Genomic DNA, 144,179 nt, shown 5'->3' on the forward strand with positions numbered 1-144,179 from the left:
AGACTGCACTCAAGATGGTTACATGGTGTTAGAACTGCCCGTCTCAATATTACGTTAGATTATTTCCTCACATCCTTGCCAGCCTTTGATGTTATCTTTCTAATTTTTAACAACCTGATGGTGTAACAGCAGTGCAGTCATACCGGTTTTAGAGGTTATGTGTGTGACATCAGAGAAGGCAATGGCACCCCACTCCAGTACTCTTGCCTGGAAAACCCCATGGACGGAGGAGCCTGGTGGGCTACAATCCACGGGGGTCGCGAAGAGTCGGACACGAGTAAGCGACTTCACTTTCGTATTCACTTTCATGCATTGGAGAAGGAAATGGCAACCCACTCCAGTGGTCTTGCCTGGAGAACCCCAGGGACAGGGGAGCCTGGCGGGCTGCCGTCCATGGGGTCTCACCGAGTCGGACACGACTGAAGCGACTCAGCAGCAGCAGCAGTGTGACATCAGGGCTTCCTTGGTGGCTCAGCGGTAAAGAATCCGCCTACAATGCAGGAGCCATAGGAGATGTGGGTTCAATCCCTGGGTTTGGAAGATGCCCTGGAGGAGGGCATGGCAACCCACTCCATAGGATTCCATAGGATTCCTGGAGAATCCTATGGACAGAGAAGCCCTGTGGGCTACAGTCTATGGGGTCACAGAGAGTTGGTTAAGACTGAAGCAACTGAGCATGCAAGCACGTGTGGCCTCAAATTCTCATTCCACCCCTAAGTACTTGTGTAACTTTCTGTTCCTGGTTTCCTAATTTGGAAAAGGAGACAATAATGATGCCTAGTTCATGGAGTTGCTCTAAGGTCAGAACAGAACAGTTACACTTTAAAAGCACTTAGAGTAGTGGCCCTCAAATATTGGATGTTTATGTAGTTCTGTCAATTAATAACGAGTGCCCAAATAAGCATTCTTTGCATATGCTCCATATCTTTACATTACTTTTCCATAAAGTTCCTTGACTTTATTCTTGCTGCATTAATTTTATTTGCATGTATTCTTGATAGCCTTAGTTATTTACAGAAATTAAAAGGTTTTCACTTAATCTACCCACATCTTCAATTTTATCTTTGTTGTCCTATTTTAAGCCCATACCTTTAGTCCCATGTAGTCAAAGCTATCAGTTTTTCCCTTTATATTTTATGCTACTTTTGGTATTAAGAAATCTTTTTCTACTCAGAAATCATAACACCTGTGGCGGATTCATGTTGATGTATGGCAAAACCAATACAATATCGTAAAGTAATTAGCCTCCAATTAAAATAAATAAATTTAAATTAAAAAAAGAAATCATAGACACAACCAATTTTATATATATTTAATTCTTTTGACTTTGTATTTTGTATCTCATTATTCTAATCATTTCATAATCTTATTGAACTTTCTTATTAGTTGTATCAGTTTGTCAATAGGATTTTTAAACTTTTAATTTTCAAATTAGCATCTGCAGATAATGAGTTTTGATTCTTATAGCAATTCTTAATCTCTTCTATTTCTTTGTCTGGTCTTGTATTGTCCATGACTTCCTGTACCCACTTGAGCATTAACTGAGATACTAGGGCTCCTATTGCCTTTTCTTATTATTTTTTTCCAGTCTCAAATGAAATCCTTCTAAAATGTTCTCACTTGATATATTACTGCTATAATTTATTATTATGTCATTAGGTTAAGAAAGTTCCCTTTCCCCAAAGCTACCTAGTTTTCTAACAATGCTGACATAAAGAGATTTTATTTTTTTTAATATATTGAGATTATCTTATTTTTTCTTTTAAACAAAACTCATTTTTTACTTGGTTGAATAAAAATTTAGATCTGATATGGTGTTAATGTTCATAAGTGAAAATGAACTGTTATTTTATTTTCTTGAAACGCCCTGATTGAGGTTTATATGCTGTAATTGCTTCATGGAAATAATTTTAGCAGTTTTTCTTTTTTCCTCCTTTCTAGATATATTAGTATACAAAAGAGGATATACATGGTAAAACTCACATATAAAACTTTTGGGACCTGCTACTTTATGGAAGAAAAGTTTTTGCTTTTTAAGGGGCCTTGTTTACTTAACATGTGTTGGTTAATTAAGAATTTCTATTTCTTCTTTTGTTAACTTAAACATTTTACATTTTTCTAGAAATATAATTTTACTTTGAATTTCAAATTTATTGACATTTATTTAAAATACTTTTTATTTTAAAAATATTTATGTTATTCTGTACTTAGATTACTTTTACAAATTATGTCTTATTTCCTAGAACTGAGAACTGCATACTCCTCCAAGGTCCTATCAACTGTCACTATCTTTGATTCTGAGATTTAAAAACCATAGTCTTGCTGAGGTACATCCAAATACATGTCAAATCAATTTACTGTTCTCTATGAATTATTCTATCCCCCTGATTAGGACCTGGATATGTTAGTACTAGGGCTTCCCTGGTAGCTCACCTGGTAAAGAATCCCCCTGTAATGCAGGCGACCCCAGTTCGATGCCTGGGTGGGGAAGATCCCCTGGAGAAGGGACAGGCTACCCACTCCAGTATTCATAGGCTTCCCTGGTGGCTCAGCTGGTAAAGAATCTGCCTGCAACGCCGGAGACCTGGGTTCGATCCCTGGGTTGGGAAGATCTCCTAGAGGAGGGCATGGCAACCTACTCCAGTATTCTTGCCTGGAGACTCCCCATGGAACAGAGGAGCCTAGTGGGCTATAGTCCGTGGGATCGCAAGGAGTCGGACATGACTGAGCGACTAAGCACAACACAGCACATGTTAGCACTGATGCTGGCAGAGGTTGGGATGAGCACAGTGGTTTAGATGGTGAGTTCAGCACTTCGATAGCCTGGGTTCAGATGCCAATTCAGCACTGATTATAAAAGTGACTTTGGACAAATTTCTTATCCCACCTCTATCTCAGTTTCTCTATCATGAAAAGGGAGATGAAGACTTCCCTGGTGGTCCAGTGGTTAAGACTCCACACTTTCACTGCAGGGGGCATGGGTTTAATCCCTGGTTAGGGAAGTTCCACATGCTGCACTGGTGAGGCCAAAAAAAAAAGGGGGGTGGAGCTGATAATAGTGGCACCTGTCTGATATGATTGTTGCATGACTAGGCTGGCAATGCATGTAAAAACACTTAAACAGTACATGGCACACACGAAATACTATAAGTAAAATGTGTTCATTTATGATTTAAAGTCAAATCTGAAGATACTAATTTGTGAAAGTGAAAGTTAGTTGCACAGTCATGTCCGACTCTTTTCGATTCCATGGGCTACAGCTTGTCCCGCTCCTCTGTCCATGGAATTCTCCAGGCAAGAGTACTGCAGTGGGTTGCCATTTCCTTCTTCAATACTAATTTGTATCTTGTTTAATTTTTCTTTCATTTACATTTTAAGAAAAACTTTCCAATCATTCTATATTATTCTAAACAGTAATTTTTAAATGTTATCAAATCCTCTCATATCATCTATTGATATAATTATATCATTTTTATTCTTTTAATCTTGAAGATAAGCCTATTATTGCACACATATAGTAATGCAGATGTATCATATATTTAATTATAAAAGATTTATGAATAAGAATTTTTTTTAATCCTGAAATAATACTGATTTTTATAAACCAAGACATGACCAAATGCAAAGATGATACCATGTTCCCAACATAGTAGATTGAATTAATGTTAATAGACAGGTTTCCAAAGAAGACATAGATGGCCAATGGTTACATGAAAAGATGCTCAACATCACTAATCATCAAGAAAATACAAATCAAAACCACAATGAGCTATCATCTCATACCTGTCAGAATGCATATTATCGGGAAGACAACAAATAACTGCTAGCATTTGGCTTCCCTGCTGGCTCAGTGGTATAGAATCTGCCTGCCAATGCAGGAGACATCAGTGCTGGATCCCTTATTGGGGAAGATCCCATGGAGCAACTAAGCCCATTTGCCACAGCTTCCGAGTCTGTGCTCTGCAGCCCCGGAGCTGAAACTGCTGAGCCCATGTGCTGCAGCCACTGAAGCTTGTGTACCCTAGAGCCTGTGATGGGCAACAGAAGAAGCTGCTACAGTGAGGAGCCTACGCCCTGCAACTAGAGAGAGGTCTCTGCTCATCACAACTAGAGAAAGGCCTGCACAACATCAAGGACCCAGCACAGCCAAAAATCAATGAATAAATCAGTAAAATCAATTTTTAAAAAATAACGAGCGTTGGTAAGGATGTGAAGAAAAGGGAACCCTTGTGCCCAGTTAGTGGGAATGTAAATTGGTACAGCTACTGTGGAAAACGGTATGGAGGTTCCTCAAAAATTTTAAAGTAGAACTACCATAGAATCCAGCTATTCCACTTCTGGGTATTTTTCCAAAGAAGGGAAAAAAACACTAACTTAAAAAGATACATGCACACCTATGTTCATTGTGACATTATTTGCTGTAGCCAAGCTATCAAACCAGTCTAAGTGTCTGTCAAAAGATGAATGGATATATATATGTATACAATGAAATACTGCTCAGCCATAAAAATGCATGAAATCTGGTCATTTGCAACAGCACGTATGGGCCTAGATGGTATTATGCTAAGTGAAATAATAAGACAGAAATACTGTATAATTTCACTTATATGTAGAACCTTCTGAAAAATGAATAAATAGAACAAAAGAACAAATTCATAAATACAGAGAACAAACAGGTGGTTGCCAGGGGGGATCGGGTTTGGGGGGATGAGTGAAATAGGTGAGGTAGATTAAAAGTTACCAAAAAAATGAGTCATGGGGATGAAATGTACAGCAAAAGGAATATAGTCAGTTCTATTGCTATATCTTTGATTGTGACAGATGAGAACTAGACATATCATGGTGATCATGTGTAATGTATAGAAATATTGAGTCAGTGTTGTGTACCGGCAACTAACAGTAATGTAGATCAATTATACTTCAGTTAAAAAAATACATAGACACTGGCAAGAAATGCATCAAAACGCTAGTGATGGTTATCTCTCTGGGGCGGGCATTATGGGTTATTGTTAATCTTTATGTATTTATGTATGTCTTGTAACATTAGAAAAAAAACAATAAATGTCATTTTAAAAGTTTAATGTTCAAATGATTCTTAATATTACATGTCAAATATGTAAGAATTGATAAGGAAGTTTTGAAGAAAATAGGACCTACCATAGCAGAAATTAAAGGAAAATATAATTATTATGATAAAAGAAGCATGCCACAATGAATACATAAATCAGTAGATGGAATGGAAAGCTTAGAAATAAGAATTTCATGTATGATATATATTACTCAATACATAAACATGAGGAGACATTATTTGATCTAGAAATCCCAGTTTTGAAATCTATTCTATAGAAATAGTGACACATGCATAAAGAATAATACATATGGAAGATTGTTTATTGACATGTTATTTAAATGGATGCTTTTGAAAGTAACTAGAAGTACATATTTGGGGAATGGTATATTAATATAATGGAATACAAAGCAGTTACTATTTTTAATAAGGTTCAATATATCCTTCCCTGAAATGATGTTTATAATTTATTAATAATTTTTAAAGCAAGCTACATATGAATATAGACTCTATTTTGGTTGAAATATGTATGTGAATATATGTGTATGCATGTGAATAATAATATACATTTATTGAGAGTTCACTATCTGCCAAGAATTTTTTCAAGTTTATCTATATCAACTTATTTACTCCACACAGCAATCCTACCATGTGGTACCCCCGTTTTAAAGATGAGAAAACTGAGATGCCACAGGTTACACAGCTCAAATTGACTGAGCAGGGAACTGAACCTAGGACAGTTGAGTCCAAACTGTGCTTTTAACCACTGACGTACATAGAGATGGGTGAATGCGAGGATGAGCAGAGATGGATAGACAGAAAGTCACAAAGATTATTCATGGATATGTCTGTAACAATGAAAAACTTGAACAAATTGTGCATCAGATTGTTAAAATGTGTCCTCTACAAAGTGGACTTCAATGGGCCAGATGGGCATTCACTTCTTAAATAATACAATGTTTGTCAAAATAGAGAGTAAGAAAGATGTGATTATGGGTGAGTGTGAATCTCTTATAATTTTTTTAAATAAAAATAAAAGGTAAAATGGTATTCTTAAAGACTCTAAAATGACACATGATTTATTCATGCCTTACAAATCAGGGTTTCCAAAGGTGAAGACAAGGCTTCTGAAAATTCTACATTGATTTCAGCTCCACCTGCCCAGTGAAAAGATCTATGTATTAATATTAGAGATGATAAACTACATATCAAAATGTAGAGTTTCATTTCATGATCTTATTTTTGGTTAAAATGTTATCAGAACCTATCCTTAGGTTGTGTGATTAGGGATCATTTTAATCTCATTCATAATTGGTGCTTTCAAAATCGTCTTCAATGAACATATATAACTATTATAATCAGAAAAAGCACAATAAAAATAGTAGAAAAAAAAAACAAAAGAACCCTGCCATCTTTTTATAAGACCCCCAAGTATCCCAGTGCCCCACAATTTCTTTGGTGAGGGAAATTGTCTTCCATTTTTCCTCTGTGGGCCTCAGCAAGAAGCATGAGTTCCAAGCATCCAGTGAACAGTTATTGAATGACTTATTTTGAATCTTGGTCATTTCAGGAGAGAGACTGGGTAGACATGGAAGAGGTGAAATCTAAGAGTAAAAGGACTACCAGTCAGATTGCTCAACTTACACTTACAGAAACAGATACTGAGTCAAGAAGAGAGCTAGCTAGAAGAAGTGACTTCTGGTCAGTGAGAAAGGTATAGTCAAGCCTTAACTTTTCAGGAATCTGCTCTTTGGTTTAGGTGAGTTAATTAATCCTAATTTGCAAGTACCTGTGCAAGAAAACAATGATCTGATCATGTCTGATTTCTATTATTCTCTATGATCACAGTTCTAACATTCAAATGCCTTAAATAATTGATGACGTAGTTCTCAAAAATCTTAGGTTATCTCTCACAAGATGGTCAACTCAGGGTTACAAACAAACAAAACTAAATAAAATGCTCATCATGATTTTCAGTAAATAGTTATATTTAGAAAAATCAGGGGGAAAAAAAAAACCTTTTCTAGCAGCTTTTGCCTCAATTCTGTCATAGTTTTAAAGCTAGAATCCTCCTCAGACCCCTATTTGCATAAAAATAAGCTTAAAACAAAAATTACCATTTTAAGATCATACATTTTTGTAAGAGCTTGGACCTTCAATCTTCTTTTGGTCATATGCATTCTCTAATATGTAAATTCCTAAAATAATGATGATGTCTCAATAATCTCATAGGGGTTAGCTATTTCCTGTACAATAACAATAATAAATGATTTTATATATAACAAAAAATTACAGAAAAGTACTGAATCAACCCACTGTAGTAAATAAGTTTACAAGAAATAAATTATCCCAGATGCAGATATTCAAGACCAATAAAACCTTTACTGTAGCATTGAGCCATGAACATGGCTATAGTTATAGTCTATAGTTATAGTATTATGTGCAATTTTAAACTGACTGGTAAAAGATAAAGTCCTAGATACTGACTGATCTAAAAAAAAGAAAGAAAGGTGAATTTTTTAAAAGTTCTGCTTTGTCTGATATGGACAGGAGAGATGGAAATATACTTCCTTAGAGTGATTTTCACTTTTAATAATCACCTGCTTTAGAAAAGCACTGGGGTTTAGGGTCCAAGCTGAATATTAACTATGTTCATTGACTGTGTTCACAGGGTTTTGACATACCTTACTTCTTTCAATCTTCACAACACTCACATCTTCTGACTCCAGGTTCCATGCTTAAACCCTGAACTTATTTGGTAAATCAGACATGTTAGAACAGTTTAGCAGGATTGCCTGTAAAGGAAATATATTTTTAATTATGTTCTTTTATTATTTAGTCAAAGGAAAACAAAAAATAAGATGAAGCATTTTCTTCTACTGGAAAAAAAAAAGTGTATACATCCTGTTATTCACATATGTTTAATTTCAACAATTCTGTAGTCATGAATCAGTAATGGAAATAAAATTAGCTGCCTCTCAACTCTAAGATTTTATGATTTGGAGAATGAAGGCCACTTGAAGCCAACTTTTTGTTTTGTTTTTTTTTTTTTTACTAGCTCATCCCAGTGAATTGCACAATGAATTAATTGTATTATTTAACATTGCTATTTATTTTACAGATTAAACTATGTATCATTTTCCCTTGGGTATTAACATTCTAGAAGAATAAGGACCTTGAATTCAACAAAGGCTCCATACCTCAAATCTTCAGACTCTTAGTAAAAAACAAAAAACAAACAAAAAACTTATCCACCTTGGTAGTTTTTATCTGGACTGAGAGAGGATTGATACATTGACAAAAAAAAAAAAAGTAATTTAATCCAAAATCAGTTATTTATCCACACATTTTCAGCATGTGTTACCATAAGGTCAGAGAATAAAATAATGAGATATTCATTATTTTAAGACTGAGTGAGCCTACAGTCTTGTGAGAGAAAACTTGCTTCAGAGCGTGGTAGTTGCTATAATGTACGAGCATACCAAGAGCATTAGGAAAAGAGTTTCCTAAAATTTAGAGATGCCAGGGGTATAATGACAATGAAGATGTGTATCTTCAATTAAACCTGAAAGAAATGGTAAAACTTCAATAGATGGATAGTGGGAGAAGGGCAATAGCATGAAGAGGAGAAAATAATCAGTTTTAAGAATCTAGGTTATGAGAGAAAGAAAGACAAAGAGAATATAAAGGCATGGAAAAGAAATCGACATCTGGTTTTAGAGACCTATTTTTGTATAGGAAATGGGCAGTTCTTATCTGAACTAGACTTAGAAACATATTTCTTCAAGGATTGGATTTGGAGAAGTGAATTAACCATTCATCAATCTCAGCTGAGTTTATGCCAGGCACTATTGCAGGCTTATATTTACTTATCCATTTAATGGGCTTCCCTGGTGGCTCAATGGTAATCTGCCTGCCAATGCTGGAGATGTGGGTTTGATCCCTGGGTTGGAAGGATCCCCTGGAGGAGGGCTTGGCAAACCACTCCAGTATTCTTATCTGGGAAATCCCATAGACAGAAGATCCTGGCAGTCTAGTCCATGGGGTTGCAAACAACAACCCATTTAATAATTACAATATTACAAGGATTCCTGTCTGTATTCCCATTTCACAGACAAGAAAAATGAGACACAAGGGAGTAAAGATTCAGACATGACTTAGTGACTGAACAACAACAATGCAAAAAAAACCCCACAATAAACAAAGATATCAAAATTTTAAGTAAAGGAAGATCAGTATTTTTTCCTTTGTTTCAGCATCCAATATGGTCCCATCTAGCACTGTTAACAAGTCTGTCCTTATTTTAAACTTTGCTATTTTTATTATAATTTTTTGCATTAATCTTGATTTTAAAAAAACACTGCCTTAAAATATTATTGATCTTGATTATTGAACATTTTTGCTGCCCTTGTAAATTCTGCATCCCAGGCAGGGACCTCACTTGCTGTGTGCTAAGTCACTTCAGTTGTGTCCGACTCTTTGTGACCCTACGGACTGTAGCCCCCAGGCTCCTCTGTCCATGGGATTCTCCAGGCAAGAATACTGGAGTGGCTTGCCAGGCCCTCCTCCAGGAGATCTTCCAGATCCAGGGATTGAACCCACTTTTCTTATGGCTCCTGCATTGGCAGGTGGGTTTTCTACCACTAGCACCACCTGGGAAGCCCACCCTAGTGCCTGTGTAAGCAAGAGGGAATTTCACTCATCCATCAAAGTTCCTTTTTATTTCTTCAGTAAAAAGAAATTATCTCCTTTCATTTTTATTTAATCATTAAGAGGAATTCCTTCACGAGAAGGAAAGGAATTATCACTAAAACTGAAACTAAACTTAAGTGATAATTCTGATTTTTAAATTGTCTTAATTCTAGATCACCAGTTTTCATATATTTTTTTTCCCTAGAGGAAGGAAGAGAACAAATGATTTTAACTTTACAGATAAGAAAACCAAAACATGTAACAGCTCAGTGACAAAGCTAAACTTCCTAGTGCTAAATGGGACACATGAGATCAGAAGTTCTCTAGGACAAGCCTGAAGAAAATAAAAATACAACGCATACTACATGAACAAATCTTGGCCAAATAATTTGTCTTGAAAGAATAAGGTTTGGTAAGACACAGTGAATAAGGTTTTGAATTAGACACAGTGAGCTTGAATTCTCCTTTGGCCATTCACTAGCTCCATGATCTCTGACAAGTTACAAAGCTTCAGTTGCCTCATTTATAAAATAAGCCTTCTCATATCTACCTAACATTGTGTTGGGGGAAAAAAAAGAACGTAGCTAATAGTTTTTAGCAATTAGGATCTCAATCTGTGACAGAGGGCACGTACAAAACAGAAAAATTCATATTATTAATTTTTTAGAGGTTACATGCATTAGTAGAAGGACAGAGGAACCAAAAGGGATAGTGCACCTAAGGGTACAGTTGCTTGGATCCAAAGGAGAGGAAAAGTCAGTTATTTGTCTTTAAAAGTATAGGGACTTTTGGTAGAGGAAGTCGAGGAAATAAATACTCTGACCTTACTCTCCTCCCCCTCTCATTTTCAAGCAGCCCCTAAGCCAGAGGACACTGAAGCCCAATTGCTCTATGTCATGCAGTCGGGTCTTAAGGGAGGGCTACAAGGTGCAGGATGGAGAAGGAGTTTAGAGCAGCAAAAGGAAGCTTGCTGCTAAGTCACTTCAGTCGTGTTCGACTCTGTGCGACCCCATGGATGGCAGCCCATCAGGCTTCCCCATCCCTGGGATTCTCCAGGCAAGAACACTGGAGTGGGTTGCCATTTCCTTCTCCAATGCATGAGTGAAAAGTGAAAGTGAAGTCACTCAGTCATGTCTGACTATTAGCGACCCCATGGACAGCAGCCTACCAGGCTCCTCCATCCGTGGGATTTTCCAGGCAAGCGTACTGGAGTGCGGTGCCATTGCCTTACCACCGCATAATGTGCATATGTGGTCAGTCATTCAGCATTGTCCAGCTCTTTGCAACCCCATGGACTGCAGCACGCCAGGCCTCCCTGTCCATCACCAACTCCCAGAGCCTACTCAAACTCATGTCCATCACATCAGGGATGCATCCAACCATCCCAATCCTCCGTCGTCCCCTTCTCCTCCCACGTTCAAGCTTTCCCAGCATCAGGGTCTTTTCCAATGAGTCCGTTCTTCGCATCATGTGGCCAAAGTATTGAAGTTTCAGCTTCAGCACAGGTCCTTCCAGTGAATATTCAGGACTGATTTCCTTTAGGATTGACTGGTTGGATCTCCTTGTGAGAGAGTCAATTCCTAGGCAGGTTGATAAGAAGGCCGGAGGGTCCCCAAGGAGAGAGGGGTCTGGAATTCTCAAGGAGGAGGAAAGGACAAATTTTTTTCCTCTACATTCCTTCTGTTCTGTTCAGTTCAGTTCAGTCACTCGGTCGTGTCCGGCTCTTTGAGACCCCATGAATCGCAGCACGCCAGGCCTCCCTGTCCATCACCAATTCCTGGAGCTCCTTAGGATTATATAACAATAATGTATCCTGCTTGAGGACAGTTTCTGGAAAAAACCTTCTAGCTAGTCCTGTTATCTTTAAATGTAAATTATAAGACTGGGTCTAGTAAGGTCTTCACAACTGTAATAACTAATTAAAAAGTATATAACTCCATTGCTAACACTGGCGAGGGGGTACTCTTTCTGCCCCCTTCTGAGGTCTATGTCAGAAGTTTTCTCTATCTCTTTTATTCTTTAATAAAACTTTATTACACAAAAGTTCTGAGTGATCAAGCTTCATCTCTGGCCCCATATTGAATTCTCCTCTGGAGGCCAAGAATCCCAGCGTCTTTTGCGGTTCAGCAACAACCTTTAATCTTGAGGGCTCATCCAGGATTCTTCAGGACAAGGTAAGGATGCTTGGAGCTCTAGTTCTTTGTTCTAGTGAACATGTTTTCTGCTGTACTATACTAACTCTACAGTGTGCTTGTGTGAATGAGTGACAGTGAGGAGCCCTGCTCTGCGGTTCCGCGGTGACCTCATATGGCTTATAGCAGAAACCTGTTGGGGGTTTACACTGACCTGGCAATGCCAAGAGGCACCCAATGTCTCCTTCGGGGACCAACCAGAAATGGACAAAGCATGTGGACTGAACTTTCCTTTCCTGGTCAAACCTTCCGGTCTCTTTGACCATTTCATAACTTCTTGGGAATTAGAACTACTCACCTATCTGTCTGATCATAGACTTTCAAGGGACTTGTGATCTCTGCTGTTACTGTGTACTGTTACTTAGGCCCCAAACTTGAATTGGTAGTCAGGAAGTGCCTAGCTAGGAGTCAAAAGTTCGGAAGCTGTAGCTCCAGGAGCATCTCTGAGGTTAAAGGTTACTCAGATTGGAAGTGCAGTGGGCTTCTTCCTCTGGTAACACTAGCTCTTAGTGGACCAGAGGAGGCTTTCCAGTGGCTTCTGTCCCAACTCTTTAGATATTCTTTCTGTGAAATCTGTGGGAATGAACTGGACGAACTGGCCCTAATAACTCGAGGACAAAAATCACTTTTTCCTCACTGGCCAGCCCTTCACCATCTCTTTTTTTTATTTTATTTTATTTTATTATTTTTTTTTTTTAATTTTAAAATCTTTTTTGCTATCACTTATACTGGTGTGGTGACGCTTGGAAGGAACATCTCAGTTTATGTTCGTACCGGTCCTACTGTGGTCAGGAATATACTCAGGGTCATGCACAGGCACTCAGGTGACGAATGTTTCCCCCAGCAGTCTTAGACTGGGAGGCATTCCGGAAGGTTACTCGGACAGCACCCTGGGTGGAATCAGAGGCGAGCAAGGTTTTAATGGTGAGGAGCTGGACATCAGTCTGGGATGCCATCAGGTCTAGCCCTGGTGCATCTCCACCCCGCCTCAGTGGGAGAACCAGGAGGGATGAGTACAGCGCCTGCATCAGTAAGGGACAGACTAAGCCCAACCAGGCAAGGAAAGCTTCAGTGTAAAGTCTGTCAACATCCCCATCTTGACCAGGGAGGGACGCTCCGGTAGAAAGATCCAGCCTCACTCCTTTGACACGCCTGATCTTCCTGTGTGATACTGCATGGCTATGGCATCCGTTGGAAGATGGTGAACGGTGGCCGGTTGGAGGGTGTCTTAATTATAATGCTGTTTTGCAATTAGACCGGTTCTGTAGAAAACAAGGGAAATGGGTAGAAGTAGCATATGTGTTGCTCTTTTTCTCTCTGCGAGGTATGCCAGACTTATGTCCTAAGGCTATAGATTTGGGTGTGAAACCTTTAGCTCCCTTTTGTCCTCCTGCTTTGCCCCCTTACCTGGAGCTCCAAACTGAGCAAACTGATAGTCAGAGAACCATCCCCCGGAAGGGTTACTTTGGTTTCAGTAAAAACCCAAACTGAGAGTCAAACAGCCCAAGTAGCGGTCCAAACAACCCCTGTCTCAGTACAACCTCAGACTACTCTGGTTTCAATAGAAACTCAGACAATCGAAGTAAGAGAAGCTCAGACAGCAAAAGCTAACGGTGAAATACAGGATGAGACGGAGGACAGCAGACAAAGAGATAAAGAAAAGCAGGTTTCTCCAATCTATCCCTGGGATATGTGCAGAGCAGCCAGAGAGGCTGAGAAACAGCCACTCAAGCTGTTGCCTCTTCATGAAGCACCCACCAGGGGAAATAATCAGTCTATGAGAGTTAATAAGCCCTTTTCTTGTCATGAAATAGAAAGAATCAAGGAGGATCTGGGAGACTATTTAGAGGACCCAGAAAAATATATTAGAGCTTTTAAAAGTGTTACTCTGCTTTATGACCTTACATGGAAGGATGTGATATATATCTTGGGACAAATGCTGACTCCCAGCTCAAAAAGTCGAGTTTGGGGGAACGCTGTTGCTTATGGAGATGAATGGCTTTGTAATGAATCAGTAGGGAAGAGGGAGAACCCACAGGGAATCAGGCGGTCCCAACTATAGTGAAGGAGGAAACAGAAACGGCTCCATCTTGAAAGCAGGACTCCATCTTGGGCCGGACTGTGGACTTTGAGCTATATGCCCAGTATCTATGGAAACGACATATCAACTGGAAAACCAGCCCCCCCCACCCCCCCCACCCACCCCCCGCCCACACACACACACAAAGGAAGAGCCCCAGGGCTCCTACCTAGACTCTCAGTCGCCTAAAAGAATACCCTACTTATCTGTGTAACCGAATAGAATCATACATTCTATTAGGCTTATTGGGGCATGACCACAGGCCTATTGATAATTGTCCACTGTTAACGATCTAGGCTTAAGGCATATGATTGCTGCTTAACATTGATTGTATCTTTTTCCTTTGTTCAGACTAGTTTCAGGGAACCTTATACACTTAGGGTATATAAGGTTTTCACAAAAACCGGTCGGGGTCCTTGGCTAAGAGGAGACTCTGCCTTGGGCCCGCCGGTGTCCTCTATCTGCACTGTCCTCCTGAGTGAGATTGTTTCCCAGAACGTGTGGCTACAACTGTAGAACCAGACTGGGACTATAACAAGGCTAAAGGAAGATGGCATCAGAGTCAGTTTGTCAGGTGTATTCTTGAAGGACTCAGGCAAGTGTGTGCTAAGACTTTATGCCAAAGCGGCAAACAGAACAGGAGAAGGAAGCTCCTGGTAAATTCCTGGATAGAATGAGAGAAGCCCTTTGCAGATTCACTGAGACTGATCCCAAAAATGAAGAGGGAAGAGTGATCTTAAAAGATAGATTTCTCACTCACTCACGGCTCCATATATCCGCCGTAAGCTATTAAAACAGGCCTATGGATTGGAGAAGGAAATGGCAACCCACTCCAGTGTTCTTGCCTGGAGAATCCCAGGGACGGAGGAGCTTGGTGGGCTGCCGTCTATGGGGTCGCACAGAGTCGGACACGACTGAAGCGACTTAGCAGCAGCAGCAGCATGGACCAAATCAGTCTTTAGATAATTTGTTGCAACCGGCTCAAACTGTCTATTATGGTAGGGAATATGAGGAAAAGAAAGAAAGGCAGAAAAAGACAAAGGAACAGGTGGAAGCCCTTGTAATGGCTGTCAGGACCGTTCTTAAACAGCCTGAGAAAAGTGCCAAGAGAGACCCAGGTGAAAAGGAATGGGTTTGCTATTACCCAGGTGAAAAGGAGGGGCCCCTCAAGCGGGATTGCCCTCAGGCATCTGAGCCGCCCCCGGCTCCATGTCCAGTCTACAAGGGACCACACTGGAGGAGAGACTGCCCCGAGAGCTTTAGGTTTCAAGGGTTAGACTCTCAAGACAATCAGGACTGAAGGTGCCTGAGGGTGCCCACACAAGCTCCCATCCTAATTACACCTGAGGAACCCCAGGTAGTAATTGTGGGGAGCCGATCCATTGATTTCTTTTTAGATATTGGGGCAACTTACTCTGTGCTTACTGAAGCCCCTGGCCCACTTTCTTCCCGATCTGCTTCCGTAGCGGACTGTCTGGGGTCCACTGCCCAGTCTACTTTGCTTATTTGGGCAAAGTTTGTCACGGGATCTACAAAACTTTACTAGCTCCGAAGCAATTGCGCTATAATATGTAGATGATATTTCACTCTGTGCTGAGACAGAGGAATCTTGCTCACAAGCCTCAGAGGAATTCTTAAACTTTCTGGGAGGCTGCAGTTACAAGGCATCAAGAGAAAAGGCTCAGTTTAGTCAACAATCTGTTAGCTATCTGGGCCTAATCATATCAGAAGGGACTAGGGCCATAGGCCCCGTAAGAATTAAACCTATACTAAATCATCCCCTGCCTATGACTTTGAGACAATTGAAAGGATTTTTAGGAACCACAGGCTACTGCTCCATTTGGATTCGGGGTTATGGGGAACTTGCCCGGCCTTTATATAAACTTATAACTGAGACCCAGCAGGCCCAAACTAACAAACTGGTTTGGTCTCCAGATACTCAAAAGGCTTTTAAAGCTCTTCAGACTGCTCTCCTGAAAGCTCCCTCTCTGAGCTTGCCCACAAGGTCGGAATTTAATTTGTTTGTCACTGAAAGAAAAGGTATGGCCCTGGGTGTTTTGACACAACCCTGAGGGCCTCACCAGCAACCTATTGCTTATCTAAGTAGAGAATTAAACCTAATTTCACAGATTGCATTGTCTAAGAATAATTGGGGCAATGGCTTTATTAACACCTGAGGCCTAAAAAATAATTATGGATGAAATCTTACTGTACTGACTTCTCATGATGTGAGTGGAATCTTAAATTCTAAGGTTAATTCTTGGATGGCAGACAGTAGGCTTCTTAAATATCAGTCATTGTTGTTAGAAGGACCAATAACTAAGCTTTGAAGTTTGTGGAAATTTAAATCCTGCCACTTTCCTTGCTGAGAAGGAAAATCAAACACCTGATCATGATTGCTTCCAATTTCTAACTTTAAACTATGCAGCTTAGGAAGATCTACCCTATTAAACAATCCTGACACAGAAATATTTACAGATGGCAGTTCTTTCGTTAGGGATGGGAAGCATAAAGTAGGTAAGCTACTGCCGCTGTGCTGAGGGCTGAACAGGTTTTAGAAGCAAAATCTCTCCCCCAGGGAACCAGTGCTCAGTTAACGGAGCTTGTGGCTCTGGCATGAGCTCTAGAGTTAAGCAAAGGGCAGAGAGTAAATATCTACACTGATTCTAAGTATGCTTATTTGACTTTACATGCTCGTACTGCAGTATGGAAAGAAAGACAGTTTAATATGGCAACAGGAGAACCTATTAAGCATTTCAGAGAGATCGAGAGACTTTTAACTGCTGTATATTGTCCTAAAGAAGTAGCTATTATGCATTGCAAAGGGCACAGCAGGGATGGGAGTAAAGTAGCAGAAGGTAATCAGTTGGCTGACTTGTCAAGCCAGAAAAGCGCATTTTTACAAAACCCCTTCACTGCAGACACCCTTGATCTGGACAGGTCCTGTGGAACAGGAAAAACCACAACATACTGAGGAAGATTTAGAAAGATATGAGAAAAGAGGAGCAAAGATTACTGATAAAGGATGGTTACAGTCAGAGGATGGATGATTAATAATTCCTGAAAATGCTCAATGGAAAAGTTTTCCTAAAGCCTTAGAATTAACTAATTATGTAACTCAGTTCTCAGCTTTTCAACAGGCATTAATGGAACTCCAGGAGGTGTCTCCTGACCCAGCCTCTGAGTCAAGCAAGCCTCTAATTGAGCCAGGAGCCAAGGTCCTGAAAAAAACACTGGGATCTGGGGGCCACTCTCTCAAGCCCCTCTGGGAAGGCCCTAATTGCCAGGTTATTCTTTCTTTTCCCACAGCTGTCAAAGTGGCAGGAATTGATTCGCGCATGCGTCACACTTGAGTTAAGAGGTGGCACCCTGACCAGAACTAAGTGGCATCATTTCTGTCTTTACTTTCTATACTCTGACTTTGTCCTTTTTAGATGGGCCTGATAATCTATGTGAGCCTCCTTCTGCTGACTCCAGAAGTCCTGAGTCTGCCATTTGACCCTCAAGACAATGCCTTCCCGTCCCAGACTCATTCCTATGTCGCATTCCACAATTGGTCTAATTGCTGGGTCTGCGGAGTGATCCCCTTATCATCAGAAGGCTTCCCATGAGGGACATCTCCACTTCAAGGAAAGGACTCTCTTCAACTCTGTAATGACATCTAACGATCTTAAGATGGACTGATATAACTATGGACATAATGTGACTTTTAATTTTGAGTTTAACTTGGTTTCATGACTATTTTGCCTTACATCTATAACTGTAAAACAGGGTTTGTCTCTAACTGTCTGAAAGCTTTTAAGTTACAAATGGTTGTCCAAGCTCCTACGAGTGCCACCGGCTCCTCCAACTAATAGTCGGGGCCCCTGGAACAGAGATTCTCAATATGAGGGTTAGGAGAATATGTTGTCTCAGCAATTTAGGGACAATGCCCCTAAATAGCAGGAAGTAGTTATGGGATGAAAACAATGCCTCTTTCCCTTGGCAAAATAATTCTCTTAAAAGAAAAGGGGGGAATGAGAGAGTCAATTCCTAGGAGGGTTGATAAGAAGTCTGGGGGTCCCCAAGGAGAGAGGGATCTGGAATTCTCAAGGAGGAGGAAAGGACAAACTTGTTTTCCTCTACATTCCTTAGGATTATATAACAATAATGTATCCTGCTTGAGGACAGTTTCTGGAAAAAACCTTCTGGCTAGTCCTGTTTTCTTAAAATGTAAATTATGGGAGTGGGTCTAGCAAGGTCTTTACAACCTTCAGACATGTTTTTGAGTCACTGTAATAATTAATTAAAAAGTATATAACTCCATTGCTAACACTAGTGAGGGCATACTCTTTCTGCCCCCTTCTGATGTCTGTGTCAAAAGCTTTCTCTATCTATTTTATACTTTAATAAACTTTATTACACAAAAGTTCTGAGTGATCAATCCTCGTTTCTGGCCCCCTATTGAATTCTTCTTCTCTGGAGGCCAAGAATCCCAGCGTCTTTTGTGGTTCAGCAACAACCTTAAAGTTGCAGTCCAAGGGACTCTCAAGAGTCTTCTCCAACACTACAATTCAAAAGCGTCAGTTCTTCGGTGCTCAGCCTTCTTTATAGTGTAACTCTCACATCCATACATGACTACTGGAAAAACCATAGCTTTGGCTAGATGGGTCTTTGGTGGCAAAGTAATGTCTTTGCTTTTTAATACACTGTCTAGGTTGGTCATAGCTTTTCTTCCAAGGAGCAGGCCTTTTAATTTCATGGCTGCAGTCACCATCTGCAGTGGTTTTGGAGCCCAAGAAAAGCCTCTCACTGTTTCCATTGTTTCCCCATCTATTTGCCATGAAGTGATGGGATTAGTTTTCTGAATGTTGAGTTTTAAGCCAGCTTTTTCACTCTCCTCTTTCACTTTCATCAAGAAGCTCTTTAGTTCTTCTTTGCTTTCTGCCATAAGGATGGTGTCATCTGTGTATCTGAGGTTATTGATAATTCTCCCAGCAATCTTGATTCCAGCTTGTGTTTCTTCCAGGCCAGCGTTTCTCATGATGTACTGTGCATATAAGTTAAATAAGCAGGGTGACAATATACAGCTTTGATGTACTCCTTTCCTGATTTGGAACCAATCTGTTGTTCCAAGTCCAGTTCTAACTGTTGCTTCTTGATCTGCATACAAAATTCTCAGGAGGCAGGTCAGGTAGTCTGGTATTCTCATTTCCTGAATTATTTTCCACAGTTCGTTGTGATCCACATAGTCAAAGGCTTTGGCATAGTCAATAAAGCAAAAGTAGATGTTTTGCTGAAACTCTCTTGCTTTTTTGGTGATCCAGCAGATGTTGGCAATTTGATCTCTGGTTCCTCTACCTTTTCTAAATTCAGCTTGAACACCTGGAAGCAACAACACAAGAGAAGACTGTACACATGGACATCACCAGATGAGCAATACTGAAATCAGATTGATTATATTCTTTGCAGCCAAAGATGGAGAAGCTCTATACAGTCAGCAAAATCAAGACAAGGAGCTGACTGTGGAACAGACCATGAACTCCTTATTGCCAAATTCAGATTGAAATTAAAGAAAGTAGGGAAAACCCCTAGACCATTCAGGTATGACCTAAAGCAAATCCCTTACGATTATATAGTGGAAGTGACAAATAGATCAAGGGATTAGATCTGACAGACAGAGTACCTGAAGAATTATGGACAGAGGTTCGTGACATTGTACAGGAGGCAGTGGTCAAGACCATCCCCAAGAAAAAGAAATGCAAAAAGGCAAAATGGCTGCCTGAGGAGGCCTTAGAAATAGCTGAGAAAAGAAAAGCAAAAGGCAAAGGAGAAGAGGAACTATATACTCATTTGAATGCAGAGATCCAAAGAATAGCAAGGAGAGATAAGAAAGCCTTCTTCAGTGATCAGTGCAAAGAAATAGAGGAAAACAATAGAATGGTAAAGATTAGAGATCTCTTCAAGAAAATTAGAGATATCAAGGGAATGTCTCATGCAAAGATGGACACAATAAAGAACAGAAATTGTATGGACCTAACATAAGATACTAAGAAGAGGTGGCAAGAATACACAGAAGAACTGTACAAAAAAGATCTTCGTGACCCAGATAACCAAGATATCTTGATCACTCACCTTGAGCCAGACATCCTAGAGTCAGAAGTCTTGTGGGCCTTAGGAAGCATCACTATGAACAAAGCTAGTGGGGGTGATGGAATTCCAGTTGAGCTATTTTAATTCCTAAAAGATGATGCTGTGAAAGTGCTGCACTTAATATGCCAGCAAATTTGGAAAACTCATCAGTGGCCACAGGACTGGAAAAGGTCAGTTTTCGTTCCAATCCCAAAGAAAGGCAATGCCAAAGAACGTTCAAACAAACACAGGTACCTGTGCATTTAATTCAAATAACAGTCCAATGGCACCCCACTCCAGTACTCTTGCCTGGAAAATCCCATGGACGGAGAAGCCTGGTGGGTTGCAGTCCATGGGGTCGCTAAGAGTCGGACACGACTGAGTGACTTCTCTTTCACTTTTCACTTTCATGCATTGGAGAAGGAAATGGCAACCCACTCTATTGTTCTTGCCTGGAGAACCCCAGGGACGAGGGAGCCTGGTAGGCTGCCATCTATGGGGTCGCACAGAGTCGGACACAACTGAAGCGACTTAGCAGCAGCAGCAGCAAGGTGAAAACTATTATTTTCCCATTTTATACATGAGGAACCTGAGGCTTGCTGTAGTTACGAAGTTGCTAAAGCCTCAGAACCAAGAATGTTGCTTGCAAGAAATGTTTGCAACACTGTGTTAGCAAAATATAGACAAAATTTAAATACCTATGAACCTCAACAGATTAAATAAATTACAGTACATTTATAAGATTTAATACCATGTGTCAGTAAAAAGAAGAGGCTCTATGAGTATTGAGTATTGATATTTTGATATGTTGTTACAGAACAGTGTGTATATTACCATTTCTGTTAGAAAATAAAATTACTATGCTATTTATATTCTTGAAGATGCTGTTGCTGCTGCTAAGTCGCTTCAGTCGTGTCCGACTCTGTGCGACCCCATAGACAGCAGCCCACCAGGCTCCCCCGTCCCTGGGATTCTCCAGGCAAGAGCACTGGAGTGGGTTACCATTTCCTTCTCCAATGCATGAAAGTGAAAAGTGAAAGTGAAGTCGCTCAGTCGTGTCAGACTCTTAGCCACCCCATGGACTGCAGCCTACCAGGCTCCTCCGCCCATGGGATTTTCCAGGCAAGACTACTGGAGGGGTGCCATTGCCTTCTCCATTCTTGTAGATGAAAGAATATCAAATATGTCTGGAAAAATACACAAGAAACTGTTAGCTGCCTCTGGTGAAAGCTGAAATAGAGATACATTTTTATTGCTCACATATACTTCTGAATTTTTTTACCATGGTCATGTAATGCTTATTTCAAAACAATTAATTAGAGAAAAATCAAATTGTATGTAACTAGTGACCTCCAGAGAAGGCAATGGCACCCCTCTCCAGTACTCTTGCCTGGAAAATCCCATGGATGGAGGAGCCTGGTAGGCTGCAATCCATAGAGTTGCTAAGAGTTGGACACGACTGAGCGACTTCACTTTCATTTTTCTCTTTTCGTGCATTGGGGAAGGAAATGGCAGCCCACTCCAGTGTTCTTGCCTGGAGAATCCCAGGGATAGGGGAGCCTGGTGGGCTGCCGTCTGTGGGGTCGCACAGAGTCGGACACGACTGAAGCGACGCAGCAGCAGCAGCAGTGACCTCCAGAGAAGCCTGTAATTTGGAATACAGTGACAGAAAATGTACATGCATAAAAACTAGCTTTCTTCCTCTGCATCCTGAGCAATTTGCTTTCTCAATAACAATAAAGTCAATTGCCACATCAGCTTCAGTTAAATGACTGCAAAATAAGGAGTAAACTTTCATCTGTATTTTACAGTGCTCTGTCCACGCTACAAAAGCAAACTCTGTAGGGAAAACAATAAGATCAGCACCCTGAAGCATTTGTAAGAGGTAACTCACAAGGTAAGCTAAATATATAATACCACAGTCACAAACAGCCCAGCCTGAGAACATCCCAAAAGGATTGCTGCTTTTTTTTTTTTTTTCAAAAATTTTTTCTTGGTAAAGGAAGCAGGTGGCAAAGAGATTAACCACAGCTCCCTGAACCCCGGAAGACATAGAGCTCTGTCCCCCGGGTAAGACCGCTATCCTTCCAGGTTTTCATTCTTTCCAAGAAAACTGACAAGCTGTTTCTCGTGGCACTTTCAAACAGGGAAGATCAAGACAGAGAGAAACTGTGGCCAGCAGGGATGGAGAGACTGGCAGATGAAATGATGGGGTTGATTGTTACCTGGACAGCTAATATTTTTTTTTCCCTAAACGATGCACTAAACAGTTTTAATTGTTGATCTCCTCCATCTGTTGCCAAGGAAAATGTCCTTCCTGGGAGGACGCATTTCCTGGATTTTCAGAAAGTTCTCTCAGGATCTCTACGATTTCTGAGATTCCGATTCCCCTCGGGCTGCAGGAAAGGGCGCAGGAGGTTGGTACAGGATGCTGAGCTTAGGCTGAGAAAGGATTGCCTCTTCGCTAGTAACTCCTGCCTGGTCACTTGGCCCCTCCCGTTTGGGGGCCCCGCCCCCTCCTCCGCCTCGCCGCAGAGCAAACCCTATAAAACCGCTGCGACCTGGGTCCATCCAACCGGTCTGGGTTCAGTCCGACTCCCAGGTCAGCGAGAGCCCGCGCCCACTCCCCGGAACATCGCGTGCCCGAGTCATGGCCCAGGGGCTGTACCACCAGGAGTTCGCCCGCGCGGGCAAGCGGGCGGGGCTGCAGGTCTGGAGAATTGAGAAGCTGGAGCTGGTGCCGGTGCCCGAGAGCGCGTACGGCGACTTCTACGTCGGGGATGCCTACCTGGTGCTCCACACGACGCAGGCCAGCCGGGGCTTCACCTACCGCCTGCACTTCTGGCTGGGTAAGGGGCCAGCCGGCCGCGGGGCCGGCTCGGGGAGGGGCGAGGCCGCCCGGGGATTGCGAGTGGCGGGCTGGGGGAGGCAGCGCTAGCGGGACCCCCCTGGAGACCCGTCGCGCCGGTTGCGCCCCGGTGGGCGCCCCCTCCAGCTCTGGGGTTGGACACCTTCCACTCGCGAGAGTCCGCGCCGGCAAACGCGGCAGCGAACGCAGGGCGCGGCGAAGTGGGGGAGCAGTCTTACCTCCATCGCTTTGACCTTTGTCGAGTCCACCTCCCAGGTTTTGCAGCTGGTTCCTCTAGCTTTCACCTTCCAGTCTCCAAACTCCCGCTTCCTCCCAGGGCGGCTGCCAGCCGCGCCCTGGGGCCGGCCAAGTGAGGCTCACCTTCCGACAAGTTCAGTCCTGGTTTCCCTGTCAGCGAGGAGATGAAGTCAAACAAGTTTGTGGGCATTCGCCCGCAGCCGCAGGAAGTCCTTTAAAATATATATATATATATGTTTTGGTTTGGTTTGTTTTTTTTTGCCTTGGACTCAGCTTAGCGTTCTCTAGTAATTGCAACGGTTAAGTAAGTTCTTGGCTGCTTTAAAAATCATATTCCAAGCCAGCACCGCTCTGCTTGCAGCTTTGGTGAACAGAAATTCCTCTTGCTTAGGATGCTGGCGGCCGTATCAATACAAAGTAAATAACTTTCTATGGCAGATTTTGTATTTAGATGAGTCGCTTTATAATGGCTGTTTTCATATTTATTACTTACGTATTTGAACAAGGACACAGTTTGAAACAAAACAGCTCCTTCATCGGTAGTAATTATTTTGGGCTTCACCCGCACCGGGCTTTTCGGACACTGGGCCTTGTGTGTTCTACTTTTTCCACCTTCTACTTTTACTCGTAAACATCCTGAATGTCTAACCTCTCCCTGTGAGATCCTGTGCCACTGGGCACACCCCGTCTAACAACACACCGATTATCTGAGCCTTATTGCCTTCGTTGAGAATCAGCTTGCCTCCCCTAGACTGTGTTTATTTTTAGTTTTATTCATTATCGGGAAAACACACAAAACCACATACATACACATTTTGAAGTCCCTGAAAGTCGTTTTTCCTTCCTAACATTTGAAGATTTTGAGGCAAGATGGTAGAGAACACTGAGAAGTGATGTTCTCAATATTAGCCACCACCTGGAGCAAACACTTCCAAATGAGAAATCCATACAGGGAGACAGGACTGTTTCATTATAACATTTATTTGATACTAAAATTTTGTGCCTGCTTGAGGAGGCTGAGGCTGAGATCCAAACTCATTGTGGTTTTCTAGTGTAACGTCACTATTCCTTTTATCACAGACAGTCATCTATTTATGTTTTACACCAAGAATCACCCCACTGAAATCTTAATGTATAACTTATGTTCATGAATGAGTGATACCACATAGAATAGTAATGGCTTCACGTTGGTCCTTTTGTTTAGAACTTAGTTCTGCAATGAGTAAAAGTGTCATGAATGAATGAATGAATCAGACTTCAGAAAGGGAAGAGAAACTAAACTGATGTAGTTCATCAGTTCCAAAAAATGTAATAGAAATGCTTTGGGCAGAAACATTTCATGATCTTAAAGATCTGTAAAAACTGAACTTAATAGTGCGTTAATTAATAGGTTAATTCAGTAACTTTCAATGTGTCCAGCACTGTGTAAGGCATTTTTGCATACAAATAACTTAAGGAACTTCCCTGAAAGTTTACAGTCTCAATAATGCAATAAAACAAAAGTGATAGAACACTGGTAAAATGTGATGAGCTCCAGTAAAGAGACACAAAGTGTCTGTGGTCACTGGGAAGCAGAAAAGCCTTGATGGAAAAAAAGGAAAATGGGGGGAGTTGGGAGGGATTGTGCGATAGAAACTCATGGGAAATGTGGAAAGTTGAGAGCACAGTAGCCAGCAGGACCTGTAGATACAACTAGACCTAAATGTGGGCTTCCAAGTGGCACAGTGGTTAAAGAACCCTTGTCAATGCAGTAGACACAGGAGATGGGAGTTCGATCTCTGGGTTGGGAAGATCCCCTGGAGGAAGAAATGACAACCCACTCCAGTATTCTTGCCTGGGAAATCCCCTGGACAGAGGAGCCTGACAGGCTACTGTCCACGGAGTAGCAAAGATTCAGATACGACTGAGCACAGGCACACCATTAGACCTAAATTTGGGTGAATTCATGAGGTTTGTTCAGAAAAACAGATTGAGAGGACCTTCCAAGAGGGAGAGCTGAAAGTTCAAGGGAAGAGAAAGCCTGACTAAAGGAAGTCAGTGGAGAGGAAGATAAAAGAGAGTAGAGTTAAAATCAGCCTGGAATGAGAAGGAACATAGCGTAGAAATGAAGAAACAGGCCAGCTGAGAGGAAGAAAAGGGAAACAGGAAGAAGTGGGACCCCAAAGAGGAAAACAAAAGAAGAGTTTTCTTCCCTGGCCTCTCCCTCAGTGTCTTTCCATAATACCCTTGCATATCTCAGATCTTTTTATTTGATTTTTTTTTTCCTTTACAAAGTAAGCATTTATTGCATGTAATTTAGAAGTTGTTGCATTGGTTCTTCCTGAACAAAAATGTCAGCTTGGTACCTAGCAGTTTAAATGCATCTACCAACTAGTCTGTGCTGGGTGCTATATCAAGGCACTGTGAATCCAAAAAACGGGGTGAGAGTATACAACACACAATGCGAAGAACTTACACACTGGCTGGGGAGGATGCTGAGAAACTGGAGCTTTATATGTTGCTTGTGGTGGGGGTGGAATATGAAATGTACAACCATTATGGAAAAGACTTTGGCAGTTTCTTATGAAACTGAACGTGCAACTTCCATGTGACCCAGTAGTTGCATTCACTGGTATTTAATCCAGAGAAATTTCAGATTCATGCAAGAGCGAAGACATTGATGTCGTAGCAGCTTTATTTGAATAGACATAAATTTCAGTCAGCGCGCATAACTTTCAACAGGTTACTGATTAAACAAGTGGCACGTCTATACCAAGGACTAATACGCAACAACAAAAAGGAACAAACTTTTTTTAAAATTAATTTTTATTGGAGTATCGTTGCTTTACAATGTTATGTTAGTTTCTATTGTACAGCAAAGTGAATCAACTATACATATGTATATATATACACATACTCTTTTTTTTTTTAATTTCCTTCCCATTTAGGTCACCACCAAGCACTGAGTTCCCTGAGCTATCCAGTACGTTCTTATTAGTAATCTATTATATACATAGTGTCAATAGTATATACCTGTCAATCGCAATCTCCCCATTCATCCCACTCTCCTTCCCCACGTGGTGTCCATACATTTGTTCTCTGTGGCTCTGTCTCTATTTCTGTTTTGCAAATAAGATTATCGATACCATTTTTCTAGCTTCCACATATATGCGCTAATATATATTTGTTTTTCTCTTTCTGACATCACTCTGGATGAGAGCCCCAAACTCCAGATAAACACAAGTCAGATGAATCCCTTAGGGAATTATGCCTAATGGGAAGAAGAAAAACAACACCAGAAGGTCTGATGCTCTATGATTCTACTCCTATAACAGTTAAAAAGTCTAGATTCATTGCTACCAGAGGTTAAGGATGAGGTGAGGAAGGAGTGGTTCAGGTGGGAGGTGGGTGGAGTTTTAAAAAGGCACCATGAGGGATTTTTTGGTGATGGAACTATACAGTGTCTTGACTATGATGGTGGGTATGTAAATTTACACGTGATAAAATTATATTTAATTAATGTACAAATGCAGATGACTACAAGTAAAATTGGGGAAATATGAAAAATGTAAGTGGATTGTATCAGTGTCAATATCCTGGTTGTGGCAGTCTGTGCTGTCCTGTACTTATATACTTATACTTTAATGTATGTATACTGAATTAGTGGGGAAGGCAATGGCACCCCACTCCAGTACTCTTGCCTGGAAAATCCCATGGACGGAGGAGCCTGGTAGGCTGCAGTCCATAGGGTCGCGAAGAGTCAGACACGACTGAACAAATTCACTTTCACTTTTCACTTTCATGCGTTGGAGAAGGAAATGGCAACCCACTCCAGTGTTCTTGCCTGGAGAATCCCAGGGATCGGGGAAACCTGGTGGGCTGCTGTCTATGGGGTCGCACAGAGTCAGACACGACTGAAGCGACTTAGCAGCAGTGGCATACTGAATTAGTATACATACAGTATACTAATTTAGTATACTAAACTATGCATACTAAAGTTTTACAAAATGTTCCATTTGAGGAAACTTGGTCTATTGATCCATCTGTCTATTCTTCAACCAGTACCATACTATCTTAATTAATTATTGTGCCTGTGTAAGAAAACTTAATATCAGAGTTAGTTTTTTTACCTTCTTTTTCTTTGTCAGGATTGCTTTAGCTACTCCAGGGACTATCCCTTTTCACATTAATTTTATAACAAATTCATGTGATCTGTAATAAACCTTGATATGATTTTGATAGGAACAGCATTAAGTCTATAGTTTAATTTGGGGAAAATTGACATATTTATTATATTACAAGACTTAGAATTCATGAACACTGTCTTTACTAAGGTCTTTGATTTTTGTCATCATTTTGTAGTTGTTAGCATGTAGATCATGTACTTGTTTTCTTAAACATATTCCTGAGTATTTCAGTTTCTTTGAAGTGACTGAAAATGGTATTGTGCTTTCAATTTCAATTTCTGCATGTTCATTGTTTCTATATAAAAATGCGACTGCTTTTTGTTATTGATTAATATTTATCATGCTATCTTGCTGAATGCATTTATTCTTAAGGGTTTGTTTTATTCTTAGGATTTTCTATGCAGATCATCCTGTCATTTCTAAATAGACACATTGTTTTATTCCTTTACAATCTCTATGTTTTTAATTTCTTTTTCCTACCTTTCTGCAATAGTTAGAACTTCCCGTGTTATGTTCAGTAAGAGTACTTGCCGTGTTCCCCATCTTTGGGGGAAAGGATTCAGTCCTTGATCATTAAAAATTATGTTAGCTTTAGGTTTTTTGAAGATGCTGTTTATTTAAGTTGATAATTTTCCCCTGTATTCCAGACTTGCCGAGAGCTTTTATCATGAATGGATATTCCATTAACCTAGTCATTAAACCTCTCTTTTTATTATGTTTTATATATAAAATCATCACATCCTCAAAACAGTTTCAGGAAGTTTACAGCATATGGCTTCCCAGGGTGCTCAGTGATAAAGAATCTGCCTGCAATGGAAGAAACACAAATTAGATCCCTAGGTTGGGAAGATTCCCTTGAGAAGGAATTGACAACTCCCTCCAGTAATCTTGCCTGGAAAATCCCATGGACAGAGGAGCTTGTCGGACTACAGTCCATGGGTGTTACAAAAGAGTCATACGTGACTTGGAGGCTAAACATACAGCATATATACAAATAAAATGTAACATAATATAATGTAAATAACATAACATAAAACAATATAACATGAAAGGCATTGGGAAAATCAGCATGGGAAAAATACATGAAGTCATAAGAACTCATTCCAAACACTCAATAGTTTTTGTACACTTATGAGAATTTCATCATGCTATAACTGATTTTGATTCTAGTTTTTATATTCAAAAGCTAGTATTGGTTTCATGAAGACCTTTCAGCCTTTTTAGAAGACTCTGGTTTTCTCATACTGACATTCCCTGGCCTAGCACAGTTCATAAGCATCAACAAATTATAGGATAATTTAATTAACTTACTTCCAGTTCATTCATTAACCACATACCTATCCATTTGTATCTACCTCAAGAAACTCGGATTTCAACTTGTTCTCAAGAAAGAATATGTGTATCAGATGCATCATCCTTAACACCTTTCCTATTAAGGCTGATTTAAGTTTCCTCCTTTAACGTCTTTGCCTTCATTGATAGTCTAATTTATGGGTGGGGAAGTGGACAGAAGAATGACACTCGAGCCCTTTCAGACTGCAAAATCGCATGTGTTTTTTATGTGTGTTAAGTAATTTCCTTTGACCTCGAGTTCATAAAATTGATACCTAGCTACTGATTTTTTTTTTCTGAGAATATAGTACACCAGTCTTCTTTGAGAGTAAGAGAGGAGTTATAAATAAATCCAATTCTTTCTTTAATATACTTGACTGACTTCCTTTCTTCAACTTTAGTGAATACTACTAGTTGGGGTTCCAGGTGAACTCTAGTATTGTTATAGCTTCTAAATATTTATGTGTCAATTATCCAGGGAGGAAAATTACATTCCCCAGTCACCTCAAAATTATACTGCTCGTGAGAGTCTGAGTTTAAAAAATGCCTACCAGTATTGTAGTTTCTAAGATCTGTGCCTCAGAGTCACAGAAACCTATCTTAGTAATCCTGGGTTGTGTCTGCCAAAGATCAACTTTATGACCTCAAGGAAGTTACTTTTTCTGTCTAAGCCTCCATGTCCTCTGCTGTAACATGGTAGGAAATGATTTCTGCTGCATTGGGTTATTTGAAGATTAAAGCAGATCATTAATGTAAAACACTAGCACAATGTCTGGCCCATAGCAAGGGTGCTATAAATGTATATTAGCTACTATTATTTCTAGAATCATTAATGGTTTTCACACAGGTTGCTGCTGCTAAGTCATTTCAGTCGTGTCCGACTCTGTGCGACCCCATAGATGGCAGCCCACCAGGCTCCCCCGTCCCTGGGGTTCTCCAGGCAAGAACACTGGAGTGGGTTGCCATTTCCTTCTCCAATGCATGAAAATGAAAAGTGAAAGTGAAGTCGCTCAGTTGCATCCGACTCTTAGCGACCCCATGGACTGCAGCCCACCAGGCTCCTCTGTCCGTAGGATTTTCCAGGCAAGAGTACCGGAGTGGGGTGCCATTGCCTTCTCCTTTCTCACAGGTTAGGTATAGTAAAAGTTTTTAAATGTCTTATAAGTTTTGAGGTCCTCTCAGGACTGTCCTGGTTCTGATCTTTGTGTACACTGAGGACACTGGGTCTTGAGAATTGGTGTTTTGACCTCAGTGAGGTTGCCTGGATCAGGTCTGTATTAGAATTATGAAAATTAAATGTGTGTTATATGTTAAATTCTCAGGATAATACTGCACATGTTAACATTCAAAAGATGTGAGCATGCTGCTTCTTTTATTCTCCCCTTTCCTTCAGAGAATATTATCTGATACCAGTAAGTGGGGACACTGGGACTCAAACACAGGGGAAAGCTTAAGATGTGAGGGAAATTATCGGCTCTGTAGTCCTAGAAGCGATCTTTACGTTTATCTTGAGGACATAGTGTCTGGACTTAAAAAAAAAAGTATTGGCATATCCCAACAATCTGTACTGTTCTAGGATTTCATCGCTTACGAGTGAATATGATTTGAACTTAATACATTTTTGTTGTTGTTCAGTTGCTAAGTTATATCTGACTCTTTTGTGACCCTATGGACTCTAGCCCATCAGGCCCTCTGTCCATGGGATTTTCCAGGCAAGAATACTGGAGTGGCTTGCCATTTCCTTCTCCAGAGGATCTTTCTGACCCAGGAATCAAACCCACATCTCCTGCATTGACAGATAGATTCTCTTGCACTGAGTCACCAGGGAAGCCTCATCTTTAAAGTTGTCAAATTCAGAAAAAGACAGGACCATCTCTTGATCTTAAACATGGTACTAAAGTAAATTGCTTGAGAAAATTGGATACCAAAGATTACACGTGGAGAATTTTGAAGTATGACCGTATTCCACTGAAGTTCAGAGAAGCCCAAATAAAAGAATTATGGACTGACTGACAGCTGTCAGCTTTTTGAAAGGGCTTTTTGAAAGGGCTTTTTGAAAGGGCTTTTTGAAAGGGCTTTTTGAAAGGGCTATCTTATCTTGAAGATTATGACTTTGGAGGAACTAAGGTGCTTGACAGTGGAAAGATTCAGAACATGTGAAATTCCTTAAAAATGTATTGACTTAATTATGCCTATGTTGCACATACTTATGAAAAAAAAAAACCTTTATACTTTAAAAAATAGGGATAAGTTCAAGTTACATTAATTTTCCCATTCTCAAAGTGCTGTTTAGTTCTAGCCTATGATGTTTGTATTCCTTACAAATATTAATATATTGACATGCTAGAAACCTGGAGATTAATGCTGAGAAAGGCTAAGATTATTGAAAAATGTTTTGACAGCCTGATCTTATCAACTGTACCAAATGAATCTGAATCCTACTGGAATATATTGTTATATCATCCTGAACATATTTGGACAGTGGTGATTCTTTTAAGGTTTTAAAAAAAAAAACTAGAAAGCAGGTACAGAGCAATTCTTTTAGTTATTAGAAAAATAGTATTTTATATTGCATCATTTCTGCTGAAAGATTGTTCTGTTGAAGAGGAACAATTTATACATAGATTTATATGGTTCAGTTCAGTCACTCACTCATATCTGACTCTTTGCGACCCCATGAATTGCAGCACGCCAGGCCTCCCTGTCCATCACCAACTCCCGGAGTTAGGTCAGTGATGCCATACGGCCATCTCATCCTCTGTCGTCCCCTTCTCCTCCTGCCCCCAATCCCTCCCAGCATCAGAGTCTTTTCCAATGAGTCAACTCTTCGCATGAGGTGGCCAAAGTACTGGAGTTTCAGCTTTAGCATCATTCCTTCCAAAGAAATCCCAGTGCTGATCTCCTTTAGAATGGACTGGTTGGATCTCCTTGCAGTCCAAGGGACTCTCAAGAGTCTTCTCCAACACCACAGTTCAAAAGCATCAATTCTTTGGCGCTCAGCCTTCTTCACAGTCCAACTCTCACATCCATACATGACCACTGGAAAAACCATAGCCTTGACTAGATGGACCTTTGTTGGCAAAGTAATGTCTCTGCTTTTGAATATGCTATCTAGGTTGGTCATAACTTTCCTTCCAAGGAGTAAGCATCTTTTAATTTCATGGCTGCAGTCACCATCTGCAGTGATTTTGGAGCCCCCCAAAATAAAGTCTGACACTGTTTCCACAATTCCCCATCTATTTCCCACGGAGTGATGGGACCAGACGCCATGATCTTAGTTTTGTGAATGTTGAACTTTAAGCCAACTTTTTCATTCTCCTCTTACTTTCATCCAGAGGCTTTTTAGCTCCTCTTCAGTTTCTGCCATAAGGGTGGTGTCATTTGCATATCTGAGGTTATTGATATTTCTCCTGGCAATCTTGATTCCAGCTTGTGCTTCCTCCAGCCCAGCATTTCTCATGAGGTACTCTGCATATAAGTTAAATAAGCAGGGTGACAATATACAGCTTTGACGTACTCCTTTTCCTATTTGGAACCAGTCTGTTGTTCCATGTCCAGTTCTAACTGTTGCTTCCTGACTTGTATATAGGCTTCTCAGGAGGCAGGTCAGGTGGTCTGGTATTCCCATCTCTCTCAGATTTTCCACAGTTTATTGTGATCCACACAGTATAATTCAAGGATAGTTTCTGAGTTTTTTCTTATCAGACATTCTGCCTTAATCCTGCCTCTCAGTTGACAAATGAGATACTGTCATTTGCTCTTTTAGGAAAGGAATGTACTCAGGATGAAAGTACAGCAGCTGCCATCTTTACTGTTCAGATGGATGACTACTTGGGTGGCAAACCTGTGCAGAACAGAGAACTTCAAGGCTATGAGTCTACGGATTTTGTTGGCTACTTTAGAGGAGGTCTGAAATACAAGGTAAGCAGCTCCCTCATTGTTTTATGACCCCCTTGAAGGCGATGGCACCCCACTCCAGTACTCTTGCCTGGGAAATCCCATGGACAGAGGAGCCTGGTAGGCTGCGGTCCATGGGGTTGCGAAGAGTCGGACACGACTGAGCAACTTCCCTTTCTCTTTCTCTTCCTGAGCATCCTTGATAGAATAAAAGTTCATTGAGGGCAGGTTTTTTTTTTTTTTTTAATTGGAAGATAATTGCTTTACCCTATTGTGTTGGCTTCTGGCATACAGCAGTGTGAATCAGCCGTAAGTGTACACATGTCCTCTTCCTCTTGAACCTCCCCTCCGTGCCCCCACCAGCTCATCCCACCGCTCGGGCTGTCACAGAGCAGCGGGTTGAGCTCCTTGCGCCTGTACAGCAGCTTCCCATGGCTGGCTATTTTACACATGGTGGTATATGTCAATGCTACTTAAACCAAGTGAAGTAATTCAGAAAGAGGGCGGGGTATTTCGTTTTCATTTAAACCTATTTTGTTCACTGATATAGCCCCAGGACTCTCTAGACACATCATAGGTACTTGATAAATGTTTGTGGAATATATGCTATAATGTGTGACTTATTCTGACTTAATCTCATCTGGCAGGGTAATTTTTAATGAAGTTAAGTAAATATAGGCAACATGGGCATTAATAGTGTTTATCTTTTGCTATTCTAAAGAATCTCTGAATTTGCTACAAATGACCCATGACTCAGGAATTTCAGTTGTTCTGGAACATATGAATCCAGTATTTATAGCAATTATAACCTCAGTTAATACGTAGAACTAAACATACATTTTCCAAATAGCTTAGTTTGATCTTAGAACAATGTTGCAAATGAAACCACTGAATTGAACATACGTGTGGTTCAGCCTCCTACACATATACTGGCATACACACGTTACCCCCCCCCCCCCCCCCCCCACACACACACACACACACACACACACACACACACACACACACAGTCACAGAGTTTATGTGTTTTAGCCTGAAACTCATCATCAAATGACTTTACTTTGGAAATAAACAAGTAAAATATCAGATAATTAACTATCTCTATACCTTTAAGGCAACTTTCAGTAAAGGATAGCTTTTTCTGGAATTCTCTCAGTGACCCTTGCAGATTGTCCATCTTTCATTATTCCCCATGCCCCTGAGAATGTTCAGTTAAAGTGTGAAGAATACCTTCCCGACAAACACCCCAGAAACAGTCTTTTTTAAAATCAAATGTGCTTTGGCAGCAGTCTGTGAGACCCTACCACCTCACCCCTCCAGTATGTTAGCCCTGTGGAGACCTTAAACTTCAGAAGTAAACTATTAAACTAGAATTCTGACTCTAGTCTAGAGACTATTAAATATGAAACTATTCCTTTTATTTAATTCACATGAATTACTTTTATGTCAGATGATCCTGAAATATACTGTATATTAGTGAATCCAAGATTTAGAGTAAGCTGGGGCTTGTATTACTAAATGCATGTACTGTACCGTCATCCTGGTTATGAACCCATTTCTGTCACATGTAGCTTGTTTGCCTCAGGAAAAACAGGTTTTCTGTGCTCAGTTTCCTCAAATGTGCAACAGGGTAACAACAGCTTTCCTGTGTCGGTATCATAAGGATTAGATTAAATGATAAAAATACGTATGTTATAGTGCATATGCAGTCATTTGAGACTCATGCTTATTAATTCTTCTGGTATTAGTGGGTCTTCTGAAATGAAATTTCTGGAAATATACTTAAAAGTGGACATGACAAAAGTAATTTTACAGTTATTGAATAATTGTCTTCTAATTGTCAACATTAAAAGCACCACAAATCAGCATTTTTGAGAAAGAGGATATTTGCACATAGAGGTCAAATTTATCAGCAAAAAAATCAGTTTACTATCTTATCATTAGTGACATTAACCAGATGGTAACATGTGTAGTTATAGCTAGACTTGATAGGAGATGTGGAAACAGAGATCATTTTACCTCCCAGAACAGCAAAGATTATTATTATTATGTTATACTTAATTTCATGCTTTTAGGGATGTACTAAGCACTTTACATGTATCATCTCATTTAATTAAAAAAAAAAAGCCCTGTAGTACAGTTTATATCATTATCATCCTATTAAGATAAGTAAGTGGACGCTTAGAGAGCTTAATTTGTGAAGGTCTCATAGGTGCTATATGACTGAATTGGGTGACTGACTCCAGTGCCTAAGCTAGAAACTGATATTAATGATGCTTTCAATATAAGTAAATGGTTCAAATGTCTGGATGAATTTTTTATTTAAGAATACCTTTTGAAAAGGATATTGTGTCTATTTGAAATGAGTAAAACTTGGCAAAGTCTACCATTACCAAATCAGCAATGGTCACATGTAGTTGCCATATGTAGTATAAAGATGTAGCTAGGAAACGTTGAGACCATCTTCCCATGTCCCATGTCATTTAATTGTCTTGTGGTTTTTTTGCTCTGTGAAGTTTTATAGGGAGTTGGGGAGGAGTTATAGAGGATTAATTACTTACTACTGCTTCCTTTTATTATATCTCTGGCGAAGCCCCTTTCCCAGCTTGAACAAGACCCAGCCCCAACTGTGGTTGCTATTTATAGCAACAATTAGACATCTGTCAGCCAGTAAAACAGTATTTAGGGTGCCCTTGGTTTAGAAGATCATTCACCTTGCTTTCATTCTGTAAAGTAGGTAGAAGGAGACTGGGTGTTTCTAGGGTTCATTCAAGCAATGTTCACAGAAGAATTAATTACTTTCTGATATGGATATATGCGAAACTTGTTTTTTGTTCATTTTTGGCATCAAATATTAGAGACAAAATTAATTTTTAAAATACCATTAAATGTTCACAGACTATATATATATATCACTCTGATAGTTCACTGTATGAAATTATCCTAATATTATATATTTATTTTCAGCCTAAGTCAACTCTCTATTTTATGACTTTTTTCAGAGCACAGTGTTCTTACACTATTTTTTGTTATCAGATCACAGTATAATTCTTATTTTAAAAAATTAAAATGGCCAAGCATAAGTAATATGTAGATGAAAAACTTTATTTTTATTGTATACTACTTGGTGCTGTCAAGAAATATGGCGATCCTTTTAAAATTATGAACTGGGAAATTATTATGTGTTTGTAAAAGCTTGTGGTTATAGTTATCCTGAAGTCAATATTTAAGCCTGTACTAATAAAACTTTTATATTCATGAGGGCCTTTTGGAAAAGCGGAGAAGTTTAAAAGTCATTGGAAATTTAAAGAATGTGCTATTAATTATATATGAAGCTTGACCTCTTTCTTTGTATATGTTGATGTAATAAACTTGAAATTTGCATTATTTAATAGACTTCATTTTTCAAAGATTTTGTTTGATGTGAGCCATTTATTTTTAAAGGCTTTATTGAATTTGTTACCATATTCTTTCTGTTTTATGTTTTTGGTTGTTTGGCCCTGAGGATGTGGGATCTTAGCTCTCCAACCTGGGATTGAACTCGCACCCCTGCATTGGAAGGTGGAGTCTTAACCACTGGACTCTGGGGAAGTCCCATATAGACTTTTTATACTGCTAATTTTCTTTCCATATTATCATGGGAGGACTTTGATTAATAAATAACAGATTTATTTCCACTACACCTTTATTTTGCAAATTCAGTTCAGTTCAGTTCAGTCGCTCAGTTGTGTCCGACTCTGCGACCTCATGAATCGCAGCACGCCAGGCCTCCCTGTCCATCACCATCTCCTGGAGTTCACTCAAACTCATGTCCTTCGAGTCGGTGGTGCCATCCAGCCATCTCATCCTCCGTCATCCCCTTTTCCTCCTGCCCCCAATCCCTCCCAGCATCAGAGTCTTTAATTATGGAAGTAAATAAATATTGTTGTACCTAACATTTTAATTCAAGAAAAGAATGAAAAGCTTGAAAAAGCTGAAAGCTAATTTCAAATGATGCAAGAAGACGTGCTTGATACAGTTCATCTTTTTTCGTCACCATTTCTTAGTTCAACGTGGTTGGACTTTGATTTTCTTTTTGTTTTGATGGGGATAAGCAACCAATTTAGACTGTAAATACTTAGGCCTGGCATGTTTTGTAAACTCTTTTTACCTAAATAAATAGATAAATAAGATAGGTGATTACTTAATGTAAAATCAAGGACTAAGATTAGAAGCAGCCCATACCTGGCAAGCACTCAGGTCCTTCCTCTGTGTTGAAGCTGTGACCATGGGAATTTCATGCTGCCTGGTTCCCGGACCCCCTTCGTGTATGCTTGTGACCTCTGACTCTCTAACCTCCTATCACCTTTTCCTCTGAAATCCTTATCTGCCTTCTCATTCAGTGTTTTGAGAATCATTAGTTCCCCAAAGGAAAAGAATAACAACTCTTTTCTGTTTATTTAGCAGATTTTATATATTGCGGTATTAACTGGAATGGTTAAAATAGGAAGGACAAATATTAACTGGAATATTAGCGGTATTAACTGGAATGGTTAAAATAGGAAGGACAAAGCCTAAAATAAAACAATTACCTATTGATTTGCCTGTGGGAAATTCTCTTCTGTGTATTTAATTTTTCACACGCACTTGGCTGTTTTCTCTTGGCCTAGCAAGCAGTTTGGTACCAACACCAGCGGTTTTCTAAGCTGCCGTGTCAAAGCCTCATCTGTTTTGTTTTCTTTCTCTCACTGATCAGGCTGGAGGTGTGGCGTCTGGATTCAATCATGTGCTTACAAATGACTTGACCGCTCAGAGGCTCCTGCATGTGAAAGGTCGCAGAGTTGTCAGGGCCACGGAAGTTCCCCTGAGCTGGGACAGTTTCAACAAGGGTGACTGCTTCATCATTGACCTTGGCGCTGTAAGTTTTATGCTTACCTGGAAATGTCTAGAGGAAGGTAGATTATCTTCAGATCAAATCAGATGTATGTGTTGTGGAAGATACTCACTTTTTCTACACACTAGAAAGTGGTCATGGCTACGTGAGATGCAGTCATATCATATGACTAGTTGGCAAGTATTTAAATGACACATAAAACTTCAGAAGTTTTTATTTCTTTTGATAAACTTAATTAGAATGGAGTAATGATTTAGTTCTTCCTACCATAGAACAGAAATTGAATAATTCTTAATATATTTCCCCTTCTTCTTGAACAGAGCTTCCTCTAATTATTTTTGTCCTGAAATGTGTGTGGGAAAACATTGCTTGAGGGGGAAATTGATTCCCCCAGGAAGCAAAGATTCTAGAATTTAGCATGGACGTAGGATGAGTGTAAGTAGCCTGCCTGAAGGGTGTAGGGAAAGTGTTTCAACAAATACTAATATATCCCATATATCCACACTCATAGTACTATTTCGTACTTGTTAATTCTCTCAGAATTGTTAGAAGGAAAGGCACAAGTACAAATGTCAAGCATTATTTTAGTGGGATGGGCAATATCTGACTTAAGTCTTTAAAACTTTGTAAGGTTTCAAAAGTAGAAGGGGAAAAAAAAAAGTAGAAATAAAGGGTATTTCCTACTACTGGAAACCACGTGCAGTGGCAGGGTTGCCCTTTTCTTCTCCAGGGGATCTTCCCAAACCAGGGATCAAACCCATGTCTCCTATATTGCAGGTGGATTCTCTACCACTGAGCCACCAGGGAACAGTGATTCCTACCTAAGTATTTTGTTTTTCTGCCTCTCCTTAGGCAGTATGTTGGGGAAGAGCATCAGTCAGAGGCCAAAAGAGTTTATTTCATGTATATAGAGAGAAGTGATACTAAGGAATATAAAAATGGAACTACACAAAACTCAGTGTGAGCAGTATTAAGCTGGCAGGAGCACAGAAATTGAATATGCTAAGGTTGTAAATGATTTGGAAAATGACCCAAATTTTAAACTGCATTGGGTTCTCTAAGAGTCACCTCTACTTTTATTACTACTAGTGTATAATCCGACTGTCTTGGATTGTACTAGCTGTGTGCATAGTTGAGAGTATGCTACTAATGCCCAAAGTACAATTCCCAGTGTCACGTTTAGACATCTACACGCAGAATGGCAGTATTCTTGCCCTGTATTTCACAGTGAAGTTCAGGGAAATGTCCTTTTCAACTTTAGATGCTATCCTGTTGCCCTAACCAGACTTCCTAACCAGAAGTCCTAACCTTCATATCTAGGCAGAAAACAGATAACTATTCTCTCTCTCCACTCACCAGCAAGCAAAATCATGCCATATAAATAGATGATCTGGTGTATTAAGCTGTGCATTTCCAAAGACAGTCACAGCACTTGGAGTCTCTCACAGCTAATGTACAATAATTAATTTTCTCTCTTAACTATATTTTATAGCCCTTTATCCCTTTATAATTTACAAAGTCTTTTTATATATAAGGTGATATGGTTCGTGGAGAAAGTGGACCTCAGTTTTCATCAAGTTGAATATAATCTCAGGTTCTCGTCTATAAATTTGGGTATTTGATTAGATGTGCTCTGGGGTCCGTTAATACTTCCCATTGATAATGTAATTCATCATTGCTATTACTTGAAAATATTTCTTTCCTAAAAAAAAAATTTATATATAATGTATTTGCTTTGCAAGTGCAATAATCTCTTTGTCATGAATAGTGTCCAATTGAACTTTCCAACTCTCTACTCTTTCATGTTGAGCAAGTCATTAACATCTTTGAGCCGTAACTTCCTTGTTTTTTTTTTTTTCATCTTGACTGTGGTTTCTAGTGACATACTGATCTCAGCTGATGATGATTCAGTCCCGTCTGACACACAATCATATCTGAAAATGGCAGTTACCATCCCAGTTTCCAGAAAAAACCACCTTAGAAGATATGAGAAAGTCACTTGCGTTAAAGCAGGTTGAGCAGCGATCTGGGATGAGACCTGAATCTTTCTATTCATAGTTTACATCCTTTGCATTCTATGAAGTGTGGTATGGCTCTATACCAGAGTATCTTGCAACAGTTTCAGAATCTGCTTAATTCAGAATAGATTATGTCTAATCTGGCTTAGAATCTACTGATATTAGTATTAATAATGAGATTATTTGGCTTCCCTGGTGATTTAATGGTAAAGAATTTGCCTACAGTATAAGAGACACGGAGATGCAGGTTTGATCCCTGGGTTCAGAAGATCCCCTGGTGGAGAAAATGGCAACCTACTCCAGTAGTCTTGCCTGGAAAATCCCATGGACAGAGGAGCCCAGTGGGCTATAGTCCATGGGGTTGCAAAAGCGTTGGACACGACTGAGCAACTAAACAGCAATGAAATTGCTTATTATTTTATTGAATAAGTATTGAGTTTCCACAATGGGCTGCATAGTTCAGTGCTGTGCTAGACTGATTATAGCTCTGGTAACATGCTGTCTTCCCATAGGTAACACCTGTCATAGGAATATTCCCCATAAATCCAGGCTCATGTCATAGGGAAGAGTCTCTATAAAAGGTTCAAGGACATTGATCTATTTAACAATAAATTTTCTTTATTTTATGTAGTTAATATTTCCAATGACTTTCAAGTTCTCTCCTGCTCTCGTGGCTGATTGGAGACATTTGGGATAATTTTCTTACATACTTGAAGCTGATTCCCTCTTATGTTGTGAAAATTTCCCACCACTCCTAGAGATATCCTAGTAGGATTCAAGCTCTGAATTCCTAAGTAGTTTAGAAAAAACACCCACATGACCTGTGTTTATATTACTAACCTTTAACCAGTTGGTATGTTGCCAAAAGTTTCTAAAAGGTAATAAGATCTTGCAATTACCTTGGGGACTTTATTTTTGGGGTGTGTCACAGTCAGCCAAGAAGAATGGAATCAAAATCTCTGTCATAATATTTCAATAGCAGTTATTGAGTTAACTATTTCATGACCACTTTCTGCTTTAGTGGGCACAAAGGGAAGCCAGTGCTGTTACTGAAGCCAGTGTGTTTCATGACCCAGGTATGAAGAAGATAGGTTGAACATCTCAAGCTGTCATTCAGCTAAAGCCACATGGCCAACACCAAGGTTATGGGTATAACCGACATCCTGTATCTTGATTGTTTTTGAGGAAAGTGAGCTTTTTTTGGATAAACAATCACTAGTATTAGGTGATGTGGCATATACCTTAGTAACATTTGGTGTGATAGGATTTTAGACTACAGTAAATATTCCCTAGGGGCTTCCCTGGTGGCTCAGCAGCAAAGAACCTGTCTGCCAGTGCAGGGATGAGGGTTCGGTCCCTGGGTCAGAAAGATCCCCTGGAGAAGGAAATGGCAACCTGCCCCAAGATTTCTTGCTTGGGAAATCCCATGGACAGAAAAGGCTGGCAGGCTATAGTCCATGGGGTCGCAAAAGAGTTGGACCTGATTGCGTGACTGCACAACAACAATGACAAAATATTCCCCAGACATGACAGCATAATCTTCTCAACCTAAAGCATGAAATTGCAAAATTATTCATTTAATCACTTTGGAAGTTAAGAAAATTATCATTTTAGAGGATGATTTGGATAAGTTGTCTTATATTTAGTGTATTTTCAGTAACTAATATGAGACATGGCTAAATTTCAGCAATTTGGAATTTACCGAATTATTGGAAAAATGCTTTTGAAATATATATTTTAATGTTGCTGAATTTATGAATCAGTACTCTCCCACTATTTTTAAAGATATGAGGAATTTGTAGAAATTAATGACATCACAGCTTAATATTGCAACAGAACATCTGTAACCCGAGAATGTGAGTGATAATGAAAAAAAGCCCATGTTCTCAAAGTTTGGCATCTGAAGTTAACTCTTTTAGAAGTGTGTATCAGAGCCAGCCACTAGTGGAGAATTAGGTTTCAGAGAAATAGGAATCTGTGCTGAATTTTTTTTTTCTTGTTGGTTATCCATTTTATTTACTTTAAAAAAATTATTTATTTTAAATTGAAGGATAATTGCTGTGGTGGGTTTTCAATCATGCTGTTCTGCACGTTCTGTTCCCTTGTTAACTTATTTGGTGAGTTATGCAGTGTTGCCCTACTGCCTTGCTATTTATAATCTCTCCTGCCCTCTCTCATAGTCATCTGCTTCAAGAAAGCAGCCTACACTTCCTCATTGACCAGACCTGGCCTTCAACCCACGTCTTCTGACTTTCACTCCCACCGTTTCTTTGAAACTGTACTTCCTATGAGCATCAATGCCTTCTGCTAAATCCAGTGAACTCATTCTTCTACGAGCCTCCTGTGCTGCAGTTGACACTGCGTTGTTGTCATTAAAGTGCATCAGATTATCCCACCCACCCCCTCCCCCGTCCCAGAGGAAGGGTATGGAATGTTAATGGCCTGGGATGGGGAGAGGGCTGAGAATGAAAGTGTGAGTCTGGCTTCCAGTCTTCAGCCTCCCTCCTCTCTAACCTTCCTAGAGGCATTGACATTTTACTGAATCTTAAGTGCTGGGCTTTGACCTCTATCCTAAGGCATTTGCTGGAATGTATCCTCACTTTGGTCTTCTGAGATGCCCACATCTCCACGGCAAGGCCCTTCCCGGTTCTGTCAGCCGCAACCGTACCCACCCTAAGGCGTTCTGCTTAGTTTTTCCTATGCCACATAAAAGTTGTGGGAACAGTGTGTCCAAGTTGTTGCCAATACCTGTTAGTCCAACTGCCTGGACACTGTCCAGAGTTGTTTCTGCTCTCATGCTCAGCATCACAGATAAATGTATGACCAACATGTAGGACAAGAAGTTTACCAAGCTCTTCTCAAAGATTCATTGCACCTGGTCATGTTTCCTCGTCCGCTTGTAATGACCTACTTTTTTTGGACCAGACAAACTAGACTTACACTATTTCACACTGCTGCCCTCTTGGTGGTTCCTGCAGTGCACTCTAGTCCCTAAGGCCAAGACCGTGGTTCTTGATATACACATCTGACTTTCTAGACCACATCCTCACTCCTCCCCTGCAAAACCCTTAACTCTGGCAAAATCAAGTTTCTTTTAAATTAAAATTTTGTTGGCTTTCAGACTTTTGTCTCTAGTATGACTTACAGAGGCTAACTTTAAAACTGAAAACTGAGCAGAATGGTCTTTGTTCTGGATACATTTTTCCTTACTCCAAAGTACTCCACTAGATCTACTGGGGACAACAAGAAGACAAATGGGGAAGATCAACCTAATTTTAAATCTGTAGAATTTACTCTGCAGTAAAACTATGGACGAATGGCATTTAGTGTGTTCTTAGCATGTGTTGGGTGTTTGGAATATAAAGAGGAAAACCAGATAGCCTTTGACCTCAAGGTGCTGTGAAGTGGTGAGAGACACAGACACATACACAAATCAGAGTATGATCAGGTAGAATGTTAGAAGCGCTGGAATAGAGCTACACGCGTGCTGTAACTGGAGAATCGATGAGGGCACTAAGAAAGATGGCTCTCAAGGTATTAGGAATTATATTTTAATTCTCAATCATGGTTTCACACTGGAATCATTTAGAAGAGGTTTTAAGAGTACTGATAGCTGTGATTTGATTCCTGGGATTCTGATTTTAAGGTTTGGGAATGGGCCTTTGGTATAGGTTCTTTTTTTTTTTCCTTAACTTTTAACTTTTTTTGGCTGTGCCACATGTCACATGGAATTTTAGTTCCTTGACCAGTGATGAAACCCATGTTTCTGCATTGGAAGTAGGAAGTCTTAACCACTTGACTGCCAAGGAAGTCCTAATGTAGATTCTTTTTAAGCCCCACCCCCAGGTTATTGAACATTCCCATTTCAATATGGGAAATGTCTAAAGGTGCTGGGAAGTTCACAGTCATATGTCTAAAGAACAAATAAGTCAGTTAAAAATAGTTGAGTCACCTACTTATGCGGCTGGTGGAAATTATTTTAATAAGATGTGACTACAAGACTTCCTTGATTTGCTAGGTACTTTGAGTAGAACACAATCTCACCTTCTCTTCTTATGAAAAGTTTGCCCCAAAAGCTGTCGCTTGGTCCTGATAAGTGACATCACTGCTGCAGCCATGCTCGAGTTGTCCAAGTCATTTCCCCCCTTCCCTGTCCTCCAGTACCCATCCAAGGCATGGCTGACCCTCCCTGTAGACTCTGGTCTTATAAATATCCCTCTGTTCCTCTCTGCTTCTCCACCAGCACTGCTCTGTCCTGCCTCACATGCAATTCCTCCTTTCTGGTCGCTCAGCATTCTGTGACCACCCATACCCTCTGCATCCATCTTCTATCCTTCAGTCAGAGATGCTTTTAAAAACACATATGAACATGTGTACACCCGTGGCAGATTCATGTTGTTGTATGGCAAAACCAATACAATATTGTAAAGTAATTCGCCTTCAATTGAAATAAATACATTTAAATTAAAAAAAAACAGATGCATGGCATTGAAAGATATTGAGGTAGCTTGACTTTAAACAACAACAAAATAGAATATAAATGAACATTTGTTTATCCAAAAACTAAAAATCATGTTTTAAAGTTTAAAAAAATGGAGATTCTTGGAAATATTGTGCAAGTTAATATCTTTTTTAAAGCAATGCTTAAAGACCCTTCAGCCTAGAGGGATATCTGAATGAACTTCTGTATTTGGTTAACTAAGGTAGGTCAGTGGTCAAGAACCTGCTTGCGATGCAGGAGACACAGGTTTGATCTTTGGGTAGGAAAGATCCCCTGGAGATGGAAATGGCAACTGACTCCAGTATTCTTGCCTGGGAAAATTCCATGGACAGAGGAGCCTAGCGGGCTACAGTCCATGGGCTCACAAAGGAGCCAGACACGACTTAGTGACTAAACAACAACAAAGGAAAAACTAAGCACTGGAAACATAAAACCGATAGAAGCAAGGAGAGTAGGAGGTCTGTTCCTCCCACCCCCCCGCTTTTATAAACTTTTAGATGTATTTAGAATAAATAGCTTGGAAAAAGGAGCAAGTCCGTGCTGAGTTCTTTGCCCATGTTATAAGTCATCATCATTGGAGGGTTCCTTTAAACTCAGCTTCTGAAATCTTGCCTCCCTTCAAGGGCATCATTAACCATTGTTTTATTTCTGCTCTTATTTCCTGTCCACAAATGAGGTTTGGCTACACTCTGATGTTTGACTTGTTGGCTCTGACCATGTAGTTTAGAGGAAATTTTCGAAACCTCTGGCCTGCCCCCGGTGTGGTTGTTTCCATGAATACCACTCACTTTCTTTTATTTCTTGTTACTGGTGGTCCAAACTAATTGCCAGTAACAGAGTGTCTTTACTCCCTTATTTCTTCCAACTATCCAGAATAATTTTACTTTCCTTAAATAGTTTGTACATTAAGAGTTAATTGTGGCTTCACAAGTTTCTACTTGAGATGTTCATGAGCAATACATACATCAGCAAATTTCAGCCAAAATTTAAGTGGACTTCAGTCTGAATTGAAGGGATAATTCCATATTTACAGGGAGTTTTTATGTCCTTTCCCGCCAAAAATGTAAAGTTTGGTGTTGAGTTATTAAAGTCTCTAGGATCTTAGAAGATAAAATAGTTGCCCCTGAAACTGTATTTGCTTTATAATTTTCAATGTCCAGTACACTTAAATCAGATTTACAAAAAGTTTATCTAACTACCACTCAAGTATTATAATCAAAACAATTTAAATTATAATGAAAACTTTTTCTGTTTAAAAATACACATCAACCTATCACATCAGTTATATTTTTTAGCTCTATACAGAATTTCTTATTTTTTAGCCCTTGTCCTCTAAAAAAAGGTTAAGTTGAATTATTAGGGGAGTTTTTCAAGCATGGGGCCAATTGAGTACAAGGTTTCCTCATTTGCAGAGTGGTGAAGTAGTCCTGACCAACTGCCTCTGAATAGGGTGCATGTTGGGCTGGTGAAGCTTATTAATAGTGCTGCACACACGCATTTCATCACTGTAGCACTCTGTTAAAATGAGATGTCTTAAACACATCACCTACATGTGGTAAAATGTGAACTGCTCAAATTGAATGAATTGCTCAAATTCTGTTCCAAATTTAAAATATATTTTAGTGTCCATAATTGAACAAACTATGTTTGTATAAAAAACACAGTGTTGAATGAAAAGTGTTTTTATTAACTTAAAAAGTTTTAACTTTATTTTTTAATTAACTTTTTAAACAGTTCTGGCTTTTAGCAATTTAAAGTCCATATTTTATTGCATTTCTTGTCTAAGTTAATCACTGAAAATTAAATCTAGTAAATAAACTATGTTACTTCTAGAAATATCACAAAATAAGGTGAAAATAATAAAAGAGTAAGCATAACACACAACATTTGTTTTCATCCTCAATAAGAAATTTTTTGGCAATGCTTTCTTTGATGATTTAGTCTTCTTTGAGTTAAAAAGAAAACTTCACTTTTAAAAGTTTTATCATTTTTATGAGTTTTTCCTAGATGTGTTTTTTCTATCTTAAAGGTTGAAACTGGTCTCTAAGCAATGGTGAGGAATATTTTCTAAAACTAAATTTATCTGTGAATTGATACTGCACATAAAAAGCTCTCAAAGTTATATCATAGAAAATATTTTGGGGTCCAAGGAATATTGTAAAATTCTATGTTAAGTAATAATATTTATAAAATTATCATTAACTATAATTCATTTTTAAACATATTTTACCAGGCTTCCTTAATGCTTTACAAACACTAATAAAAACTCAGTTCAGCCGCTCAGTTGTGTCCAACTCTTTGCGACCCCTTGGACTGCAGCACACGGGCTTCCCTGTCCATCACTAACTCCTCAAACTCATGTCCATCGTGTTGGTGATGCCATCCAACCATCTCAACCTCTGTCATCCCCTTCTCCTCCTGCCTTTAATCTTTCCCAGGATCGGGGTCCTTTCAAATGAGTCAGTTCTTCACATCAGGTGGCCAAAGTATTGGAGCTTCAGTTTCAGCATGAGTCCTTCCAATGAATATTCAGGACTGATTTCCTTTAGGATTGACTGGTTTGATTTCCTTACAGTTAGTGTGATTTTATATAATTTCTTTGAAGTAGGTAAGAGGTCATTTATAAAACTAAAGTAGGGAGAATATAAACATCTATTGGATTAATATAAAAATACAGAGCAAATCAGTAATGAAAGTGGCTAACAGTCTGAGAAATCTTGAGAGATAACGTCTTATCCACTTCTTATATTTCACTGTAATGTGAATATTAGAAGTTTGTTCTCTCAGATCTACTAAGAAAAAAATCAATTGCAAAATATCATGGAACAAGGTAGAAAAGCTAAGAGCCCAAGTGCACTGGCAGAGTAGCCTGCTTTGCTTCATGGGGTAATTAGAAATGATAGATTCCCTGCAACACCTGCTGGGTGCAGTTTGCTCGTAGAGACCAGCAGATGTTTCAGCCCTGGTTTAATGCTTAGAGTTATCAGGGGAGTGTCAATAAACGCAGTTGCCTAGAACACACCTGAGAGTCCCTAAAGGGTAGGCTCAGATATCCATATTAAAAAAAAAAAATCACTATCCTACTCTAACATCTGATTTTAATGCTCAGTGATAAGGTGTTGGCAGATCATGGGGAACCATTTGTTTTCACTGTTTGTAATTGCTAACATGGACCTAGTATTCAAATCACCTCTAAATATGAGTCTCATATTCAGAAGCCCAGGTGTAGAAAACAGAAAAAAAAAAAAAAGAAGAAGGAAAAAAACCCCACTCCCTTAAGCATGTTGAATAACTAGATCGGATTCTGAAATGGAGGGAGTTGCAAGGCACAGTCCCTTTTACTTTTATGAATTCCTAATAGTTATATTTTATTCTTGAAAAGGAAAGTGGAGCAGATGAATAAGGAACATGGGAGTTGGGGGTACAGCTTAAGGGGTTAGAGAAACTGTTATTGGCCTGTGTGCTGTGAAGTTGCACCCCCACAGGGAGCCTGCCCAATTTTAGGCAATAGTAAGCTATCTTTGAATGAAGAAACAACTCTGGACTGTATCAGAGAAAAGAGACCGTTTCTCTGATTTTGAGGGTGCTGTTTTATTTTGCTGTTATTAATTTATTCCCTCGTTTGAAAGTTTGCAAACATAAAGTCACATAGTAAAGGGCTGCTCAAGTCTGTCTCCTTTACACTTAACCACAGTGCAGCCTCCTCTCCAGATTGACTAGACAAGTATGTATGGAAACGTTTTGAAAACCAACGATAATGCAAACATATTATTAGCCTTCGTTATCAGCATGTCAGTCTCTCCTTGCTAGTGTTCACTCATTCCTCTCCATTTCCAACATTTAGCTCCTAATAAGCACTTAATAAATGAGTGACATTATTTAAAAAAAAAAAGGATAAAAACACTGACAGATTAAAAACTGGAGGTTTTCTTTCTGCAAATATGTGCCCCTCCCCATGAGATTCTGTGTAGCTTTAAAAATCTTTTTCCTGCAAAGGCAGAAACAGAGCTTATAATTTTGTATCTAGTTAAATGGAACCGTATGATTGTGTGGTTTTATTTAAGTCTTTATGATGTACCTGGATATTTTCAACATCAGTGTTTAAACATTATCCTCGATTTCTAACCACTGAAGGATAGTCTGTAGTATCCACATAATGACATTTTTATGTTGATTTCCCTATTGAATGGGCATTTTGTTTTGTTTCTTTGTTTTTGTATCTGATGTCTGATACGTCTATAAAATAGATTCCTAGAAACGGTCCTGATTCTAAAAGCACATGTAATTTTTTGATATGACGCCACACTGCCCTTGAAAACAGAGCCTGTCTCAGTATCTGTCACCTTAATAGTGTGTGATAATACCTCCTCCCACATCCCACCAGCCGGGGTACCATTACACTTCTTTCTTGTGTTAAATCACATTTAGTGGAGAAAATGACATTTATTGTTACTGTACATTTGTTACTGATACTTTCGGAACACTGTACCTAAGTCCAAAATATATACTGTAATATAAATGGTGAGTAATGTATTTGATTTACTATTTATCAAACTGCTGTTCTGTTTCTATTTTTTAAAATTTCTGTTAAAGTATAATTTTTATATTTAAGTATATTCTCTATATATCATAATTTATATAACTTATCCTATTGTTGAGCATTTAATGTCTTTTCAATGCCTTACAAAAATCTCAGCAGTGAAAAGTGCCTGTACACGTGTTTTTTTCTCTTCTTTATGAATAATTTATTAAAATAAATTCCAGTTAGTGATATTGTATTACTGGGTCAAAGGTTTAACTTTTTATGACTCGGTAAAGACTGTTAAATTGCTTTACAAAAGTGATATCATTTTTTATGATCAGCAAGATCATATAACTATTGTAGTAGATTCTTGACTAACTTTCTGAAGAATGTTAGATTTATTATTCTAAATTTATATAACTTGTATAAGTTTACTTTCATAAATTGTACTTTGTGGATTATATACAGAGAATGCTGAGATATGTATTTATATTTTCCATGTTTAAAAATGCCCACTTTATAATGCTAACTGAAAGCAACAGGATACAGAATGAGGTATAAATTAAATATATCAAATTATATATACCTCAACAATGGATAACTTTAATTTTTATGCCTTTTTGTTTTTTCCTAATTAATCACAGTGTGTATTATACCCGGGCTGAATGTCTGTCATGTATTCTTGAGGTCAAAAGATCTGTCTCTTTCTTTTAGGAAATTTACCAGTGGTGTGGATCCTCTTGCAACAAGTATGAGCGTCTGAAGGCCAGCCAGGTTGCCACTGGCATTCGGGACAATGAAAGGAAAGGAAGATCTCAGCTAATTGTGGTAGAAGAAGGGAGTGAACCATCAGAGCTTATACAGGTATTATGAGTTGTGTAGGTTTTTAAAAGCTTGCCACTCTAAGCTGTATGTGTGAGTGTGTGTGTTAGATTTAATAACATCTCTGATAAGCTCAGATTAGGTAAGAGGATGTATCAGAGTTTTCTAAGTCATGGTACTAGGAGAATAGAGTATCACAACTGTTTTTCCCCACCACTGGAATGACTATCAAAGGAAGCCTTATTCCCTATCTTCTGTGATATTCAAGGACTGATAGGTGGGCAACACCTTTGAGATTGACTATAAGAAAATATTTTGGAAGAAAAACAATAATGTATTTATTTGAGCTTCTCAACTTTTTTTAACGTAGTGATTTTTTTCAATTTGAAAATTAAGTATTTCATTAAAAGAATGAAATAAAGTCTTATACCAGGTGATTAAATACACCAATATTTTAAATATTTCAGTCATTTTAAACTAAGATTTATAGTATAGGTAAGGCACTTATAATTTTAGTATAGTTGTTAAATTAACATGAATTGTCTGTATGGCTCTTTACATCTCTGTCATTTACTTAATCAGTATACCAGTCCTGAACATTTAGTTGTGAACAGTTTTTTTCCCTTTTAAGAAAACTACAGTGAGACCCTGAGTATAAATATTGTATATATTCCCTTAAATAAGATTGTCAGTCAAAGGATATAATCATATTCAACTCTCTAAATACATGTTGGTAAATTGATTCCCATTCATTTATTTAACAAATATTTGTTGAATTCCTATGTGAGCTAGGCCCTAAATATTTGTACCAGTTGCTGCTTCTTTGCATAAGTACTGTGTTCCTTCATGACTTTACAGAGCCCTGTCAGCATTTCCTATCGTAGTACCTTTTTGAATCTTCCCATTTTTCTCTTTGAGTTTTCATTTCTCTAATTTCCTAGGATATTACACCTTCTCCCCAAAGATTTTAGCCATTTGCATTTAAATTTTTCTAAAGACAGTTTTATAAACATATTTTTAATATATTTTTATTTAGAGCAATTTAATGCCTTAGAGTTACCTGATCCAATGCTAGGCTACATAATCCAGTAAACGAAAATTATATAATGGAATCATTTTATTGATTATAGTGTCTTTAAACTTTTTTACTTTAATAGCCACTAAACACAAATTTTCATGTTAATGTTTTAGAAATAATTTGAATTCAATGGGAAGATGATCTTGGTGTAATGCTAAGAGAAAGGATAGGCTGTAAAACTTTATGTGTAATATTATCTGAATATGAAAGTTTATACCATATAGCTGTATATTCATATATACATTTATATCTGGAAAGAAATATGCTGAAATATTACCAATATTATCAATAATGTCTTTGACTCTGGATATATGTCTTCTTATTATCTTCCTCTTCATTTGTGTTTTCAAAATTTATCATAATGGGTTCCTTTTACAATCAGAGAAAAAAGACCATCTGAAAAAATAAAATTAGGAATGGCTTACCTGGGTTTTCAATAGTCAAAATTACATTACCAATAAATTAGACCTTGAAACTACTTACAGCAAATTCTTAGCCTTTTCATATTTTTTAAAGACCTCTCTTCTGGAAATGTGACCATCATTTAAGTTATCTAATTCTCATATTGAGAAGCAAAAACCTATAAATAAGATGTATTTCTAATTGATTGTAACCCCTTGTTTCAATAGCTATATTTTGATAGAAGTGGCCCCTGGAACACAATTGGTCCTTGCCGGGAGTTGGAGGGAGTGTTGCATTAGTTGTCAGGCTAGCTTCTCCATGTCATCTTGGAAGTCCCTTAAACTCTCATTGTCTCTGGTTCCTCATTAGTAAAGTGAGGGTTAGACAAAGTGGCTTCTTGGGTCCCTTTAGGTTCCAATGATCTGTGATTCTACATGTTTAATTACCAGTCATTTTGGTCTGTTCCAGAGAATGAAGTTGCTGAGGCTGAGGGCTTTAACTGTGCATATATATTTTTGATGTGTTTGCTTGTTGGATTTCATTCAAAGTTCTGAGAAATAAAAGCTTAAGTATGACTGTATGATGCTGTTAAATTAAAACAAGGTAATGCAAATCTGAGGAAAAAATTTTGTAACAATGTAACTGATTTTAAAATATTAGAGATAGGAATAAGGGACACACTGTTTAATATAAAAATGCTTTGTCTGTGCTTTAGGGGATCTTTGTTTTCTAGAAAAACTCCTAGAAAATGCCTACTTTGTTTCTATTTAGTATACTCAGTGTATACTGCGTTATGATTGACAGTTCTCACAACTGATCTGAAGTGAATTTTCAGTGGAAGCCTTCTTTTTTTGTTGTTAAAAAGCATTCAATGGGAAGTTTTGTTTTTAGAAATGTTCTTTTGTAGCTTGATTACCTGGGTAAGTAGTTGTTTGATGAATTAAGTATGCACTTACGATAAACTAGTTTGACTTTTAGGCCTTCTTAATGTTGTACCTGTAACAATAGAATTCAGAAAGTTCATGAACTTGGTTGGGAAAAAAATCACAGTTTCATTTTCACTAACCTCTTCATGAAAAATTTCTCCAGTTGTGAATGTAGTTAATAAACCACAGTAGCACGAGCAGAACCTGTGACTTTTCGGATCACGCTATAGGTATTGCAGACAACTTCAAAATATCATTTACGCTTAACACTATTTGGTAATTATGGCAGTTATTAGACTTGCTAGTCAATAATATTATGTAATGAGTATATGAAGGAGCTTATTTACTACTTTATCATGTTTGTTTTTTTAACATATATTTTTATTTTTGATGGTTGTATTCTAATATAATTGGTTTTCATTGTAATAGTATTTTATTTTAAACATTTTAAAAATACATTCATTAGTAGGGGTTCACAGACTTGGCAAAAATGGTCCAAAGTGGTCCATAGCACAGGGTCAAAAAAAGGTTACCTTGTTTAAGATGATGGAATGCCACTTTTTTTTTTCTGAGATTCTAATGCAACTGTTGACTTTGCTAGAGGATTCTAAAAAATCTTTCAGAATATCTTCTAAAATAGATCTTTTAAGTGACTCATTTTTAATGAGAATTTTAAAAAGTTATTTCCCAAAATTTTGAAAAGTCTATATATGAAGGTTGGTAATGGCTTGAACTCAAGGACTTTTCAACCAATTAAATGATGCGATTGGCATGACTCCATATTCAATGCTGAATTTTTGGAACATGTCTGTAACACATTCAAGTGATCAACACAGAAAATAAAGAAAAGTAATTTTTCTGAGAGTCTTTTGAAAAATTGATGTTTATTTAGAGGTGGTTAAACTATCTATTGATCACAGTATTGTAATATTTTCACACTGTTTTCATATGGCTTATCTCTAGGATGATCATACATTTATAATCCTTTAAAACCAAACACACAGGAGAATAACGGGGGGCGCTGACCAGACAGGACATCGCATGCATTAACAAGAACCGTCTGGGGAAACAGGATGTGTGGTCAGCCTCTTCTCTGTATCTTCAGCACTTTTAAAAGTCATATGCCTAAATAATGAAAGTGATACTATAAGCATAACTAATTAAAGCCTGTAACTAGGGTCGCATTTCCTCTGTGCTGGTTTTCTCCTCTTTGTAAGCATATTTACCATGAAAAGCTGCACATACATTGTGTAAAGCTTTTTTCCTTCGTCTTTTTTCTTTTCCTATTTAAAATAATCAGTGAATGTGAAGGAAAATCAAATATCTCACTAGCCCGAAGGTCTCAAACTTTCATTGTTGGTTCTACTCATTCTCTAAACATCAGGAGGGAGGAAGAATAGCAAAGATGAATAATTTATCAGTATGTTTTATAGACTCTCATTTTTAAAAAAGACAGCATCTTGCTATCTATAGGGTAGACAGCAAAAAGAAGGAGCAAGTAGTTTGAAACAACAACAAAGCAACTAACCGGGAAAGAGTTTTTTTCAGTGTAATTTAATGAACTTGTTTAGCCCATAATCACTGTACATGCTGGAGAAGGAATCCTGGCAGTAAAAATACTACAGGGAAATTATGAACAGATGCTGTGTTGTTGAACTGTTAGATTTCTTGCTTCTATAAAAAGCACTAAGGCTCCCTGGAAAGTCATATGTACAATCATTGTTTTAAATTTTGGATTACAAGAGAAAACTGGAAAGAAAACTTAGAATGTCATTTGACAATTCAGTCAGTCAGTGTTTATTGATCACCAGGTTGGTTCCCAATCAAGTTCAGAGGCCACATTTTATTGTCTGATTGAGAAGATAAGCATGCACTGAATCTAAAACATAGCCCAAGAGTAGGAACAGATTGCAGGGTCCTCAAATGCTGGAAAGCATGGTCAGAGTGATGCCATCAGAAGCCGAAAGATTTCTCATGATAAAACTTATGTACTTTATATTACCATTTTTTAAAATTTATTTTTTGAAGTATAGATGATTTACAATCTTGTGTTAATTTCTGCTGTATAGCAAAGTGATTCACTTATATATACATTTTGTTCATATTCTTTCCAAAATCACAGGATATTGGATATAGTTCGCTGTGCTGTATACAGCAGGACCTTGTAGTTTATCCACTCTGTATATAGTAGTTTGCATCTCCTAACCCCAGACTCCCAATACATCCCTCCCAAACTTCTGTATTTTAAACTGTGTGAAAATAGCATATAAGATAATCTCTAGAGGATCTCCCCATATAGTAATTATGTTCATCTTGTTATTTTAAGTCATAATTGCTTGAAAATAAGAAAATTTATTCAGTCATTTTTTTGCCAAGTTGATTAGATATTCATGATGGATGATGGATATTTATATTTAAGATCTGAGTATCTTGTAAGTAAAATCTAGAGTTGAATTATAAAGGTGTTTCTTAAATTATCCTTTAGAGATGTCTGTTTAGACAAAGAGTAAAATTTTAGTTATATTTCCCTGAAGTACTTTGCCCAGTGAAATTTGTATCTTAATTATGATGCTACACTAAATTCCTTGAGGGCAAGGTACTGCCTTATTATCTGAGTTATTATCTAGAGTTATCAGCTCTAACTCATTGCTCGTTCATATGAAGATAATTAATACAATTAACTGCGAACTTTAAGTTACTAGATAACCAATTACATTTGTGTTCCTCTTGCATAGAGGACAGTATTGCTTTAAAAATTTTCCTGTGTTTTAGATGATAGTGTTGGCAAAGATATGAAGAAAGCCATATGACTGATTAACTTTTAAATCTGACAACATTGATATAGGAGCAGTTAGTGTTTAGATAAGCATAATCTATATATTCTGCTAGTCTTCTTTCTATAAATCAACAGTTACAACTTACCTCCTGGAAAGTGATAACCGACTCTTGAGCTTATCTGCCTTCCCATGTATTAGGTAGATTGTATGTTCTCCAGGTGAGAATACCTAGTACAGGAAGAAATAGATAGCTGATGGTCTAAAACTGTTCATTCTGTGAAAGCGCAGGCCCCCAGGAGCTACATTTGGGTCTTGCCATCTGTAAAATCTTCCTTCCCAGGTCTAGTCACTTCCCCATTTAGTGTTCAGTAAAATTGGACACCATGTCTATTTTTGTTCACGTAGAGTCCAAAACCCTCCTCTCACTCTAGCACACATCAGTGCTGGCCACTACCCTTGACCACTTTGAACGGTCACTGTCAATAATCCTGGTGCTGCCTCTCCTGATGCCTATGTTAAAAGTAATGCACTCCATGAACTCTAAGAAACTATAGAGATGTAGGGCTTTATTTTTGAAATCACCCTACATATTTATTTTTCTCCAATACTTTACATTAAAGGCTGGGGTACTAATGCATCCCAAGGTTGTACAATTTGAATTTATAGAAATTAAAAGCAGGAATGCTTTTGAATGTTTAATAATCTAAGCACTGGAATAGTCATACATTTTTATCACATAAAGTAAAAGATGAAGAAAAAGCAAGTTAGAATTTGCAAATTTATAATTCTGTTGACATTCCATGAAGCTTCTTTGTGGAAATATTTGCTTTCATAGCATAATCTTGAGTTTACTGGATTTATATGGGATTATATTTTAATCTTTTAACTAAAATAATACTGTATATTTGAATCAATCTTGATCATTTTGAAAGTGATACCACAGAGAATAGGAGAAACTTTATTTTCTGGGGGTGATTTTTGATTAAATATATCAACCCCCATTTATCTTTGTAGGATAGTGTCAAATGAACCAAAGAAGTACCACTAAATAGAAATTGGGAGCTATTTTGAAAATCCCCTCATGACAATTTTGGAACAACGAGTATGTAGTATTTTTAAAGGGTCTAAAGATTTATAGGGAAATAGTATAAATAAGAATAAAAATCACAGGATTTTAGTGTTAGGGAATAAACATGGGTATTTTGAACTCCTTAAATGTAAAACACAAGGTTGTTTTGGGGGGTTTGTAACACACACACACACACACACACACACACACATCACTCATTAAATTAGTCTCTGTTGCTCTCTTGTGTGTGTCCTCAGTCACTAAGTCGTGTCCAGCTCTTTGTGACTCCATGGACTGTCGCTGGCCAGGCTCCTCTGTCCATGGGATTTCCCAGGAAAGCATACTGGAGTGGGTTGCCATTTCCTTCTCTGGGGGTCTTCCTGACCCAAGGACTGAATCTGCATCTACTACAACGGTGGGCAGATTCTTTACTGTCTGAGCCACCGGGGAACCACCTCTCACCCTCTTCATTCCCTGTTAGTCACAACTTTATGCTTTGCGAGGATGGACATCTGAGTTGTGTAAGATATTAGTTTGGTCAGTAGGCACAGTAAGCATATTAGCACTAAGAGACAATAGAAAACATTTTGGTAGAGCAATGTGCTTGTTAGAGAAGTACACTTCTCTTTGTGTGCTATCCCAAGTAGCTTTAGCTTCCTTGTTTACCCCTCCTTTATTTTCCAGCCTCTTTTAGTTCTTGGGAAATTGAACAATGTCTTACATACTTTGGAATTTCCTAGTCATGTCTCGTGGTGTCTGGCACCCCAGAGAAGTTCACCAGAATTTGTTGTGTGATTGAAATAACATTGTTATGAGAGGCATGTGGTCCATTTATGGGTTTACCATTCAAAGATTTTTGAGGTAAGAGGATTAAAAATATTTGCTACTCTCTCTAGACTAATCCTCATATTACATATTAAGTAGAGAGGAAGTATCAGAGGTACCAGCAAATAGAAATCTTTCCATTTCTTCTCTCTGTTGCAGTACACTTAAATTATCCCCCATTTTACTTTACAGCAAATGATACTTAGTACACATGCCAAATCAACAGAATTATAGTGACAAGTAGGGCATGCTGCAAGGCTATGCTTCTAACAGCACTACATTTGCTGTAGCTACTTGTATCTACCACTTATTGATAGCTTATTTTCTGTGCCAGGCACTGTTCAAGGTGCTGTTCATTTGTTATTTATTTTAACAAATATTTTTATTGGATGCATCCTCAGTTGCTTCAGTTGTATCTAAATCTTTGCACCCCTATGGACTGCAGCCTGCCAAGCCCTTCTGTCTTTGGGATTCTGCAGGCAAGAATACTGGAGTGGGTTGCCATGCCCTCCTCCAGGGGATCTTCCCAACCCAGGGATTGAACCTGGGTCTCCAGCACTGCAGGCAGATTCTTTACCTCTGAGCCACCAGCCAAGTCTTGTCTAGTATTTAATTCAGATACCCACTTTGTTCCTCCTTGGCTCATCCAGTGGGGGCAGTTGAAATATTCTGAACAAAGATAAGAAATATAGTAAAAGTATAGCTAACCGTAAACTATAAGAAGATGATTTTTCAAATAATTTACTTTATCACACCAAAGTTCAACATAAAGATTCATGACCTTACTGATAAGATGTCACTTTATATAGTCCATCCAAGCTAATACTACTTGGCAAGCTTTTCTGAGTGAGGTAATTTCTCCTTTAGTTTGTAGCTGAAGTGAGGGAAGAGTGATAAGCCCTATCAACAGAATAGTGCAGTTTCATGACAGATGGCCTGTGTGGAAGGGTGGCACTTCCCTATATCTGAATTGATAAACGAACACAAATATCACACTAGAATGGCATGTTTCTCTATTAGTAATATTTCTCCTCATGTTTGCTGTGATATTAGTGATTATGTATATGTCAGTCAGTTCAGTCGCTCAGTCGTGAGCGACTCTTTGCGACCCCATGAATTGCAGCACGCCAGGCCTCCCTGTCCATCACCAACTCCCGGAGTTCACTCAGACTCACGTCCATCGAGTCAGTGATGCCATCCAGCCATCTCATCCTCTGTCGTCCCCTTCTCCTCCTGCCCCCAATCCCTCCCAGCATCAGGGTCTTTTCCAATGAGTCAACTCTTCGCATGAGGTGGCCAAAGTACTGGAGCTTCAGCTTTAGCATCATTCCTCCAAAGAAATCCCAGGGCTGATCTCCTTCAGAATGGACTGGTTGGATCTCCCTGCAGTCCAAGGGACTCTCAAGAGTCTTCTCCACCACCACAGTTCAAAAGCATCCATTCTTTGGCAATCAGCCTTCTTCACAGTCCAGCTCTCATATCCATACATGACTACTGGAAAAACCATAAGTGTATACAAATATAGAGAGAGAGAGTGAAAAAAAAGAACGGATAGTAAGACTGTATTTCTTTTGGCAGTTTCAGGTGATTTTTTCTTATCCCTGTGCTAAGAATTAACCAGACTCAAGTATCGAAGGGATAGATCTCTGAGATTCAGTGATTCACAACTCATTGACATTCATTTTGTAAATTAAATATTAAAATATATAATAATAATTTCATCTTATTCTCCTTTACATGGGTAAGGGCAAATGGTTCACTATTTGGCTGAATTTTCTGTTCACTTTTTCTTTTTTCTAGCTGCATTTTTCTTTAGGTGATGCAAGTGCTTCTTATCAATGACACAAAAATTCAATAACCTAAGAAACAAATTTGTCATGGATTTTATTTTCTGCAGAGGAGGTAAAACAAGCAGCACCAGGACAAACATCCAGGGCCTGCTTTCAACTGGCATTCTTGTACGGCCACAAAAAGATACCGGGATTCTTGGCCTCCGGAAGAGAAGAATTCAGTCCGGGGCCAGAGACAAGGCTTAATCGCTCAGAGCTTTTGTGTAACAAAGTCTTATTAAAGTATAAAGGAGATGGAGAAAGCTTCTGACATAGACATCAGAAGGGGGCAGAAAGAATACCCTCTGCTAGTTTTTAGCTGGATATTATATAGTCACTGGCAACCCACTCCAGTACTCTTGCCTGGAAAATCCCATGGATGGAGGAGCCTGGTAGGCTGCAGTCCATGGGGTCGCGAAAAGTCGGACACAACTGAGTGACTTCATTTTCACTTTTCATTTTCATGCATTGGAGAAGGACATGGCAACCCACTCCAGTGTTCTTGCCTGGAGAATCCCAGGGACGGGGAGCCTGGTGGGCTGCCATCTATGGGGTTGCACAGAGTCGGACACGACTGAAGCGACTTCAGCAGCAGCAGCAGCAGCAGCAGCAGCAGTCTATTAATGAAAGAAAGGAATGTCTTAAAACTCAGAATGGCACCAAGCCCCTCATCCAGAGGATGTATTTTGGGATAATCTTGGCACCAGGGAAGTCACCCAGGGCCATAAAATGGTTGACTTGATTTGTGTGGCAGATTACCATACAAATAGTTTCATTTACATAGATTAGGGGAACCGTGTCTGAGTGTAACAAACTGGTTTGTCAAGTTGGTTCTGAGCCGTTAGGCATTAGAGACTTGAAGACAAAGTGTGGGGTAAATGCATAGTATATTAACGTAGTTTAAGAACATTTCCATAAGAAAAATGCATTGGTTAACTCAAGGTTTGAGAATAGTTAACTTCAGGTGAACCAGACGTCATTATGGCAGCACAGTATTTTAAGAGGAACCTCCTTTTTGAATTTGAATGGAGAAGGGAAAAAAAACATATCACTAGTTTGTTTCCTCCTGCCACTTAAGAGAGAGATAAAAAATGTCTGACTCTTGCAGCCTTTTTCCTCCGTTTGGAGACCCCTGGCCTTCCTGCCTGTTATCCTCTCACTTACTTCATAAATAGCCCTATGAAGTGGATACATTTATTATCCTCTGTCCTGGTTTATGTTCCTCAAATGCCTATTCGGGGAAAAGGACTTGGGAGCAGATTGTTATTTGGAAGATGATCCTGGAAGCACGGAGTAAGAGTAAAATGAGGCAATAGTTAGTAAGTTACGTACTGCTGTAGGCAACTGGGACTTAGTCCCAGAGGGATCCTCTCAGAAACTGTATGGAAAACACTTCAGAACTGGCCTACTGAAGGCTGAGGTGGCTGCGGGATTTAGCTGGTAACTCTCATCCCTCATTGGTTGAGGGTTGCTAAGTCACTTCGGTCGTGTAACCCCATAGACGGCAGCCCACCAGGCTCCCCCGTCCCTGGGATTCTCCAGGCAAGAACACTGGAGTGGGTTGCCATTTCCTTCTCCAATGCATGAAAGTGAAAGTGAAGTCGCTCAGTCGCGTCCGACTCCTCGTGACCCCATGGTCTGCAGCCTACGAGGCTCCTCCGCCCATGGGATTCCCCAGGCAAGGGTACTGAAGTGTGGTGCCATTGCCTTCTCCAGGTTGAGGGTTACCCCTTTGGTATTAGGTCCCCAGAACCTCCAGGTCCCTTGTGTGTGGCTATGGTACAGCTTCTTGGCCAGATCATGCCATCAGATAAGAGAGCAGAAGGCTTTGGTCTTTAAGGAATTACTTGCTGATTGAGTTTGGGGGTAGACCCAGGTGAGATGGGCAAAACACCAACAGCATCTCTGCATCCTCACTCTATGAAGAAAGTCAGAGAGAGCTTATATAACTTGCCCATTGGGTTGGGAATAGGACATCTGTGGTTCACATATCATGGCAGGTTTTCATTCCATTGCAGATCTTAAACATGCAGAGAGATGGAACCCACATCTGTTGATCTTTCAAAATTTTGCTACGCATTTTTGACAGTCATACTTATTTTGTGTATTCCATACTGAAAGTGTTAGTTTTTGTAGCACAATTTTTGTGCTTAATGGGCTGGCTTGACCCTTTATTTTATATCACTTAGGATTAGCGTGCAACCTTTCATCCATACTGTAGAGGCATTAGGTGCAGGGTAATTGGGGTAGACTTTTCTTTGAAAAACAACACATTGTTTTAATGTGACTATAAAAGGTAGGCAGATATTTTTCAAGCACCTCAGAGTACATGAAAGCCATTTTGAATTTGCTCAGTTAAATGTTGGTGCTTGGAAATTTTCTGAATTAAATAAAGAGGAAACTTTCACAACTGTCTTGTCATAAAACTCTACCTAATCTGATTAAGTTTTATATGTAAGTCAGGTTTATTTACCTCATTTAATCATCATCATAAGTGTGAGTGGTATTAATCATTATACCATTTTAAATATGAGAATAAGGTCACCGAGTCATTTAGTTGTGGGTCCATCCAGCTCAGATTGTCTAATATTAGTAAGTGAAGGGATTGTGAAAAAGACAAGGGTGGAGGGTGCTCATTGTGAAGCATAAAGATTAGGAACCGTAAAGGCCAATGAGGAAAGTGTCCATTCAAGCACTGATCAGATAGAAATGTCCACATGGGTTTGAGATCTTACAAGTAAAGTGAAGTGAAGTTGCTCAGTCGTGTCCAACTCTTTGCAGCCCCATGAACTGTAGCCTACCAGGCTCCTCAGTCCATGGAATTTTCCAGGCAAGAATACTGGAGTGGGTTGCCATTACCTTCTCCAGGGGATCTTCCCAACCCAAGGATCTTACAGGAAAAGGTTTAATAATCCCCAGAAGAAGCAGAAAGCCTAGAGTCTTTAAGATTTGACCTAGGGCAACCTCCAGACCACCAACCTATGCTAATTTGTCCACAGATTAATTCTTTTTGTGAAGGTATGGGCTTCCCAGGTGGTGCTAGTAGTAAGAACCCACCTGCCAGTGCAGGAGATGTAAGAGACGTGGGTTCGATCCCTGGGTTGGGAAGATCCCCTGGAGAAGGAAATGGCAACCCACTCCAGAGTTCTTGCCTGGAGAATCCCATGGGCAGAGCAGTCTGGAGGGCTGCAGTCCACAGGATTGCAAAGAATTGGACACAACTGAAGTGACTTAGCCCGCATGCATATGAAAGTCAGAAATGCTCGGCAGACTTGTCCTGATGGTTAAGATGAGTGAGCCATGCTAACAAAGCTGATACCACTAAAGGTTTAAGTTGTATCACTGTACCCAGCCCAGGGTCTCTCCAGATACACAGTGCCAGGGCTTCATTCAGCATCTCTGGGGCTGGGATTCAGATGTGAGTGTTCTTTATCATAACTCCTAGGTGGTTCTAGTATGCAGTCAGTAGAAAACAGCTGCTCCAGTTTAGTAAGTTGACGTTCTGGCTTATATATTTTAACAACTTGGGAGTTATGTTTCCATGTTAGAAAAAATCATGTTAGCTATATGCAGTATAATTTGTGGATTAGCTTTCTATATTACAATAATTTATGAGTTAACTTTCTCATGATGTTGACTCCCTAAGTATAATCTCTACAGTGTGGATGTTACAGTAATGCTGAGGTTCAGGTCTCCGTCATGATCAGTTCCCCTAGGCCACAGCTTTCTCTGCATCCTCCTGAGCTACGTTGTCAAATGAGGCATGTATTTGATGTGTGAGACACAAGTGGCTATTTAGGTTTTGATTTAAATTAGCTAACATTAAATAACACTTAAAATTTAGTTACTTGGTGACATTCACCACATTTCGGGTGCTCAGTAGCTACAGGTAGCTAGTGACTACTGTATTGGATCACACAGATATGAAACATTATAGTCACAGAAAATTCTGCTGGACAGCCCTGAGCGAGATAATGAAACGAAGCTCTCTTGTAGACATTCATTTCACTTTTGTCCTTTTATCCAAACAGGTATTTCACACGCTTTCCCTCGATCTAAAATACCTTACCCACTATTTGATGTATTACATTAGCCTTTATATGACTTACCAGTAAAGGGATAAAGGTGTTTTAGAGGTGGGGAAGTACATCAATGAGAGAGAGCAGGAGGGCAAATGGACTGTTTCCATATTAGGTGGGGCTGGCTACAGGAGGGTGCCACTTTTCTCAGAATTGCCTGTCATTTTATATGAGTGTCTCTTCCCTGTTATCAAATATTAGTCTTATCAAAGACATAAACTGTCTCGAAGTAAGTAAATATACTGTAACTATGAGGCTGTACTTCACTTGAACAATTTCTTTCTATTCACCATATGCTTGCACTGTATTGATCTTTTTTCCAGTTAGGGAAAGGAAATAAGACAGAAAAACTATTGAGCAATTAAAATTTTAGCTCTTAGAATGCAGAAACTTACTCTGTTTGTAGTGAGAAAAGAAGCAGAGCCATTTACAGTGAAATAATTAAGGTAAAAACAATGCCATGTGTCATTCTCTTAAAAGCACTGCGGTAGGAGTTGGAATTCCAGGGGGTTAGTTACATCCTTGCTTCAGTGTTTTTAAGACCTGGGCCTAAGGCACACTCCTAACTCATTTTCCTAATCTTGAGATGAAATTGGGATGAGAAGTACATAAAACCCTCTGTTTAACACTGTAGGACTTGACACCAGTGTAAATAATTTTTATCCCAGGTGATTTGGAGTTTGAGTTATCTACTGTTCTTCTTCCAGGCCACATAATTATCTCTTCTTTTCTTATTATTTACTTCAATTTCTTACTGTAAAGTGTCCAAACATCTTGACGTTTCTGTTGAATGTCAAAGGAGGGAAAATGGATCTTGTATGAGCTATATTGCAAATGTTGGAATTTTATATCCAAAACAGATGGCTCTGACTCAAAGCTCCAAAATAAATAAAAACAATTGCAAATGTGAGAAGTCAGTAAGGATTATGAAAGTATAGCAAAGTTTTCCTTAACTGCTTGATCCTTCTTTCTAAGAAAACAAATTTACACATAAGCCAACTTAGCTTTAAACAAAGTTGCAGTGGATCCTACAAAAGACACACAAGATGCTGAGGATGGTCTTGGCACAGGTCATGAAAACCTAGAAATTCTGAAGATAGGGGATTGTGAATATAGAGCTGGGTTGTGTGTTTGCTTTAATAATTTAATATAAATATCTCCTGATATTTATTTTAGTTGTTGTTTAGAATTAGAGTTGTTTTGAATTGAGCTCCTGTTGAAGGCAAAGAATAAACAGCAGAAAAGAAAGTCTAGGCAAAGAACAAAATTGTATTTCCACAAATTTCCAACCTCTTTAATATATTTGGAATAGTTTTTACATTGTTAAGCATTTCCATTATGTTACTGATAAAACAGAGAGGAAAAGATACAGATACTCCCATTTTTGTATTCACATCCCATCTGTAACAAACTAGGCCCTCATCTGTAACAAACTAGTCGCTGTGATCTTTGGAGGTACTTCATTTCCTAGCTGAAAACTTAAGAACCCTGGGGCCCTGCTGCTGCTGCTGCTGGTAAGTCAGTCGTGTCCGACTCTTAGCCACCCCATAGACGGCAGCCCAACAGGCTCCTCTGTCCCTGGGATTCTCCAGGCAAGAACACTGGAGTGGGTTGCCATGTCCTTTTCCAATGCATGAAAGTGGAAAGTGAAAGTGAAGTCGCTCAGTCGTGTCCGACTCTTAGTGACCCCATGGACTGCAGCCCACCAGGCTCCTCCATCTGGGGTTCTCCAGGCAAGAGTACTGGAGTGGGGTGCCATTTGGTAACTCCTTCTAGGTCTTTACATTAACAAGTGCTTCTTCGGTCAAAAAGCCTAGAGCTGTTAGGGATCCAGTAATATTTACTATCCTTTGGTGAACTGAGGGAATACAGCTGAGACAGAAGCCTAAGGTAGTCAGGCTTCCCTGGTGGCTTAGTTGGTAAAGAAACTGCCTGCAATGCAGGAAACCTGGGTTTGATCCCTGGGTTGGGAGGATCCCCTGGAGAAGGGAATGGCAACTCACTCCAATATTCTTGCCTGGAAAATCCCATGGATAGAGAAGTCTGTTGGACTCTACAGTCCGTGCAGTCACAGAGTCAGATAGGATTTTGCGACTAAACCTCCATCACAAAGTTAAAATGAAGTGGTAATTACTCTAATTTAAGTAAGGCAATGGCACCCCACTCCAGCACTCTTGCCTGGAAAATCCCATGGATGGAGGAGCCTGGTGGGCTGCAGTCTATGGGGTCGCGAAGAGTTGGACATGACTGAGCGACTTCACTTTCCCTTTTCACTTTCATGCACTGGAGAAGGAAATGGCAACCCACTCCAGTGTTCTTGCCTGGAGAATCCCAGGGACGGGGGAGCCTGGTGGATTGCCGTCTATGGGGTCACACAGAGTCGGACACGACTGAAGCGACTTAGCAGCAGCAGCAGCAGCAGCAAGTAATAAGTTACTACTGGGAAACAAATACGAGATGTCAACATTTTTTAAATAAAAGTTTTTATAGTTTTATTAAAGAAAAATACATGTTTGTTGTTGAAATTTTTGAATTAGTCATAGTAGAGAAAGGTATTACCCTAAGTCCCACCTTTGAAAACAGAGTAACCAAATTTTCTCAGTCTTTGTTTTCACATACATAGCTCAGTGCTTTTGTAAGAAAGAGTTTTCATACTGTAGATAATGCTTGGAAATCTAAATTTTTACTTGAAATGTTGTAATCATTTTCCTAATCATCAAATAATTTTCATACTATAATGACTGTAAAATTTTCCACTGTATTGCTATAGCCTGATTTATTTAATCAGTTCCTTCCATGTTGAGCATTGAATCAAATGATAGGTGTCCTTTTTTTTTTTTTCTATCCAAGTCATTTATTTGGAATGCCATCATATTCCTTAATGTGCATTTATATGCATATGTTGACACGAATTACCTTACACATAAGAGTAAATAGAGTACAGTGTTGGTGATATAGTGGTGAGCAGAGCTGCCTTCCAAGTGTGAGTAGACATAGTTGGTGGAGGAACTCTTTCTTATCTCTGACCTGTATTTTTTAAAAACATTTCGTGAGTGCTGTTGATGCCACACATGCATTTTTCTGAAAATTTATTAAATATTAAATATTCTTCCATATCTTTAAAATACAATTATAAAAGAAGTGGCCACCGTTCATAGCTTAATTTATGATGTTTGCTTTTAATAATTTAGTAGCATACCTGGCTAAACTATATGTATACAGAGAAACACGCTCTGCGCGGCTGTGACTTTCACAAGGTAAACAGATGGGTTTTTTGTGTTAGGATATGTGTTTAGTGGACTTTTCACGTATCTTGTGAAGTATGGTCAACAGAGTAAGCTGGATAGGCCATGCTTTTAAGGTTTTTGTTACTAATTCATCACTTTGAAAAATGTTCCTTCTCACCAGAATGCCTGGTAGAATACTGAATTTTTCCCAACACTGGATATTGTCAGTTTTTTCCTAACCTCTGATGATTTTATGGATAAAAAAGTATCATAGTTTTACTGTTTTACATTTTTTAGCAGCTCTTTCATGTCTGTTTTATCTTTTTTAAGGGCTGTTTGCTCTCACAACACTGATAGATGAAAGAACTCCTCTCTTTCAGCCTTTAATGCCCACAGCATAGGCAGAACCGAGAGGAAAGGGGAGTAGACAGATAGGACTTTGAGAAAAATGAAAGCTATGCGGAGAGGAAGGGAGAGTACTCTACGCATTGTGTATAGGATGAGTGCTGCATGGAGTATTTGCTGGCATTATTCTGATCAGCATGGGAGAAATAAACATGACAATAAATAGAAATATACAATCTCTGCTTTGAAACACCCTGTTTCATCTCCAATGACAAGTCCTCAACAGTTGAGTGAAGACTTTTTGACATAGCTTGGAGAGACAGCACAGTCTGCTAGTTAAGAACTAGCAGAGTCAGAGTTCAAATCTGGACTTTGTCACCTACTAGCTGCATGAACTTAGTCTTTTTTCTTCAGGCGTAAAATGGGATAATGAAAGTGCCACCTCATAGCTTGTTATGAATATGAAGCAATTTAATAAATGTAAAGTGCTTAGAAAGTTGTCTGGTACACACTGATATATAAGCATCGGTTATATTAAGTGTGGCACATTATGGCACTTGAAAAGTTTTAGTTGAATACATGCGACATAATAAAAAGCAATAAATATATAAATGCATTCCACTACATGGTGTTTAGACAAGTGGGGTACTATCATTAATGGATAATTTTCAAAGAAATAAAATCATCAATCTCAGACAGATATAAAATAACCCATGTCAAGAAAATTGGAGATATCAAGGGAACATTTCATGTAAGGATGGGCATGATAAAGGACAGAAACAGTAAGGACCTATTAGAAGCAGAAGAAATTAAGAAGAATACAAGAATACACAGAAAAACTGTATAAAAAAAGTCCTAATGACCTAGATAACCATGATGGTATGGTCACTCACCTAGAGCCAGACATCGTGGAGTCTGAAGTAAGGTGGGCCTTAGGAAGTATTACTATGAACAAGGCAAGTGGAGGTGATGGATTTCCAGTTGAGCTATTTCGAATCCTAAAAGATGATGCTATGAAAGTGTTGCATTCAATATGTCAGCACATTTGGAAAACTCAGTAGTGACCACAGGACTGGAAAAGGTCAGTTTCATTCCAGTCCCCCAAAAAGGGCAATGCCAAAGGATGGTCAAACTACCACACAATTGTGCTCATTGTACCTCTTAGGAAGGTTATGCTCAAAAGGTTATGCTCAAGCTAGGCTTCAGCAGTACGTGAACTGAGAACTTCCAGATGTACAAGCTGGATTTTGAAAAGGCAGAGGAACCAGAGATCAAATTGCCAACATTTTTTGGATTATAGAAAAAGCAAGGGGATTCCAGAAAAATAGCTACTTCTGCTTCCTTGATTACTTGAAAACCTTTGACTGTATGGATCACCACAAACTGGAAAATTCTTAAATGGATGGGAATGCCAGGCCACCTTACCTGTCTCCTGAGAAACCTTATAAAAGATTTTATTTTGCTGGACTCCAAAGTTACTGTGGACGGTGACTGCAGCCATGAAATTAAAAGACACTTGCTCCTTGGAAGAAAAGCTATGACAAAAATAGACAGTGTATTAAAAAGCAGAGACATCACTTTGTCGACAAAAGTCCGTATAGTCGAAGCTACAGGTTTTCCAGCAGTCATGTATGGTTATGAGAGTTGGACCATAGAGAAAGCTGAGTGCCGAAGCATTGATGTTTTTGAACTGTGGCATTGGAGAAGACTCTTGAGAGTCCCTTGGACTGCAAGGATATCCAACGAGACAACCCTAAAGAATATCAACCTTGAATATTCATTGGAAGGACTGATGTTGAAGCTGAAGCTCCACTACTTTGGCCACCTGATGCGAAGAGCCAGCTCATTAGAAAAGACCCTGATGCTGGGAAAGATTGAAGGTGGGAAGAGAAGGGGATGACAGAGGATGAGATGGCTGGATGGCATCACTGACTCAATGGACATGAGTTTGAGTAAACTTTGGGAGATGGTGAAGGACAGGGAAGACTGGTGTGCTGCAGTCCATTGAATCACAAAGAGTCGGACATGACTGAGCAACTGAACAACAACCAGAATCTCAGCCTCAAAACGTAGCAGTGTGTAAAACAATCTCTGCTTCATTGGGTATCAGTGACATTTTCTGTAAAATGATAACAGTATCTAGTTCATGGGAGCTCTTATAAGGTTGAAATTAACATGTGTCTAAAGCTCCTTATCCAATGTGTGACTCATAGGAGACATTCAATAAGTGGTAGCTATTACTATGCTGAACAGTATTGTGCTAATTATAATTAGCTGAATCAACCAAAGAGTAATTGCTCGGTTTTGGTTCTGCCACACCCAGTCAACCTAGGTGACAGTTACATGCAGCTTTATGTACCGCCCTGGGGAACGAAAGTGCGTGGCTGCCGGGGAACGTGGAAAACATCAGCCTGATTAGAGGAGATGCTGGGAAATAATGCCGAGTATGTTACATCCAGCCTCTGGAGGTGCCTTGGAATCCAAGCAGAGGGGCTCTGTCAGTAGCATCCCGTTCAGAATCATCTGCAGATTTCTGGTGCATGCCTGTGTGCTAAGTCGCTTCCATTTTGTCTGACTCTTTGCAACCACATGGACTGTAGCTCACCTGGCTCCTCTGTCTGTGGAACTCGCCAGCCAAGAATACTGGAGTGGGCTGCCATGCTCTCCTCCAGGGGATCTTCTCAACTCAGGGATAGAACCCACCTCTCTTATGGTTCCAGTATTGGCAGGTGGGTTCTTTACCACTAGTGCCACCTGGGAATCCTGCAGATTTCTGGGTTTCACCTCAAATCCACTGTAGCAGTTGGCAGTTGGGAATCTGTATTTTATCAAGTTATCCAGATGGTACTTGAGCGCATTGAACCTTAAGAATCACTACTGCCAGGCTTCCCTGATGGCTCACTGATAAAGAATCCCCCTGCCAACGAAGGGGACATGGGTTCCATCCCCAGTCCAGGAAGATTCCGCATGCCTTGAGGCAGCTGAGCCAGTGTGCCACAACTACTAAGCCTGTGCTCTAGAGTCTGGGAGGTGCAAATACTGAAGCCCACGTGCCCTAGAGCCGTGCTCCACAACAAGAGAAGCCACCGTAACGAGAAGCCTGTGTACCCTCCACAACTGGAGGAAAGCCCAGGCATCAGTGAAGACCCAGCACAGCCATAAAGAAATAAATAAAACAAAAAATTGAAAAAAAATCACTACCCCAGATAAAAGATGTAAATCTTATCTGGAGTCATCTTCTTGAAACACTGAAGTGAAATAAGGAGTCTTCCAGCCATTGTAAAGAATAACTTTCTGGATGAAAAGATGAATGGGGCCCTGAAGGCAGGAGGGAATTGACAGGAGTAGGCATAACCTGTGACTTGGGTGATGAAGAACTTCACTAGGGTGGAGGTTAATGTAGGCAGGGATCGGAGACTTTCAACATCATCAGTTAAGAGGGAGAATCTAATGACTGAGCAGCTAAGAGATTCAAAATGAAGGATAGCAGGTGTTCAAAACTGATGTCATGATTTTAAGTCCAGGTGGAGAGAGAAATAGAGATTCACTGACACAGATGGAGAATGGTCAGTTTTGTGGAAAGATAAAGTTAAGTTTGGAGCATGTTAGAGAATGGTGGTACTTTTAAGTGGAAACTTACAGGAAATAATTGAAGGAAAGAGGGGACTCCAAGCTGGAATGACAGGTCTTGGTTTAGGTGAAACTTTCAAGGAGCATTCTCAGATTCTCTGTTTCAGAATTAAATATGTCCTTTAACCCAAACTGTTGATTGCAAACTACTGTCTTCATTGGAGTAGAACTTTAAAAGGGCATATGACATCTTTCACTGCTCTTATAAGGAATACATATTTCTAACCAAGATAAAATTATTATAAAAAAAGCAATTTTGGTTGCATTTTAACTTTTGTCTTGATCCTGCTTTTAGCAAAAGAAGAAAAACTATATTGCAGTCATTTAGTATGTTCAATAATAGAAGGATTTTATGGATCATTGTGTAAGCAAAAAGAGGGCATATTTCCAGAGGAAAATAAGTCTTTAGTATACTTCTAAACTCGAGACTGCTGTACTCATGCATAGATTAGAATTCAAACTTTTATTGTTGTATGGTATTCAGCAGTATGTATTTTCATACAGTATATTTGTAAGGAATACTGACTGTAAAACACATTATGCGTGGAATCTCATTGTATATTAAATATTTATTAAATCTAAATAAATAGCATGTTTACATTTTTAAACTTGAATTTATATCTTTGTATTATAAAACTCATATGGTTTTGAAAAAATTTGTATTTGATTCCTGTTCTTAACATACTATGATACTTATGTCAATTAATTAAATTCATTAATTAAGGTCTTTATAGGCATTTTGGGGGATGATTTTAGTGTACAGAAATTTAAAGCATATCCACATGTATTTTCTACCAAATGCTTTCCTTAAACTTTTGGATTGCATCAGGCGTGCAAAGAGTACATAAGCACATTCATCCATTCGACGTTGGTTTGTTCTGTGTCAAAAATGCAGCAGGAAGCAAAGCATGATACGATTAACTGACAGTTCATCTAGCCTAGCCTATATCAATCGGAGAAGGCAATGGCACCCCACTCCAGTACTTTTGCCTGGAAAAATCCCATGGACAGAGGAGCCTGGTGGGCTGCAGTCCATGGGGTCCCTAGAGTCGGGCATGACTGAGCGACTTCACTTTCACTTTTCCCTTTCATGCATTGGAGAAGGAAATGGCAGCCCACTCCAGTGTTCTTGCCTGGAGAATCCCAGGGACGGGGGAGCCTGGTGGGCTGCCATCTATGGGGTCGCACAGAGTCAGACACCACTGAAGCGACTTAGCAGCAGCAGCAGCCTATATCAATAATAATAATAGTATCCTACCCTCAAATAGTAATTTTGCCCAAGACTTTGTTACAATAAATTAATTAAACCTATAGATTGCTTGTAGAAGCAGAGGTTATGGAAGATATTTTGTTGCACAGCTGAACTTAGAACTCGTATTTTAATTAATTCCTACTAGTTTTCAATAATACGGAGACCTACACTTTCAAGTTTGGGATTTCACTTCCTTGAAAGTTCACATCACCAGCAGACTCAGTGTTTGTTTACTTAATGCTATTGATTGATTTGATCTGTGGGAGAAGCCCCGTTTAGCATGATTGGTGAGAAATGTCCGAGCCTTGTCATTTCAGTTGCTAATATTTTATAATCTATGACTTTAGAATCTTTTTTTTTAACTTCAGTACTAATGAGAGGTCTTTATCTTTTTATCTGTACTCTTTTTTTTCCAGGTATTAGGGAAAAAACCAGAGCTTAGGGATGGAGAAGATGATGATGACATCAAAGCAGATATAACTAATAGGAAAATGGCTAAACTCTACATGGTGAGTTCACTGGTAGGAAGTTCTGTTGTTTTTATTGGACAGGATGGTGCTGGGGAGACCTGCTGGGGAGGGACTGTTTGCCACAGATGACAACGCTCCTCATTGCCTTCAAAGAGAAATGTGTGGGAAAAATTTGTTCTTTGCTTTAACACAGTTCTTTAAAACTCCTATTTCTATTACTTTTAAAATTTTTATTAAAAACAACAAATAATTTGCTGTGATTTAAATTAAAAAAATTTTATCTATTGTTGCTGTACTAGTTTGCAACAGTTCAGTTCAGTTCAATCACTCAGTCGTGTCTGACTCCTTGCAACCCCATGGACCACAGCACGCCAGGCCTCCCTGTCCGTCACCAACTCCCAGAGTTTACCCAGACCCATGTCCATTGAGTCGGTGACACCATCCATCCACCTCATCCTCTGTCATCCCCTTCTCCTCCCACCTTCAATCTTTCCCAGCATCAGGGTCTTTTAAAATGAGTTAGCTCTTCGCATCAGGTGGCCAAAGTATTGGAGTTTCAGCTTCAACATCAGTCCTTCCAATGATTATTTAGGACTGATCTCCTTTAGGATGGACTGGTTGAATCTCCTTTCAGTCCAAGGGACTCTCAAGAGTCTTTTGCAACACCACAGTTCAAAAGCATCAATTCTTTGGTGCAAAGCACAGCCGGTGCTCCTTGCCTTGGAGGTGGGGTATCTCCTCTCGACTGCTTGTCGCTCCAGCGACAATATGTCCTGATATCTTACATGCAGTACAATACATTCAATAAAGTGTTTCCTTCGTAGAGTAAAAAGACTGTAAGCTTTTTTAAATGAAATCCTAATGAGCTATGAAATTGTGACCTCACTTGAAATATCCTGTTTAGCCATCATGAAGTCTTTTTTATAAGAGGGCAATGTTATCAAATCAAATAGCTGGAAGGAAAAAGGTAAAAACTGTCCTGGGTGTTGGCAGACTTAGTTCCTTATTAACTCTGTGGGAAGGACTGCCGGAGTGACCTTGGCCAAGACATGGCCATTCTGGGTCTTAGTTTTCTTATCTGAAAAAAGAGAGATTAAATTGGAAGACTACTTAGGTTCCTTCCAATCCACAATTTTATGATTTTATTGCTGGTGAGGGTAACAAAATCCAGAAGATGTACCAGGTGAGGAGACTGTTCACATGGGATCCGTTAAGCATTCCGTGCCTTTGTAACTTTCCAAGCACATGATTTGGAGCAGACCACAATCTCCCTGTGGAATTGAGTCCTTTTCTCATCTCTGATAAGAAGGACGTCTATTTTCTGCTCTTTAAAGGGATGGTCTAGCTCAGACACACTGTGATTTTTAAATGAAGTTCAAGCTACTGTCTTGTGTAGAATAACTTCCTTTTCTGTAGAAAGAAAGGAGAAATAGATTCTTTTTTTCTAGATGGCAAAGGAAAATGTCTTAACCACTCCTAAATGCTGATAATTTTAATATAAGCCACACAGAAATTGTTATTCTAAACGTTTTGTGACTGCTTATTTTTTATTATTGGGTTTCATTTTTATTATTTTTATTTTAAAATTAATTTTAATTAAATAGTTTATTATTTTTTAAACATAAATTTATTTTAATTTATATTTATTATTTTTATTGTTAGAATTGGGTTTCTAAAACCCAATTTCAAGAGTTTAACAAACACCTTTTATGTCACCTCATTAAATAAAGCTGTTCTCCTCTCAGATAGCATCATGAGAGTAAATAAATAAGCATGAACACCTTAATCGTGGGGCTTCCCTGGTGGCTCAGTTGATAAATAATCTGCCTGCAGTGCAGGAGACCAGAGTTCTATCTCTGGGTCAGGAAGATCCCGTGCAGAAGGGAATGGCAACCCATTCCAGATTTCTTGCCTGGAGAATTCCATGGACAGAGGAGCCTGGCAGGTTACAGTCCATAGGATCTCAAAAGAGTTGGACACGACTGAGCGACTAACACACACATGTTAATCTTGGGTCAATGCTCCCTCTAGTGGGTGTATCATGTATTGCATACTTCTATTTCAGTCCTGAAAATAATTTGAAATAGCTGAACAGAAAAGGTTTCCCAGGTGGCGCTAGTGGTAAAGACCCTTCCTGCCAGTGCAGGAGGCATAAGAGACTCGGGTTCGATCCCTGGGTAGGGAAGATCCCCTGGAGAAGGGCATGGCAACCCACTCCAGTAGTCTTGCCTAGAGAATCCCATGCACAGAGGAGCCTAGCAGGTTACAGTCCATAGGGTCTCAAAGAGTCGGACACGATTGAAGTGACTTAACGCAACAGCACAGGGCTGGGAAGCTGAGTCACCTAGGGTGATTTCTAAAAATACAGAATTCAAGCGCCACCGCAGTGCTGTAAAACCCCACCACTCATCTAGGGAGGACCCTCAAAACTGCATATTTAACAAGTGCCTAGGTGGATTACCTTTCAGCCTACCAGGCCTTGAAAAAACTGAATTCTAACCTAGGAAATTTTGTAAGACTTTGTAAGCTGTAGGTCTCCAGCTTATTAAAAAAAAAAAGTTCTATAGCCGTTTCCAAACTTCGGGAGTCTTGGTAAGTTGACTTGTGACACAGATGTCACAAGTTTTATTTTATGATGTTTTATTTGTGACATGAGATTTACTTTGATAATTTCTACAGCATATTTAAGTAAATGACAGGCTCCATATTGAAAAAAGTCTGTAAGCATAAGGTGTAATATATCAGTGCATTCCTTACCACAGTGTCTGGGATATGGTAGTACTCAGCGAATATTGAATGAATGAGTGTTTAAGCTTCAGCTTTGTATGTGTGCAATGAGTACAAGGGTATCTATTTCAAAGATTTTTATAAAGACTAAGAAATAATCATGTGAAGTTCGTTGTGTGGTGCCTGGTAAATGTGAAAACTGAAACAAACTTTATCCATGATTATTATCACTATTATTTTCTGTGTTGAAACTTAGCTTTTTATTAGTAGTACTTTTATCCTAAAGGGCTTTAAGAAAGTGTTTTCCAAGGTATAACTGGGTTCACGAGGGGTTTTTTTGGTCTTTGTTTTCTTTGAAATAGCTTTGTTGAGATATAACGTACATATTATGTAGTTTATCCATTGAAAGTGTGCAATTCAGTGGTTTTCATTACATGTACAGAGTTGAGCAACCGTCACCATGATCACAGTCTAGAGCTCACTGATCATCCTCAGGCAAGCTCATGGTTTTCATGTCAGGTTTCAGATGCCAGCGGCTCCATGAAAGTGAGTCTGGTGGCAGAAGAAAACCCCTTCTCCATGGCGATGCTGCTGTCTGAAGAATGCTTCATTTTGGACCACGGTGCTGCAAAACAGATTTTCGTATGGAAAGGTAAAAAAAAAAAAAAAAAAAACAAATGCCATTGGCATTGTTGACATACTTCAGATTTATATGTATTTCTTCAGAAAGATAAAACATCTTTTCTGACTTGAAAAAAAAGCTTACCTTTCTGCATGATCTATACAATGCAGACATCAAAACCATATTTTCTTATTATTAGCCTTATTTACTAGGGATGATGGGGTAAAAGAAAGTCTTTGGGCACTAGAATAGAATTTTTTAAATATTCTATATTATAATATTGTTAAATATATTTAGTATGCTAGGACGTTTTGCCATTTTTCAGTATTGTAGTTAAATTAAATTATAATTATGTTTAATTTTTGGTGCACAAGTATCTCTTAATCATGTAATATCTTGTGTCTCTAAAATTCTCTTTCATTTATGTTGCATGTTAGGTAAAGATGCTAATCCCCAGGAGAGAAAGGCTGCCATGAAGACAGCTGAGGAATTCCTAGAGCAAATGAATTATTCTACAAATACCCAAGTACGTATGGAAATGAACTAGCTAGGAAAATTTTTTTAGATATGGGAACTCGTGACATCACCACAAAACTCTTGAGCAAATTTGGTTCAAAAAAACATACACAGAAGGCATTCCTACCTATGTGCATGCAATGTTGGGTCCTGTGCTCCTAGAACTCTGTGTGGAGGATGAAATTTTGCAGCAATTGGAGATTAGACTTTCAATGGGACTCTGTGATTAGAATAAAAGCCCATTCACTTCTTGCACAGCCTTTAAGTCAAGATGGTCAAGCACAGTTGAATTGACTGAGAGCATATATCAGTTATTCCCTAGAGCAAGTTGTATAAACATGGACTAAGGCCCAGAAAATACTTGCCTTCATGGAGATTAATTTAGACACTGACTAGTTGCTCTTCTTTTCTGAACCTCCTAGCTTCATCTGTTCTCTTCCTTTTTATATCCTGGCAAAAGCAGCACAAGGAGATAATTTCTTTCAGGTCACAGGCCTCCTATGAACCTAAAATAGAAAAACAGTCAAACTTACTTGACTGTAATGGAAACATATGAAATGACTTGATTCTTCTCTCAAACATCCAAATTCATTGGCAGTTACTTTAGCTATCAGAAAAAAAGCAGGGTTGGATTGTTTTAGCTTCATATTTGATATTTTTCCTTTTGTGTTCATATATGGATTCCAGCTTCTAAGTTTACATTTGTTATCTTTTAAAAAAAAAAGACTCCTCTTTGTGTTTCCTTAGTTTTTTCTCCAAAACTAGACTATTGTTTTTCCTTGGTCTCTTATTTTTCTGTTTATAATTGTTGTTTAGTCACTAGTCGTGTTCAACTATTTGCGATCCCATGGACTATATCCTGCCAGGCTCTTCTGTCCATGGAATTTCCCAGGCAAGGATACTGGAGTGGGTTGCCATTCCCTTTTCCAGGGGATCTTCCTGACCCAGAGATCAAACCCATGTCTCCTGCATTGGCAAGCGGATTCTTTACTACTGAGCCACCAGGGAAACCCAAAGCAGAGCACCTGAACAGGGACATGAACCCTGGACCCTTGGATTAAAAGTCTGATGCTCTACCCACTGAGCTAATAATAATAATAATAATTTTTTACATTTCAGATTCAAGTTCTTCCAGAAGGAGGTGAAACACCAATCTTCAAACAGTTCTTTAAGGACTGGAGAGATAGAGATCAGAGCGATGGCTTCGGGAAAGTGTATGTCACAGAAAAAGTGGCTCACATAAAACAAATTCCATTTGACGCCTCAAAATTGCACAGTTCTCCACAAATGGCAGCCCAGCATCATATGGTGGATGATGGTTCTGGCAAAGTGGAGGTACTTACATATTTCTGTTTATTTGTTTGTCAAGCACATTTATGCCAGTTTATGTGGAAATATAACTTCAGGAAGCTGCAAATTGTAAAATGTGCATTTTCATGATTAATAAAGATGATCCAAGATTGTATATTAAACCAGGGAGTTGAAAGTTGGAAGACAGCGTTGTCTGACCTTCAGTCTTAGTGTATAGTGTGTTTGCTGAGATTCTAAGAAACTAGGTAATTTGTGTAAGATCACCTAACCACCTTAGAGGCCTCCAAGGAACCCAGCTGTCTCCATCTCATTTCCTGGTCCAAGCCTGCTTCTACTCTAGGAACTAGACTTGTCCAGTGTGGATACATTGTTCCGAAAGCTCCAAGGACCTAAGTTTGTCCTTCCCTTGCGCCTTAGGGGCATTCACAAAGGCAAATTGTGTGTTATGTGCCAACATCACAGATGTTTTTAGAGCATTCAAAATGAATTTGTTGATTATTGCTATTTTTTTACAAAAATTGTTGAAACCCTCTTAAGAATTCTCCCTAACTAAAATCTCTTTGTGTTTGGTCTGCCATTGAGTCATCTAACTTAAGGGGAACCGTATAAGATCACTTCTGTTCTAGAGTATGTTGGTGGCTCTCCACAGTCTTCCTGAGAACATCCGTCCTTAGCTGGGCCTCCCAGGCCTTCCATGACTGAGCCTTGCTCTCTGCACCTCAGCCTCCTCAGCCTCGAGGGCTCCTCCAGCTCCTCCTTTGTAACTCAGTTAAGTCGCAAGCTTCATCTCTTCTGAAGAGACTTCTCTCTGCACTGAAATGACCTTTCTCTGTTCGCAAGCCAGAAGTCATGTTCCTCATGGATTCATCGTAGAAGTACCACAGAGTTGTTCATTTACTTAGAGATTTCTCCTCCCAGACCTCTTGTCGTTCCTGACGGAAGGAATTAAATAATTCATCTCTTCATTCCCAGAGCTTGTCACACACTGCTCAGACCAAAGTCTGAGATTTAATGTAAGGGATTTAAGAAGGTGTTTTTCCTCTTTTCAAAGGCTTGAAGTGTGAATCTAAGCTGGGCACGGGTTATGGGGACTACCCAGGGAGAAGTGCCTCCTGTGGTCGCTGTCAGAGTTATCAGCTTTGGGGCCTGGGTCTGTGTCCTGCTCAGACACCCTTTTCTGGAGCTCAGCACAGCCAGAGAGCCCCGTGGTGGACATGGATCCCCAGCTCCAAATGTGTCCTGGCTGTAGTCTCCACCTCAGAGCATAGTGTTCTGAGAAGTCCTCCCATGCCACCCTGGGAAGATGATGGCCAAGGTTTTCTCTAGGATTTTGGGTTTAGCCAAGCCATGCTGCCATTGTTCCTGTCGGATGGTGCAGGAAGGCTGCTCTCTGAAAGCGCTGCACTGCTTCATTCCACTTGCTCATCTTCAATTTCAAAGTGGAAGTGGAGTCGCTCAGTCATGTCTGACTCTTTGTGACCCCATGGACTGTAGCCCACCAGGCTCTTCAGTCCATGGAATTTTCCAGGCCAGAGTACTAGAGTGCGTTGCCATTTCCTTCTCCAGGGGATCTTCCCAACCCAGGGATCGAACCCGGGTCTCCCACACTGCAGGCAGACGCTTTACCGTCTGAGCCACCAGGGAAGCCCCAATTTCAAAACAGGATCTGTCCTGAGCCTCCCAGGACCCAGGCAGGAGGATGTGTGTGCACGCGGCGCCTGCAGTCTCTCACTCTCGTGTACTTGCCCATTTCATTTACAACTCTCATCTCTCCAACTTTTAATCAAAAATACCTTTAGTTTGTGATGAGGAGGAGGAAATAGAAAATAACTAGTTCTGCCTGCTTCTATCTTAGTCTTATGGCCCATTTTGAAAATAGAAGTCATGCAATTTGGCATTTTTATTGTTTAGTCACAATCTGCCACTCTTACCTGGGGAAAAGAAAACCAGTCTCATGCCTTAAAGCACAGGGAAGGAGAAGTTTTAAAAAATTGCCTCCCAACTGATGAAAAATTTATATACGTTAAGAGATGTATTTCTGAGCTAAATATTTCAGTTTGCCGTGTAACTAGAGCGTCATGTTATTTTCACTAATCAATCAAACAATAGGTATTTATTAATCCACAGGCTCAGAACTGAGGGAAGTACTATGAAGGGTATAAAAGAAAAGAGCATAAAAGCACTCTAAACGCTTAACAAGTCAATAACCAAACTGACAAAAATGTCTTCCTGTTGCCTGATTTGTAACTGGTTACAAAAGTCAAAGGTTTTTAATGACAGATCTAAACCAAAATGTTTTTTTTAAACCTAGAGAAATATTATTAGATAAAGAAGATTCTGATTTTGATACACATATTTATTTCTTTTAGATTTGGCGTGTAGAAAACAACGGTAGGGTCGAAATTGACCCAAACTCTTATGGTGAATTCTATGGTGGTGACTGCTACATTATACTTTACACTTATCCCAGAGGACAGATTATCTACACCTGGTAAGTTTCCCGCTTTCATAAACTCTCAAGTTCTGTAGAGGCCGCATGTTGCTCCAAAGTTAAATTTCATTATATTCCCTCCAATATGGGATAAAACTATCCTATAATTTAGCCTAGTGAGCTGTGTATAACGTGAATGTAGTATTTTCTTCTAGGATGATTTTGGCTATGCTTTGGTAGCTGCTGTCGAAGAGCAGTTTAGAGAAAAGTCATCCTTACTAATTTAGGAGAAAGGTTTTGATAGCTGAAGGGTGGTGTTCCTTTAGTGGATATGTAGTTGAATAACTCCTCTCCTTTGAAAGCTGACAAACACTCCAACTGGCCAGCAACAGGTACCATGTCTTCTTATTGTTAAAATTCACAGAGGCTCATCCTGATTGGAGTTGCAACATTTCAATGAATCAGATTCTCTAAGGCATGTATATCATTTATGGTTCTATTTCAGACTCTGGAGATCTCAAATTGATGCATCCTTATTCTTTGTCCTCATGAAATTCATAGCAGTACTAAATAAAAAATGCCTTTGCTTCCATTTCTTATCCATTTCTTTTGCATAATGATCTGAGTTAATTGAAGTTTAAGTTTACTTCCCTGGTGGCTGGGACTGTATAGAATCAGCCTGCAGTGCAGGAGACCTGGGTTTGATCTTCAGGTCAGGAAGGTCCCCCGGAGAAGAAAATGGCAACCCACTCTAGTATTCTTGCCTGGAGAATCCCATGGACAGAGGAGCCTGGTAGGCTATGGTCCATAGGGTCGCAAAACATCAGGACATGACTCAGTAACTAACACTTTCACCTTCAAATTGACTTAGAGTCAGTGCCAATGGAAATGTCCAACCAAGTAAGTGAAGTACACATAGCATGCCGGACTAGTCCAAAGGGACAGGATTCTGCAACAAATCGTGTAGTGCTGGATTCTCAAACTATTTATGAAGTGAAATCAGATAAAGTGGAATATTTCTGAGAAGACAGAAAAAGAAAAGAATTTTCAAAAAGGATATTAAAGCTGAGAGGTGTAGGTTGAAGTTGCGAGGATGAAGCAGGATCCTGCCTTTGCCTACGTGGTGGTAGCTGTCTTCAGTGAGTGAGTGGACGAGGACTCAGGTGTCTGCTGATAGGGTGACTTTTCTCTATGGTGAGTGTCCCACCGGATGGCAATCATCCTTTGTTCTCACAGTGGGACCACTTCCCTCTTATACTGGCCAGTGCCTTGACCTTAACCAAGACTAGGAGATGAGGTGATTGTCCCCACCCCATGGGTTCTTGATACCCCAAGGATGGTGTGGAAACCAGGAGTATCAGCGTCACTGGGGAGCTGGTTAGAAATAGAGAATATCAGGCCCCACCTTTGACCTACTAAAGTGGAACCTATGTTTTAACAAGTTCTCAGGATGATTCAGAATCACCTTAGTGATTGATAGGCACTGCCTTAGGCAATGGCTCTGAACACTAGCTGCACCATACTAACCTGGATAATTTTTCCCAAAGCTGAATACCCAGTGCCCTCTTTATACCAAATAAATCAGACCCCCAGTTGGCAGGACTCTTGAGTTTCTCATGTACACCATGGCATTAATGAGAACCACTGTGTTCAGAGACATTTCTGACCCCACAGTTGCATCATATCCTGTCAAAGATGAATGTACTTAGCTATTCAGTGCTGTGTTTAAGATGCCATCTTCATAGCAACCAGTTTTTTTGAGCAGCGTGTTTGTGCCAGCAAAATGCTAGATGTTTCCATGTATTATCTCTCTTCCTCACAATCAGATAATTTTCAAAAGTTATGTATAAAAGGAGGGGGGAATCAGATAGAGTAAAAAATTTAATGCAAAGTCACAACTCTTGTAATGGGTGAAGTGACATTTCACGCCTTGATCTGCAGCTGTCTTTAAGGCCTGCCTGCAGCTATCCCCTGCTAGAAACTATGTCCTTATTTTGCAGTTTCCTTTTCTAAAATTTTAATTCAGAAAAGTATCTGTGCAAAGCATGGCATCTGCAGGTATAAATTCATTGTAAGTAGGTAATGAATTTACATTACTTGCATTCTGAGTAAGCTTTTCTTTTACATTCTGTTTCTTGCTGCTACTACTGCTAAGTCGCTTCAGTCGTGTCCAACTCTATGCGACCCCATAGACGGCAGCCCACCAGGCTCCCCCGTCCCTGGGATTCTCCAGGCAAGAACACTGGAGTGGGTTGCCATTTCCTTCTCCAATGCATGAAAGTGAAAAGTGAAAGTGAAGTTGCTCAGTCATGTCCGACCCCATGGACTGCAGCCCACCAGGCTCCTCCGTCCATGGGATTTTCCAGACAAGAGTACTGGAGTGGGGTGCCATTGCCTTCTCCATCTGTTTCTTGGTCTTCCTCTAAATTCTTTCTGGTATGTAAAAAATATAGTTAATAATTGTGGCACTTAGATCAAACAGGGAAGATTAAATAAGTAATTCAAGAGAATGTTCTGAGGAATTAGCAATTTGCAATCCACATAAATAACTATGTGGATATAGATAAAATGGATTAAATCAGGTTATAAATTTTGAACGTAAAAGCTGTTCTTTAAATCATTTGAAAGTGTCCATTGAGCACTTTCTATGTGCTAAGCACTGAGCTAGATACTAAAGATGCAATAAAAAAACGTTCCCCAAGAATGTATACTTAAAGAGAGAAAGATGGTTATCAGCCATTTCAATAAAGTATGAAGGCTTAAGATAAAACCAAGCTGAATGGTCTGTGTAGAATTAGGAACAGACACTCAAGCTCGCTGCTAGGTTATTGGTAAAGGACTCCTAAAAGTGACATCTAAGTGGGAGCAGAATGAGAGTGAAGAAAGCAAGCAAATAGGAAGGTCTTCCTAGCAATGCAAGAAAAGGCGTGCTCTAATCTGTTAGTAATGGTGTATGGCACGAGCAAAGTTAGGGAGCAAAAGATAAAACCAGTGAATGAGAAGGAGCCAAGTGATTAGTTGGGCTTCTCTAGTGACTCAGACAGTAAAGAATCTGCCTGTAATGCCAGAGACTTGGGTTTGATCCCTGGGTCGGGAAGATCCCTTAGAGGAGGGCATGGCAACCCACTCCAGTATTCTTGCCTGGAGAATCCCATGGACAGAGGAGCCTGGCGGGCTACAGTCCATAGGGTCGTTTGATGGCACAGATGTTAAATTTGTCAGTTTGTTGATGTATAGTTTGCAGAACTTTGAAAACTTCCATAAACATAGTGAAGAGGCCTTTAGGAAATGCCTCCTGAAGACTAGCTTCAAATTAACCAACTTTCCAGTTTATGTGGTCATTTCAATCATGGGATATGAATAGGGTAAATCCAAGAGGCAGAGTTAAAGGTGACAAACTTGAATGAAATCACTGCTGAATACGCAAATTTGTCTTTTTATTTCTGAAACTCCTGAGACTCTAAAATGACAAGAGAAAACTAATTTCAGCAGTGATCTTTTCTCTGAAATGTCAAGTAATTGAAATTAAACAAACTTTGATCAGTGGTGATGATGAGTCTCTTGAAGCAGTAAATTCCATATTCATGCATCTATTTTTAATGAGTAACAAGTACCACAGATTTGTAAAGAAGAAATCATATCAAAGTAGACAGCTTCTTTTCTCCCTCTAAGCACAGGATTTCAAAGTTAGAGACAAAGCAATTTTCTTATGGTCTTGATTGCAGTGCAGTCCTTGACTGCCTGGGTCACAGATCCATAAAGCAAATTAGTTTGAATCTGTGTGGGTGGAAGCATGGTCACTTTGACAGGAAGAGGATGAAGGGTTCGAGATAAACAGTGAAATATTTATTAAGAGTGTCAGAAGGCAAAAGTTTGGTGAGGGTTTTCAGTATTGCTGATTGAAATACTCCAGGAAAGAAAAAAAAAAAAAACAACAAGTAAATGATGACAAAAGTTTAGTGATGTTGTCTGTTAGCTGGTGGTTTCCTGAAGAAAAAAAAAAAGAAAATGAAGAAATATCCAAGAAACTGCAGAGCTAGGGAATAAAGGACAGGTGATAACAGACCCTGCTGTTTCCTCAGCTCTGTGTGACTCCCCACCTGGTGCTTCTAGCGACTCCCAGAAGTGTTTGCTACCATGACAGGCTCATGGAAAATTTCAGTTATTTGCATTAAAAGGCTATATCTTCATGTGTGCCCTTATTATGGAAAGCATTTTCTATTTTTTTAAACATATGTCTGACATAAGCATGTGCTTTTTTTTCACCCCACTGTACAACATTTTCATATCAACCATTTGACTCCGTTGGTTCAATGAAATATTCTAAGATAAATGAGACAGGCGTCCTGCACTCAGCGTTGTGGGGGTATGTGTGTGCATATGTGCATGTGTGTGGGGTGTGTATGTGTGTGTGTGTATGTGTGTGTGTTGTCCAGGTTGGGAGCCTACTGTTAATCTGGTTCTGGGTATGGAACAGGTAGGTCACTCTCAAACCTTCAGAAGCAAGAATATAATTAATTGTCAAAATCCATTTCCAGGGCTGGTGTTCTTCCTGCTAACCTGTAGTCACATAGAGATGGGAGGATTGGCTACAAACAATGCTTTCCCTGCTTTTGCCCTCCCACAGTCTTCAAACAAGCAGATCTCCCAGAGGCTGTTGTGTAGGTTAAGCCAGTGTTTGGAGATAGAGCCACAAGTTATCCTAGAAAGAGAAGTTGCCAATGAATTGAATGAACTGATTTATTGATTCCTATCTGGTCACTTGGAGAAGGCAATGGCACCCCACTCCAGTACTCTTGCCTGGAAAATCCCATGGATGGAGGAGCCTGGTAGGCTGCGGTCCATGGGGTCTTGAAGAGTCTGACACGACTGAGTGACTTTGCTTTCGCTTTTCACTTTCACGCATTGGAGAAGGAAATGGCAACCCACTCCAGTGTTCTTGCCTGGAGAATCCCAGGGACGGGGGAGCCTGGTGGGCTGCCATCTATGGGGTTGCGCAGAGTTGGACACGACTGAAGCAACTTAGCAGCAGTGTCTGGTCACTGATACTTTAGCTTCTCTTACCATTTTATTCATAATTCCTTTAAAGAATGACAGAATGGGGGCCTCTCCATTGCCTGTATGTGTTTGTGTGTGTGCGCTCCGTCAATTCAATCGTGTCCAACTCTTTGTGACACTATGGACTGCAGCCCATCAGGCTCCTCTGTCCATGGGAAATCCCTTTAAAGAATGACCAGAATTACAAAATGGGGGCCTCTCCATTACCTCTGTGTGTGTGTGTGTGTGTGTTTGTGTGTGCGCGCGCGCACGCACGCTCAGTTGATTCAATCGTGTCCAACTCTTTGGGACACTCTAGACTGCCCGCCAGGCTCGTCTGTCCACGGGATTCTCCAGGCAAGAACACTGGAGTGGGTTGCCATGCCCTCCTCCAGGAGATCTGCCCGACCCACAGGTTGAACGTACGTCTCCTGTGTCTCCTGCATTGCAGGCAGATTCTTTACTCACTGAGCCACCTGGAAAGCCCCTCCAGCGCCGGCTTCTGATCATTATTGTCTTGATTTTTGTGGGTCCACACATTTGTTACTATGCTCACCAAATAGTCATGGAAAAAAAAAAAAAGTGCCTCTAATATCCAGCCCAATAGATCTGGCTCATACACTACTCAAATGGATTATTTTCACTGTTGAGATTGTTTCCCAAAATAGGCAGCTCCAACTTGAAATCAGACAGAATTGACTACCTAGCTAAGTTATTATGGAACTAAAAATGGGCCCTTGAAATGGAGATTACAAACATCTATTATACGTTGTTCTAAACAATACATAGGATAGATCATGGCTCAGTACTTTAAAAAACAGTAGCTTCTATGGCTTTTTAATGTCAAAACAGCAAGGTTTCTTCTTGATCTTTCATAATAACTTAAGTTTCTGTTTGAAATGCCTGCCTTAGAGATCTTAAACTTAAATGCAAGCTAATTTGTTTTACTTTGGTTCCTCCAGGCAAGGAGCAAATGCCACGAGGGATGAGCTGACAACCTCCGCATTCCTGACTGTTCAGTTGGATAGATCCCTTGGGGGACAGGCTGTGCAGGTTGGGATGTTTTTACCCCCTAAACTCATACAAGTTTTGCAAGCCCAATGTCTCCTTAAAACCCTTCTCCCACGTCAGGATGCAGATTTGACACTTTGTAAATATTTCCTTTTTTACATTTCAGAATTTAAATATTCCTTCTCTCATGCCCTACTTGTTTTCTCAGATTGTGGAAAAGAGGGAACAAACAAATTTTTAAAAATAGAAACAAAAATAAGCTATTAACAAATTTAGAGCCCCAAAGAATCTTTCCTTTGGCATCATATCAGATCAACGGCAGCCACTTGTTCCTAAGTATTAAAACCGTTCTACCTGAGTTATCACTTCCAGCTGATCACCTCCAGTTTTCAAATCTTTATACATTTTCAGATCTTTATAAATCAAATCTCTATCTAAATTATTACCTGATTCAAAGGTAATAATTAATTAGAAAAGTAAGTCTGACACTTTAGTACATAATATGTAACATATGGAGGTCCATTCCGGTCTTTGAGCTGGTTTTCATTCCATCTTGGTTTTTAGTTCCTAAATAAAGCAAGTTAGACTTAAATTTAAAGATGCATATTAACTTTATAATAAACTAACATTGTTATTTATATTTATTTATATAAACTAACATTTTAATTGTCAGTTAACAAGATTATTGAATTCTTTAAATACACTTATCTCCGTCGACTTCCCCATGAACTGTTTACTACATTCACTTCCTGAATGAAATATGTCTAAGAACTGACATCACCTATGTCATTTAATTAGCCTTTCAACTATTCTTACCAAATCACACAAAACTTTGAAGATGTGCATTGTGCCTTATAAATTCTACATTTCAGAGTTAACTACTAATATTTAATACACCCAGTGAATGAATTTATTGTCAGGCATTTGAATCCTGAATTAACAATGAAAGCATAATGCCTCGTTTTACCACTAGATGGCAGGGGTTTACAATAAATAAAATCGCTGTTTTAAACATTCCTTCATACTCTGCTATCAACAGCACTGAAAAATTGTCAATTTACCTTTCTCTTTTCTCTCTCTCTGGCCTTGCTGCGTCGCTTGCAGGATCATAGTTCCCTGATCAGGGATCAAACCTGAACTCCCTGCAATGGAAGTACCGTCCTAAGCATGAACTGCCAGGGCATTCCCCTTTCTCTTGTTTTCATTCACAGTGGAGAATGGGTTTTAATCAGTAGCCCTCTTTCTCTCAATTTGGCAGTTGAGGTTTTCCCAATGTTATGGGAAATGCTAAGGCAACAACAGTTTTAGGTACTCTTAGCTAACCTTGCCCCAACACAGTTTCATAATTGGCTGCTTGCTTATTTAAATAAATGTCTGCTAACTGAAGATTATCTGTGGAGTTACTTTCACCACTCCCTAGGCCTCCCCACGATGGTGTGTACTTCAGCATTCTCATTCACTTGGTTTCTAGAAAACAAACAGACCAGGGCAGGGTAGGGGAGATGGTTCAATTTTTGCAAAAGGCAAGGTAATTGAAAAAAATAGGAGACTGACACAAAATGTGAACTCTTCATGTAAATAAATGCATCAATAGTTTATGCAAAAAATAGGAAATTCATGTCTAATCCAGTATCTGTTAAACTAATAGATGAAATTAAGTCATTTATCATTTATTTTCTTCAGTTTCCTTATCCTGACAAATGATTATGTTAAGTAAATCTACTATTACCATTTCCATAGGTAAGTTAAAAAGTAAAAGTGTATTCTGTCTATTTTCCCAGCTTTTGAAGTTTGGATTGAAATATTTGTTCACTCCTAGATTGCGATGGTGGCTCAGATGGGAAAGAATATACCTGCAAAGCAGGAGACCTGGGTTTGATCCCTGGGTTGGGAAGATCCCTTGGAGAAGGGAATGGCAACCCACTCCGGTATTCTTGCTGAAGAATCCCATGGATAGAGGAGCCCGGTGGGCTATAGTCCTTGGGGTCACAAACAGTCAGACACGACTGAGAGACTAGCACTTTCACACATGTGTTCACCTACATCTCCAAAAGGAAAAACAACAAAGTGCTGATCTTTGTCATCTTTTATAAAAATTACTCTTTTTTTTTTTTTTTTACATCTTTGTGCTAAGGTGTAAGTGGTGCAGTGTGGAAGCAGAAAGCCATGGAATGTGGTATTGTAACCACCTCCCCCCACCCCAGTGTGCTGTATCTGGATTAACTAATGGTTCCTAAGTCAGCAAGGAAGCTGTGCTTGATTTTTATGAACCTATATTTTCTGTTAATCATCGTTCCTCCTGCACTTGACTTTTTATTTACTTTTAATTTTGTTTTCGAAAAGAATAATAAGGATGTCTTTGGAAATACTGCCTTCTTTCATTGCCCTCTTTATTACATTTCTTTATCCCCTCTGCCCCCAGATTCGAGTCTCCCAAGGCAAAGAACCTGCTCACCTGCTGAGTTTGTTCAAAGACAAACCGCTCATTATTTACAAGAACGGAACATCAAAGAAAGAAGGTCAGGCGCCGGCCCCCCCTACACGCCTCTTTCAAGTCCGAAGAAACCTGGCTTCGATCACCAGAATTATGGAGGTAATGTCACGCAGTCAATAAAACCTGCCCTGCTCATGGGCTTCCCAGTGGCCCTGGGCCATCAGCCAATATTAGTCATGAAAAAAAAGTGGCAAGTAAACTTCTTTCATTGCTATAACTTATCCAGTTTTCACCATTAAAAATACTAAAAGCAGGAGCATCAAGCAAAAAGTAAAAAACTTAATCAGATAACAGGCCTCTCATATTTTTCAACCACATTGTAACAAAACAAATGGATTTAAGAATAATGGAAAGGGGACACAGGTATACCTATGACTGATTCATGTTGATGTTTGGCAGAAACCAACACAATACTGTATGTAAAGCGATTATCCTTCCATTAAAAATAAATTTAATTATATACAAAAAAAGAATGTAACAAATCAAGTTGTTGAAGCCATGAGACAGCGTAAGCTCTGTCTTGAAAGGCCTGGGGGAAGATGGATCGCGGGTGATGGTCCGGTGACCACATTGGGGAGGTTGAGAGAGAAGGCCCTTATTTGCACAAATGTAAAGGAACATGGAAGGCGAGCTTTGCCACACTGGGCCAGAGTCATAATTCAGCTGGCCGAACGAGCTGCCTCTGAGTGGCAGCTGTGAAAGAAGCCAAGCCCCAGACCGCGGTGTCCGGCCCCAAGCCCGCCAGGTAAGGGGCAAGGCCAGAGGGCCCAGGGTTTTGAATGGCTGAGTACTTTGACTTCAAGGAGGATTCTTCGCAGTTCCTCACCCCATCACCTCAGTCCTCACTGAGACCCAGGTCTCCCAAGTCTCCTACCTGCCCTGCGCTCTCTGTATGCCCGCAAACCTGGACTGCTCTGCCAAGTTGTCCGGATGAGCCCTTAAAAGCAGGTGGGTCACAGCCTCCTTCCCTCGGAACCTCTCCTCTAAGCCGCCCCCTTTCTTGTTCCATGTTCTGAGGTCACAGAGGCCCATACAGCCCTCTCGAGTGAAAGCTGTGTTTTTCCCCCGATGCCGGCTGACCAGGGATGGGATGGCAGGCGCCCCTCCTTGCCCACTTTTGCCTCGTTGACTTCGTTCCTTCTTGTCCGTCTCCCTCCTCCATCTCTCTTCTGTGTCTGCTGAGCTGAGGGTCCTGCCCTCTTATTCTTTGACGGCTTTCTTGTCTCACTGTCTCCATCGCTGGCTCCTCTCATCTAGCAGCCTTATCCTGACCACACTTCATCTCACACTGGTGGTCCTGTACTAGACCTTGTCCTTGGTGATAACTGTAGCACCTCAAGCATCTAATGTGTGACAAGTGTCCTTTAGCCCCTATTTCTTCCAGCAGTTCTCCAGTCTCATGGCTGAATCCACGAACCCTCTCCACCCATCACACCAACCCCCCAACATCTCCAACATCCCAGTTCTTTCCTGATAATGGATTCTGAAGTCACAGAGAATATAAAAATAATCCCAGAAGATTCACCTTATCTGCATGCGTGCATGCTAAGTTGCTTCAGTCATGTCCGACTCTGTGACTCTATGGGTTATAGCTCGCCAGGCTCCTCTGTCCATGGGATTCTCCAGGCAAGGATACTGGAGTGGGTTGCCATGCCCTCTGACCCAGGGATCAAACCCACATCTCTTATGTCTCGTGCGTGGGCAGGTGATCTTTCCCACTGGAGCCACGTGGGAAGCCCGATTACCTTACCTACTCCCCTCCAATATCACCAGCTTGTCCGCATCTGTATCGAATTCTCCTTCTTGCCTATTTTACGAAATCAATTTAAATTGTTAATTTATTGATAGCTAACAATTAATAAACATTTTATAATAGTAATTTACATATAAACACTAAGGTACACATTAATATTGATATATTGTTATCCATACATTAATAAAAATAATAATGTTTGTATAAACTAATATACTGTTAAATAAATGAATACATAAATGAATACATATTTATTACATAAATAAAATGACTCCTGTCTCTCAGGCCAAATTCCATCTGCCCCCGTTCCCCACCACTGACTTCTGTCCTGGGTCCCCTTGTCCTGGGGCTTTCCAAGGACTTCCGTGGATTTCTTTGTCCAGTGCTCTCATCCTAACTCTAGTTCATCATTCTTGCAGGCCGTCATCTTCTTTCTCTTCATATCACTCATTTATTCTTCTCTCCTGGATTACTGACTCAGCAGCGCAAACGTGCCTTGAAAACACTTCCATGCTTTCTTTAAAAACTCTCTTGACTCTCACCCTCCCGGCTACCACATCCTTTCTCTGCACTCCTTAAGAGTACAGATCCTCAGAAGAGTCATCTTTGCCCCTTCACTGTCCCTGCTATGCTAAGCCTCCTCTATCAAAAGCCACTCCACTCAGCCATCCCTTCCCGCCATACCATCCACATGGGATTTATCTAGTTTGCCAATGACCTACCTTTTGCCATCAAAATTCTCTTCTCTGATGCCATTGTTTTCAACCTCTTTCTAGCATTTGACTCAGTTGCTCTTTCTGTCTTCTCAAAACAGTATTTTTTAATGAAGCTTCTGAAACCCCCCACACTTACCAGAATTTCTTCCACACCAGAGGGTCACCCTTCTGAAGGCTGTTTTCACTTGTACCCAGTTGCTGAATTCTTCTCTGCTTGTCCTCGAAGCTCTTGAGCTCTCCAGGGCTGTCTTGGCCTTCTTCAGAGTGATCTCATTTAGTCATATAATTTAAATGCCATTCTGGATTGACTCATCCATGACATTCTGTGCATGGATTCTCATGTGTTCAATTGTGACTGATTTTTTAATCTGTCAAATTGAAAGAGAAGTTTTCATCTCCAGGCCTTCTTAGCTGACTTCAGAGGCAAGAGTCAAGGAGAATTGTAACAGTCCTGGGCTCTTCCCAGTGGACACTTCTTTATGAAGCATCGTGAGCTGCTTGTGATACAGATTCTTTCTTTTCTTGCAGCCTCTCAAACTACCCTTTGCATTCCTAGCCTCTCTGAAGTGCACCAGTCAAAACACTATTGATAAGACTTTCTGTTTTCATCTCCTGGGGGGTTAAAGCTTTCTAAGGTTCTTTAGTAGAACTACCACCCTGACCTCACACCAGTCTGGGCATGGGCCTCTTATCACCCGTCTCTCCATCTTCCATGCTCTTTTCTCTATACCAACAAGGAGACATTTGGGCTTCCCAGGTGGTGCAGTTGGTAAAGAGCTAGCCTGCCTGTGCAGGAGATGAAAGAGATGCAAGCTCATTCCCTGGGTCAGGAAGATCCCCTGGAGTAGAATGTGGGAATCCTTTCTAGTCTTACCTGGAAAATTCCATGGACAGAGGAGCCTGGTGGGCCTTCAGGCCACCAGGGTCCAAAAGAATTGGACATGCCTGAGTGACTGAAAACACACACACACACATGAAACAAGGAAGCATTTGGATTAGGAATCGGGAGTCACAATTCCTATCAGTTTTCATCATCACATCTGATGGATTCCTTTGAGCTTGGTCGATGGGGCCAACTTCTTACTGAAAGAGGATGCTAACCCTTCCCCTGAATGTGACCAACACCTGGGCCACATCGTCAAAGCTTCCAGCAGTTCTTGCTTGCTCCTCCATTGCTGTCTCTGGGGACAGGGTCCTGACGAACCTGGGCAAGACCAGCTTTCCACACGCTGATGCTTTCCTCTGGCCACCCCACACAGTTGGTCAAACGGCATCACATGCTGCTTCCCGAAGGGCTCTCTGCACTTGGCCTCAGGACACCACACTCTGGAATTCCTCCTCCCTCAGGGCTGCCCTATCACAGTCTTGTTTCCTCCTCCTTCTTCATCTGCCTGCTAGCACACGTCACACGGAGTCCTATGGAAAATCACACACACACTGTTGCGGTCACACAGTCCTGTGTCCAGAGAGCCTCAGACCAGTGCAGAGACACAAGATGACAAGCTTACAGACGCAAGCCCATGCTAGGACCTCAGGCCCCCTCCCAAGCCTGAAACTCTGCACAATGCCTTGTTGCTGCCCCGAGGCTCCACCTTAAGGCTCACCCTCAGGCTGGGGTCTGGCCTCAGCCAGGCGTCTCTCACTGGCCCTGGGCCACAGGGACCAGAACTGCGCTCATGTGACTCATCCCAGATTGTGTCCACAACATCCTGGTTAAAAGGAAGGGGGGTCTGTCAGTGCTATGCTTTTAATGCCTTCTAAATATTCTTTTATAATCTGAGCTATAATGTATCTGAGCCTGGAGAAGCTTTTAGTCAATCTCTGTTACAGTCTTTTCTTACATTAAATCTCAATCCCTGTTTTATGATTTTCAGATGTCCCCTTGATTATTTGACAAACCTCTTTAGTAGGGGAGAGAAAATCTGAACACTGTGCTTTATGTGTGTCATTTGGGAATATTGCATCCTCTTTCCAAGTATCAGTTATAGGCCATCATCATTTTTGTGGTCTCTTTGACTATTATCCTTGTTATGTATCACTTAAATTTGCCTCGTTTTATTCTCAGAGGTTTATGCAGACAGGTGAGCCTTAGGTGACTCAGCAATATATGCTCCTGTTCTAAAGTTTCTAACCCCCTAGTGGTTACCTAGTGGTACCTAGGTGTATTCACTTCAGTCGCTCAGTCATGTCCAACTCTTTGCAACCCCATGGACTGCAGCACGCCATGTTTCCCTGTCCATCACCAGCTCCAGGATCTTACTCAAACTCATGTCCATCCAGTCGGTGATGCCATCCAACCATCTCATCCTCTGTCGTCCCCTTCTCCTCCCGCCTTCAATCTTTCCCAGCATCAGGGTCTTTTCAGATGAGTCAGTTCTTCGCATCAGGTAGCCAAAGTTATTGGAGTTTCAGCTTCAGCATCAGTCGTTCCAATGAATATTCAGGACTGATTTCCTTTAGGATGGACTGGTTGGATCTTCTTGCAATCCAAGGGACTTTCAAGAGCCTTCTTCAACACCACAGTTCAAAAGCATCAATTCATCGGTGCTCAGCTTTCTTTATAGTCCAACTCTCACATCCATACATGACTACTGGAAAAACCATAGCTTTGACTCAGTGGACCTCTGTTGGCAAAGTAATGTCTCTGCTTTTTAATACACTGTCTAGGTTGGTCATAGCTTTTCTTCCAAGGAGCAAGTGTCTTTTAATTTCATGGCTGCAGTCACCATCTGCAGTGATTTTGGAGCCCAGAAAAATAAAGTCTCTCACTGTTTCCATTGTTTCCCCATCTATTTGCCATGAAGTGATGGGACCGGATGCTATGATCTTAGTTTTCTGAATGTTGAGCTTTAAGCCAACTTTTTCACTCTCCTCTTTCACTTTCATCAAGAGGCTCTTCACTTCTTCTTCACTTTCTGCCATAAGGGTGGTGTCATCTGCATATCTGAGGTTATTGGTATTTCCCCCTGCAATCTTGATTCCAGCTTGTGCTTCCTCCAGCCCAGTTTTTCTCATGATGTACTCTACATATAAGTTAAATAAGCACAATGACAGTATACAGCTTTGATGCACTCCTTTGCCTATTTGAAACCAGTCTGTTGTTCCATGTCCAGTTCTAACTGTTGCTTCCTGACCTGCATACACATTTCTCAAGAGGCAGGTCAGGTGGTCTGGTATTCCTGTCTCTTTCAGAATTTTCCAGTTTATTGTAATCCACACAGTCAAAGGCTTTGGTGTAGTCAATAAAGCAGAAGTAGATGGTTTTCTTGAACTCTCTTGCTTTTTCGATGATCCAGTAGATGTTGGCAATTTGATCTCTGGTTCCTCTGCCTTTTCTAAATCCAGCTTGAACATCTGCAATTTCACAGTTTATGTACTGTTGAAGCCTGGCTCTGAGAATTTTTTGTACTTAGGCAACATATTAAAAGCCAGAGACATCACTTTGCCAACAGAGGTCTATCTAGTCAAAGCTGTGGTTTATCCAGTAGTCATATATGGATCTGAGAGATGGACTATAAAGAAGGTTGAGTGCTGAAGAACTGATGCTTTTGAACTATGGTGTTGAAGAAGACTTTTGAGAGTCCCTTGGACAGCAAGGAGATCAAACCAGTCCATCCTAAAGGAAATCACTCCTGACTATTCATTGGAAGGACTGATCCTGAAGCTGAAGCTCCAATACTTGGCCACCTGATGTGACGAGCCAAATCATTAGAAAAGACCCTGATGCTGGGAAGGATTGAAGGCAGGAGGAGGAAGGGGCAATAGAGGGTGAGATGGTTGGATGGCATTACCGACTCAATGGACATGAGTTTCAGCAAGCTCCCAGAGGTAGTGAATGACAGGGAAGGCTGGTGTGCTGTAGTCCATGGAGTCGTAAAGTTTTGGACACAACTTAGCAACTGAACAACAATAACAAGTGGTGTGCTAATGCCCCCAAATTAATTCCTGGATCAGGACAGAAGTCTGTAGGTGGTTTGGCAGCAGCCCAGCTTCTTGGGCATGTTTACTGAGGGACCAGCAATGCATTTAAATCGTGTTATTTTCCTTCATACTCTAGGTAGATGTTGATGCAAATTCATTGAATTCCAATGATGTTTTTGTCCTGAAACTGCGACAAAATAATGGCTACATCTGGATAGGAAAAGGCGCCACACAGGAGGAGGAGAAAGGAGCAGAGTACGTGGCAAGCATCCTCAAATGCAAAACTGCGGTGATTCAGGAAGGCGAGGAACCAGGTGTGTACAGGTGGGGCCAAGGACACGAGCCAGAACTTACATTTGGTGTACTTGCTCATCATGTAATTTATCTTCTTTATAAATAGGAACTTTGTAATGGTTATAGGGCATTAAAAACCCGTTCACTAGTTGCAAGAATGGGTGATGGTACCTGCTCTATTTGTGTGACATCTCCTGCTATATTTAAGTAACTTAACAGTGAACTTGAGGTGAGATGCAGTTATTTGTTACTGTAAAGCAGAACCAACCGTATGCTCCTGAAAATACATAGGTTAACTCAGTGTGTTTTCCACAGAGGAGTTTTGGAATTCCCTTGGAGGGAAAAAAGACTACCAGACCTCTCCTCTGCTAGAATCCCAGGCTGAAGACCATCCACCTCGGCTTTACGGCTGCTCCAACAAAACTGGAAGATTCATTGTAAGCGTCCTGAGAAACCACGGGGTGGAACCAAACAGTAGGGGGAGAGGGAGGCATTCTGATACTGCTCTGATTCCTTCCAGTGAGATGCCTACTGCAATTGCCAGTTTTGGTTTACTTGCAAACCACAGATGACAATCTGCTTCACACAGGGTTGATTTAAGAGCCAATGATAATGGATGGGAGAGCATGGGAATACTGTAATGTGCCGTAGAAATCAAGCGGCTCTTAAAAATACCAGCTACTTTGCACCCGTGTCAGCGTGTGGCTGTTGCTGTATGCATATGCACATGGTTGGATTTGTTAATTTAATAATTTGACACTTTCAGTGTGCAGCAATAGTGGTTTCTCTGATCAAACTATGTAAATTTTTACACTTCAGTTTCCCAGGGGAGTAAACAGTCTCACCATGTTGATGGAATGAAAAACATTATGGAAATATTATGATCATTGAGCAAAATCACAGAAAGCTCTACACACACCTGCAAGTGAGCTGAAATCAGCAGGAATATTTTATGTCACAGTCACATTCACAAGCTTTGAATTTTAGGCAATTCGAAGTAAAAGTGTCTGTGTACAAGAGTGATTTTCTATGCGTCTCTGAAATATCCTGGGCTGAGCCCCTCATCTCAGTTTAATCACAAAAATTCTGCTTTCTCCATTTGACATACTAGGCTTTTGTATAAATTTCTCATTTAAGGAACAAATTCTTTGCTGATAAAATTTGAACTAAAGATTTGGTCACCCTGTCTTGGTAAATACAAGCTTTACTTTTGAACACACACATGAACATTAATATTTTCCCAGGTACATTGCATGCTTGAAATAAAATGCTTTGAAGAAGAAACTGCTCATTTGTGAAACACACTTGCAGCTTACAAGTGACTTGACCTAAAGATTAAAGATTTAAATGGTGAATTGTGATAAATGTTAGGTTGTTAGGCACCACAATTATTCATCTACTTTGCAGGAAATCCCTGTATTTTATAAATTTGTCGTCAGGAAAATCTGTTTTACTCTTTTGACTGTTATTTGGTATCACATCCAAATAACATCTTTTTCAGTGTGAGCCTCTCTAATTTCTTGAGAGTATTATTTGCTAATATTGCTATAAATATGCTTGTTTCCAATGAAGATATGTTTTACAAAAATGAATATGCAAATATATACTTACAAATATAATTCCTAGGCTTTTTTCTTAGGTTTAAAAAAATCTATTAGTTTTCAGCTTTTGTCATTCACATATTTAAGAGAAATATACTTTTTTCTTTACACCTATTCATTTTCTTTTTTGACATTTGGAACTGTAATTCTTAACATTTTAAGGAAAAGGAGTGTTGCTACAAAGTGTTTGATCTTATTACCATCATCAGAAAACAGGCTTTAGATGTATAGATTCATACAAGACAGCAGAGTCTATTGGTCAAAAGCACAGCTTTTAGAACACCAGTGTGCCTGTTCGATATCACTTACTTGTGATATTTCTTCCTGGCTGCGTGACCTGAGGCTGGTCATTTACCCTCTCTGTGTTATAATGTTCTCATCTGAAAAATGGGGCTAATCCTAGTACTGACTTCACAGAGTTGTTGTGAATATTATCTTGGTTATTGCATGTAAAGAATTAGAATGGTGCCTGGTATGGTATATTCTGTAAAAATATATATAAACACATTTCTTGCCCTCTGTAAATGGCTAGTGTTTGTTTTTGGTGTCACAATCTGAGAATACCATCAGATTACAGCAAATAGGTATTGCCGTGCTTAAGGGGCTGCAGGTTAGGTTCATGCCTGTTTATCCATGGACAGAGCCCAGGAGGCTCTGCTGAGTCCCATTGGCTGATGTGACACGGCCAAGGCCACAGTCAGCTTCATCTGCAGAGTCACATGGCAGAGGGGAGACATGAAGAACTGAAAACCCTAATCCAATCTGTCACCACCTTCCTAATGATTAGGGGGAGTTTCATCCAGAATTCTTTCAAAAATTTGAACTTTAATGAATGCCTGCTGGTATTGGGTGTGTTAAACTAGCCCATTACCTTTTAGTGTTACCTCTGGAGAACACAATTTAACCCATTTAAAATAAAAATAATGACACTTTGCTTATGGAATATTGTTATAATATTTTATTGAAAATGGTTGATTTTTTAAAATGACCAGACCTGTTGATTTTATTAAAATAATCTTGACCTACCTACAAAATGAAAGAAGATTTAATACCTGCATCATAAACTTAAATGTCTTTTGGAACTAGGAAGGCAATAGAAACCAGCGAAGCAACTTGTCACAAAGAACTAAAAGTAGAGGAAACTATGGCTATATTTCTTGTGCATGGCCTCTCTAAAGCCATATGCAATATTTATGTTAAATACTCTCCTCCCTAAATAAGATAGCCTCAGTTTGTGATACATGATTAAATAGATAAACAATTATTTAAGTCTTTATTGCCCAAAGGGAAGGAAAAAATGACTAACAAATTTTTTTTTTCTATGCTCCAGATAATGCAAAGCATTTGTATCCTTTATATTAGAAAAATCACTGCTTGACTGTTGGGTTGTAAAGCTTTTTTATGCGTTTCAGATTGAAGAGGTTCCAGGAGAGTTCACCCAGGATGATTTAGCAGAAGATGATGTCATGCTGTTAGATACTTGGGAACAGGTAAAACTATATTTTGTTCATGGCAAGAGTGTGCTTATAGTTGGGAGCGGATACAACCTTCTTTGAGAAATGGCAAGTTTAATAATAAATAGACCCATGAATTTAGGCTATATTTATAAGAAACTTTCCACAGTTTGGCAAAAAATAAAACTGATGCATATGGCAAGTTTTTTTCTTAAGCTGAAAATGATTCCATGGCTATCCATCTTTGGCTGTATAGTTTTAGGTGAAAACAACAAACAACAACAAAAAACTCCTGTTTTTCGTTTATTTGTAAGACTCATTTGTTTCTTATTTATTCAGACATTCATTCATTCTTATTCATTCATAAATTTAAGTCATAAATGCGTTAGTGGGTTGCAATGCCTCAGGGAGACTGAAATATTCAGAATTTCTCTTGAAATCTGACAAGACGTCATAGGAGACCTCTCCCCTGGAGAAGAAACAAACAATACTTTGGAATCTACACACTAAAATACCTATTAATATATATATTAATAGGTAATATATGTCTGTATATCTTTATTTGTAGCAAATTAATGGTGACTTTGTATATCACATGGATGTGTTGTGTGTTAGTCGCTCAGTCATGTCTGACTCTTTGTGACCCCATGTATTGTAGCCCACCAGGCTCCTCTGTCCTTGGGATTCTGCAGGCAAGAATATAGGAGTGGGTTGCCATGCCCTCCTCCAGGGGATCTGCCTGATCCAGGGATCAAACCCAGGTCTCCTGCATTGCAGGCAGATTCTGTACTGTCCGAGCCGCCAGGGAAGTCATACCTGAGAGTCATTTTCTTTTAACCTCTGTGTAAACTAATAATGGCTTCTTTGGTGGTTCATTGGTAAAGAATCTGCCTGATAATACAGGAGACACAGGTTCAATCCCTGGGTTGGGAAGATCCCCTAGAGAAGGAAATGGCAACCCACTCCAGTATTTTTGCCTGGAAAATCACATGGACAGAGGAGTCTGGAGGGCTACACTCTATGGGTTTGCGAAAGAGTCAGGCATGATTTATCGACTAAAGAGCAGCAAATTAATAATAGTGACAGGGAAAAATAAATGTTAGGAGCTATATTATGTAGAACAAATATAAAACACGTTCCTGAATTAGGCCTAGTTTTTAATCAACCACAGAGGTTTGTTACTTTTAGGTCTGTTCTTACTTGCTAAATCATTCAGTTATATTATACTTTAGCTTCTTAATCTTGAATTAGCATATGTGAATTTGGGATCTGGTCACAGATCCTCCCTAAGTGAATGGATCACTTATTTCTAGATATGAAATGTAAAACCTCATGTCAATAAAACACCTTTGTGTATTTAAGAATTACAAAATAAGAAAGTTTTATTATTCAGAAGAATTTAATTTTTTCCACTTGTAGTCAACTCTGTTGCTTCCATAATCAAGGATGCTTTAGAATATTTCCTATACTACATTTTTTTAAACTATACTTTTTATTTACTCAGCTGTGCTGTCACGGTTTATTCTGTGCCTGCAGGCAAATATTCCAGCACTTTCAGTAGGAATTAGAATATAATCAAAACTAACTTGACCAAAATTTCTCTGCCAATAAGTGATCTTAAAGTGATTTAAATATAAGGGAATTCAGGAGAATTTTTCATCACTGAAGTACACAGCCTACATTTGACAAGAAGGACACATGCAGGATTTATATCAGGTTTTAAAGAATCAGTATTTAAATACTAAACAATATTTGGGCTTTCCTGGTGGTTCAGACCGTAAAGAATCTGCCTGCAATGTGGGAGACCTGGGTTCAGTCCCTGGGTTGGGAAGATCTCCTGGAGGAGGGCATGGCAACCCACTCCAGTATTCTTGCCTGGAGAACCCACATGGACAGAGGAGTCTGGCAAGCTGTAGTCCATGGGGTTGCAAAGAGTGGGACACGGCTGAGTGACTAAGCACACACACCCACAGCACTTTTACCAAAGTGTGACAGGATACCATAACACAGGGGAAGACTAGGTTTAAGTTAGGGGTTCCTAAAGGGAGTGTGGGGTGCCCATGAACAAGCTACATGTGGCTCCTCAGGATAATAACATGGGAATAATGCCTGCGTTACACACCCCAGGAGCATGTGTGCAAAAAAACCAGCCACTATGTTGTTTTTGCCTGGAGAATCCAAGGGACGGGGGAGCCTGGTGGGCTGCTGTCTGTGGGGTCGCACAGAGTCAGGCATGACTGAAGTGACTTAGCAGCAGCAGCATGTTGTTTCCAGGAAGGCTCACTTTGTAAACTAGAAAAATACTATATAAACATAAAATGCCAGAATGTGATATCTGGAGTCAAACTGCCTGGATACAAATTCAGGCATCTCTTAATAAGACATTAGGAAAGCGACGGAACTTCTCTGCACCTGCATCTCCACATCCCTGACTTTGGGGCTGCTGTGAAGATTAAGTGAGATAGTATGAGAAGCACTTTGCATAAGGCTCACACTGCATCTGTACTCCCAATATTATGAGTATTATTATTGCTTCATTTTGCAGATTTTTATTTGGATTGGAAAAGATGCCAATGAAGTTGAGAAAGCGGAATCTCTGAAGTCTGGTAAGCTGGATCCCATGGGCAATTAGGACATAATTCTGAACAGTTGTTACCAAGTTCCTGATTTCTCTTTGTACCACATCCTCCAAAACCATGTATCAAAACCGAGAAGAATCAGAAGAATCTTAGCTTTCATCTTCAGAACTAAAGAGTAATGGAATTTTCTTTAAACTGAAGAATTTCAGAATAGGAATAAGAAAATTATGTTTTGTTATCTAATGTAGGATATAATTATATCAATTTATTCTTAGACTTTTAAATTCATTTTTAAAAATTATGGGAATAGTACAACTCCATAACACTCATAATCTAGATTTTTATAAATTCCTTTTGAGGAATGCTGTTCTTTCTGGCAGTACTTTTTTTTTTTCTTTGCATTATTGCAAAGTAAAGAATAATTATGCTGTAAGGATAATTCCATAAAGTTTGAAATTTTTTTCAGGCAATAATGAGACATGTACATTCCAGATGTGAGAAAATAATAAGGAATTGTCCAAATGGAATAGCATTGGCTACTTTTGGCCAATGAAAATTTGATTTATTACTTTTATTGGAAGGATTTTCATTCTTTAGTTACTTTACTTTAGTTGAAACTAACCAAATTTTTTTGTTTTTTTAAACTCTTTAGCCAAAATATACCTTGAGACTGACCCTTCTGGAAGAGACAAGAGGACGCCAATTGTCATCATAAAACAGGGTCATGAGCCACCTACTTTCACAGGCTGGTTCCTGGGCTGGGATTCCGGCAGGTGGTAAACTGATTTTTGTAGGGAAAAAAAAAAAAAAAAACAAATATAATGGGGCAGCTGTCCCACTGCTGTTTCAGGGGGGAAGGAGGAGCTTGTTTGACTTTAGAAAATTAACCTCAGCCATATGACTATTTTTCCGTGCTTAGAATTGGTTTGAAATTTCTTTTAAACTGGAATTTTATGTGAATATTTTTATAACTTCTCTTATGGGCCAATATTAGCTCTGCTGGATGCTGACATATCTTTTTATATGACTTTTTAAAGGGGAAAAACTATACACAGTCTAGGGGAGTTTGTCTGCGGCTTTTACAATTCAGGAGCCATTAGCCAAACTCCTACTTTTAATATACCATGGAAGAAAGTTATACCTGCCTTCGAGGTTATTCTTCTTTCTATGTGTTGTGTTGAAAAGAATCACCTATTTGCAGTAAGATTTCTGTTAAGATGGTTTTAAAAGTTTGTTATTTTCCTTCTTTAGCTGATGTAACTGTGATAGTATTAACTCCTAAGCATCATTCCCTAAGAGAAACTTTACCTTTTTGGCCTTTTAAGAAGCCTTTGAAAGCACAGCTCTTTCTTGACAAAATCATTTATATTCTTAACCCACTTTTATATCCATCCATATATTTGACAGTACATGTTTAACGTCACAAAATATACATACAAAAAGGCTTCACTAATACTGTCTTTTATCATTAAAATACATATCTTTAAAAAGGTAACATGTTGTGACATTTTATTCAGTGTGATGTGTGAGTTAATTACACGGACAACTTTAAGATTAAAATACTTTTATATATAAATATGAATTCAATTTTTTAAAACTCATTCTCATTAAGTAGTTAGAATTAAACTTTTCCAGCGTTACAGAGTTAAATATCATAGTGTGAATGAAACCTGGGCCCTGTTAAAAGATAAATAGAAGTGTATTAACCACTTCAAGAATATTTTTTCGCAAAAACCTTCTAGCAGTGCCAAACCGAGCACTGGGGAGAGATTTTCATGGAGAAAAGGTGGCAAGAAAGCAAGGAAATTACTGCTGATTGGCTACAGCTTGAAGCCTAGTTGATTGTGATTGGTTGTCCTTAGGTTCGGATTTCGTAACGTGTGAGGCATTTACAGGCTTAGATCTTAGTTTGCTTCTGGAGGTGGGAGCTTGCAGTATACAATGGGTCTGAAGCCTAAAAAAGCGGGGAGATGCCTCGGAGTTTTCTCCTATCACCACTGGGCTACAAAACATTCACCTTAACAGACCCAGCTGTTGAAGCCTGCGCTGTGAAAACATGACTTTCTCAAATCCCAAACGCAAGCACTCAGAGGCAGGTGCGCGATCGACACAAGCCCCGAGGGAAGGACAAAACCCTGGGGCGGTCACAGAAATTACCAGCAAAAACAGCTGCTGTATCATCAGTCCTGCGTTAGTCAATCGAAGGGCTGTTGGTGGACAGCGGGGATAAAGAGGATCTGTAAAAATTACCTGAAAAAGGTGAGCTAGGGAATTCCTTTTTGCATTTCATACCCAAAACTGATGTGGCTGGAAGAAACGCCTGCAACGCGTGTGAAGTCAGCCTAGGGCAGGGGAACTAGTCTACGTCTAAAAAGAACATTTGGTGGATTATAGCAGGGCCATCGTTCTGTGATATAGTGTAGCCTTAAAACTCCTATTACACGTAAACACATATGGATATTAGTCTTTTGGATTTGAAATGCACTTTCATACAGTCATATTAATAAATATAAAAGTCACATGATTTATTTTCTATTTTTCTAGAATGGAGCTATTGCTTACTGATGTTTAATATGAAAGGTTAGATTGCTTTATTGTCTCTGATTTTCCTCAGAGATTTTTGGGATGAAAAACTGTAACAAATTTAGCTGTCAGCTAGTGCTTTAATGGCACCCCACTCCAGTGTTCTTGCCTGGAGAATCCCAGGGACGGGGGAGCCTGGTGGGAGGCCGTCTATGGGGTCGCACAGAGTCGGACACGACTGAGGTGACTTAGCAGCAGCAGCAGCAGCAGCAGCAGTGCTTTATAGACCTTTCTTTGCTTCAAAAAATATAGCAAACTGGTCTTTGTGTGAAATTTGTGACCAGGAAGAACATTGGTGAATCCAGGAAAGTCAAATACTAGTCAGAAATAAGTAGTACTTATTTACTACATCTTCTGAAGTAGCATGCTCAGGAATTTCAAATAAGGAATTGGATCATGGCATTAACTTTGAACAAAAGACCAGCAAACAAAGAACCTATGTGAAGTGAACTATTGTTTTGTGTCTGAGCGTTGTTTGTTTGTTTTGCAAGATTGTCCTAGAATTGGCTTCAAAATAGTTTCTGTGCTGGACAGATTACTCAGAGAAATTAAATTCTAGTCAAAAGGAAGAAAAGAATGTTAGTATTTATTGCATATAAGGAAGCACATCTTATTGTTTAAAAACTGTATTTTCAAAACCTTTTTTCTTGTTCTATCTTTAGATTTTTTTCCCATTATGATTTCTCCCTTTTTAGTTTTAAATACGTTAGATATTTTTAAAGTATGTTATATATTTTATATATTTTCTAAAATAGTCTCTTCTAAATACCATCCTTATTGTACTACCTAAAATATTAATGATGAAATACTTTAGTGATAAAAGAAGAAAAAGAAAAGGTTGGATCCACATTTTATTGTATATGCCTGGATAAATTCCATATGGTTCAAAAATTTAAATGTGAAAATGAAACAAAATAATAGACTAAAACATGGAATTCCGTTGTAATGGGGAAGTAATCTCTCAAGAACTGATATAATAAGAAAATCAGTAAGAACCTAGAGATTTTGAACAGCTTTCTCAGCTACTTTAACCTAATTGATGTGTTTACCAATTAGGTTTATTGGTTGTTCACCAATAAAGTGCTTAGTTGCTCGTTGTGTCCAACTCTTTGTGACCCTATGGACTGTAGCCTGCCAGGCTCCTTTGTCCATGGGAATTCTCCAGGCAAGAACACTGGAGTAGGTTGCCAGGCTTTCCTCCAGGAGATCTTCCCAATCCAGGGATTGAACCCAAGTCTCCTGCATTGCAGGTGGATTCTTTATCATCTGAGCCACCAGGGAAGCCCCCACCAATAATGGCAGTATACGTAATTGGTTTTTGCTTAAATTATTTGCCAAGAGAGAAAATATTCTGGACCATACAACAAATTTCAACAAATGTTAAGTATTGAAATCATACAAACTGTGTTCTCTAATTACAATGGAATTAAAATAGAAATAACAGGCAGATATCTTTCTAATCTGCAAATGTTTGGATAAATGAAAAAATCACAAGAGAAACAAATTATTTTATCTCAATGAAAATTGAAATACAGCCTATTAAAATGTGTGGGACACAGCTAGCTCTGGGTTTAAAAGGGAATTTATAGCACTAAATGCTAATATTAGACGAATAGGCCTCGAGGATGTACGCTTCCACCTTAAACTAAGTGAATTAAATCTAAAGGAAACAGAAGAAAATGGTTAATACAGACTTACAGAAAATGGGGGAAAATATAAATTTATATTTGTATATACTAATATCAGGAATAAAAGAGGGGTTACACCACAGAATCTATGGACACTGAAAAGAAAATAAGAAACATAGTGTTATGCTTATGAATCTGACAGTGATGAAATGGGCAATTCTTTGGAAGACAGAAGCTAAGTTAACAGAACTTAAGTAGCAACACACTATTGTTGTTCAGTCGCTGAGTTGTATCCTGCTGTTTGTGACCCCATGGACTATAGTCCGCCAGTCTGCTATGTATATGGGATTTTCCAGACGAGAATACTGGAGTCAGTTGCCATTGTCTTCTTCAGGGGATCTTCCCAGATCAGGGATTAAACCTGAGTCTCCTGCGTTGCTGTGCAGATTCTTCACCCTGAGCCATCAGGAGCAGGAGCAGCACGTGCACACTTCTTAAAGAGATGGAATTCATAGTTAAATGTCTGGCAGAGGAAGGCCTGGGTCTAATCGGGCTTCACTGGTGACTTCTATCAAGCATTTGAAAAAGCAGTTATACCAATTTTGTACAAAACTTTTGCCAACAATAGAAGATGAGAGAACATTTTCTGACCCATTTATTAAAGAAATTGAATTCATAGTTAAAATTTCTCTGGCAGAAAAAGGCCTAGGTCTAATTGGGCTTCACTGTTGACTTCTACCAAGCATTTGAAAAAACAATTATACCAATTCTATACAAACTGTTCCCAACAATAGAAGATGAGAGAACATTTTCTGACCCATTTAGAGGCTAGTACTACCCTAATATCAAAGCTAAACAAAGAATTATAAGAAAGGAATGGTATATGCCAGTATTCCTCCATACATAGATGGAAAAATCTTTAAAATTTATCAGATTAACTCTACATTGAATGGGTTTTATCCCAGGAACCCATTTTAACATTTAAAAATTAATCTCCACATTACCAGACTAAAAAAAAAAAATCATATGAATATCTGGATAGGTGCAGAAAAGTAGTTGATAAAATTCAACAATCACTGATAATGAAAACTGGGTAAACTAGGTATAGAATGGAAGTTCCTTGAAGTTAAAAGGGTATCTATATTAAAAAAAAAATGTACAGCTGACATCATACATAGGTTTCCCAGGAGGCTCAGCGCTAGAAAATCTGCCTGCAAATGTAGGAGATGCGGGTTTGATCCCTGGGTTGGGAATATCCTCTGGAGGAGATGGCAGCCCACTCCAGTATTCCTGCCTGGGAAATCCCATAGACAGAGGAGCCTGGCAGGTCTATAGTACGCAGAATCACAGAGTAGGAGACGACTGAGCACCACCAGCCAGTACCATATTTAAGAGCAGAAGACCAAATGTTTTCCCACTAAGACTGGTATGAAATACAGAAGTTTGTTTCCATCCCTTCTGTGCTTTTCTGGAGGTCCTAACCAGGCTGAGAAGGCAGGGTTTCTCAGTCTTGGCACTATGGACATTTTGATAATTGCTCTGGGAGATCCCTGGGGTGTTACAAGATAACTGGTAGCATCATTGGCTTCTGCTTAACAGATACCAGTAACCCCTTCCTCCCCTAACCCTTCTGCCAGTGTACTAATTAAAACTGTCTCCAGACATTACAAATATCCTTGTGGGGAGAGGGAAGCCAAATTGCCCCCAGCGGAAAACCACTTCAGCATGGCAAGAGAAAGAACGAAAAGGCTCACAGACTGGCAAGGAAGACTTAAGTGTTGTTGCTGAAAATGATCTGGGTGTTAATAGTTTCAACTGCTCCCAGGTGAATTCAATATGCTGCTACTGCTAAGTCACTTCAGTTGTGTCCGACTCTTTGTGACCCCATGGATGACAGCCCACCAGGCTCCCTGTCCCTGGGATTCTCCAGGCAAGAACACTGGAGTGGGTTGCCATTTCCTCCTCCAATGCATGAGAGTGAAAAGTGAAAGTGAAGTCACTCAGTCGTGTCCGACTGTTAGTGACCGCATGGATTGCAGCCCACCAGGCTCCTCCGTCCATGGGATTTTCCAGGCAAGAGTACCGGAGTAGGTTGCCATTGCCTTCTCCAAATACAATATGCAGCCAGGCTAAATACCTACTAGCTGCTGCTGCTGCTACTAAGTTGCTTCATTCATGTCCATCTCTGTGCGACCCCATCCCTGGGATTCTCCAGGCAAGAACACTGGAGTGCGTTGCCAAGAGCCTTCTGCAAATCACATACAGTTCTCTCCTGGCTTCGCTATCCAGGGAACCTACTTATATTCATTCAGATGCAAGAAGCAGCAAAAACTGTAGCTGCTTAGCCTTCACAGTATTTGATAACCGGCAAAACATCTCTTTGACTTAAAAACTCTGTTTATGTTCTACTGTTGCCTCAAATCCAATGTGAGGTGGTAAATAGCCATTAAAGAAAAATCTATACCGCAGCAGCATAAGATTTACTTTCTGTTTACTCTAGAAATACTAATAGCATCAAAGATGAAAATTATCTCTTTGTAATCCTCTTCAAACAGGGTTCTGCCTGATTAAAGCAAAAATTAAGGAAAAAAAAAAAAGATACCTTCAGGACTTCCCTGGTGGTGTAGCAGATAAGAATCTGCCTGCCAGTGCAGGGGACAGGTTCAATCCCTGGTCCAGGAAGGTTCCACATGTCATAGACCACCCAAGTCCATATACCACAAAGCCTGTGTGCCTAGAGCCTGTCACGAGAAGCCCCTGGTAGCCGCAACTGGAGAAGCATCCACAGCATGAAGATCTAGCACAGCCAATAGGAAATAAATTATTAAAAACAAAACCAAAAAACCCTTCAGAGATGCATGCATCTGTATAGCACAGTAGAGGGCACTCTTTGTTCATTTTAATAAAGATTTTGCTAGCTCTTAAAAACACTGAAAAATACGGTCAATACTTACTTTTATTTTAGATTGGAAATGAAGAGTACTTCTAAGCAGATCGGACACAACTGAGTGACTTTCAAAGCAGGTCAGATGTGGCTGTGGAAGTATTTTATACTGTTTTCCAAGTCTGAAGTTCAGTGGAGTGAGTCATATATTGCTTTATATAATATATTTGCTATCTCCTAGGCTCTCCTGGAATGTATATCCTGAGGCATGCCCTTTTCCAGGGGATCTTCCTGACCCAGGGACCGAACCTGGACCTCCTGCATTGCAGGTGGATTCTTGACCATCTGAGCTACCAGGGGAGCCTAACAGACTGCAACCATATATATATATTGCTTTTAAAATATATTTGTTACTTGCTAGGCTATCCTGGCATGTGTATCCTGATGTGTGTATATGTGTATGGGAGTGTATATATATACACACACACACACCTATATATATATATATCTTTCTGTGATAGATACATATGAATATATATCTGTCTCATTCTCTCTATCCGGTTCTATAGCCTAGTGCTGGGAATACAGCAGAGGGTAGATAGTTAAGGATACCTTCCCTCAGTGAAGCTACTATCTAGTGGGTGGAAACAGAAAGATGCAAATACCAAAATCCACATTCTGTCAGTTAGTCATGTTATGAAGGAAAACAAGGCCAGGGATTGTGAGATGAGCAATTCTGTTCTAGATAGAGTGAACAGGAAAGGTCTCTCCAGGGTGGTATTTGGACAGAGACCTGGAATAAGTGAGGCAATGAGCTGTGAGGTTTAACGGTATGTGCCATCTTGACGGGGCTCTGGGATGCCCAGCTCCCAGGTTAAACATTATTTGTGTGTGCATCTGTGAAGGTGTTTCCTGGAGAGATTAGTATTTGAATTGGTGGACTGGGTAAAGCAGACAGCTTTCCCCAGCGTGGGCAGGCATCATCCCACCTACTGAGGGCCTGAATGAAACACAAAGGTGGGGGAAGGTTGGATTGGCTCTCTCTGCCTGACTGCTTGAGGTGAGATGTCAGTCTTCTGTGCTTGGGCTGACTTCAGTTCAGTTCAGTTCAGTCGCTCAGTCGTGTCCAACTCTTTGCGACCCCATGAATCACAGCACGCCAGGCCTCCCTGTCTATCACCAACTCCCGGAGTTCACTCAGACTCATGTCCATCGAGTCAGTGATGCCATCAAGCCATCTCATCCTGGGTCGTCCCCTTCTCCTCCTGCCCCTAATCCCTCCCAGCATCAGAGTCTTTTCCAATGAGTCAACTCTTTGCATGAGGTGGCCAAAGTACTGGAGTTTCAGCTTTAGCATCATTCCTTCCAAAGAAATCCCAGGGCTGATCTCCTTCAGAATGGACTGGTTGGATCTCCTTGCAGTCTAAGGGACTCTCAAGAGTCTTCTCCAACACCATAGTTCAAAAGGCTGACTTATATCATCAGATTTCCTGTTCTCAGGCCTTTGGACTCAGACTGGAAATTTATACTACTGGCTTTCCTGGGTCTCCAGCTTGCAGATGGCATATTGTGGAACTTCTCTGCCTTCCTAATCACGTAAGCTGATAACTTATAATAAATCTTATTTTGTATAGATAGATGTAAGTAGATACCGAGATCTGTATCTGTCTATTATGTTGGTTTTGTTCCATGGAGAACCACGGCTAGTAATTAACACAGAGCCTTGGGCACATCTCTAGTTGGGGCCTTTCTATGCAAAGGCATAAGAAGTTACTTGCTTTGCTCAAGGAATTGTGAGGAAGGCAATGGCACCCCACTCCAGTACTCTAGCCTAGAGAATCCCATGGATGGAGGAGCCTGGTAGGCTGCAGTCCATGGGGTCGCACAGAGTCCGACACGACTGAGCGACTTCACTTTAACTTTTCCTTTCATGCATTGGAGAAGGAAATGGCAACCCACTCCAGTGTTCTTGCCTGGAGAATCCCAGGGATGGGGAAGCCTGGTGGGCTGCCGTCTATGGGGCCGCACAGAGTTGGACACGACTGAAGCGACTTAGCAGCAGCAGCAGCAGCAGCAGTGTGACTGTAGAGTGATGGAGAGGTGGAGAAGTGTGGGAAGCAAAAGCAGAAAGATTAGATCATATACAACTCGTGGCATTTTCATTTTCCCTCTGGATGGGATTTAGTGGAATGACGTGATTTGTCTGACATTTTCAAAGCATCACTCCGGCTGTTGAGTTGAGAAGAGACTGCAGAATGAGAAGTCAGAAAAAGAGAGGCCAGTTAGGAGGCACTGATTCTAATCCCAGACAGAGTTGGTAGTGCTGGTGGCAAAGAAGGATTGAATTTCTATGTGTTCTGAATATGGAGCCAGTGAGAGGATGGTGGAGCCAGATAGAGGATGTGAGAAAATGAGAGAAACTGAGTATCAGAGGAGATGTAATTTACTGAGCTGGGAAGGTGGAAGGAGAAGGTTTGAGTGGGGAAACAGGAGCTGAATGTGTTTATCTTTGAGGTGCTTATCCTGTTGGACAGTTAATTGAAGTTGTTGAATAGCTGTTCTAGTTCAGTAGAGAATTCATGGCCGGGGACGTGTATTTGCTGTGAGTCAGTGTATAGATACATTTAGGGACTTAAGAGTGAATGTGATGACCTAGGGTGTGTGTCAGTAAAGAAGACCTCTGAGTGGATAACTTGAGTCTTGGAATGTTCCAGCATGTAGAGGTGAGGCAGAGGCAGCAAAGAGGATACGAAAATCCTGGTGAGGCAAGAAGAAAACCAAGAGAGTCCACGAGAGACTGCCTTGTTGAGGTTCTCCATCTCCTTTAGTTACAAACATGAATTTCAGAGAAACAGCAGCCTTTGTCTTTCTGATCATTTCCTAACATGTGCTAAGTTGCTTCAGTTCAGTTCCATTCAGTCGCTCAGTCGTGTCCGACTCTTTGCAACCCCATGAATCACACCATGCCAGGCCTCCCTGTCCATCACCAACTCCTGGAGTTCACTCAGACTCACGTCCATTGAGTCAGTTGTGTCCAACTCTTAGCGACTATGTGGACTGTAGCCCACCAGTTTCCTCTGCCCCTGGGACTTTCCACGCAAGCATACTGAATTGGGTTGCCATGCCCTCCTCCAGGGGATCTTCCTGACTCGGGGACCGAACCCGCCTCTCTTATGTCTTCTGTATTGGCAGGTGGGTTCTTTACCGCTGGCGCCACCTGGGAAGCCTTGACCAGTTCCCTGGTCAGGGAATGAAGATCTCATGAGCTGCACCAGCGCAGCCAAAATAAATAAATAAATAAAATAGAACAATAGCATATTATTCTATTTCCTCATAGCATAGCTAAATACTCTTGTGAAAATTCTCGTGGATACTTACGGGGTATTTATCCCCAAATAATGAGTTGCCTAAGTAGTGATTTTCAGCCAGTGTCGATGGTGCCCCCGGGGATATTGGCAATGTCTGATGGCGTTTTGGTCGTCATGCCCGGGGGACACCTAGTGCTACTGGCACCTAGAGGGTAGAAGTCAGGGACACACAGGAAAGTCTCTCCCAACAAAGGCCTGTCTAGTGGACTGCGAATAACCTAGAGCCATTACAATGCAAAATGAAAATGCACAGTTACTTCAGAGAAATTTTAAGGAAATAAGCTCAATTGAGATACTACCATATGGTAGGACAGCTGCCTCGTTTTTTGTTTTTTTTTTTTAACATGTTGTTTCACATGAAGAACTAAATGAGAGCTCTAAATTAATTAACTCAATATGCTATATATTCTTGTCATCATGACACAGAAACCCTATACCCAAGATTTAATTATTTAACAGATAGGGAATTCCCTGGCCGTCCAGTGGTTAGGACTCTATGCTTTCACTGCCAAGCGCGTAAATTCAACCCCTGGTCAGGGAACTAAGATCCTACAAGCTGCACCAGTGCAGCCAAAATAAATAAATAAGATATATGGATACAGGTAAAGAATCCACCTGCAATGCGGGAGACGTGGGTTCAATACCTGGATTGGGAACGTCCCCTGGAGAAAGGCATGACAATTCACTCCACTATTCTTTGATATTCTATATTTAAAATTGATACTGTTGAATCCTGGTATATTTATTTCCTTTTGCTGCTATGACAAGTTATCCCAAAGTGGCTTAAAACAGCATAAATATATCATCTTCCAGTTCTGGAGCTCAGAATTCTAAATTGGGCCAGAGAGTTACATCCCTTCTGGATGCTTTGGGGGAAAATTTCCTTGCCTTGCCTTTTCTGGGTTCTAGTGGCCTACCTCCTGCGTTCCTTGGCTTGTGGTCACTTCTTCAATCTTTAAAGCTAGCCGTGTAGCATCTTCAAATATCTCTTTCCCTATCTGCCCTCTGCCATGTGACCATCAGTCGTTTCTCCTTCCCTCACTCTCTCTTGCCTCCGTCCTTCACTTATAAGGATCCTTATATTTTCTTGGACCCTCTTGAACAATCTTAGATAATCTCCCCTTCTCAAGATCTTTCATTTACTCGTATTTGTAATGTCCCTTTGCCTTGTAAGGTAATACATTCACAGGTTCAGGACAAGATGTGGTCATCCTTGGGGTTTGTTTCTCCACTGCCCCACTGGGTAGAAAGATATACAGTGAAGCCAGTATTCTAGTTGGTTGGCACAGCGGATAAAAGCTAACAACCTGGAACGCCAGTACATTGTCCTACTCTCTTCTGTCCTTCAGCTTAGACTCCGGTTTCTAAAACAGAAAATAAATATAATTGTAGCTAGGGGGAAACCTAGTCAATATTTCATCTCTTTCTTAATCCTTACGAGAGAGTATTCTGGTTTCAACCTGACCTTCTTACAAACAGATGCAGAAAGAAATTTCTCATACTAGGTTCGCGTAAGGCACTTGCTATCTTCACAATTAGAGTAACACTGCTAAATATCCTATCGTGAGATACTTTGGAGACAAAGGAGTGTGTATGACAATTTTTTAGGGTCTAACCAAAAATAAAACCGTTTGAACAGTTAAATACCTAACTTAGTAAGATCATTTTTGAGCTTTGGAGTTTTAAAAACTATTTGGCTGTCCTGGGTCTGTGTTGCTGCTTGGGCTTCTCCTCTAGTTCCGACGGTGAGAGGTGGCTGCTCTCTAGACGCGTAGCCTTCTCATGGCAGTGGCGTCCTTGTTGCAGAGCATAGGCTAAAGGCACCCAGGCCTCTTGGTTGCAGCTTTCAGGCTGTAGTGCACAGGCGAAGTAGTTGTGGCACACGGGTCTAGTTGTTCCACAGCATCTGGGATCTTCACAGACCAAGGACTGAACATGTGTCTCCTGCATTGGCAGGCAGATATTTTACCCCTAAGCCACCACAGGAGCCCTGAGCTTTGGTTTTTGAGAGTAGTAAATTTTATGTATTTGAAGAGCCAGTAATAACATTGCTAGAATGATAATATTCTCAGTGAGTCATCAGAGAGGTTAGCCAACAGGCTTCTAATGGTATATAATATTCAACCCAGATTTGAATGAGAATAATTATTATTTGAGATCATAACTTCTGAATATTAAAGTGTTTCAAAAAGATCATGTTCTTATAATGTCAAGTATTATTTTACCTGGGGCTTCCCTGGTGGCTAGGTGGTAAAGTATCCACCTGCCAGTGCAGGAGACACAGATTGGATCCCTGGTCTGGGAAGATTCCCTCGGAAAGGAAATGGCAATCCACTCCAGTATTTTTGCCTGGGAAATCCCATAGACAGAGGAGCCTGGCTGGCTACAGTTCGTGGTGTTGTAAAGAATTGCACGTGACTTGGCAACTCAAAAACAACAATTATTTTACATGAACTTTTATTTAAGGCACCAAAGCTAACATCTTTTTTTTTTTTTTTTAAGCAATAGCTGAATAGACTGTAGTTTTGTTCTTTTCTTTGTCATCAGTTACTCAAAACAGAAAATTTATATAATAGAGAACTACTGCTATAGAATCAACATAAGCCTCTTCTTTGTGTTCCTATGATGATATTCCTTAAGAGAAGAGGTTTCTGCAAACCACAATGTATTTCTCAGGGAATTTCATAAACAATACATAGGGGCAAATCATTCCATAGTCTAGCACTAAAACGAACACAAACTTAGAAGAAAGTGTTGGAGAAAAAAGCGATAGAATAATGATTCCCCAATTTTTAATGAAAAAATAGTTAACAAAAAGTATGGAAGTTTTTGTTCTATTTCCCAACAAGGATTATCAGTTTGTTAAAATAGTTTGTTAAAATATTCTATGATCCTAAAATTTCCAGTTTTATAGGTTTTTGAAATGTATTTTGTACTTGTTAGCTTTTAATTTTTAAGTGAGACCTAAAATGGGTGTAATTTCATTCAATTTTCTGGGCATGGTTTTTCTCCCAGAAGGTAAATTACTCAGCCTTGGCAGAACCAGATCCCTGCCTGAACCTCCCGTGGATCACCCCTAATAGTCAAATGTAACCGACAGATTACTGAGGCTGTAGGACTTCCTTTGCTTTGTCTGAAAGCAGTGTGATTGTTTACAATAGCAGTGCAATGCTAAAGAACACTGTATGATGTCCTGATAAGTCTTTTAATTAATCCTCTAATTAAAAGGATGTCAGGATTCTTGGGAGGAATCCTAATTCTACCACTGCTAGTTAAAGTAAGCATATTAGGTAAATCATTTGTGTTTTAACCTCAGTTTCACTCAAGGTTAAGCACGCATCTGCCTGCCTACTCTTCTTACAATCCGCATGCTCAGTGGCCTTCACTGGTCAGTGTGGGTGCTGGGGAAAAAAACACAGCGAAGCTGGTGGAAGTCAGCACAAGGTTGTTGAGCTGCTGCCCCTGGTTAAGCTAAATGAGAAGAGAAGGAGCAGAGGATGGCACAGGCTCAGGACATGCAAAATACGGTGAGGAAAGAAAGACTATCTGGACAAAACTAAAACGAACGGATAGCATCCAAGAGTGCCGAGAAAGGGAAATATAAGCATAATTGTTTAACTGCTCATGGAAACCTTGTGGAAAGGAGGGAATGTTGGAGAAAGCTCAAGAAGTGAGTAGAATAAATAAAACAACAAAAATGGTGACGGCGGGCCCATAGGGAACAAAACTGAATGCCAGAGGCTATTACTAGTTTGCAGTACTTTATCCTTGATGAGACGGGTTATATATGCAGAGGTGAGAAGTAAAAATTAAGATGAACAATACCTGTTCAGAAGGTAGGGAGAATTCCTCCTTTGTTAACACCTCTCATATATCATCAGCTGTTTTATGTATTCACTCACCTTTTGCATTAGCATATATAGTCTCCTACCATCAAACACATTAGTAAGAAGTTTTGGCTTTATTGAACATTTCTGAAAGTAGAGGGTAGAAGTTTAGAGAGCTTTGAAAAAAAACTATGTGTAACTCGAAGGAGAAAAAAAAAATAAAAGCAGAAAGTAACAGATAAAAAACAATTTTATTGATTAGTGACTTGGTGCTGATAAACAGCCTGAATATTTAAAAGATATGAAATGTAGATGGAAAATTTGTAATTTTGTAACTTGCAAGTTAAAAACTGGTTGTAAATATGCATACCATTCTCCCAAAATGATGTCAAAAAAACCAAGCAATATGTTTGTTTGTAAAATATGTTAGTGTGTTATCTGTATCCACTGATTGTTGTCTGTTATCCGTTCTTCCATTCTTCTTGTTATTAACAGAAACCCCCTGAGTGACTTACTAGGTCACATCCTCTGTGTCCCTAGCAGCAAGGCCATCTGAATAAATTCAGGCTAATGATGTGAGCAAAAGTTCTTTGAGTTATGAAGGCAGGTGAGTAGTTACTTCCTTGAAAAGAAAGCTCTTTGTCCTCCACTTTTCTATTCTCTTTTCCACTGGCTGTGAAACAGCAAGAGCTCAAATAGCCACCTTGCACTCAGAGATGGAAGCTGCATGGAGCTGCTGACAGAGCTTGCCTATTACAGTCTTGTTTCAGATGAATAGATAAAACGAATCTTCTCGTTAGAGCCATTGCAGTCTCTTTTTAAAGCAGTTCAGTTTCAACCCTAATTAATACAAAAATTGGTACCATACATGGAGTTTTACACTGTAAAAGTATTCTAACATACATGGCCCTTCCTTGATGACAGACTTGCTGAGCATGAGTAAACAGGTACTTCAGACTGAAGAGCCAGTAATCCTTTTTATGGTAAACATTAAATAAAACTGTTACCCGTGGTGACTAAGAAGGCAGATCATGTGCCTACCAATTCTGTATCTCCTGGAACAGGGATCAGAAAGTTGCAGAATATTAATGTGCCTTGGCTTTCCCTTGCAGCTTTTAGCAATCCCCTCAGAGAGAGAGATGAGTCAGGCAAGAATTAATCAGTGTGACGCACAGCTGAAAAGGGAGTATAACTCCACTCTATTCTCAGCAGGTGGCCTTTAATCTAAATTGACTGAGGGATTAGTAACTTGGAAAAGACAACTGTTTCTGTAAACAAAATCACAGCAGATAAAGCTTGTCACCCAGGACTTCTAGAGCCCTCTCTTAAGGATTCTCCATGAATGTGAGCCAGTCCAAAATCAGATTACGGATGTGGTTTCCAAACCTAGGGTAACTGCTGTTAATTCAAGGGAGAGAGAGAATATAGCATCATCAGGGTTACATACAGATAAGGCCTTTGGCTGTGCTTTCTTTCACATACAGCTACCTGGAATAGACAAGAACTCAACTATTTTTTAAGCATAATATACTGCCAAAGAACTTGCAAGTCTAGCGTGTAAAAGTTTGATAAGAAAACACCTCCTGAGATTCTAACCCTGTATCTGCAGAGAACTGAGACACTTGGGCTGCATTCAATTTAAACCCTGAAACTCCTTGTTGATCATTACATCTGAAGTGAAAAGAGAATATGCTTTCCAGTGTGCACTGTAGAAGTGTCCTGGGGATGATGGATAAAGAATTTCCTAAAGGACAAAGCCAGTAGACCACAAGGACAGTGGATTGGGGGTTTCCAAGAGGGCAGAGCCAGGATTTCATCAAGGAGCTCGCTCCAGGGCTAGTGAGGGGAGTCTGCAATTGCTGCCCAGTAAGATTTCCGCATTGCTAGTGACCAGCTTCTCTGTGTCATTTATTTCCTTCTCTTTTCCAAGTAGGAATTTTTATTGCAGTTGTCCTGGTTCTATTGCACTACTGTATATTGTGTTTTCATGGAAATGTGGGGGCTGTGGGAAGTGGCAGGGAAATTATCCATAGTTAGTCAATCACAGAACCAGATGACGCATGGACTTCCTCAGGACTCATGGAAAGAACTTCACATCACGTAGGAATTCTAGATTTTGAGCTGAGCTGGGTTGGACTCTACATTGCTCACCTTTGGAAAAGAAGTGTGTCCACATGAGGTAAAAGAAGCAAAAAAAGAGTTGAGTTACACCCCAGTGGGTTATGGCAAAAGCTGCCAAGTGTCCCTAGTATCAATATCTCTTAATTCCTCCTAATCATAGAAGCCACCAGAATTTTAACAAATATATGGGTGGTCCAAGTAGAAATGAAATTTCTCAGCCTCGCTTGGAGTTGACTGTGGCCATGTGACTGACTCAAGGCTGACATTTACCTAATAAGACGTTTGCCTAAGAAGTCATCTTGTGGACTTCCCTTGTGGTGCAGTGATTAAGAATCTGCCTGCCAATGCAGGGGACACAGGGGATCCCTGGTCTGGGAAGAGTCACAAGCTACGGACCAACTAAACCCATGCACCACAATTACTGAGCCTGTGCTGCAGAGCCCACATGCCTAGAGCCTGTGCTCCGCAACGAGAAAAGCCACCGCAATTTGCAGTGAAGTGTAGCCCCCACTCACTGCAACTAGAGAAAACCTTCACAAAGCTACAAAGATCCAGTGCAGCCAAAAATAAATTAAAAAAAAATTTTTTTCTTTTTAAATTAGTCTTGCTACAGCAGCTTAACCTGAACACTAATAATGATAGCGCTTCCCCTGCACTCAACAAGAATGCCATAGGAAGCCATCTAGCTACTTCTAGGAATAATAATGGAGTACAAAATAAAAACATATATAAGTATTGATATCTTATGTTGTTCAGTTTGCTCTGTACTGTCCTACTCTTCGTGACCCCATGGACTGCAGCACACCAAGCTTCCCCGTCCTTTCCCATCTCCCAGAGCTTGCTCAAACTCATGTCCATTGAGTCGGTAATGCCATCCAACCATCTCGTCCTCTGTTGTCCCCTTCTCCTCCTGCAAGCTTAATTGTATATTTCAAGACTAGTGAGAAGAAAATGTCTAAAGAAGACTTTTGCATGAAATTAGTAAGGAACAAGGTTACTGGTTCAATGTAAATTGTATTTAAGTTTCTGTAGTTTAGTGAATGGCTTTTCTCATCCCAAATTTCAGCATAGGCCTAGGCAAATAGCTGGATCTCAGTTAATATTCATTGAATGGAAATCTCAAAAATGGGATCTGGGCAAGATAATAAAGTAGAATGATTTTAGAGCCTTAAATGGTTACTTAATCCTGTTGCAAAAGTTTTAACCTGCCTGAAGGAGAGAGAAAAAACCACAGCCGTACAAACAATTTTTGTATGCATCACAGGAAAAGCATATGCTCTCAGAAGGCATTAAAAGAAAAAATACAGTATGCTTTATTAGATGAAACTGTGACATGCATAGCACCCCAAACTGAAAAACTTAGAAATTAATATGTAATACATACAGCTAACATTATTGCTATCCAAGTACTAATTTCTGTCATTGAAATGGAACTCTTAAAAATCAATAGTCAACAGTCCAATAGAGAAACAGTCAAAAGATATGAAGAGACAGTCCGCAGAAAAAAATGAAAGTGACCAATAAATATGGAAAAGATGTTCTATGATACTCATAATTTAATGAATTCAAAATTAAACAGAAGAAACATATTTTTTGTCTATCTACCAAACTGGCAAATGTTAAAATATCAAAATGTTAGTGGTCATCAGCATATAAGGATACAGGTTCATAAATACACTCTTAATGTCTGTTCAAATTGCTCAAAACTTTCAATGTGCAGTGTAGTAATATTTTTTAAAAAATATACCCAAAACATTTTATATTTATCAAACATATGCACTGATCTAAAATCAAAGACATTTGACTGGATACCTATGGAAGAGAGAGAAATGTATATTCTTGAGTAGGCTAGTATTTTCACATCCCTTTGAAGTGATATTTTGGCATATTTACCTAATATATAGTCACATGCAAGGAAAGGGAGTTCTTTTCCTGGATTCAGCAGGGATCCAGATCTGTTATTAGAAGAAACCACTCCCATTTTGTCATTCTGATGCTCAAGGTACATACTCTATCAGTGACTCATTGGAAAAGACCTTGATTCTGCAAAAGGTTGAGGGCAGGAGAAGGGGGCAGCAAGGATGAAATGGTTGGATAGCATCACTGACTCAAAGGACATGAGTTTGAGCAAGCTCCAGGAGCTAGTGAAGGACAGGGAAGCCTGGCGTGCTGTAGTCCATGAGGTTGCAAAGAGTCAGACATGACTTGGCAACTGAACAACAACAACAACCCTTACCTTGAAGAGTCATTTATTGAGATCCTCAATATTTATACAAGCATAATTCTTGGTATTCTCATCTCCTGTCTCATGTAGCTCATCAAATAGGTTTTCACACCATATATTTCTAACAGTCCTGGTAAATAGAATTGCCTCCATATTGTATTTTTCTAATATTTGGCCTCCAGTAATGGTTAGGAACACACAGTAACTTTAAACATTAGGCATCTGTCCACCGGGCTCATCACTCAGTCATGCAGCAGTTTTCATATTAGTCATTTTCCAAAGCTATACAGCTGGGAACACATATCATTGTGTAAAGAAACCAGCTTTTCTACTAAAATAATAATAATAAGTTGAGACGTACTGAACTAAGAGGAAGATAATGATAAGTATTTATTATGTATTTGAGCTGGGTTTGAATTTTAAAGCTGCATAGGTCAAAAACATGTAGACTGCCCATTCATTCCAGCTTGCTGTTGTCTCTGGGAAGACAAAAAACTTGAGGCTTATACATGCACTTCACAAAGAATGATATACAAAAGCCATTAGACTTAGAGAAAGCCCAAACAAAGTATTCATTAGGGAATGGCTAAAATCAAATATTGTCAATACAAAGTGAAAATACTAAAGATGATGTGGTACTACTATGGCTGGTGGAAGTATGAAAGGATACATTGGTTTTGAAAAGCTTTCACTTTCTATTAAAATGAACATATACATATCCTTGGAGAAGGAAATGGCAACTGTCTCCAGTAGTCTTACTTACATGGACAGAGGAGCCTAGCAGATGACAGTCCACGGGGTCACAAAAGAGTTGCACAAGACTAAGTGACTGAACACACACACACACACACACACACACACACACACACACATCCTATAACCTAGAAATTCTACTCCATGGAATAAACCCAACAGAACCGCATGTAAAAGCGTACCAAGTGATGTAACTGAATAAGCTGCTTTTTTGCACTGGCAAAGAATTGAAGATACTGATTAGTAATTTCCTTGTATAATGCAGTCACTTGAAGACAAATCAGAAATATTGTTTCCCTTGTGCTTTGCAACTTGTGTTTCTTTCATACTAATATGAAAAGCAATTGACTATTATTTGACAACATAAGTCTCCTATTAAGATATCATTTTTCAATATATAATTGGCTGTGATATTTGCATATATTTTATCTGGTCTCTAGTTGTTCAGAATGATGATTTCTAACATATTTTTCTCCTAGTGCAAGAATAAGAATTCAGGAGTCATAATATTTTCTGTTACTGGTGAAAAAATGGGTCTTTTAATTTAGTTCACCTGACAAAGTTCATCTTATTTAGAGGGATTAGTTTTAATGTTATTATAATGAAAATGACACCTTTATTACCAATACTTAATCGTAAGATGCTTTTCCATCATTTCAGCACTGATTGCAAACAGAACCAAATTAAAATATTATTCCTGCATATTTACTGTGACTCAGTCTAAGGTTTTAATAATTCATGAATTAAGATTAATGTTGATGTTATCCTAATCATTCCGGCTAATGCCAGCTCCTTGGTAAACAAGTAAACAAGGATGAACTAATTTCAGTTTTACTAATTATCTGGCTTGTGCTAGGTCTATAACTGGAATGTACTTTGTTAGATCTTTCTTCCCCTTGAGACTGGGTGGGGTAAAGTGAGAACCAAGAATAGTTCTTAACTCCTTAGAAAGGTCAGAGGATTCGATGAATGTGGGTAGGTTTTTGCTGGACTTTGGACCCATCGTAGATGCTATAGAGACAAAAATTTATCCTGATACCCTCCCTTTCCAATGAACTGGAATAGCGGTTGAGTTAGGAGCTCTCAGTAATGTTATACCTTCTGGAAAGTCTTGCTTCGCATGGTTAAGCTTTATGGAGCTCATAGTGGATAAAGTTTTGGGGTTAAGATAAACAAGGAAGGGAGGCAACTGAAGTAAGGTTCATTGTCTCCATCATTTTAGAGGAGACATGTGATTGTCAGGAGTGGTTGTGATGAGAGCTGAAGCTAAGACTCCTTGTATGATCTCTCTATAGCTTGGTGTGGTGTCCTGCTTTTCGCCTATGGGTAAAATGCCGTCCTGGAGGTATTTTTAACCATCCTGTCTTTTCTTTTCGGGCTTCCCAGTGGCTCAGTGGTAAAGAATCTGCCTGCCAATACAGGAGATTCAGGAAACATGTCTTCGATCCCTGAGTCAGGAAGATCCCCTAGAGTAGGAAATGGCAACCCACTCTAGTATTCTTGCCTAGAGAATTCCAGGGATAGAGGAGCCTGGTGGGCTGCAGTCCATGGGATCCCAAAGAGCCATGTGACATGACTGGGCACACAGCATACATCTTTTCTTTTAGATACGGATTGCCTCAAGTGTATCAGTGAAGTTGGGGAACTCGTGGAACACGAGAAACAGCAATTGTAATGGCTGTAGAGAATGAAGTGTTCTGGACAGAGCTGTTGTCGTTTTTAATTCGGTGGGGTGAAAATAGGCAACTACACAGCTGTTCATCCTCCTTGAGAGCACATTTGATTCTGCATTTGTCTATGGATTGGCCTGCTTCTGTATGGACAGTACTCCATGGAAAAGTAAATGCGGACGTGGCTGTATTTGAACACCATCTTTAAAAATCAGAAGCCACAAATCAGGGAGCCAGACCTGTCTATGGGGTCAGAAGATTGTCTTAACTGGTGATGCCTGGAGTGGCGATAAGACAAGACGTGCTATGGATCATGTGTCATTTTGGTGTGGATACAAAACACCACCACACGTTCAGAAGGAGATAACAATCCAGAAAAAGTATCTACATGGTCATCCAGAAGAAGAAAATGGCTTAAATAGTGCATTAGACTACTACTTAACTGGAGATAGATATCACAATACAAATCACTATCCCTCTTCTAAACCATATTTAATATGTTAAGAGAACCACAGTAGCTGGCTAAAATGCCACAGTGGCAAATCCTGGCCACGGGCTGCTCCCCAAAATATATAGTCCTCACCTTACACAGAGCATTCCATAGGCGGCCTTGGAATTTTCGCATATGTAGACTACCTGAGTGTATTTGATGCTCGTGATGACTTTACTCATTCAGTATCAAATGGGACTCAATAAAAGCAAAGTTTTTAGAGTACAGGTATTGTCCTGTATTGGCTACGTCTATTAGTCCCTGGTAAACTGGCAGCATGGAGAAGGTGATGGCTCCCCACTCCAGTACTCTTGCCTGGAAAATCCCATGGGCTGCAGTCCATGGGGTCGCTAGGATTCGGACACGACTGAGCGACTTCACTTTCACTTTTCACTTTCACGCATTGGAGAAGGAAATGGCAATCCACTCCAGTGCTCTTCCCTGGAGGATCCCAGGGACGGCGGAGCCTGATGGGCTGCCGTCCATGGGGTCTCACAGAGTCGGACACGACTGAAGCGACTTAGCAGCAGTAGCAGCAGCAAACTGGCAGCAGGACACTTGGGTTTGATCCCTGAGTTGGGAAGAGCCCCTGGAGAAGGGAATGGCTACCCACTCCAGTATTCTTACCTGGTGAATTCCATGGACAGAGAAACCTGGCAGGCAACAATCCATGGGGGTGTAAAGAGTCGGATATGACGGAGTGATTGACGCTTTCACTTTCTTTTACACTGGCTGCTAGGGCTCCAGAGGGTTTTACAATATTGCTGCTGCTTCTGTTGTTTTGGGAGGTGCCCTAGGTATGAACTCTGTCTGACAGAGTTTGCAGTGCTAAAATATGCAGGCTCTAGGGCCAGAAAAGGCAGGGTCCCAGGCTTCCCTGCAGTTGCTCTAGGCCGCAGTGCATTATAACTGGATTAGTACAGCACAGTCCAGAAGGCAATATGATAGCAATTTTCACTCTCAGATGAGAAGGTACTATTTTGGGAATCAGTTTCCCAGGCACATCATGCAGGGAACGAAGCTCTGAAGATGAGGAGAGGACATCTGTTGTCCAGCTAGGATTGAAAGTCTTGACAGCATCAGTCTGGAGGGATCTGGTGACTCTGGTCAGGTCAGAAGAAATCTTTTATTTTCCTGAACATCTATAACCATCTCTGAATATGAGCTATCATGAGTAGCCTGGTGTACATATACACACCCATACACACATCCTGTCTTGTCAGAGAAATTGCCTTTATTTTCTGATCAGAAAAATCTCACTTAAATGTTCCTTACCAGCTGTCTATGATCTCAGTGTTGTAATACATCCTTAAAAAAAAACAAATACTATCTTTTAGAGAGCCAATTAAAAAATAAATAAAAACAAAACAAAACTGCATGGGGTACAGGTTAGATCCCTTTTTAGGGAACTAAGATCCCACATGCCTTGCAGTGTGGCAAAAAAAAAAAAAAAGAAAAAAGAAAAAAACAAAAGTGGGGCAAGGTTCTGCTAGCCTCTGCTCCCTTTCATAGAAGCAGCATGGTGGTGTGAGGATGGGGAAACAAACAAAGAAGCTCTTCATCCCCTGGTGGAAGATTGGTCGCAGTTGGAAGCACGTTCTGGCATGAGAGTTGAGTTGGAAGTATCATCTTATGAGGCCAGAGTTAGAGGGGGTGAGGGGATGGCCTTAACATTCAATTTATGGGAAACAGACAAAGAGAAAGAACAGACTCCAAAGCAAAGAGTTGAGTGAGGAGCAAGAAAGGCACAACAAAATGCATTCAGCTAGTAGGGTCTAGAGTCTAGTAAGTTCTGCGGGAAAGCAATGATATGCATGGACTGTCCACGGCCCGTGGAGCTGGCAGTGACTCTGAGCTGGTGTGGAGATAGCCCACTGAAATGACTCAAAAGCAAAGAAAAGTCAAACACTATTAGAATGGAGAGATTTTTATGAGGAAATAAATAGGAATCAATCTATGTAGCTACTATTAATGCTTGTGGCTTTTCTCAGTAATTTCCTGCAGCTGTTTAAAACTTGTTCTCACTTGAACTTCTCCTACCATCTTTCCAAACACAGGCTCAGACTCAGCTAATCTATAAATTCAAGAGATGGATTGAATAGTAAGGTCTTCAGAGATAGATGAAAGGCCAAGGTAAAAGAAAAACATTTTGGGGAAAAGCACTGGAAACAGAGAGGCCTCCCTCCTTCCTTCCTTCTCTCTTCCTTTTCTTCCTTCCTTCCTTTTTCTCTTTTTTAATTATGCAAACTTCTGTTTGGCAACTCTCTATTATGTAGGAGTTTACTTTCCCCGAATTTTTCTGGACACTCATTCAGTTTCTGATGAATCAAATAGAAATATGAGACAGGATGTATTAGCCTTGTATGAATCAGAAAATCTGCTTTCCTCATCATCCTTTGGTGGAAACCCACCAAAGTTATGAAAGGAAAGTTATTCCCTAGAGAGTGCACAAAATGATTAATTAAGAAATATTGGTTCTACCTTGAAAACTTTATGTTAAGTGAAATAAGTTAGACAAAGAAAGAACTGCAAGTTGCTCTTAAATATAGAATCTTAAAAAAAAAACAGTAGAGAAACAGAGAGTAGAGTGGTGGTTACCAGGGTCTGGGTGGAGGAAATAGGGAGGAAATGGTTAAAGGGTAGAAACTTCTGGTCATAAGATCAACAAGTTCTGGGGGGCTGACATAGAGGATGGTGATTATGGTCATGATACTGCGTTATACACTGAGAGCTGGGAAGAGAATAGCAGCTTCAATGTTCTAACTACAGAAAAGAAATAGTAATTATGTGATGGCATGGGAGTGTTAGCTAAGGCTATAAGGGGTATCCTTTGCAAGATTTAAGTGTATCAAATCAACAGGCTATGTATCTTTAACTTTTACAATGTTATATGTCAATTATATCTCAGTAAATCTGAGAAGAAGTAACATTAGAGGGAGAAAAGAAGAAAAATATTGCTTCTAGGTTTGAAAGCAAACATTTGCCCAGTGGAGACCTCCCTTGTATCATAGCAGGTGATTAATTGGGATGAAGATAGAAAGAATGAATAAGTAATGGCTTATTTACAAGAAGACTTTTAACTTCACTTATGCCTTGAAGTTCTTTAATTTTTTAATAATGTTTTTATAACATTATGTCAGCTCACTGAATATATAAATGTCATCACTTGATGTTTTACATTGTAATGTTTTACATTATTCATGTTAGTGAAATATGGAAGTTAAAGTATTTAATTCATTCAGAGATATGGCTTGTTTCCCCAAAGCATATTCTCTGATGATTGTCCCACTTAGAATGAGGTTCAGTTCAGTTCAGTCACTCAGTTGTGTCCGACTCTTTGCGACCCCATGGACTGCAGCACGCCAGGCCTCCCTGTCCATCACCAACTCCTGGAGTTTACTCAAACTCTTGTCCATTGTGTGATGCCATCCAATCATCTCATCCTCTGTTGTCCCCTTCTCCTCCTGCCTTCAATCTTTCCCAGCGTCAGAATGAGGTTAGCAAACATTAACTTCTTCTTCAATCTTAATTTTTAGTTTACACTTCAGTTTTTCCTCAATTTTCAGGAAGCATTAATTCGTAAATAATTCATAAATAGATTTTGGAGTCCAGGTTTACCTAAGAGGGAAGATGGATGTGGTAAATTATCAATACATGTCATAGGGATTAATAAAAAGATACAGAATTCTACACAGAAGAAAAATTAGGCCTGAGAAACCTGCATGGAGTCTTATTCTTCTGCGAAATACAATATGGAAATCCTTAGACAACTATTTCTAAGCTAAGTTTTGCCATTTTTCTCCTTATATGAAGAATAATGACATTTTGTTGTTGTTGTTCAGTTACTAAGTCATGTCCAACTCTTTGTGACCCCATTAACTACAGGACACCAGGCTCTCTGTGCTCTGTTATCTCCCCAAATTTGCTGAAGTTTATTGAATCAGCGATGCCTTCTAACCGTCTCATCCTCTGCCAGCCCCTTCCTCTTTTGCCTTCAGTCTTTTCCAGCATCAGGTCTTGTTTCCAGTGAGTCAGCTCTTCATATTGGGTGGCCAAAGTATTGGAGCTTCAGCATCAGTCCTTCCAATGAGTATTCAGGGTTGATTCTGTTTAGGGTTGACTTGGTTTGATCTCTTTGCAGTCCAAGGGACCCTCAAGAGTCTTCTCCAGCATCAGTTCTTCAGCGCTTAGCCCTCTTTATGGTCCAACTCTTACATCCATACATGACTACTGGAAAAGCCATAGCTTTGAGTATATGGACCTTGGTCAGCAAAGTGATGTCTTCTCTTTTTAATATGTTGTCTTTTTAATAGCTTTCCTTCCAAGGAGCAACTATCTTTTAATTGCATGTTTGCAGTCACCAACCACAGTGATTCTGGAGCCCAAGAAAATAAAGTCTGTCACTGCTTCCACTTTTTCCCCTTCTATTTGTCATGAAGTGAAGGGACCAGATCTTATTTTTTTGATGGTAGAGTTTTAAACCAGCTTTTTCACTGTCCTCTTTAACCCTCATCAAGAGACTTTTTAGTTCTTGTTAACTTTCTGCCATTAGAGTGATATCATCTGCATATCTGAAGCTGTTGATATTTCTCCTGGCAATCTTAATTCTAGCTTATGATTCATCCTGCCCAACATTTGCATGATGTTAAATAAGCATATAAGTTAAATAAGCAGGGCGACTACATATAGACTTGATATACCCCTTTCCCAATTTTTGGAACCAGTCTATTGTTACATGTCTGGTTCTAACTGTTGCGTATCCAGCCACTTTCCTGGCACATTTTTCTCCAACAGAATTTTGTTTACTGTCTGCTAAATGTTAAGGCATTGGGAAGTGGGAGAGGATGTGTAACACATTTGAAAGTTGATGATGATAGTTTAAAACATGAGTAAGCCTTCATAAAGTGATAATAAAACTATTATGTTCCAATTAGAAAGCTTTCATTGCCAAGATGAGAGAAAGAGAGAGAGAAATATTAGAATCTCTCCTTTGATTCATCATCTGGTATATTCTTTAATCCTGATCTTTATTCTAGTAATTCATTTCTTCAAAGTAGCTAGCTTTTTTGAGTCTCATTGATCTGTCTTATATATACTAACATCTTAAAAATGACACATCCAAGCAAGTGGCCAGTAACATTATAGGGGTGGTGGCAGGGGATAGGGAGCACATATTATTAATTTTGAGTAAAATTGATCCACCCCATGATTCAGCCCATATTTTTCTTCAAGTATGTTCTAATTCCTTGGATCTCTGTGTTGGGAGAGTGTGTTATTTCCTTGGTTCTGTCTTGCCACAACAAAGATTTAAAATGGCGAACCAAAGTTATAGCTTGGTTACAGCTCACAGTTCTATTTGTCAAACAAAGGATAGGAAACCCTGGAGGCGTGAGGGCAGGCTGGCCCCAAAAGAGAGGCCTCAATCCCTCTTAGCTTCCTCTTTTTATACGTTTTGTCTCCTCCTTCGCCATCCGCACCCCCCCCCCCGCCCTGCCCCCCGTCCGCCACAACCAGGCTGCCCTATGCAAATTGGCCCAGCCAGGAAAGGGACGTATTTGTTTCACCTGAGGTTCTCACTCCAATCCCTGGATTTTCTTTTGTTCCATTTTTGAAGGCTTTTCCCTTTCTTTGTCTTTTAGCCACTGTCGTTTTGGTTTCCTTTTTCCTATTCTAACTACTAACATCTGCATATTGTGTTAAATAGATATATAACGTATATAAATAGTATATATATATTATATACATCCTTTCAATCACTAACATATTCATGTGTATTTCATATTCATTCAACAAGTTATACTGAGTGTATATACTGCATACTCTGAACATACAGTGCTGAGCAAAATAGACAGTCTTGTGGGAAAGCCTGGGGAGTAAAAAGAAAATTATGTCAGAGTTTAAAAATCCAATCCAACCATCATGAGGGTACACAGGAAGTGTTGGTTGGAATCTGAAGGAAGGTGAAACAGGAGTGGTTCAAAACAGACATTCTGAAAGAAGTGATATTTAGGGTAGACCTGAGGTATACGTAGAAGTTGGCCAGGCACCTCCGAGTTACGAAAAGTTGTTCCAGGTGAAAACAGCAGCAAGGGACAATGAAAACAGGACCTGAGAGAGAATGTTTTAATATTTCAGGGATTCATAAAATTTCCTGTGGTAAATTCTGTTATTTAGTCAAAATGGCATTTTTAGTTCATTCTTATTAACACAGCTCTCATTTTGTTCAAAGTAGCAAAACACCCAGGTTAAAAGACATATAAAAACAGACAGAAAGCTACTTGTTCTTGTTTGACTTAGCGTTAAGGGCCACAGGATAGAGCTCTGCCCAAAACATGAGTAGATGTTGAGGAAATTTATGAGTAGGTTTAGCCTTCCTGGTACAGGTATTCTTGTTACCTAGTCCAAACTCACTCTGCTGGCTGCACGTAAGCCAGTAACTCCAAGAGAAAAGGGGTTAAGACAAGTAAGGGATATATTTAGGGAGCCAGCTGACCAAGAAGATGGCAGATTTAGTTCAGTTCAGTTCAGTTGCTCAGTCGTGTCTGACTCTTTGCGACCCCACAGACTACAGATGCCAGGCTTCCCTGTACATCACCAACTCCCCAAGCTTATTCAAACTCATGTCTATCGAGTCAATGATGCCATCCAACCATCTCATCCTCTGTCATCTCCTTCTCCTCCCACCTTCAAGCTTTCCCAGCATCACAGTCTTTTCAGATGAGTCAGTTCTTCACATCAGGTGGCCCAAATATTGAGTTTCAGCTTCAGTATCTGTCCTTCCAATGAATAGTCAGGACTGATTTCCTTTAGGATGGACTGGTTGGATCTCCTTGCTGTCCAAGGGACTCTCAAGAGTCTACTCCAAAACCACAGTTCAAAAGCATCAATTTTTCAGTGCTCAGCTTTCTTTATAGTCCAACTCTCACATTCATACATGACTACTGGAAAAAACATAGCTTTCACTAGTAGGACCTTTGTTGGCAAAGTAATGTCTCTGCTTTTTAATGTGCTGTCTAGGTTGGTCACAACTTTTCTTCCAAGGAGCAAGCATCTTTTAATTTCATACCTACAGTCACAATCTGCAGTCATTTTGGAGCCCCCCCAAAAAAGCCTCTCACTGTTTCCATTGTTTCCCCATGTATTTGCCATGAAGTGATGGGACCAGGTGTCATGATCTTAGTTTTCTGAATGTTGAGTTTTAAGCCAACTTTTTCACTCTCCTCTTTCACTTTCATCAAGAGGCTCTTTAGTTCCTCTTCACTTTCTGCCATGAGGGTGGTGTCATCTGCATATCTGAGGTTATTGATATTTCTCCTGCCTATCTTGATTCCAGCTTGTGCTTCATTCAGCCCAGCATTTCTCATGATGTGCTCTACATATAAGTTAAATAAGCAGGGTGATAATATATAGCCTTGGTGTATTTCCCAATTTGGAACCAGTCTGTTCCATGTCCACTTCTAACTGTTGCTTCCTGAACTGCATACAGATTTCTCAAGAGGCAGGTCAGGTGGTCTGGTATTCCCATCTCTTTCAGAATTTTCCAGTTTGTTGTGATCCACACAGTCAAAGGCTTTGGCATAGTCAATAAAACAGATGTTTTTCTGGAACTCTCTTGCTTTTTCCATGATCCAGCAGATGTTGGCAATTTGACCTCTGATTCCTCTGCCTTTTCTAAATTCAGACTGAACATCTGGAAGTTCCTGGTTCATGTACTGTTGAAGCCTGGCTTGGAGAATTTTGAGCATTACTTTTCTAGCATGTGAGATGAGTGCAATTTTGTGGTAGTTTAAACATTCTTTGGCATTGCCTTTCTTTGGGATTGGAATGAAAACTGACCTCTTCCAGTCCTGTGGCCACTGCTGAGTTTTCCACATTTGCTGGCATATTGAGTGTGGTACTTTCAGAGCACCATCTTTTAGGATTTGAAATAGCTCAAGTGGAATTCCATCACCTCCACTAGCTTTGCTCATAGTGATGCTTCCTAAGGCCCACTTGACTTCGCATTCCAGGATGTCTGGCTCTAGGTGAGTAAAATCACACCATCATGGTTATCTGGGTCATGAAGATCTTTTTTGTATAGTTCTGTGTTTTCTTGCCACCTCTTCTTAATATCTTCTGCTTCTGTTAGGTCCATGCCATTTCTGTCCTTTAGTGAGCCCATCATTGCATGAAAAGTTCCCTTGATATCTCTAATTTTCTTGAAGAAATCTCTAAGTTTTCCCATTTTATTGTTTTTCTCTATTTCTTTGCACTGATCACTGAGGAAGGCTTTCTTATCTCTTCTTGCTATTCTTTGGAACTCTGCATTCGAATGGCTATATCTTTCCTTTTCTCCTTTGCTTTTCACTTGTCTTCTTTTCATAGCTCTTTGTAAGGCCTCCTCAGACAACCATTTTGCCTTTTTGCATTTCTTTTCCTTGGGGATGGTCTTGATCACTGCCTCCTGTAGAATGCCATGAACCTCTGTCCATAGTTTTTCAGACATTCTATCAGATCTAATCCCTTGAATTTATTTGTCACTTCCACTGGTATAGTTGTAAGGGATTTGATTTAGGTCATACCAGAATGGTCTAGTGGTTTTCCCTACTTTCTTCAATTTAAGTCTGCATTTGGCAATAAGGAGTTCATGATCTGAGCCACAGCCAGCTCCCGGTCTTGTTTTTGCTGACTGTATAGAGCTTCTCCCTCTTTGACTGCAAAGAATATAATCAGTCTGATTTCAGTATTGACCATCTGGTGATGTCCATGTGTAGAGTCTCTTGTGTTGTTGGAAGAGGGTGTTTGCTATGACCAGTGCGTTCTCTTGGCAAAACTCTGTTAGCTTTTGCCCTGCTTAATTCTGTACTCCAAGGCCAAATTTACCTGTTACTCCAGATATTTCTTGATTTCCTACTTTTGCATTCCAGTCCCCTATAATGAAAAAGACATCTTTTTTGGGTGTTAGTTCTAAAAGGTCTTGTAGGTCTTCATAGAACCATTCAACTTCCTATTCTTCAGCATTACTTGTCAGGGCATAGACTTGGATTACTGTGATATTGAATGGTTTGCCTTGGAAATGAACAGAGATCTTTCTGTCATTTTTGAGGTTGCATCCAAGTACTGTATTTCGGACTCTTTTGTTGGCTATGAGGGCTACTCCATTTATTCTAAGGAATTCTTGCCCACAGTCATCTGGGTTAAATTCACCCATTTCAGTCCGTTTTATTTATATATTTTTATATAATATATGTATTTTATTTATATATTTTGATTCCTAAAATGATGATGTTCACTCTTTCCATCTCCAGTTTGACCACTTCCTATATGCCTTGATTCATGGACCTAACATTTCAGGTTCCTATGCAATATTGCTCTTTACAGCATTGGACTTTACTTCTATCACCAGTCATATCCACAGCTTGGTGTTGTGTTTGCTTTGGCTCCGTCTCTTCTTTCTTTCTGGAGTTAGTTCTCCAATAATCACCAGTAGCATATTGGGTACCTACCAACCTGGGGAGTTCATCTTTCAGTGTCCTATCTTTTTGCCTTTTCATACTGTTCATTGGGTTCTCAAGGCTAGAATACTGAAGTGGTTTGCCATTCCCTTCCCCAGTGGACCACGTTTTGTTAGAACTCCCCACCATGACCTGTCCATCTTGGGTGGCCCTACACAGCATGGCTCAGAGTTTCACTGAGTTAGACAAGGCTGTGGTCCATGTGATCAGATTGGTTAGTTTTCTGTGATTGTGGTTTTCAGTCTGTCTGCCCTCTGATTGAGAAGGATAAGAGGCTTATGAAAGCTTCCCGATGGGAGAGACTGACTGAGGGGGAAACTGGGTCTTGTTCTGATCAGGGGCCCATGAACAGTAAATCTTTAATCCAATTTTCTGTTGATGGGCAAGGCTGTGTTCCCTCCCTGTTATTTGACCTGAGGCCAAACTATGGTGGAGGTAATGAAGATAATGGGGACCTCCTTCAGAAGGTCCCATGTAAGCACTGCTGCATTCAGTGCCCCCATCTCTGAAGCAGGCTACTTCTGACCCACACCTCTGCCAGAGACTCCTGGACACTCAGAGGCAAGTCTGGGTCAGTTTCTTGTGGGGTCACTGCTCCTTTCTCCTGTCCTGGTGTGCCCAAGGTTTTGTTTGTGCCCTCCAGGAGTCTGTATCCCAGTCCTTTTCCAGAGGCAGGCTAGTGCCTCAAAATAACTGTCTTGTGGGGTCTGTATGCTAGGTGCTTTTGGAGAGTCAGAGAGAAAGAAGCAATGAAGAACTAAAGTCAAAAGGCAGAATACAAAGGGAGAGACAGTGGGGCATTAAAGTGAAAGGGTCTTCAGTCTTGTAAAACATCTCCAAGGGAATGGCCAGCCTTTTGAAGGGCTGTGTTAATCTCTTCTGTTCACAGGTGGGCAGGGTCAGAGTATCTCTCTATGAGCTAAACAAAGGCACTTTAGTTTACAGTTAGGCAGAGGGGTAGGTTCCTCTAAAGAAAGCTATTAAGTATGATTATAATAACAAAAGCAATGAAAAGCAAGTCAAAGAGATAGTTTTCAACATGGAGTCAGAATTGACTTTTCCTTGCAACACTCTTTCTTCATCCTCGTTTCTTCCTGTCTCATCTGCTATCTGTAAAGAGAATATATTGTTCAAGGTGAAGCAGTCATCTTGTTCCTGAGAGGTGACCATAAGGAGGAAAGCTGTAGGTGGTAACGTTGTTCAGTTACTCAGTCGTGTCTGACTCTTTGTGACCTCATGGACTGTAGCATGCCAGGTTTCCTTGTCCTTCCCTATCTCCCAGAGTTTGCTCAGACTCATGTCTATTGAGTCAATAGTTGACATCCAACTATCTCATCCTCTATTGTCCCCCTTCTCCTTCTGCCTCCAATCTTGCCCAGCATCAGGGTATTTTCCAATAAATTGGCTCTTCACATCAGGTGGCCAAAGGATTGGAGCTTTAGCTTCACCATCAGTCTTTCCAATGGTTGATTTCCTTTATGATTGACTGGTTTGATCTCCTTGTAGTCCAAGGGATTCTCAAGAGTTTTCTCCAACACCACAGTTCAAAAGCATCATTTCTTTGGGGCTCAACCTTCTTTAGGGTCCAACTCTCATGTCTGAACATGACTACTAGAAAAACCATTACTTTGACTCTAGGGATCTTTGTTGGCAAAGTGTTGTCTCTGCTTTTGAATATGCTGCCTAGGTCCATCATAGCTTTTCTTCCAAGGAGCAAGTGTCTTTTGAGTTCATGGCTGCAGTCACCACCTACAGTGATTTTGGAGCCCAAGAAAATAAAGCCTGTCACTGTTTCCACTGTTTCCCCATCTATTTGTCATTAAATGATGGGACTGAATGCCATGATCTTCATTTTTTGTATTTTGAGTTTAAAGGCAGCTTTTTCACTCTCCTCTTTCACTTTCATCAAGAGGTTCTTTAGTTCCTCTTCACTTTCTGCCATTAGGGTTGTGTCATTTGCATCTCTGAGGTTCTTGATATTTCTCCTGGCAATCTTGATTCCAGCTTGTGCTTCATCCAGCCCAACATTGTGCATGATGTACTCTGTATATAAGTTAAATAAGCAGGGTGACAATATACAGACTGTAGGTGGTAGCATAAAAGGATATAATAAGGAGCCTGGGAGGTAGATGATATCAAGGAGCAGCAGCTGTTACCTGAACCATATCCCTCTGGATTTTCTAATACAATAAGTCACCTGCATACAAATGAGTTCCATTTCAAGAGCACTTTCATAAGTCTGTCAACTTAAAAAATATTCACAATCTAAAAGTTGAGAGTTATGTTGTATATGATAGGAATTTTAGGACTTCAAGCCCAGGAGACAACATCTCAAGTAACCCTGAGAGAACTGCTCTGAGAAGGTGAGGGGAGGAGCCGGTTATATAGAAGTTTTGCAACAAAGGGCAGGTAGTTTGAACAGTAAAAAATTATTGTTAATGAAAGAAAACCAGATAACCCAAATTAAGGAATTTAGTGTTTTTCTATGTATGGGAAGATGCAAGAATCTGGGCTCAATGGAATCATTCCCTTCATATGCATCTCCGGTATCCTGCAGCCATTATCCCATATTTTCTCATCCTGAGCTTTGTTTCTTCAGGGCTTACCTTAGGAAATTGCTGTAGTCTGATGGCTGCTAGAGAGCAGGTATTCTTCTTTCTGAGTCCTCGTAGGGCTCACCAGCTCACTCAGGAGGGCTGCAATCTCTGATGACTATGACTTCCTTGTTTACTGCTATGGCAGGTAATATATGTTAGTCGCTCAGTCGTGTCCAACTCTTTGTGACCCCATGGACTATAGCCTGCCAGGCTTCTCTGTCCATGGGCTTTTCCAGGCAAGAATACTGGAGTGGATAGCCATTCCCTTCTCCAGGGGATCTTCCCTACCCGAGGATTGAGCCCAAGCCTCCTGCACTGCATGCAGAATCTTTATTGTCTGAGCCACCAGGCAAGCCCCCTATATGGCAGGAAATATTCCATTTCTCAAGCCCAGTTTATCTGTAAGTCCAACAAAGTTAGCCTTCATACCCAATTAACTCAACTGGCTATATAGTTCTGTACTGTAATAGATTTTTAATACTTTCCACACAAATAATACATAAACAAATACAAAAAATAAAAATATTTTTTCATCTTGGAATACAGTACCTTGAAAGGTACAGTAGTACAGGACAACAGCTGGTACTTCTTATCAATACCAGCTACATCACCTCTGCCTTTATACTTCCTTTCAGACATCGTGGACTTGAGATAAAAATACTGTACTATGTACCCCATACAGTAGTGTAAAGTTCACAAAAGCAGATCCACTTGTAGAGGATGCATGCAATGAAAATATACGCCAGACACGTGAACTAACTTTCCCAAATGGACATGCAAACGCACATTTACATCTTTGAAAGTTTGCAACTTAAAGTCTCCAGTGTAGAGGACTTACTGTAATAATGTCACTCCTCCTACCCAGTTCACTTATTTGGGTCACTGTTTACATGTGGCCAGGTATAATGGCCAACAGAAACAGTGCTGCAGTGGCTGCAGCGTTGTGAGTAACTATTAAGGCTAAAAAAGCAAGCAGGAGCAAGGTCAATGAAAGAGCTTAAAACCTATTAGAGTTTAGACTTTATTCTTGGAGCCCTTGGGGGGACAGTAAAAGATGTTAGACAAAGAAGCCAGCAGGCATATTTGGATACTAGAAAGCCCCCCTTGGCTGCAACGTAGACAGTGCCCTGGAGGGGGTGGGATTGGAGGCAGGGGAAATACTGAAGCTGGGTGGCCATCCAGATGCAGACATGAGACAGTCATGGCACAAACTGGAGTGAAACTTTAGGGATGGAGAGATGAACAGTCCTGAGTGATACTTGAACTGGTAAATCAGCAGAAAGAGCTTCATGGATGGCTGGATAGGAGGAGTGAGAAAAACTTGATGAGTGAAGGGTAATGGCAGTTTTCTGGCTCGGTCAGCTGGGACGATGCTTCCATAAGGAAGAGAGCCAGCTGTGGAAACAGGCAGGCTTAGAGGGAGGAATCGGGAGCTCTGTTTTGAGCATTCTGAGTGGGTGATTCCTGTGGGATTTCCAGGAGGCTATGTGAGATAAGGTATCAGAAATGTGGGCCTGGAGCTTAGAAGCTTAGATGATGAGGGAGAAGATGTAGGTTTTAGAGTTGTCATTATTTAGACGATATTTGGAATCATGAGAGGAAATGCACAAGCCCATTGAGGTGTGAAGAGAAAAAAAATGTGAGGTCAAAGACTAAGGTTGGGGAATAATGACATTAAGAGGTAAGTGGGTTAAAGCTTTCCAAGCAGCCTGAGAAGAAGTGACCAGAGAAGAAGGGGAGGACGAAGAGACTGTAGTTTCAGGGAAATGAAGAGAAAAGTGGTGTCGACAGTCTCAAAGCTGCTGAGTGATGGAGGAAGATAAAACCCAAGAACTAGATAAAACCCAAGAACTATTGGGCTCAGTTCTCACAGCCTTTGCTGACTTCCGGGAGCAGCACAGGGGATCCCAGGGGCTGAAGAGGGCCTGCAGAGTGAGATAATAGAGGTAGCCCAGGAAACTTGGGGGAAAATGGGGCTGTGAGGGCAGTGACAAACTTGGTAGCGACAGGAAGACAGACCTCTGGATGAAGAAAGAGGTTTTTGAGAATGTGAGAGCCTTGAGCATGTCTCCACACCGAGGAGGAATAGCCAGTATAGATTAGAGTGTGCAAACCTGTGATACAGTGAAATAAATGATGGTGGGGACCCATGAAAAAGTGGGAGAAGATGGGGTCCAGAGCACGGGCGGGATTAGTCTCGGGCAAGAGGGTGTCAGGCTCTATCATCACTAGAGGGACAGAGAATGCTAGCCAGAGAATGAGGTGTTTATCTGCCCTGGGCAGGATGAGACGGACATTCAAGGCAAATAAATAAAGCTTAAAAGAGTCACCATGGAGAGAGGGGTGTTTTTGAGAAAAGAAAACCTTAAATAGGAGAGGAATGATGTTGAGAAACTGTTTGTGTTTTTATAACCGTGAATTTATGAAAGTGCCACATTTTTTAAGTTTAGTAACTATGTCTTATTTCCAGAAGCATTCCAGGCATATGAGGAAGACAGTCACATCAACTCTTCTGCCATAGTTTCAACTTCCATTATTTCTCTCTTTTTTTATAATTGTGTATCGCAAATTTACTATCAAATTCCATGTATTGGCACTGAAATTGTACGATGCTGAACATAGTCTGTAAGTGACCATGCATACGAAGGAATTATGTGTAAGGGAAGAGCAGTGTTTGGAAGAACACTTTCTGTTCTCCAACCCTCTGAATCTGTTTCTCCAACCCTCTCCACCTTCACAGAAGTTATATTTTCAGAGCAGAGAAAGGCATGGTCCACCAGGAATCTGAAAAGCAATGTTTTCACATCCTGTTGAATATTTTAGGCTGTTAGGCCATCCAGCACTTTTGGCCCGTGTTTCCCCCACTGTTGTGGAGCAGAAGCCAGTTCTTACTCCATTTTGGAAACTGTTTCTTTGACTTGCTTTTGTTATTATAATCATAGTTAATGGGTTGCCTCACAGGACCCTGCCCCGCTGCCTGACTGCAAACTAAAGTGCCTTTGTTTAGCTTATAGAGAGATTATCTGACCCTGCCCACCTGTGAACAGAAGAGATTAACACAGCCCTTCCAAAGCCTGGCCATTCCCTTGGAGATGTTTTACAAGACTGAAGACCCTTTCACTTCAATTCCCCACTGCCTCTCCCTCTCTATTCTGCCTTTTGACTTTAGTTCCTCATCGCTTCTTTCTGAAGGAAAGTTACAGGGCTCAAAATAAACTGGAGTTAAAATAAAACTTCCCTCCAGGTCCTCCCCATCATTCTGTGCAATACAAAGAACTCTCTCACGTGAAGGAAAAAGAAAATGGACATTAAGGTTGATTTGCCATTTCTGCTGGTCCAGCCCCTGGCCGATCTCCAGAATTCCTTGCCCCAGCCGTTTAAGAGATAACTACTCCGAACAACCTTGGAGAAGAACAGGCCCCCTTAAGACAGTAGCTTTCCGCATATATGCCTATATATACTTACTCTTTTCTTGGGTTAGTGCAGCAGCTCACTAATCTGACTGCTGCCCCTTCTCGCCTCATTAAAGGTAATATGGTCCTGTAAAGTGCTGGTCTTGTTCTTTTTCCGAACCTAGCTTTCTCTAACTCCCTTACCCTACACTTTCTCTCTGACTCTACAAAAGAACCTAGCATCCAGACCCCCAAGAGGGTTATTTTGAGGTGCTAGCCTGCCATCTTCTCAGTCAGTCTCTTCCTTGAATGAAGTCCCTTTCTTGTCTCAACTCCTTGTCTTTATTGGCTTATTGTGCAGCGGGCAGAGCGAGCTTGAGCTTGGTAACACCACCACCACCTTTTGAGCGCCCATCTCCTGCAAGGAAGTGGGCAGCCAGGACTCCCATCTTTCCTTGCCATTAGTGGAGGGCAGACCATTCCAGACTTGAACTGGGAGCTGATGGCACTGGCACTGTCAAATCCACTTGCATGAGAGCCATGGGGTGTGTGTGTGTGTGTGTGTGTGTATGTGTGTGTGTGTGTGGTGTGTGTGTGTGTGTGTGTGTGTTTATGTTCAGTCACTCAGTCATGTCTGACTCTTTGCAACCCAATGGACTGTAGCCCGCCAGGCTCCTCTGGCCATGCAATTTTCCAGGCAAGAATACTGGAGTGGGTTGCCATTTCCTACTCCAGGGGATCTTCCCCACCCAGGGATGGAACTTGTGTTTCTTGTGTCTCCTGCATTGGCATGTAATTTTTTTGTAACCACTAGTGCCCTCTAGGAAGCCTGAGAGTCATGGTGGGTGCTCTCGGTTTACAGAGCTGCCTGTGGCCAAGGTTCTAGTTGTTCTGTCCAGGACTCACCCTCAGCAGTGTGGGCAGTGTGGTCTGTGGTGGCCTCATCAGCGGCTGCTACAGCAGCTGGTATCTTTGCTGGTGCCATTTATCAATGGTGGGAGTAGAATTATGGTTCTTGACTGTGCAGCCTCCAAGCCAGGCTCTCTGGCCCTCCTGCAGATTCGAAGAGCTGCCTGACATCTTTATCAATCATCTTTCTGCTTAACTACTTAGAACTGATTTCATCTGTTGGTAGCTAACAACACTGAGTGCTATACACAGACAAAGCTGTTTGAGTTGAGGGTTTCTTGAAAAAAATAAAATCTTCCCAAGTGGTCAACTCTAATTCTGGCTTCAGTGAAGGCTGAATTTCCAAAAAATTTGTGGGTGATGCAGAATGTTCCATGATCTCAGAAGAGTCCCCAAAGTTACTTTAGTGGTTAATTTTGAATATCTCAAAAATCTGAAAAAGAGCCCACCATTTGTCTATTCCATGTGTGAAATGATTTGTTGTCAAAGCTCCTTGGGATGGAAAAAGAAAAGTCTGGTATCCTGATCCTTATAATTTTCCTTATAATATAAGGAAATACATAGTATGTAATATATTCCTTATATAATATAATGAAATATAATTTTTCTTATAATTTTAAGTTACTTAAAATTATAGGCAAAGAAGAGGCAGAGGGGAAAACAAAACAAAATTTTAGTGTTTTAGATATTTGATTAAATATTTTATAATGTGTTTAGGGCTAAAATCATGAAGGAAAATAATACATGGGGATATCTATTATAATAATGATTAAAGAATATATTGTATCTCTTTTGCATGTTTTTTATAAATACATATCATCATGCATTTTTAATTCCCCAGAGCCTACTACAATACTGGCAAGAAGGTAATCTCTAAATACCATGCGTATGTACTGATATACTCTCCTTTTGCATAAATTCATGTTTAATTTCCACGACATAAATATCAGGCTGCAAAAGGAACCCATATACACAACACTGTCTGTGTTTATGCCAAAATCCAGTCACATGAGTGTTGAGCTTGATCAGCAGTCCAGATGTTCAGCCTGGATTAGCATGTATACAAACACAGCTGCTAAACTAAGTCCCCATCCACTGGCACAGTGGATTGCCAAATACCTTTGCTTGATCTTTGCTTAGTCCTCTTCTTTGATGTAGCAGGGCAATTTTTATATTAATACTTTACTTGGAATGGATTATCTGTGAGATGAAAACACACAGTGGACACAATCCTGAACTGAACCCCTCAGAGGCATTCTGTTGTTTCATGAAGTCTTGGATATATGACTTCAGATAGTCAGCTGATACATGCTAACTGTGTGCTTGTTAGTGAATTACTCTTCAGATGATCAGATATATTTTGATATACTTACATGTTTATAATATATTTATTGATTGATTGATTGATTTTGATATAAAAACTCAAGGAGATCTATTAAAGCCTGGTGATGTTTTCCCTTTGTAGTCAAAGAACTATAATGAATTCAGTCGAAATGTTCTACTGAACATGAATGATAGCCTGCATATTCATTCACATTTTCAGTTCCTGAAGAAATGGAGTACTGTAAATTGTCTTTTTTACTCCTATAAACATGCTAGATTTAAATATCTTTGTATATGGGCAAGTGTGCAAGTCTTTTTTGAAGAAACATGATTTATTTGCATCAATTAGTTTTTAAGAGATTGCTATAGCTCCCCCCTTTTTTCACAGTTGTACAACCATCATTGAAATCAGTTTTAGGACATTTTCTCACCCTAAAAAGAAATTCCATGCATGTTAGTGGTCAATTCTCATTTTTTCCCAGCATTCCCCCTTCCTAGCCCTAGGCAACCAGCAGTTGCCTAGAGACACTATAGAGATGCTGTTTGTTTTGTCTCTATAGATTTGCCTGGACATTTCATACATATGGACTCATGCAGCATTTGGTCCTTTGTGACTCACTGCTTTCACTTGGCATCATGTTTTCAAGGTTCTTCCATATTATAGTGTACAGCAGTATTCATTCATTCTTTTTTTTTTAGTTTTAGTTTTTGCATTCCCAAACATGAACCCCTCCCACCTCCCTCCCCATAACATCTTTCTGGGTCATCCTCATGCACCAGCCCCAAGCATGCTGCATCCTGTGTCAGACATAGACTGGCGATTCAATTCACATGATAGTATACATGTTAGAATGTCATTCTCCCAAATCATCCCACCCTCTCCCTCTCCCTCTGAGTCCAAAAGTCCGTTATACACATCTGTGTCTCTTTCCCTGTCTTGCATACAGGGTCGTCATTGCCATCTTCCTAAATTCCATCTATATGTGTTAGTATACTGTATTGGTGTTTTTCACTTCACTCTGTATAATCGGCTCCAGTTTCATCCATCTCATCAGAACTGATTCAAATGAATTCTTTTAACGGCTGAGTAATACTCCATTGTGTATATGTACCACAGTTTTCTTATCCATTCATCTGCTTATTCATTCATTCTTACTGCCAAATAATATTCCTTTATGTGGATGCATCACATTTTTGTTTATCCATTCTTCTGTTGAAAGACATATTTGGGTTGTTTTCACTTTTTAACTGTTATGAATAATGCTGCTATGAACATTAATATATGAGTTTTCTATAAACATCTGTTTCCATTTCTCTTGGGTTGATACCTAGGAATAAAATTGCTGGCTTATACGATAACTCCATGTTTTACCTTTTGAGGAACTGCCAGTTTTCCAAAAGCAGCTGCACCATTTGTATTCCCATCAGCATTTGTATATACTTTTTAACATCAAAATATTTTTATATTCTTGTGTGTGTATTAGTCACTCAGTTGTGTCCAATTCTTTGAGACCCCGTGGACTGTAGCCCACCAGGCTCTCCTGTCCATGGAATTCTCCAGGTCAGAATACTGGAGTGGGTAGCCTTTCCCTTCTTCAGGGGATCTTCCCAACCCAGGGATACGAATCTGGATCTCCTGCATTGCAGGTGGATTCTTGGATTATTAAAACTTTTAACTTTTGTATTCAATAATATATTATTCCATAATATTTGAGTAAAACTTAACCAAATGAAATTTTTAAATTGTTTGGAAATTATAGTTTCAGATTCAAAATATTAAAAGGAAATTGATTTTTAGAAGCCCAATTTTAATATCCATTTTTCAAAGAAGAGAAAATAGATTTTTTCCTTTATTAATATAGTTATATTTTATAAGTTTACAGTTCAGTTCAGTTGCTCGTCATGTCTGACTCTTTGCGACCCCATGAATTGCAGCACGCTGGCCTCCCTGTCCATCACCAACTCCCAGAGTTCACTCAAACTCACGTGATGTATATGAAATTCAGAAGATCCAATTACAGTCCATTTTTCATCTCTGCTTTAGATGCTAATCCAATCCACCTCTAACCTTCAACTAAATAAATGGAAAGTTCAAGTGGAAAATATTAACTGTGTCCATTATTTATAATTTCCTTTTTAAACAGAATATATAAAATTCTTAATATTTTTCCAGGTATGTTTACAATTTTACACATGGATAAACAGCACTGAGAAATAATTTTAATTTTACTCTTAGATAAATTGATCTTCTGATACTGATAGTTTAGCATCTATAATGTGGCTGGGTTTTAACACACACACATGCACACTGAGATCTATAGTTTTCCCAAGGTATTTTGATGGATCGCTTGTACTTTCTTTGTACCTACTATTTTAGAATGAAATAAATTTTTTTCCAATATGAGACTTAAATGGTAAGATGGAGTTCTATTTTGTGGTCTATAGTGTACAGTATTGTATATACAGCAAGATTGCCAGTTGAATACTACTTACCTTTGTCATAACTCAACACATAACTTTCTTTCTAATATTTCAGATTTTCCCTGAAACAACATTGCCTTATTATACTTGCACTTAGCACACCTTGAAGCCAAGTTTCATTTCAGAATTATAGGCATATTTGAGAACCTGGCATGTACAACATTTCTACATTTCTATCTATTGTCATAAGATATAAATTAAAACATAAGCGATTTCTCAATCTGAATATCAGCCTGATTTAATTGTCAGGTTCCTAAAAAAGCAATTGACTCTAAGATTAATAAGCCATCCATGAATACCTTCAATTTGTATCACGGAGAAGCACTGTTCGAAAGAAAATGTAAAGACCCATCATTTTATTGGAGGATGATCTCATTCAGAAAACATCCGATTTCCTTGAAAGGGTAGAGTTATCTTTAAATAGAAAATAGGGCAGTTGCCCAACACTAGTTTTTTCCGTGTCAGTGCTAAACTTTAAACTTTATTTCATTCCCTGATTTTAAAACTACATCTGGATATGTGTTAAGACCATAAAAATCCCTTTGGATTGAGAACATCATAAATTTGCTGCCAGCTCTCAATAGATTTCAGCCTGCTGGTTATTAATCCTTAAATATTACATCATCATGATAAAAGAAGCAAGCATATGAGGGATTATTGTGTTAAAAATAGGAAATGTACTTTTAAACAAGGACATATTGACCATCTGTAATTTTCTGCTGCATGGACTGCAGCCCCGCAGGCTCCTCTGTCCATGGGATTCTCCAGGCAAGAGTACTGGAATGAGTTGCCATTTCCTAACCCAGAGTCAAATCTAAGTCTCCTGTATTGCAAGTAGAGCCGCTAGGGAAGCCCCAGTTTGGTACAGCAGAATCTTTCTGGAAAAATCTTTTCTGCTCTGCTTCTACTCCACATCCCAAAGTTGGTCAGCATGTGGTCATGGTGGAGCTCTTACCTGGAATCAGCCAAGCTGCAACTCCGAAACGTTAGCTTAGTGATCCTCAGCAAATAAATCTCTCACTGTCACAGAGCCTCACTTTCTTCATGTATAAAATTAGGATCAATCACAGATTTTGCTTTCTTTTTAAGGCAGTTTGGAAGGTCATTGCTAAATATGGAAAATTCCTTTTAAAATAGCTTTGTAAACTGTAACTGCTCTTTCATTTAAGAAATAATGATTTTTATAAAAATGAAAAACTCTTATCAAATATCAAATTTAGGACTCAGTTTGCTCATTAAAATACTGGCAAATAGCCACTAGTGTTATTTTTCTGTTCAACAGTTCAGAAATTTTGCTGTGTCTTTGCTCAGCTTATCAACTTCACACCAGAAAATTTCAGTGGCTTAGAGTAATTTTTAAATCGTCATCACTTTGACTAAAATGCTGTGTAGTTACTAGATTCTGTAATCACCAGGTAGCTAAAAAATTTAAATTAATCGTAAATTAATAAAGGACTATTTCCCATAACAATTATTGACCTTATACTTCAGTTTTGTCCGACTCTTTGCAACTCCATGGACTGCAGCATGCCAGGCCTCCCTGTCCATCACCAACTCCCAGAGTCCGCTCAAACTTATGCCCATTGAGTCGGTGATGCCATCCAAACATCTCATCCTCTGTGGTCCCCTTCTCCCGCCTTCAATCTTTCCCAGCATCAGGGTCTTTTCCAACGAGTCAGTTCTTTGCATCAGGTGGCCAAAGTATAACTAGTAGAATTTCTGAGAAGAGTGGTTTGATTTGATTCCTGCTTCAACCCACTCCAGTATTCTTGCCTGGAGAATCCCATGGACAGAGGAGCCTGGCGGGCTACAGTCCACGGGGTCACAAAGAGTCGGACACGACTGAGTGACTTCACTTCACTTCACTTTTGATCCTGTACCACCTACAGAGGGCGCTCTTCTCCTATCTTCGATCCGCGTACCCAACCTTCTGGGCCAGGGATGACCTAGATTCTTCCCTTCTAGTGAAAGGGAGATCTTCATTCATATCAGTATTTAACAGTACTGATTAAATGTAACTGAACAGGAGCAAATCCCTCCTTAACCTCCTTGTAAGTCCTCTTTTAATTCTGGATTATAATATTCGTACATATTGACCAGGATTGTATGCATAATAGAGACACAGTCTCCCCCGCCAGAGCCAACACACCCTTTCCTCTGACCCCCATCTGTTTTGGCACCATCTCTTCTTACCACTTCCTGACAGATGAAGAATTACATAAAGTAATGTAAGTTTTAAAACTGCTGTGCATGTGGAAACATAGGCCTCCAAATTTCTGTCCTCTCTTCTCTAATAGTCACACCTATCCTGCATGGACCCCAGAACCCCTGGGAATTTATCCTGCGCCAACTTCTGTCAATGATTTCTAACTGTTTCTCATTCCATAAGTTTTTAAAGACCTTATCCCCTAGGTAATCTGATTCAATAGGTCTGGGTGGGGAGCTATAAAATCTTTTGACCATACATCAGAGTTGTATTCCTAAGAAGCCATGCATTATTAATGAAGTATGCCAATTAAACAAATATTTCAATGGAAAATAAGAAAGTCTGAAGCTCAAAATTTTTAGTCATACAGAAAAGTAAGCTTTCCTGCATGTTCTTAAAAAAAAATGGCTGTAAGTGTATGGCTATAAAATAGATATGGGCTGTGCTTAATCACTTAGTCATGTCTGACTCTT

General features: G+C 39.9%; 1 protein-coding gene across 1 annotated transcript; it reads left to right on the forward strand.

The window, feature by feature from the left end:
- Positions 1 to 22,716: 22,716 nt before the first annotated feature.
- Positions 22,717 to 101,251, forward strand: SCIN (scinderin). The gene is made up of 16 exons (XM_004007756.5): positions 22,717 to 22,992; positions 32,514 to 32,668; positions 37,380 to 37,541; positions 49,273 to 49,422; positions 71,236 to 71,328; positions 74,536 to 74,668; positions 75,076 to 75,164; positions 76,274 to 76,489; positions 78,835 to 78,956; positions 84,896 to 84,986; positions 87,367 to 87,537; positions 93,965 to 94,142; positions 94,438 to 94,559; positions 97,136 to 97,213; positions 99,723 to 99,783; positions 100,409 to 101,251. The coding sequence occupies exons 1-16, from the start codon at positions 22,794 to 22,796 to the stop codon at positions 100,534 to 100,536; spliced, it is 2,148 nt and encodes a 715-aa protein (XP_004007805.2). The 5' UTR covers positions 22,717 to 22,793; the 3' UTR covers positions 100,537 to 101,251.
- Positions 101,252 to 144,179: the final 42,928 nt, after the last annotated feature.

This window comes from Ovis aries, chromosome 4 (assembly GCF_016772045.2).
Source record: "Ovis aries strain OAR_USU_Benz2616 breed Rambouillet chromosome 4, ARS-UI_Ramb_v3.0, whole genome shotgun sequence".
Taxonomy (NCBI): domain Eukaryota; kingdom Metazoa; phylum Chordata; class Mammalia; order Artiodactyla; family Bovidae; genus Ovis; species Ovis aries.

What these genes read in the sequence shown, in the direction of transcription:
- SCIN (XM_004007756.5), top strand. Translation starts at nt 22,794, where the DNA reads ATGGCCCAGGGGCTGTACCACCAGGAGTTCGCCCGCGCGGGCAAGCGG. An exon ending in AACCATCAGAGCTTATACAG is followed by an intron (nt 49,423 to 71,235) that starts GTATTATGAGTT and finishes TTTTTTTTCCAG; the next exon opens with GTATTAGGGAAAAAACCAGA. An exon ending in CGATCACCAGAATTATGGAG is followed by an intron (nt 87,538 to 93,964) that starts GTAATGTCACGC and finishes TTCATACTCTAG; the next exon opens with GTAGATGTTGATGCAAATTC.